Here is a 130,200-nt window from a genome sequence, read left to right on the forward strand (position 1 = left end):
TGAAAAGAGGGTTTAGTTGCAACAGCAAATCCCGAAGTGCGAAATTCCGAAAATTGCCAAGAAGCACCATGCTGCTCAAAGGCATTAAAAACCCAAACGCTACACAGCGAAAACCAAAGTAGGGTACTACTACCCACAGCAGTCGTCTTCATCGAACACCGAGGAGAACTGTTTAAACTTAGGGCCTTAATAGATCAAGGATCACAACGATCATTCATAGGCTACAACTACCAACAAAACTAGCCAATTTTGAAATCACGGGAATGGGCGGAAGAGTAGTCCAAAACTCAAATAAAATCTGCCCTATTACCCTAATTTCCCCCCAAGCGGATAAGAGAATTAAAGCAGAAGCTATAGTCTTACCGCAGCTCACAAATATGCTTCTAAGCTACGATATAAATAGCAAACATTGGGAAAAGGTTTTACACCTTAAACTAGCAAATCCCAACTGTAACACCCCCGCTCAAATAGACATTCTATTAGGCAGCGATCTCATACCTCAGATAATACTCGATGGTGTTGAGAACGTTTCAAACACACTATTGGCACAAAATACCATTTTCGGTTGGATCCTAAGTGGACTAGTTACAGAACCAGTTTCCACATCAGCAACTCAAGTTGACGAACATTCCAAAGAATCGCTTAATTCACAATTAAGGAAATTTCGGGAGTTAGAAAAACGCCCCCTCATAACAACCCCAGAAGATCAGTATTGTGAATACTTCTACAAAGCCACAACTACTCGATCAAATAATGGCCGGTATGTCGTACGACTACCACCAAAGCCACAATCTTCCAACACTCTACAAATTGGCACAAAAAACCTTGTCAGAGTTTCTTCTGACAACCCCAGTGTTAAAAACACAAATATATATAATTCAACCAAATCATCGAGATATATTACTAAATATTCGAAAAGAAAATTTGTTGTACACTAATTTCCTTAAATTCGAAAAGGGCAGTACAACATAAAAATACAGGGGATCCAATGGAATTCGATATCTGATCAGCTTTCATATCCTACTAAGTCAACATCCGCATTATCCGCAATAACATTTTTGACTCCGCAGGATGGCTCTCGCCAATTATGATACAAGCGAAAATCCTGGTCACAATTCTCAAACAATCTTAACGACATTCGAATCTCCCGATTCTTTCGAGCATAAAGAAATTTTAAACAAACAATACACATAATAAAATGGTAAAAGAAACAACGGAAAGTACGAAATGCAACTACAACCTTATATACCCGCAAAATAAAGTTGCTTACCTTAAAGCACTTACATGCACATCAAAATGCGTACAAAATATGTTCTTAAAACCAAAGCCGTTTTATACACACAGAATATGGAGATATCACTACTTCATCACCGTGCCCTCAGCTACTCCATCAGCAGTACGCCGAAATACAATCAACAGCACATACGTGTAATGCTAGTAAATATTCGCCTAGGGGGCCCTCCTCCAAGTACACCACTCTACTCGGAAAAAACTGGCGCACCCTAATAATGCCCACCACATAATCACCAATACACCACACAAGATGACACCACATAGGACAGTACAACACACCACAACACCGCGCGTGTATATCACCAGCCAGCAAAAGGGATGATCAGCGCAGCTTTTTCACCTCTTTCGACGGAATAGCGATCCTGCGCGCAACTCTACCCATCCGACTCGTTTCGTACACTGCGGCGCGTCAACACCTCACTTTCGCTTATTAGACCGCTAATACAGCGATCCACGTTGCTGAGCGCCCCATGATATTTTTCGCATAACCAGACTCGTTCCGCAACCTTATTCAACATATCAACGATTCCGACAGACATCGTACCACCGTAGGAGTAACCTTCGCCTTAATCACCTTCATTTTTGGATATAAACGTCACGACAACAATCCCGCGCGCTTCGGTCAATTTAATACGACACCGATGCGCTACTTTGAACAATTATACACTTACTCGATACATTTACTTGTGTAAAATTAATTTAAACAAATTAAGTCAAATCAAGTGTATACGTCTAAAGCGCTGTCATTTTTCTTTGTGAAAGTTCAATAGGGGAATATAGTTGGCACCCCAATTATTCAAAATGTTTATTTTTTATGAATGCTGGAGTGTTTGCCAGTAATCCTCCTTTTTAATTCAAAAGGCTTTTCTTAATTATAAAGTTTGCCATATCATTGAAATTAAAAACACAAATCTAAATTGGTATGCGCCCCAATTTTTCATCCGTTGTGTCTATTTACACCCTTTTCTCCGTTTCACACATTGCGTGGTTTATTTCTCTTTTTCGAAGTTATATTTTTCGGTGGTCCTTCATCTGGAACTACAAATTAGTACTCAAAAATATTTCATTTAACATTTGGGCCTTCTCTATTCATTAACATTCTCTGACGGAAGTCGGTGAAGAAGTTCGATCAAAAAAGATATGTCATGAAATTGTCAAATAATAATAGTTTTTAATATATCATACAAAAATTATAAAATTTAGTTTAGACTGCTTGTCTTCTGAATAAATTTTGAGGTCAATGAAGTATGTGTATGTATGTGTATCAATGTGTGAATAAAGCGTGAGGAATTCGTTTATAAACCAAAAACATGCATACATACTTCACATATGATGAAAATTTATGTATATATTTATACATATTACAAAGTAAACTAAAATTTTTTGTACTAATTGCTAAAAAACGAAGAAAGCAACGGGTGTTAATAAATATAAGAATGGAGGTATTCTTTTTTAAGTTTTTATTAATGCTTAAATTTAGAGAGAAATTCAGACTGGCCACGAATCTTACTGTGTTGTTTTTTCTATGGTTTACATTCCATTTGCATGTGTTGCTTTGAATCGGCATATGTTCTTTTATCATTTTGCTCATGTTCGTACCCATAAGTATAAATATAACGAATTTGTTATAAAAATTACTTCCACATCACATCAAACCAATTGAATTCACATTGAAATTAATGGGAATAAAATTGGTTAGCGCAGTTTTTAAAACAAATAAGGAAGGGCTAAGTTCGGGTGTAATAGAACAGTTCATACTCTTGCAACTTGTAAGGATCAAATCCGGGGAAATACTTATAGGTGTTGGCAAAACTTAATGTTAAAAAATTTACGAAAGAATTTAACATTTATTATTCGACGAAATCGTGAATAAATTACGATCAAATTTGATTTTTTATTTATTGTATTGTATGGTAGGTTATAGACTCAATTACTTTTACAACTATATTTTACTTGCCGTCAACGAAAATTATATTAAAATCATCAGCACATGAGATATATATATCTGACATAAGGTTAACGTCAACCAGAAGATCGCAATTAATGACATTAGGGATGTGAGATTAACTCCAAGGTCTACACCAACTCCAATCATGTTCAGCGGTTTGTTAGAATAGAGGAAATTATTATATGTAGTATAATATAATTTCACATATTTTTGGCATTAAACTAATGTAAATATATCCAATATTATACGTTCAGTTAACTTTGCTAAGATATCTTGCACAGATATGTTTAAAAATCTTTTGTTAGGTATACGGCAAATTTACACGATTTTATCTACCATTATTTTGGTATTGCTGCATATTATTTATGTAAACAGATGCCCTCTAAATTTCATTAAGTTTATGGGAGGTAACTTAATAACCGTCGAATATATTTAAGAAGTAAAGTCAATCGGATGTTTGAAAATTCTGATATTAGTTTAATGGGGGCTAGTGCAAGTTTTCACCCGGTTTTATCCATTTTAGGCAATTAGATGCAAGATTAGGAGAAAAACACGCTCACTCAATTTAATTAAGATAAGTCACATATTGGCCGTTATATGGGGTATAAAGTTCGGAAGTATAAATCGGAAGTTCGAAAATCTTTCTATTAGTTATAGGCGGCTAAGGGAAATATTGACTCGATTCAACCAATTTTTGACCGAGATGGCATACCACAGAGGCAATATTCGAGCAAATTTTTATTCCGATATATTAATTGGTGCTTGATATAGTCAGATGAAATATCAGACAGAATTTAATATTATGTTATATGGGAGGTAGGGGTGGTTGTAGTCCGATTTCGCCCATTTTCACACTGTAATATGGGAATGCTAAAATCAGTCAGAGGTCCCAAATTTGGTTGAAATTGGTTGAGTACGTCCGGAGATATGTGATTTCACCAAAATGTAGGCGGTGCCACACCTATCGTCTAATTTTAACACCTGCCCTTATAAATCCATCTTGTGCCATCCTGGATGCAAAATTTAATGTCTTCGATGCATTTAGTTATTGATTTATCGCGCTTTAGTAGTTTTTAACAAAAACATCCGATTTCATCTATTCTCACGCTGGCGCAAGAGGTGTCAAAATGATTTGTCTTATTCAAATTTGGGTGATATAGCTTAAAGGGTTAGGGAGGTTAGCCACTCCCACTTTTTTAAAAATTTTCAAACCACAGGTGCCACTTGTTATTTCGATTCGTTGCACCAAATAACAGTTTCGTATCTCAATTTGCGGCTTAGTTATGGTAGTTCCTTAGAGTTCGAATAAAAGGCGTTTTGTGAGCGTAACAGTGGTTCGATTATACCCATCTACGAACTCATCCTCACTTTTTTGCCAAGGAACACGTGTACCAAGTTTCATTACGATATCTCAGTTTTTACTCAAGTTCCAGCTTGCACAGACAGACATACAGTCACTCGGAATTCAGCTCGTCCAATAAAGTCTGCGTTCACCCGACACAATTTTTTAAGTGAAGTAAAAACACAACTTAAATAGGTAATTCAGTTCAAATTTTCTACATGTATTTCTTCTTTATATTTTTAAGTTCAAAAGGCAAAAACAAAAATGTGTATTCCTGTTTTCATTTTTGTGATAATTTAGGGATTTAAGTGTAAGGACAAGTAAACATAGGCACCATTAAGTCTGCGTTCAGCTTTAAAATTAGTTACAAAAGTATTAAAAATGATAAAGGAAAATTAAATTCAATATTTTGTTGGATAGCCGCGTTGTTCTAAAACCTCGCTCAATCGATTTGGCATTGATCTTACCAACTTATCTGTTTCCTCAGCTGTAATCTGGGACCAATCTTCTTTCATAACAACACACTTCGCAAAGCCTCTTTACTTGTTATTGTATGCTGACGAATTCTTTTTTCCAACAGATCCCATAGATGCTCAATAGGATTGAGGTCAGGTGATTGAGGGGGCGTTTTAAGTTGTCTAGGAGCATTGTACAAGAGCCAAAGTATAACTATTTCCGCAGTATGCTTCGGGTCATTATCTTTTTGGAACCAAAAACGTCAAAGATAATCCAAGATTCTCTGCACTTTGTTTCAAATTGTTTTTTAAAATATTCAAATAACCCCATTTATCCATTGTGGATTCAATAAATTCAACCTGACCCACACCACCAGCCGCCATGCAACCCCACACCATAATTCCGCCACCTCCGTGTTTAACTGTACCAACAAGATTTTGCTTTTCAAGGGCAGTTTCTGACTTGCGCCACACAATTTTTTGACCTTTTATGCCAAAAATGCAACGTTTACTTTCATCCGGAAATATTACTTGTCTCCAGAATTCCGACGACTTATTTATATAACCATGATATCCAGCTTTTCGTAAAATTTTTCTAGCAGTTTCGGCACAAATTGTTTTTTTTAATGGTTATATTTGCGTTTTCAATAATCTTTGTGGACGTAAATCGAGGGTTAACTTTCACCATATTTATTATTTTCCGTTCTTCCCGGGCTGATAATATTTTCGGACGGCCAGATCGCGGTATCGACGTTAAAATTCCGGTTTTTTATACTCTCGCAACCTGTTGCTACTGAGTAGAATAGTTTTGTTCACCTAACGGTTTTTTGTATCACCTAAAACTAATCGCTATAGGGTTATAAACATATAAATGATCAGGATGAAGAGACGAGTTGAAATCCGGGTGACTGTCTGTCTGCTCGTCCGTCCGTGCAAGCTCTAACTTGGGTAAAAATTGAGATATCTTTATGAAACTTGGTAGACATGTTTCTTGGTACCGGAAAACGGTTGGTATTGCAGATGGGCGTAATCGGACCACTGCCACGTCCACAAAACGCCATTAATTAAAAACAAATAAACTGCCATAACTAAGCTCCGCAATAAGATACAAGACTGTTATTTGGTACACAGGATCACATTAGGGAGGGGCATCTGCAATTAAATTTTTTTTTAAAGTGGGCGTCTCGCTCCTAATAGGTTTAATGTGCATATCTCCTAAACCGCTTAAGGTATAATAACAAAATTCACTGAAAGCAAATGTTTTTAGAACCTCTACCTGCAGTGTGAAAATAGGGAAAAATCGGGTCGCAACTCCGCCCACTCCCCAAATAACGGTACTGTTAAAAAATACAAAAAGCGCGATAAATCAAGCACGAAACACGCCAGAGACATTAAATTTTATCTCTGGGATGGTATGAGATAACTTTATAGGAACCGCGTTCAAAATTAGACAGTGGGCGTGGCACAGCCCACTTTTAGGTGAAAACCCTGTAATAGTGCGAAAATCGGACTACAACCACGCCTATATTCCATATAACACCATTTTCAATTCCATTTGATTCTTTCACTTTCCACTATGCATATAGAGCAACAATGGTTATGTCGCGGTAAAACTTTGCGTGAATAATACGTTTAAAGTATGCCACCTTGTGACCAAAAATTGTCTAAATCGAACCAAAACTGTTCAAGCCCCTAAGTACAAAATATGTGGACCCCAGTGCCTATAGTTGACCTTCTACCGAAAATATCAGTCAATCTACAAAGAAATCTCAAACGAGTATACCATTTGACTTTGCGAGAGTATAAAATGTTCGGTTACATCGGTTGTTTTAAATTGTTTATGACGCGCTGGACAGAAGAATACGTTCTTCCAATAGTTTCCCAATTTTTCCGAAACTTTCGCCATCTGTCCACAACTTAATGATAATTTTTCTTTCCGACAGACTAATCTCTTTTCCTTTGGTTTCCATTTTTTGAAATATTATTAAAACGTGTCGGGAGCTCTTTGAACGACTAATTATATTAAAACACAATAGAATCACAAACGAACAAATTCATGAGAAGTAACGGTATTTTGAATTCAAGCTAACTGAACGCAGACTTAATAGTGCCTTTGTTTACTTGTTCTTACACTAAAATCCAGTTATCACAAAAATGAAAATAGGAATATACATTTTTGTTTTTGCATTTTGAACTTAAGAATATAAAAACGAAATACATGTAGAAAATGTGAACTGAATTACCTATTAACATTGTTGTTTTACTTCACTTAAAAAATGTAAACGCAGACTTTATTGGCTATGTGTATATAACCCTAAATCTATATCGATTAGTTTTAGGTGATACAAATAACCGTTAAGTGAGCAAACCTATTGCAACATGTTACAAGAGTATAAAAATTGTGAGCTCATGGATAAGTAGTAATACAGTCCCAAAGATAATTGAATAGTATTAAACGAGAAATTAAATTCATAGTAGGAAAACTAAAACTAATCCTTAAACTATGGTATCAATGCAGTGTTGATATTTCAACAAGCTGATACGGCTGGTTCGATTTTCAAAATACATTTCAAGCTTCGACTAGCTAGAAGCAGATATTAAAATTGAAGGACATAAAATAGATTAACGATGAGAGAATACGAATTAATAATGCATACATAATACGTACAATACATTTGAAGCTAAAAATGTGAAACAGTTTAAAATTAATTACATTTTTAATTTCATTTGTTGCTAATACAATATTTTATCACCAGAAATTTAAATATTATCGTTTAAAGTTTAAATATGATATTATCTGAATCTGAACTGTTTATTAACAGTATCAATAAAGAGCATTTACGTCTTTTTAAATTGAACATTAATCGATTAACTGATGCATGATGAAATATATTAACTAAATATTCAGTGGACAGAGGACCGAATTTAAAGTATTTGAAATATTCATTACAAATTTATAAATACATACATATATAATATATACGCAATTGTAAAGTTTCGGTTGACTTAATAAAAATAACTGTACATAACGATCCTGAGGCTATTTTTATAAGTCCAAAAAATATTTAAAGAGATGTCGCAGAGAGTCGGTATGTAATGCAGAAAAAAACTAAAGATCAGGTAAGGAGAGGTTAAGATCTTTCGTAATCCAGCAGTCTGCAAAAATGTATCATAAAATCAATGGTCGTTATTAGCTGAAATTGTCAACCCATTGCATTTATTTATGTACTTTTGGCATTTTACTATGCCAAATGGAATATAAAATTGTGACTATACAAATTCATAACAATTGTTCATGTGCCGTTTAAATTTTTGTCTTGTTCTTCAAATTATTAAATATGTATATTTCATTAATGAATAAAATAAAAATAAAATCCTTCCTTTTTTTAATGGCAATTTTAATGGAATGCAAAATGCATGCACCTACTTGCGAATTTAACATGTATTATGAACTTTAGCCTGCAAGTGCACTTGCAATTCTCAGCAATCTTTCTGCGTTTCATCAAGCTAGATATTTCATTGAACTGAGTTTACATTTTGTTCCTTCGTGAATGTATAAAAACGTGAAGAATCTAGGACCAAATACATCTGCAAACAGCTCATACTAAAATTCTCTGTGCGTGATACGCAACGCTAGCATTAAACTTGCTAGTTTAGATTACTGGCACAGTTAAACAGATTGATGAGTGCATTTCCCATAGTTGAAGACCACCCCCGATGAAGATTGAAATCCAAACAACATGACAATTAAACAAGTAAGGAAGTGCTAAGTTCGGATGTAACCGAACATTTTATACTCTCGCGTAGGCAAATGGCATACTCGTTTGAGATGTGTTTATATAAATATTTTAATGATTAGAAGTAGGAACTGTTGCCTCAGTTATTATGTTTTGTTGTATACGCTTATAATTGATTTTATATCCAATAAAATGAATTACAATTGTATAGAGGAGTATGAAAAAGTGTTGTATTGAGGAGTATGTTTTTTGACAATGAATAACATTTATAATTTATTTTATTCTATAGGGTGTTTGATTTAGAGGTATAGAAATTCAAATTGCAATAAAACAACGATGGATTATTCGATTGACATGAATTTTATTTATCCTGGCTGGCTCGTAAGTAGTCCAATCTGGACGTCCAATTTTTGATGTCTTTTTCAACATTTGTGGCCGTATATCGGCAATAACTCGACGAATGTTGTCTTCCAAATTGTTAAGCGTTTGTGGCTTATGCGCATAGACCAATGACTTTACATAACCGCACAGAAAGTAGTCTAGCAATGTTAAATCACTAGATCTTGGAGGCCAATTCACAGGTCCAAAACATGAAATTAGGCGGTCACCATACGTGTCTTTCAATAAATCGATTGTGGCATCTTGTTGGAACCACAGCTCCTGGACAACATGGTTGTTCAATTCAGGAATGAAAAAGTTAGTAATCAAGGCTCTATACCGATCACCATTGGCTGTAACTTTCTGGCCATCATTGTTTTTGAAGAAGTACGGACCAATGATTCCACCAGTACATAAAGCGCACCAACCAGTCAGTGTTTCTGGATGTAATGGTGTTTCAACATACGCTTGAGGATTAGCTTCACTCCAAATGCGGCAGTTTTGTTTTGTTGACGTAGCCATTCAACCAGAAGTGCGCTTCATCGCATCATACGATAAAATGAACGTAGTGCGCGATACGTATTCCGCACAGAACCATGCAAAAATGGCACACTAGGCAACCCGTGGCTCAAAAATTCTACTACTAAAGTCCCACTTGGTACGGGTTGCTAACTAATATTCTACTACTTAAACGTCCAATTGACTCAAATCTGTTACAGCATGTTGCCGTGTTATGTTTTAAAATTTATAAATTTAAGAATGTTTTTATTACATATTCAAATAGTTTTCGATTATTAAGATTCCTGAAGACTAAATTTACTGTGGGTGATTAAGAATATTTTGTAAATATTATTTATTAATTGGTACATTGTGTTGCTTGTTATTTTTGCTGTTCCTGAATTGTACCTCATTTTTATACTCTCGCAACCTGTTGCTACAGAGTATAATAGTTTTGTTCACCTAACGGTTGTTTGTATCACCTAAAACTAATCGAGTTAGATATGAATAAAGCGACGAGTTGAAATCCGGGTGACTGTCTGTCCGTCCGTCCATCCGTCCGTGCAAGCTCTAACTTGAGTAAAAATTGAGATATCTTTATGAAACTTGGTAGACATGTTTCTTGGTACCGTGAGACGGTTGGTATTGCAGATGGACGTAATCGGACCACTGCCACGCCCACAAAACGCCATTGATCAAAAACAAAGAAATTGCCATAACTAAGCTCCGCAATAAGATACAAGACTATTATTTTCTACACACGATCACATTAGGGTGGGGCATCTGCAGTAAAAAACTTTTTTAAGTGGGCGTGGTCCCGCCCCTAATAAGTTTAATGTGCATATCTCCTAAACCGCTAAAGCTATAATAACAAAATTCACTGGAAGCAAATATTCTTAGCACCTTTATTGACGGTGTGAAAATGGGGGAAATCGGGTGACAAAACCGCCCACTCCCTAAATAACGAGATGACTTTATAGGAACCGCGTTCAAAATTAGTCAGTGGTCGTGGCACCGCCCAATTTAAGGTGAAAGCCCATGTCTTGGGATCTGCTTAACCAACAACAACAAAATTCGGTGCATAACGATCTTTTTATATTTCTATGTTATAGTGCGAAAATGGGCGAAATCGGACAACCACGCCTATTTCCCATATAACACCATTTTCAATTCCATCTGATTCTTTCACTTTCCAGTATGCAAATCAAGCAACAATGATTATATCGGGGTAAAACTTTGCGTGAATAATACGTTTAAAGTATGCCACCAAAAATTGTCTAAATCGAACCAAAACTGTTCAAGCGTCTAGGTACTAAATATGTGGAACCCAGTGCCTATAGTTGACCTTCTACCGAAAATATCGGTCAATCCACAAAGAAATCTCAAACGAGTATACCTTTTGCTTTGCGAGAGTATAAAATGTTCGGTTACATCCGAACTTAGCACTTCCTCACTTGTTTTCTATTATTTTTGTTTTTGTTAAAATTAATACAAGTAGATTGTTTTCACTTATATTTGTTCATGAACACAATTGAATTGTACCTGATTTTTATATAAGTATTTTCGTTATCGTTTAAATCAAGTTGAAAATTTCCACTTATATTGTTAATGTTGTATTGTTAATGTAATCAATATTCATGAATCTGATTACGAAAAGTAGATTGTTATAGAACTGTATATATTATATGGGTGAATATAGGCCTCCTGGGGAACCGAACACCCAAAAAAATCGATAACACGCCTATATTGCAACCTCAGAGGTGGTGAAAAAAAGCAATAAATATTTAATAACCTTTTGTTTTGAAAATATTCGTGAAAGTTTTCATTAATATGCTCCATTACAAATACATGAAGTTGTTAAACCAGAGAACTTAAAACAATAAAATTCAATTTGCACCTTCTCGTTGTTCTAAGTTCTCTGGTTAAACTACATTCCGTTTATTTAAATCTCTGTGTCAAAAAAGGCAGATTCGATCAGGTGATCTCAGCTGTGTCACCTTATAGGAAAACGGCTGATTCTTTGGCTACTTGTAGACTTATTCAATGAAAAAAACTGAGAATAAATCACTTGACAGCTTTTAAATCGGTCGCCATCTTGAACAGTAATGCCAACTTAAAGTTCTATACCTCGAACAAAAAACACCCTTTACATTTTTAGCTTAAAAATAATAAATATTAACAACTTTAAAAATTATATTATTATATTCATTTGTATATAATACTTACAATATTAAACATAAATTTTTATTGAGATTATTATACAAATATCCAAATTCTATTTCTTTTCTTGTTATACTGTTTAAATTCTATATTATATATTTATACAATAATGTCTTATATACAATAATAACAAAATTTTCATATAATTTAAATTTTCTTAATTAGATTATTTACATATTTTTCTTAAAATTGTCTTAAAAACTGCTTCAAAATTTCTATAACAATCTAATTCGATTATATTTGAAAAAAAAAAATGAAGAACTATTGCAATAAGTCTGAAAACTTTGGTTCGAAATAGAGACACAAATACTGTCATGATAGCTGTGTACTGTCTTAAAAGTAATTGCATTACCATAGGAACGATCAATGTTTGAAAATGCCCAATCAATTTGAGCACCGGCAGGACAAAGTAAGCTGAATTTCTGTATAGAACCAGAATATTAATATTGAAACATTTAAACAAAACCGCTTCTAAAACTTTGCGGCCTGAATAAATTTTCTTTCCAGCCTTTGATTCTATAGAGCTAGCAATGCTATGCTTTGCATATATTATAATGCCCCGTTTTTTCTGTTGCTTGTTATTTGGAATAAATCCTGGTACATCAAAACTTTCGCAAGGATAAATCCAAGTTTCTACAAAACATAAAATATCTGAAGATAGCATCAAAAAGTCGCTTTTTATATTATTAATGTGAGCGTGAAGACTCTGAACATTATGGAATAAAATTTGATGTCCTGATGTTCGGGAAATCATAAAATTGAAACTTGTTGTCAGTGCTTTATTTGTGTTCAATTCCCTCAGTTACCTAAATACAGGATCCGATTCAAAAAATTTGGTAGGGGAAATAAAATTTCCTATGATGAAAAGACCTTCTGCAGTAGTGGCTCGACTGCAAGCGACATATATTAAAGCTCTACGCATTCTGGGAACTACAACTTTATTATATGTGGCCCCATGACTTTTATGAATAGTTATTTCCTCAGACGGAACAACTGGAAACTGATTTCTTTCAATTGAAATGTGTTCATTTCTTTTATAGAACTTTTTCAATTGGTGTCCAGGAACTTTCTAGAGGATGAGGCTTTTTTGATCGTGCTATCAAACCAACAGAAGAAATTCTGTGGATTAAATTTTTGGAAAAGAACAATGGAAATCAATTTGCATAAGTTGTCCAGCGCCCCCATTTACCAAGCCATCACACGTGTTTATATTCACTGTAATCATATATTTGGCGGCGGGTTTTCGTGTCAATTCATAGGGCAGTCCCTGATTTTCGGAAGTTTTGACAGGTTTAACTCTTTCCAAAATATTATCATTTTCACTTATACACATTCCTTTAACTGAGTCTTTTGCAGTTGAAGGGATAGCTTCAGTTAGAATGGGACTGAGCTTAAAGGCATTGGAATTATTTGTCCCTTCATTGGACCAAAATAAATGTATGGCATCATCGGGAACTTCCTCGAAATTATTTACTCTAGTTTAAATGAGTGATATGTCCTCATTTGTCATAGTACCAGATGCCATATGGTTTAATGCAATTGCAAAGGCCTGATCCTCCCGTTGTCTCATTATTTCTGTTAATTCAAAGTATTTAAATATACGCAAAGAAGAACTTTTAAGGAACTTGGATTGGATCCAAGTGTTCAATTATAACGATAGTTAAGAGCTTGATATATTGCAGATATCAAACGATTTTTCCTACACCTGCACCGCCGTCAATGAACTCATAAAATGGGCGAGCAGGTTCCTTGCTTAGTATTTAGACTTTGAACGAAAATAATTCCTCAACTGTAATTAAAGGGGGTATTTTAATAAGTCTAATATTGCAATCAGATACAGTGCCATTGTCTGTTGAATCTTCACCATGCAACTCCAGCAAATTTATATTTGGGTATATTTCTGGAAGTGCCAACTCCAGAACTCATTATCCACAACAGGTAATTCATTTTGAGCACCTTCCTCTAAGTCTTTTTATACTCTCGCAACATGTTGCTACAGAGTATAATAGTTATGTTCACCTAACGGTAGTTTGTATCACCTAAAACTAATCGAGTTAGATATAGGGTTATGAATATATAAATGATCAGGATGAAGAGACGAGTTGAAATCCGGGTGACTGTCTGTCCGTCGTGCAAGCTGTAACTTGAGTAAAAATTGAGATATCTTTATGACTTTCATACACATGTTTCTTGGTACAGTAAGACGGTTGGTACTGCAGATGGGCGTAATCGGACCACTGCCACGCCCACAAAACGCCATTCATCAAAAACAGATAAATTGTCATAACTGAGCTCCGCAATCAGATACAAGACTGTTATTTGGTACACGAGACCACATTAGGGAGGGGCATCTTCAGTTAAATTTTTTTTTTTTAAATGGGCGTGGTTCCGCCCCTCATAGGCTTAATGTGCATACCTCCTAAACTGCTAAAGCTATAATAATAAAATTCACTGGAAGCAAATGTTTTTAGCACCTCTACCTACGGTGTGAAAATGTGTGAAATCGGGTGGCAACCTTGCCCACTCCCCATGTAACGGTACTGTTAAAAACTACTAAAAGCGCGATAAATCAAGCACTAAACACGCCAGAGACATTAAATTTTATCTCAGAGATGGTATGAGATGACTTTATGGGAACCGCGTTCAAAATTAGACAGTGGGTGTGACACCGCCCACTTTTAGGTGAAAACCCATATCTTGGGATCTTTTTAACCTATTTCAACCAAATTTGGTACATAATATTCTTTTTATATTTCTATGTTATGGTGCGAAAATGGGTGAAATCGGATTACAACCACGTCTATTTTCCATATGATACCATTTTAAATTCCACTTGATTCTTTCACTTTCCACTATGCAAATTAAGCAACAATGATTATATCGCCGTAAAACTTTGCGTGAATTATACGTTTAAAGTATGCCACCTTGTGACCAAAAATTCTCTAAATCGAACCAAAACTGTTCAAGCCCCTAGGTACTGAATATGTGGACCCCAGTGCCTATAGTTGACTTTATACCGTAAATATCGGCCATTGTGTAAGATATATAATTGAAATTCATATAATAGAATAAATAAATGAAACTATCGATAATAGTATGTCTTTGTTTCAAAAATGGGTTGAATCGGATCAATAGTTCTTGTAGCCCTCATATATCTAATATAAATATTTTTGAACTTCCGCGTGACTTTATACCGCATATGTGAGTTATCTCAATGAAAATGAGAGAGCGTGTTTTACTCATAACAAGATCAAATCGGGTGAAAATTTTCCTTAGCCCCCATGTAACTAATATCAGGATTTTCGAACATTCGTCTGACTTTACTCCATTTGATTGGTGATGGTATGTGAGGTACCTTAATGAAACAGTGGGAGCATTTTATTAGTCTGTGGCATGTTAGTAGTATGTGGTATTGGAAAAAATTAATAAAATCGGGTTAATACTGCCCTCAAATTCCATATACTACTTATAATGCTTTTCGTTATTCTAACCAGTTTTATGCCGAATATGTCGGTCAGTGAGTATTAATATTTTTTTTATATATAAAATTGCTTCAAAATATGTTCTCGAGTCAGCAATGTCAAAATTAATATATTTCTCTAGCCCCAATATATATATGATTTCCGTCTTTCCACCTGACTTTACACCCTTCCGGTTGATCAACGTGATATTTTAATGAAATTAAGTGGAAAAGATTTCTTAAAAATTATGTGGTTTGACGCTGAATTAGAATGAAATCAGTATATACTAAGTCTAAACCTCACACCTTCATATAATGAATTCCGATTCCCTGGTTGACGTTTGCCACCTAAGCTTATAATATAAAATTTAGCCACTATGGTGGAGTTAATATCACATTCATACTTGTTTATATCTCACTTCAAGCAATAAAACTGAGACTAAGTTTATGACGATATCATTTAATAATGGATGTTTAATTCAACATTTTTTAATATATGGTTTGGAGGAATTTTCTGGTCTTTGATTTTCCCAGCTCACATGTACTACTTATGGTATAATTTTTTTCGTCAATTTGATAATTTAATGAAATGAAATGGACAGTTTTTCTTAAAAATAATGTATATCGCTGCATATGAATGAAATTGGTCTAGACTTTGTTTAAACCTTATAACCCTAATATACTGATTTCCGCTCCTCTGGTACAACAGCAACCTCATATACCCCACATATTAAATCTAACCCCTTTGGTTCAGTTTATATCACATATACCATGTTTGAGTTAAATAGCTTCTTTTTATAAAAGTTAACATATCGGAGAAAAAAATAGTATTGACACAAAATAAATCTATGATCAATAACATAAGTTAATAAGATACCAAATAATAATCGAGTAATGAATGTTGAATTCTTTCGCAACATTTTTATACTTTCGCAACATGTTGCAACAGAGTATAGTTTTGTCCACCAAAGAGTTGTTTGCATCACCTAAAGTGATAGATATAGATTTCTATATACATATATTTCTTCTAATATTTGGCGATAATCAGTGGTTAGGTATATTTTCTCAGTCATCATGTTGAACTTAATATAAAATATACCAGTCAACAATGCTAAAAAAGTCTCTTAGAGTGCTGGACTTTGTACAGAACAAAAAAATCTTTCTAGAAAAAATTGCATGAAATAAATATTAGTAATGTAGTATCAATCGGGCGAAAGACCCTTTTTATGTGGTTATAGATAAACTGCGACCATCGGTTTACATGCTACTGTCTATTATTTCAGTTTTGCGACATTTTAATATGAAGGTCATGAGGTAAACTATAAACTCAAGAAAATTACTTTTTTACCTAGCGCCGTTGGCAGTTTATGAAAGGTTTAGATATTAAGACAGAAAGAAGAAAATCTACATACCTGCTCTACATATGTGTATACCATACTTATCTATATGTAAGTTATTGTTAATTTAGCCTTCATGGGTAGACCCTTCAAAATAGGTACCATAGATCCCCCTGTTTTAGAAAGCGTTTAACAAAAGTAATTTACGGAGAGATTTTCCGAGAACTTAATTTCAATACAATGAAATAAACTACTAATTTCTAAAATATAAATATAACTAAATATTATGTATTATTATGTTAGTGAATAGCTAAGTAATATATAGGTATACAAAAGTACGTAAGCTGTACCAACATGTTGCAAGAGTATAATAAATATCAGTACACTGTGTTTGTAGTTTCAGTTTCACTAGATGTCTTTACAAGCAAAGTGCTTTATTCAAACTAATTTTAGTGTATTACACAATACAGTGTATAGTGACGAGCAATAGCATAGCAAGGACTTACAAGAAATTACAGTGAAAGAGACCAGCACCTAGGATCCAACTTTTAACACCCGGACGGACTGAATTATATAGGTATTATCTATAAGTATTTTATATATTAATCCATTTATTATTAATTAATTATGCCTGGTTAAGTAGAAAATCTATATTACTAAGTCGTCTTCAGGATAGAAGACGTATGAGAGTTCTTCGTGCAAACTCTTTATATAGAGATAGTGAGCAGTCACAAAATACTGTAAGTCACGCTAATCGCAACAAAGAGCAAATAAGAGATACTCGAGGTCATAGATCTCGGCGTGAAGACCCCGAGGTTCGATCTGTTAAGCAAGTTGCAAATACTGTTCAACATAGAACAAGGCGGCAAGATCCCCAAATTCGCTCTGAAGAGCAAATAAGAAATACTCGAGGTCATAGATCTCGGCGTGAAGACCCCGAGGTTCGATCTGCCAAAGGCAGTCCCAACGAATCCGATTAACGAGAGAAAATAATGTTATAGAAACTGATAATAGTGGCAATTTAACAGATTTCAAAAACATTCATTTCCAAAATATAAATAAGGGCCCTACTGAAATATGTATTTGCTGCGGCGGCTTATGGTTTTCACACCAAGTTCGCAAATTAAATTTCGAAACTATTGCGCAAGGTCACCCGAATGCTGCATCCGCCTTTTTTTTAATGCAAAAATTTCCTTCATAAGATGGAAATTACAATTTTTGTGCTACTTGCAAAAATGCGATTGTTAAAAAGAACGTTCCAAAAATATGTTTAGCTAACGGTCTAGACATTCCTGAAATACCGGATTGTTTGAAAGGTTTAACCCTAATTGAAGAACGTCTAATAATGCCTATATTGCCTTTTATGACAATCCGTCCGTTAGGATATCAAGGTCAGAGTTTGCCCAAAGGTGCTGTTGTTAATATACCAATTTCTGTTAACAATATTGTGACATCTCTACCAAGGTACTTCCTTTGATGAGGCTCATGTTATACAAATTCACTTAAGAAAGCGTTTGGAATACAATCATGATTACATGATCGATACCATACGCCCCGCAAAGATTATGGAAGCCTTGCAGTTTTTAGTGAATACCCCTCTGTATCGTGAGCACAATATACATATTAATAATATCTTTCATGATTTCAAAATTGAATAACCAAGAAGAAGTTCCGTTTGTTGCATTTGGAGAGGATTCCCGATTGGTTCAATCTTTTCATGCGGCAAAAAATTTTCATGATAGTCCCCAGGTAATAATATTCCCACGGGTCTTTTATCTTCAGAGTTAAATCCAGGCGGTCAAGAAACTCTTTTGGACAATAGTCCTGTAGAAAACTTAGACTATAACCGTTTAGTTATAGCGCCAGGTGAAGGACAAAGACCAATTGACATAATTCAAGATAATAATTCAGAAGAGTTGTCATTTCAAACAATATACGTTGGGCAGAAGCGTACATGCTCTGAAACGTTTAGCAAGATAATTCGTTCTGAAATTCGCCGTTTTGACAGAAGAGCGTGTACCATTCCAAAGTTGTTCTATGATTACAAAAAATTAGAACTGCTACAAATTAAGAATACATTCATTATATTAAGTACATCCATTTGCCTTAGAAACCAACCGAGTTACGACCAAAATCTATTAAACGAAAACTTGATTCAACGCCAATTTGGGCTTCCAACCTTCTTTATCACTTTATCGGCTGCAGAATCTCAGTGGGTTGAGCTTTTGGTAGATATTTCGGAAGAGGAAGCCAACAGTTTAACAACCCAAGATAGATATCGCTTGATTCGGTCAGACGCGGTTACTTGTGCTAGATATTTTGATTACCGCTATCGACAAATTCTTAAGCTTTTTAAAGATAACGCATTTTGTTACAAATTTCTATTGGAGAGTGGAGTTTCAGCAGAGAGGTTCCCCGCATGTACATGGCATTATTGGCTTAATAATGCTCCCAGGATCAACCTTCAAGATCCTCAGACATTCCCGTATGTCATTAGTTTTATTGACAATTATATTTCTACCGATGGTTCGATCAGCCACTTAGAAAATTATTTGGGTTATCAAAAGCATAACCACAGTCGGTCTTATTCTAGGGAAATAAGAGGACCAATGCCATCAACGCAAATAGTGTTACCTCTTACAGAAACAAGTCCAAATTCAGAAAGACGCAAGGAAAACTTTTTCAAAATTCAAAACGTTTTAAATTCAAATATGACTACAGAAGACATTTCTAATTTAGACGATTTTGAACACTTCCTGTCTGATAGAAGAATAAATATGTATTTTGATGACTATTTGTTAGCCCCTAGGTCAAGTTTAACAAAACCCAAAATTTTTCTAAAAAGAAAATTACAGGATGCATATGCTTGCTGTTCATATATAATTAATTAATAACAGGGGAATTTCTAGGCTTTTAAGTGAAGCTATATCAGAGGTAAATGCTGAAAATTATACTATTAAGCAAAAACTTAAACATATAGGTTACAAATTTATATCAGGCACAGAAATATCTGCACAAGCAGCAGTATATTGCTGCATTGGCTCCATCTTTCGGAAGCAAGTAATGCAGAAATATTTATAAATACCTCTCGACCTGAGGAACGTGTTCGAATGGTAAAACCTAGAGCGGAACTTCAGAACCTTCCTTCAGGTTCGACTGAAATATTCGTAGCCGGTATTTTAGACCGTTATGTTCAAAGATCCGATCAGTTAGAAACTCTTTGTTTATCTGATTTTGCATCTATGTATAAATATTTTAAATTTAGTAGAAGAGCACAAGATAGTGATCATGAAGAAGAAGAGAGGGAAGACGATAATTTACCAGAAACCGGGGTTGTTATGCCTCTTAAAGACGGTAGTGGTTTCGTTAAGAAACGTATCAAACCTTGCATTATTCAGTATAAAAGGTTTAACCCAGATTAGGCCAGGGTTGAATATTTCCGCGAAATGGTAATGCTTTACTATCCATGGCGGAATGAACAGCAAGATGTCATTGAAAACTATAATGAGCAGACATGTATAACACATCGTATTCTAATTGAGGAAAATCAAAGAAAATATGATGTTTTTGAGCAAAGAGAACTTGAAAATTTTCTAGAAAGTCTTTATAATGAACAAGTAAGGAAGGGCTAAGTTCGGATGTAACCGAACATTTTATACTCTCGCAAAGTTAAATGGTATATTCGTTTGAGACTTCTTTATATATTTTAATAATTAGAAGTAGGAAATGTTGCCTTAGTTATTTACTTTTCACTCACAGTGAAAATAATTAGAGCAATTTGTAAACTAAATTTACTCAAATTATGAGAAATCGTTCTTGTGCTTTTTGTATACGCTCAAAATTGATTTTATATAGAATGCATTACAACTGTATTGAGAAGTATGAAAAGAAATCGTTTTTGAACAATGAATAACATTTTTTATTTATTATATCGATATTATTATACATGTTTGGCTTAAAAATAATAAATATTAACAACTTTAAATATGATAATGATATAATATTATTATATTAATTTGTATATAATATTTACAATATTAAATATAAATTTTTGTAGAGATTCTTATACATATATCCAAATTATATTTCTTTTTTTCTTATACTATTTAATTTCTATCGTATATTTATACAATAATGCCATATATAATAACAAATTATATATATAATTTAAATTTTCTTAATTAGATTATTTACATATTTTTCTTAAAATTGTCTTAAAAACTACTGTCAAAATTCCTATACCATTCCAATTCGATTATATTTGGAAAAAAAATGAAGAACTATTGCACTAAGTCTGAAAACTTTAGTTCGAAATATAGACACAAATACTGTCATGATAGCTGTGTACTGTCTCAAAAGTAATTGCATTTACACGGAAATGATCCATGTTTGAATATGTCCAATCAATTTGTGTACCGGCAGGTGTAGTGGAATATTCTGCACCAAGCAGGGAACTAAAGTTTTTTTCTTGGAGCAGATTTCTTATTGCAGTCCCTGTAGACATTAAACAAATGTTAAAATCTCCAACAATTAGCACATTTTGATTGTCTAACTCAGAAGTAAGGACTTCCTGAAGTTCTACAATTAATTGTCTGACAGAGAAAGCTGAATTTCTATATAGAACCAGAATATTAATATTGAAACATTTAAACAAAACCGCTTCTAAAACTTTGCGGCCTGAATAAATTTTCTTTACAGCCTTTGATTCTATAGAGCAAGCAATACTATGCTTTGCATATGTTATAATGCCCCGTTTATTTCCTTTGGTTGTTTCCGTGCTATCTATCCTCAGCTCGTTAATTGGAGTAAATCCTGGTATATCAAAACTTTCGCAAGGATAACTCCAAGTTTCTACAAAACATAAAATATCTGACGATAGCATCAAACAGTCGCTTTTTATATCATTAATGTGAGCGTGAAGACTCTGAACATTCGGGAAATCATAAAATTGAAACTTGTTGTCAAAGCTTTATTTGTGTTCAATTCCCTCAGTTCCCTAAATACGGGATCCGATTCAGAAAATTTGTTAGGAGGAATAAAATTTCCTATGATAAATAGACCTTCTGCAGAAGTAGTTCGACTACAAGCGATATATATTGAAGCACTAGGCATTCTGGGTCGAGTATGAACTACAACTTTATTATATGTGGCACCCTGACTTTTATGAATAGTTATTCCCTCAGCCGGAACAACTGGAAACTGATTTCTTTCAATTGAAATTTGTTCATTTCTTTTATATTGAAAAGATTTTAGAACTTTTTCAATTGGTGTCCAAGAACTTTCTAGACAGAAGGTTCCAAAAATTTAATCCACAGAATTGTTGGAAAATAACAATGGAATGATTTTTTGCATAAGTTGTCCAGCTGCCCCATTAACCAAGCCATCACACGTGTTTATGTTCACTGTAATCATATATTTGGCGGAGGTTTTTAGTGTCAATTCATAGGGCAGTCGCTGCGTTTCAGAAGTTTTGACAGGTTTAACTCTTTCCAAAATATTATCATTTTCATTTATACCAATTACTTTAACTGAGTATTTTGCAGTTGAAAGGAAAGCTTCTGTTGGTATTCGACTGAGCTTAAGGGCATTGAAATTATTTGTCTCTTCATTGGACCAAAATAAATGTATGGCATCATCGGGAACTTCTTCGAAATTAACTACTCGAGTTTCAATGAGTGATATGTCCTCATTTGTCATAGTACCAGATGCCATATGATTTAATGCAATTGCAAAGGCCTGATCCTCCCGTTGTCTCATTATCTCTGTTAATTCAAAGTATTTAAATAACTCCCACAAAGGGGAACCAACTAAAGTGCTGTATGCATCATTGGGATTAGGAGAGAATATCCACGTATCTCCAACAGGTGAGAGTTGCTTCAAATCACCAAACACTATGATCGGTATACCACCGAAGGGGCTGTCTGTTTTGAAAATTTGTTTTAATCTCGCATCAACAGAGCTAAACATACGAGCACCTACCATTGATATTTCATCAATTATGATTAATTTTAAATCGATAAGTCTGGAATATAATGAATTCACTGTGTCATTGCTAAGTGGTCTCAACTCTCTATTCAACTGATTAACAGGTAAAGAGAATATTGAATGAAGGGTAATTCCACCTATTCCAAATGCTGCTTTACCCGTAGGTGCGCAAAGAAGAACTTTAAAGGAACTTGGATTGAATCCAGGTGTAGAATTGTAACGATGGTTAAGAGCTTGATATATTGCAGATATCAAACGACTCTTTCCTACACCTGCACCGCCGCCAATGAACTCATAAAATTAGAGATTTGTTTTTAGGTGGTGCATCAAATGTGTCAAATAGGTTCTTTGCTTAGTATTTAGACTTTGAACTAAAGAAAATAGTTCCTCAACTGGAATTAAAGCGGGTGGTTTAATAAGTCTAATATTGCAATCAGATTCAGTGCCATTATCTGTTGAATCTTCGCCATGCAAGTCCAGAAAATTTATATTTGGGTTTATTTCTGGAATTGCCAACACTCTGAACTCATTTTCCACGATAGGTAGTTCATTTTGAGCACCTTCGTCCAACTCTATTTCATTATAAAGACTTTCTAGAACATTTTCAAGTTCTCTTTGCTCAAAAACATCATATTTTCTTTGATTTTCATTAATTAGAATACGATGTGTTATACAAGTCTGCTCATTATAGTTTTCAATGACATCTTGCTGTTCGTTCCGCCATGGATAGTTAAGCATTACCATTTCGCGGAAATATTCAACCCTGGCCTAATCTGGGTTAAACCTTTTATACCGAATAATGCAAGGTTTGATACGTTTCTTAACGAAACCACTACCGTCTTTAAGAGGCATGACAACCCCGGTTTCTGGTAAATTATCACCTTCCCTCTCTTGTTCTTCATAATCACTGTCTTGTGCTCTTCTACTAAATTTAAAATATTTATACATAGATGCAAAACCAGCTAAACAAATAGTTTCTAGCTGATATGATCTTTGAACACAACGATCTAAAATACCGGCTATGAATATTTCAGTCGAACCTGAAGGAAGGTTCTGAAGTTCCGCTCTAGATTTCATCATTCGAACACGTTCCTCAGGTCGAGAGGTATTTATAAATACTTCTGCATTTCTTGCTTCCGAAAGATGGAGCCCAATGCAGCAATATACTGCTTTTTGTGCAGATATTTCTGTGCCTGATATAAATTTGTGACCTATCTGCTTAAGTTTTTACTTAACAACTTGTTGTACTCTTATTTCTCTATTACAAGATCGACTGTGGTTATGCTTTTGATAACCCAAATAATTTTCTAAGTGGCTGACTGAACCATTTGTAGAAATATAATTGTCAATAAAACTAATGACATACGGGAATGTCTGAGGATCTTGAAGGTTGATCCTGGGCGCATTATTAAACCAATACATGCCATGTAAATGCGGCATGCAACAGAGAGGTTGTTGAAACTCCACTCTCCGGTAGAAATTTGTAACAAAATGCTCTTAAAAAATGTCGACATTATCTTTAAAAAGATTAAGAATTTGTCGATAGCGGTAGTCAAAATATCTAGCACAAGTATCGTCGAATCAAGCGATATCTATCTTTGGTTGTTAAACTGTTGCTTCCTCTTCCGAAATATCTACCAAAAGCTCAACCCACTGAGATTCTGCAGCCGATAAAGTGATAAAGAAGGTTGGAAGCCCAAATTGGCGTTGAATCAAGTTTTCGTTTAATAGATTTTGGTCGTAACTCGGTTGGTTTCTAAGGCAAATGGATGTACTTAATATAATGAATGTATTCTTAATTTGTAGCAGTTCTAATTTTTTGTAATCATGGAACAACTTTGGAATGGTACACGCTCTTCTGTCAAAACGGCGAATTTCAGAACGAATTATCTTGCTAAACGTTTCAGAGCATGTACGCTTCTGCCCAACGTATATTGTTTGAAATGACAACTCTTCTGAATTATTATCTTGAATTATGTCAATTGGTCTTTGTCCTTCACCTGGAGCTATAACTAAATGATTATAGTCTAAGTTTTCTACAGGACTATTGTCCAAAAGAGTTTCTTGACCGCCTGGATTTAACTCTGAAGATAAAAGACCCGTGGGAATATTATTACCTGGGGACTATCATGAAAATTTTTTGCCGCATGAAAAGATTGAACCAATCGGGAATCCTCTCCAAATGCAACAAACGGAACTTCTTCTTGGTTATTCAATTTTGAAATCATGAAATATATTATTAATATGTATATTGTGCTCACGATACAGAGGGGTATTCACTAAAAACTGCAAGGCTTCCATAATCTTCGCGGTGCGTATGGTATCGATCATGTGATCATGATTGTATTCCAAATGCTTTCTTAAGTGAATTTTTATCACATGAGCCTCATCAAAAGGACCTTGGTAGAGATGTCACAATATTGTTAACAGAAATTGGTATATTAACAACAGCACCTTTGGGCAAATCCTGACCTTGATATCGTAATGGACGGATTGTCATAAAAGGCAATCTAGGCATTATGAGACGTTCTTCAATTAGGGTTAAACCTTTCAAACAATCCGGTATTTCAGGAAAGTCTAGACCGTTAGCTATACATATTTTTGGAACGTTCTTTTTAACAATCGCATTTTTGCAAGTAGCACAAAAATTGTATTTCCATCTCCCGAAAGAAATTTTTGCATTTAAAAGAAGGCGGATGCAGCATTCGGGTGACCTTGCGCCATAGTTTCGAAATTTAATTTGCGTGCCCTTATCTGTTTGAAATCTATTAAATTGCCACTATAATCAGTTTCTATAATATTATTTTCTCTCGTTAATCGGATTCGTTGGGACGGCTTTTCGAATATCAATTTGCCTACTGACCGGGTTATCTCTACAAAGGCGAACCTGATTTTGTCTAAGACGTCTCTGATTCAAAATTTCTTCCCTCATACCCCTCCTACTAAGCTGTCGACGTTGTGTTTCTCTATCACGCTCCTCTCTCCTTATTTCAGGATTTCTTCTTGCATGTTCTCTTTACATTTTATTACGAATATGCTCTAAATTTCTATACTCAGGATTTCTTACGAGAAGTTATCTATGATCCCTACTTTGCTCATCATAACGTACCTCGGATTTGTCGATCTTGCCAACTAGTTCTATGTTGAACAGTATATACAACTTCTTCAACATATCGAGCCTCGGGGTCTTCGCGCCGAGATCTATGACCTTGATTATTTCTTATTTTCTCGACAGATCGAACCCCGGGGTCTTCGCGACGAGTTCTATTACCTCGAGTTTTTCTTATTTGCTCTTCAGAGCGAATTTGTGGATCTTGCCGCCTTGTTCTATGTTGAACAGTATTTAAATTTAGTTCCAAAGATTCGTACCTCGAGATTTTCCCGCCTGGTTCTATGTTGATATGTATTGATAATTTGTTCGGCCACGTACATCAGAATCTAACCTACCATTGGCGTGACTTACAGTATTTTGTGACTGCTCACTATCTCTATATAAAGAGTTTGCCCGAAGAACTCTCATACGCCTTCTATTCTGAAGACGACTTAGTAATACAGATTTTCTACTTAATTTAGGCATAATTAATTAATAATAAATGGCTTAATATATAAAATACTTATAGATAATACTTATATAATTCAGTCCGTCCAGGTGTGAAAAGTTGGATCCTAGGTGCTGCTCTCTTGCACTGTAATTGAGTCTTTGCTATGACGCCTTTCCTGTTCGGTGTATAGGTACTATAGTATACTTGTGCACATATGTATATGTGTTTGCTCGCCACTGTATATAATAATAGTTTAAACACTATATAACTAACACACTAAAATTAGTTTGAATAAAGCACTTTGCTGGTCAATGAATCTAGTGTAACTGAAACTACAAACACAGTGTACTGATATTTATTATACTCTTGCAACATGTTGCTACAGAGTATAATAGTTTTGTTATGGTATATTTTTGTACACACAGCTTACGTACTTTTGTATACCTATAATATTACATAGATATTCAGTAACATAATAATACATAATAATTGGGTAACATAATAATACAAATTATATTTTAGAAATTAGTAGATTATTTCATTGTATTGAAATCAAGTGCTCGAAAAACCCCTTCGTAAATTGCTTTTGTCTAACGTTTTTTAAAACAGGGGATCTATAGTACCTATTTTGAAAGGTCTGCTCATAAAGGCTAAATTAAAAATAACTAACACGGGGCTGGGTAAATCCCAAAAAGTACTTAAATGTAACTTTCTTGAGTTTACAGCTCAACTCATGACCTTAATATTAAAATGTGTCGCAAACTGAAATAATAGACAATATCATTTAAACGGATGGGGTCGCAGTTTATCTATTACCACATAGAAAGGATCTTTAGCCCTTTTGATACTACACTACTAATATTTATTCTATTTTTTCTAGAAAGATATTTTTGCTCTATACAAAGTCCAGCAGTCTAAGAAACTTTTTGACATTGTTGTCTGGTATCTTTTGTTATAAGTTCAACTTTATGGCTGAGAAACTATACTAATCCACTGATTATCACCAAATATTAGAAGAAATATATGTATATAGAAATCTATATCTATCTCGATTAGTTTTAGGTGATGCAAACAACCGTTTAGTTAACAACACAATACTCTGTTGCAACATGTTGCTAAAGTAAAAAAATGTTGCGAAATAATTCAACATATATTATTCGATTATTATTTGGTATCGTATTAAGTTATGTTATTGATCATAGATTTATTTAGTGTCAATACTATTGTTTTTCTCCAAAATGTTAACTTTAACAAAAAGAAGATATTTAACTCACACATGCTATATGAGATATAAATTTGAACCAAAGAGATTTAATATATTGTACCAGAGGAGCGGTACAACAAAGGTCTAGACAAATTTCATTAATATGCAGCGATAAACTACATTATTTTTAAGAAAAACTGTTCATTTAATTTCGAAAATATCAAATGTAAGCTGGGGAAATTCGTGGACCGATTTTACACATTGTCGGCATCACACATCGTTTATATAAAGCCAAATGGAAGTTGGAATTTTTTACATAAAGTATGTCGGAGCTAGGGTCAATATATCCCCGATAATGGGTACTAGCTGAACAGAGAATTATGTACTCTTGCAATTCGCTAGAATCAAAGGACAGGAAATTCCTTCAGGTGTGGCAAAACCATATATTAAAAAAGTAAGGAAAGGCTAAGTTCGGATGTAACCGAACATTTTATACTCTCGCAAAGTCAAATGGTACACTCGTTTGAGATTTCTTTGTGGATTGACTGATATTTTCGGTAGAAGGTCAACTATAGGCACTGGGGTCCATATATTTAGTACTTAGGGGCTTGAACAGTTTCGGTTCGGTTTAGACAATTTTTGGTCACAAGGTGGCATACTTTAAACGTACCACGCCCACTGTCTAATTTTGAACGCGGTTCCTATAAAGTCATCTCATACCATCCCAGAGATAAAATTTAATGTCTCTGGCATGTTTAGTGCTTGATTTATCGCGCTTTTAGTAGTTTTTAACAGTACCGTTATATGGGGAGTGGGCGGAGTTGCCACCCGATTTCAACTATTTTCACACTGTAGGTAGAGGTTCTAAAAACATTTGCTTCCAGTGAATTTTGTTATTATAGCGTTAGCGGTTTAGGAGATATGCACATTAAACCTATTAGAGGCGGAACCACGCCCACTTTAAAAAAAAAATTTTACTGCCGATGCCCCTCCCTAATGTGATCCTGTGTGCCAAATAACAGTCTTGTATCTTATTGCGGAGGTTAGTTATGGCAATTTATTTGTTTTTGATTAAAGGCGTTTTGTGGGCGTGGCAGTGGTTCGATTACGCCCATCTGCAATACCAACCGTCTCACAGTACCAGGAAACATGTCTACCAAGTTTCATAAAGATATCTCAATTTTTACTCAAGTTACAGCTTGCACCTACGGACAGACGGACAGACAGTCACCCGGATTTCAACTCGTCTCATCAATATAAAAATATTGAGAAAGAATTAAACATCCATTATTAAATGAAATCGTAATTAAATTATAATCAAATTTGGTATCTTCTTGACTTATATTAAAGGCCATAAACTTAGTCTCAGTTTTATTGCTATATTTTAGTTCGCGTCAGTGAAAATTATATTAAAACAAAAAAAAACAAAAAAACATCTTGAAGTGCGATATATATAAGTATGAATGTGATATTAACTCGACCAAAGTGGCTAAATTTTATATTATAAGCTTGTTACGGTTTAAAGACAGGTGGAAAAATAGAAATCATTTATATATAACGGGTGTTTTTTTTCGAGGGTTCTATACCATTTAAGTTGGCATTACTGTTCGAGATGGCGACCGATTTAACAGCTGAAAACTAACTGGTTGGTGCGCTTTATGTACTGGTGGAATCCTTGGTCCGTACTTATTCAAAAACGATGATGGCCAGAAAGTTACAGTCAATGCTGATCGGCATATAGACATGATTACTAACTTTTTCATTCTTGAATTGAACAACCATGATGTCTAGGAGCTATGGTTCCAACAAGACGGTGCAACATGTCACACAGCTCTCACCACAATCGATTTATTGAAAGACACATTTGTGACCACCTAATTTCACGTTTTGGACCTGTGAATTGGCCTCCAAGATCTAGTTATTTAACACCGCTAGACTACTTTCTCTGGGGTTATGTAAAGTCATTGGTCTATGCGCATAAGCCACAAACGCTTAACCATTTGGAAGACAACATTCGCCGAGTTATTGCCGATATACGGCCACAAATGTTGGAAAAAGTCATCGAGAATTGGACGTTCAGATTGGACTACGTCCGAGCCAGGCGTGGCGGTAATATCCCTGAAATCATATTTAAAATATAATGCCACAAGATTATCTTTCGGATAAATAAAATTCATGTCAATCGAATAATCTATCGTTGTTTTATTGCAATTTAAAGATCTATACCTCTAAAACAAAACACCCTTTATATTGAGAATAGAGAATATTAATTTTGACATTGCTCAGCTATACTCGAGCATAGAGAACATATTTTAAATAAATTTTATATATAAACATGTTGCGAGTGTATAAAAAATGTTTATACTCACTGACCGAAATATTTGGCATAAAACTGGTAAGAATGCCACTGTTTCATTAAGGTACGTCACATACCATCAATAATCATATGGAGTAAAGTCAGACGAATATTCGAAAATCCTGATATTGGTTACATGGGGGCTAGGTAAAATTTCCACCCAATTTCGTCTATTTTAGGCACAAAGATACCTTGTTATGAGTAAAACACGCTCTATCATTTTCATTGAGATAACTCACATTATACATGCGGTATAAAGTCACCTGGAATTTCAAAAATCTTTATATTAGGTATATGAGGGATATAGGAATTATTGATCCGATTCAACCCATTTTTTTACACAAACATACTATTATTAAAGTGAAATACCTAGGGTTCATCCTGGATAGAAAGCTTTCTTGGAGGCCGAACATCGAGGAGAGAGTCAAGAAGGCATCGGTCGCCTTATACTGCTGCAGGGGAGCTATAGGGAAAAGGTGGGGACTCTCACCAAAGGTGCTGTTCTGGCTCTACGAAACCGTAGTCAAGCCAATACTGTTCTATGGTGTGTTCGTCTGGTGAAAGACGCTCAAAAATACTACCCTAGCTAAAAAGCTTGAGCGAGTCCAAAGAGCGGCGCTCATCGGAGTCTCCGGTGCACTGCGAACCACACCAACGATAGCTCTCAACGCTATATTAAATATAGCACCTGTGGACATTGCCGGTAGGTGCATTGCTGAGAGGTGTGCTATTAGACTTAGAGAAGCTGGGCTTGTGAAGAGGTCCGAACAAGGACACGCCGCAATTCTCTCCTCCTTCACCTGCATTCCTGAAAATTTGGATCACTGCGTCACAGCGGCTTTTTCTCTGCTCATATCCCGACGAGGGAGATGTGGAGGGGAAGAAGCCGCTGGAGAACAGGCGCGGTGAGCTTTTTCACGGATGAGTCGAAGCTAGGAGGGAAAGTTGAAGGGGGGGTTTTCTGTAAAGAGCTCTCCGTCAATCTTTGCTTCAGGCTACCGGACCACTGTAGCGTTTTTCAGGCGGAAGTGGCCGCGATCAAGGTAGAACGGTAGAAGTACTGTTGCGTAGTGTAGCTTCGTTTAGAGAGGTGAGCATTCACTCCGACAGCAGAGCGGCAATACAAGCCCTGAGTGCGCGAACCGTGCATTCAAAGCTAGTCAAGGAGTGTCTGTCCTCGCTAGAATTAGTATCAGGCTACTTCAATATCAGGATAGTTTGGTTGCCTGGTCACAGCGGAATCGCTGGGAATTGCAAGGCCGAGGGGGGGCACCCAGGGGGGGCACCCTTGCCCAGCTCACATCGGAATGAGATCGAGTTGGTTCTCCACTAACGTCTTGCATTCTGGCTCTGGGCCAATGGACCTCGGATGCGCTCAGCAGACGCTGGTCGACGACCAGCTCCTGCGCGACTGCGCGGTCCTTCTGGCCGAGAGTGGATCGCAGGAGGTCGGGGGGTCTTCTCGCCTTGAACAAAGTTTACCTCGCCGCCATGGTAGGAGTTCTCACTGGGCACTGTCCAATGGGAACTCATGCGGTGCGGCTTAGAATACTACCCGATGGCAGTTGTCAAAGCTGTATGGAGGAGGGTGAAGTGGAAACATCCCGGCAATTTCTCCTCCATTGTCCGGCTTTTGCTAGGTTGAGATTGAAACATCTCGGCAATCACACTTTTGGCGGACCAGAAGATCTGGCCGAAACAGATATTGGCCGTCTCAACAAGTTTGTCATAGGCACAAAGCGCTTTGTCGACATGTAAGGGTCTATTGATCCGGCTCATAGGAGTTTTGGGTACCACAACGGACCGGCGTTTAAGCTGTCCAAGTGTGATCCTTCTTAGGATCGACCCGCTTACCTAACCCTAACTATTATCGAGACATTCATTTATTTATTTTATTATATGAATTTCAATTATATATCTTACACATTGACCGATATTTTCTGTAAGTAGTCAAATATAGGCACTGGGGTCCACATATTCTGTACCTAGGGGCTTGAATAGTTTTGGTTCAATTTTGATATTGTTTGGTCACAAGGTGGCATACTTTAAAAGTATTATTCACGCAAAGTTTAACGCCGATATAATCATTGTTCCTTGATTTGCATACTGGAAAGTGAAAAAATCAGATGGAATTTAAAATGATGTTATATGGGAAATAGGCGTGGTTGTAATCCGATTTCGCCCATTTTCGCACAATAAGATACAAATATAAGAGGAATATTATGTACTGAATTTGGTTGAAATCGGTTAAGCAGATCCCAAGATATGGGTTTTCACCAAAAAGTGGGCGGTGCCACACCCACTTACTAATTTTGTACGAGGTTCCTATAAAGTCATCTCATACCACCCCAGAGATAAAATTTAATGTCTCTGGCGTGTTTAGTGCTTGATTAATCGCGCTTTTAGTAGTTTTTAACAGTACCGTTATATGGGAAGTGGGCAGGGTTGTCACCTTATTTCACACATCTTCACACCGTCAATAGAGGTGCTAAAGACATTTGCTCTTAGTGAATTTTGTTATTATAGCCTTAGCGGTTAAGGAGATATGTATATTAAACCTGTTAGGGGGGCAGACCACGCCCACTTTAAAACAAATTTTTTAACTGCAGATGCCCCTTCCTAATGTGATCCTGTATACCAAATAGGAGTCTTGTAGAGCTTTGTTATGGCAATTTATTTGTTTTTGAGTAATGGCGTTTTATGGGCGTGGCAGTGGTCCGATTATGCCTATCTGCAATACCAACCGTCTTACGGTACCAAGAAACATGTGTAGCAAGTTTCATAAAGATATCTCAATTTTTACTCAAGTTACAGCTTGCACAGACGGACGGACAGAGAGTCACCCGGATTTCAACTCGTCTCTTCATCCTGATCATTTATATATATATAACCCTATATATAACTCGATTAGTCTAAGGTGATACATACAACCGTTAGGTGAACAAAACTATTATACTCTGTAGCAACAAGTTGCGAGAGTATAAAAACCAAAAAATTGGTTATTATGATTTTTCACATAAATTTTGAGATTATGTGAAAAAGGTGTCAAAACAAAAGTTGTAGATCTTGACACCGCCCTACCTAACGGCCGATAACTGTCGTAATAACAGATTTCAAATTTCGAAATTTTGAGAGCGTATTCTCTATTCTAATATGTATCTATCTAAATATGCAAAAAAAAGTGATTTTGTTGATCTCTCAAAGTAGAAAGCCCCCTTAAGTTATTTTATGGAAGTTTGTAGGCAAACATTTCCAGAATAAACATAAACGGATACGAAAACGTCATCTGAAGCAAAAAGGAAAAGAATTATTTTTATACTCTCGCAACTAACTAACTAAGCTCCGCAATAAAATACAAGAATGTTATATGGTGCAAAGGATCACATTAGGGAGGGGCATCTGCAGTAAAAATTTTTGTAAAAAGTGGGCGTGATCCCGCCCCTAATAACTTTACTGTCCATATCTCCTAAACCGCTAAAGCTATAACAACCAAATGCACTGGGAGCAAATGTTTTTAGCACCTCTATTGACAGTGTGAAAATGGGTGAAATCGAGTAACAAGCCCGCCCACTCCCCATATTATGGTACTGTTAAAAAATACTAAAAGCGCGATAAATCAATCACTAAACACGCCAGAGACATTAAATTTTATCTCTGGGATGGTATGAGATGATTTTACAGGAACCGCGTTCAAAATTAGTCAGTGGGCGTGGCACCGCCAACTTTTAGGTGAAAACCCATATCTTGGGATCTGTTTAACCGATTTTAACTAAATTCGGGGCATAACGTTCCTTTCACATTTTCATATTCTGTTATAGTGCGAAAATGGGCGTAAGCGGACTACAACTACGCCTATTTCCCATATAACACCATTTTCAATTTCATCTGATTCTTTCATTTTCCACTATGCATATCAAGCAACAATGATTATATCGGGGTAAAACTTTGCGTGAATAATACGTTTAAAGTATGCCACCTTGTGACCAAAAATTGTCAAAACTGTTCAAGCCTCTAAGTACTAAATATGTGGACCCCAGTGCCTATAGTTCACCTTCTACCGAAAATATCAATCACTCCACAAAGAAATCTCAAACGAGTACATAAGTATACCATTTGACTTCGCGAGAGTATAAAATGTTCGGTTACATCCAAACTTAGCCCTTCCTTACTTGTTCTCGTTATATACTTACTTGTATAACTAGAACTTACACATTCGGTGGTATATCCTATCGTACGCGAGCAATTCCCTACTGTGTTTCAATGCGAGTGCATGAATATATACATAAGTGCATGTATGAAATGCATTGCCGGCGTTGGCATAACAACATGTATGTACTTATGTATGAAAATACATGCACATGTCATGTAGGTAGAGCGAGTTATTTTGCTGACTAAAAACCATTTGGTGAACCATGGCTCCAATTTTCGCTGAATGGTGAGAACAGCTTTTGGAAACAATAACTCGTACCAGCTCATGCCGCATTCAGCGAAGTTAGTACGATTGTTACGATTGTAATTATAGCAAGTGTTTCCTTGAACGTCAGATGCCGGGATCTGTTTCAATATAATATATAAGTATAATATAATATATAAAAGTATGTGAATGTCTCTCGTGCACAATTTTTGCTTCTAAGAATTTTAATAAATTCGTTTCAAAAATGTCTTCAAGGAAATATAATTGACATTAGATCAAAACTTTAATAAAAATTAATAAAGCATGTAAATATGTATGAATGCACATATGTATTTATATGAAACAAATGTTTGGGGTTTCATTATCAATTTGTGAGCAATATCCCTTGTTTGCTGGGCCAGTGAGAAAACACAGTCGAGAAGCAACTGTGAGTGCTCAGTTGTAAGTGTGTGAGTATCAGACATGAATTTGTGGCTTTGCGCATTCACATGCTAACGTATGGATCGGTTTGTAAGTGAGCTTGTTAATGTGTTTCCGATATCAACATCAGTAACCACAATGCCCAACTTCTGCGACAATAAGATCAGAACACAACGAAGTAAGCAATAATAAAATATCAAAAACTGCTGTTTAACGAACAGTGTCGTCTTTTATGTACTATTGAACGAAGGAAAGCCAATTGGTCGGCATTTGTTGATTGAAACGGGAAATCATCGTGATCCCACTCACAAGGCAAGATCTGTTAAACGTTATTATTTTGTCAGACACGACGAAAGTAAATTACATACTCGTATGTACATACATACATACATACGATCGTTCAAAAGTAATAAGCGAGTGACAAAAACACATAAGTGCCGTTTCAGACAGGGATGCAAAAGAGTCTGATCTTTTTCAAATTTTCTTTTGGTGTCGCTCTGGGCATTCACACGGTCAAAAAGAGTCCAGCAACTCGAGTCTAGTTTTTCTGCATTCCTTTTCACAAAATGTTCGTAAATATTTGTGCGGTTCGACTGCGCAACACCGCGCAACACTGCATGCTGCGTATTTCATTTGTATGTTGAGATGATGGTCACACATTTTGCTTGCAATGAATTACCATGAATATGGTAGAACAATATGCATAATACAAGTACCTACCCGCTAAATAGTTTCAAAAAAATACTAAAGACGGGAATTCCCTAATCCACAAGAATGTATTGAATATCCGCAACTAATATTTTCAAGGCCAAATTTATAATAGCAATTTCCTAATCTTTAAGTATTAAAAACTCATAATTTCTTTACTGCGTATTAAAAATTCATAATTTCTTTACTCCATAATCTATATCTTAATTTTCTCCTTATTTACAATTTGTCATAATATTTCTATTATTCTATGCATACATATTTGCATATTACATACAAAAATAGATAACAGAACTCAAATTTGCGATCGAATTCATTTGAAACCGAGCGCTCTTGCAACCATTCAAAGGATTTGAAAGTGAAAAGGAATGCTGAAAAGGGTAGCAGCGAGCTGTTACGAACAAGAACACAAAGCGTGCCACCCGAACACGAGTGGCACGGTCCCTTCGTCTTTCCTCGTCGTCCCCTCGCCCACAATAAACTGGTATGAGACTCTTTTGCGTCCCTGTCTGAAACGGCACTAAGCTTACGTAGATTTAAGTAGGTAAATATGTATGTATGTGTTGATACGATCGTAAGTGAACTCCAGTTCGTGATCGGGTGTGTATGGTGAATTTGAGAAATAGACGATCGTACAATTTTAAATAAGCAAGTAATACTCACGTGGATGAGTACATTTATTTATTTATGCACAGCAATAGAAATACATTCATTATTACATTAACACGAATACAATATTTTACGAAGGCAAAGCTGGCCGAATGACGCTTTTAAACACTTAATTGTCAAAAAAAAATTTTGCTAATTTAAGCACACAGTCTTGTATTTGAGTACGTACATTTGCTAACACCGCATACAAAGGGAGCGGAAAGAGTACGCTGTAATATATGTACATACATATACATATGTGTGTAAAGCACATGAAGCTCACCAACCTGCTAGCAAAGGTTAGTTGAGCTCTCGATCTCTTCTACCTCATAACGTACTCGCTTGCTCCCTGATTACTTTTCATAGACTATTCATATAAATATCCATATACACACACATACACGCAGCACATCTGCATACATTTGAACGGTTTATTAAGATAAGTATCTGAACAATAGAGGCCCCACACTCCTGAGCGCTAGTACCCGACCTCTTTCACGCTTATTTCCCATTCAATTAGCTACATACACGTTTATTAGTATGTATGTGTGTAGTAAGTGACTGTCAGTGGCAGAGCCATCAGTAACATTCATGAGTAAAATGTTTATACATACATACTTATGTATGTCGATATATGGAGACAACGCCAACCAAGCAACATTGATGACAATATGTATAAATGTGTGTATTACAAATGGACGTAAATACTCGTATGTATATATGGATAGGTTAGTAATGAAATAAGCTCTTTAGGCCGCAGTCATCAGTAGTTTTCGTTTTCGTTTTCATTTATTTTGTACTTGTAGTGAGTATCGAGCGAGCGCCACCAGTAGATCTATCGGAGTCCGTGTTTGAATCGTCGCCATAGCTGGACCTGTTGACAGAGACACAAGCAAGTCTAGAACAATCACTATCGCTGAACCGTTTGATTGTATACGGATTCTGCAGTTTCTCGCAATCGACACAATTTCTCCTCGATCATTTTTGTTTTGACCTCGTGTACGAACGACACGGTTGCGGTGGTGGTTGGATTCAGCCAAAAGTTTTACTAAAATGATGGTCTCATTTCGCTGTGCGAAGCATTGCTTCGTTGTATTAAAATTGCTCCTTTAACGTGCGTAATCGTTTCATAGACGCTCACCGAAAACCCCAACTACTGACAAAAACAAATCACACGCAGACTCTAGATGATAAAAGATTGTTAGTGTAGCCTCAGTGAATGTCCATTTGTCGATATATGTACATATGTACGAGTATCTGGAGAATGTGCGCCTAATTATTTTACACGCTAGTGTTTTTTCGTTTCAGGCGTCAAGAATTTGAAATACCCAGTTTGATTAATAAATAAGTGCATTTTAATTCAAGCAACTCTGTTTAAAACTCTAACAAATATTACACGATAATAAACACGTGTGTATTTACATTAAGTGAACATTTAGTAGTTTGAGAAACTAGCGGAAACGACAATTAAATCACGCCCTTACTAACTGGCCGAGCTCATAACGACAGTGTCAACAATTCAACAGCAAAAAGTAAAAACAATAACAACCATGAAATAAACAACAAATGTGTGCAGAAGTGAACTTATCATATTAACAAATACAGTGTAGAATATATTATAAAATACATAGCTAAAAAAGTTAAACACACATGAGCAGTGAACAAGATTACGCTTATAGCATTGTATAGACAAATCACCATTTTGACTAGCGTTTCTTCGCAGTGACGAATTATTAACAAAACGAAAAACCCATTTCAGAAAGTAATCGAGTGATGAGCGAGTCGGAATAATTTCAAAACACCACATTTTCGGAGAGCGTAGTCTATTTAATATTTTCCACAAATTATCATATCAGTCTGAAATAAGAAGTAAGAAAAAGAAGTAAAAACGCTACACAATCTGAAAAAGTAAAAAAAAGTGCAAGTAAATAAATCTGAATATTCGGTGTAATATTGTCGGGCATCGAACAAAAACAAAGAACCATGATGAATTCAAGCATTTGACTAGACGCGATAAGCGTAACAACAGAAAGTGAGTAGTTAGAGTGCTGCGTGATTAAACTGATAAATTGCTGCGAACACGAACAGTGAGAAATCCACACGAACATTAATACTTGAGAATAAACTATACAAACCGAGTTTTTAAAATTTTCGATCACGAAAACAAAACTTTGCCTTTCAATAAATGGAGAAGCCTAATCACAAAGAACTCAGATTCCATTCCAATGAGCACCAAGTGAGTTACATGTATCTGATAAACAAAATGCTGCTGAAAATCGAGAATACCCTACTTCGAAGCCATCGTCAACGTGAGACAACAGGAATAAAGGAGCTGTACAATTCCTTTTTCGTGTTATTTTAAACATTTTATCTGTGAAGCTTGCGAACTATTTCATTGAGATAGCCTTCAGTGTCAAAGCAAAGTATTTAGTCAACATAGTATATTTGTTACTAGTGTGTTACAAAGCTATATTCATATTATCGATATTAAGGAGTTAAATATAAAATAAGAGTAAAAATAATAGAAATTAGTGTAAAGCAGCATCTGGTTATTAGTAAAATCAAAGTGTAAATAGCATCAAATAGTAAAAATAAATGTTGCAAGATTCTTGAACCTCAAACTCTTAAAAATTTCAAAAATATGTGTTAATAGAATACACACTCTGAAACGCGCTACCCTTTTACTACGATCAACTTCATTAGAAAGATCTAAAGACTTTCTTCGTTGTCTTCTAAAATTTAAAACTAATATCGCGTCGGAAAGAAATAATAACAACGTATGTATATGAAAACATTTGTTCCGGGACTCTATTAGTTAATTTCGGTAGTCGAACATAAATATTGCGTTTTAGCCGAGCGTGTGGGTGTGTTTTAAAATTTTTGGCATATTTATAAAACCGAATGGCGCTTTCGCTGCTTTCGCAACATCAGCAGCAGCCAAATTATTTCGATTTGCAAACTTTATTTGATCCATATCCATTACAACAACATCAACAACAACAGCCCCAATACCCCCATAACTATTACCAACAACAAGATTTGCAACATCAGCAGCAACAACAATACAATAACCAATTGCATATACAGCAGCAGCTGCACCTACAACATTTGTCGGCGCACAAAAACTCAGGAATCAACGATTCGACTTTAAAAACCGATCCGACAACAGAACCAATAAGTTTTTGTTCAGATCAAATGGAATACGCCACCAGCAATCTTCAGCAGAATCATTATCAGCAGCAGCAAAGTAGAAATAGTAACGAAAATATTAACAACACCAATATTAATAGTAATAGCAGTATTGGCAATAGCAATAACAGAAAGACCAGCAACATCACGCATAATAGCAACAATAGTCAAGTAAGTATCATTATCTCCGCCACAGAATAGATAACAGCGCAGTTCAACATTATATAATTAAACATATAGTTTTTATACAGAGAATAATAGTTTTGTTTACCTATCGGTTGTTTGTATCACCTAAAACGAATTGAGATAAATATGGAGTTATACCTATATGTATATATAAATGATCAGGATGACCAAACGAGTTGAATTACGAGTGACAGTCTATCTGTCCGTCCGTTTGTGCAAGCGATAACTTGAGTAAAAATTAAGATATCTGAATGAAACTTGATATACGTATTCCTTGGCGAAAAAGTTAGGAGTTAGTAGATGGACGCAATCGCCCACGAAACGCCATTAATTGAAAATCTATAAAATGCTATAACTTAGCACTTAATTAAAATGTAAAACTGTAATTTAGTACAGGGGATCGCAGTAGAAAGTGGCACCTGTGGGCTAAAAACTAAAAAAAAAAAATAAGCGGGGCCCCAATAAGCTTAATGTAAATATCTTCTAAGCCACTAAAGCTACAATGTCCAAATTCGCTTAGAAAAAATCCTTTTGAACTCCTACTGGCAGTGTGGAAATGGATGAAATCGGATCATAACCCCGCCCTCTCCCCATATAACGGTTTTGTTAAAATCTACTAAAAGTGCGATAAATCTATAAAGGAATTTGCGCCTAAATAAAATCTTATTTAGGAAAAAATGTACACCCGAGATGGAACGAGAATTCTTTATAAAAGCCAATACAACAAAAAAACATTTAGATGAAAACCCATATCCCGGGACGTACTCGATCGATATCAATTAAACTCGGTATATAATATTATCCTGACATTCCTATACGACAGTATAAAAATACTTGTAGGTGAAATTAGACAAAAACCACGCTTACTTTCCATATAACACAGTTTTAAATTCCATCTGATTCTATCACATTCCAGTATACAAATCAAAAACTAATCAATGTGTTCGGATAAAACTTTTCACGAAAAGTTGCTTTAAGGCGTGCCACCTTATGAAAAAAATTGTCCAAGCCGGACAAAAACTATTCAAACACCCAGATACCCAAAATGTGGACCCCAGTACCTGTTGCGAACTTTTTATCGAAAATATCAGTAAATCTGTGAGATATATGGTATTATAGAAATTCGGAGAAGATCCTTTTCTGATAATAGTATGCCTGGATTAAATCGGTTCAAAAATTCCCATAGCCTTTATATACCTAATATAAAGATTTTCTAACTTCCGGCTGACTTTATACCGCATAGTTGGCTTTAATCCTGTCAGATTTGATGATGATTTTAGTATAATTTTTGTTAATAGGAAGTAAAATATAGGTACAAAACTAATTTAGACTTCTTTGTTGCTGTGGAGCTTAGTTATGGCAATTTATTTGTTTTTGATTAATGTCGTTTTATGGGCATGGCAGTGGTCCGATTATGCCCATCTGCAATACCAACCGTCTTACAATACCAAGAAACATGTGTACCAAGTTTCACAATGATTTCTCAATTTTTAATCAAGTTACAGCTTGCACAGACGGACGAACGAATGGACAGACAGTCACCCGGATGTCAACCTCTTCATCCTGATCGTTTATATATGTATAACTCTATATCTAACTCGATTAGTTTTAGGTAATACACACAACCGTTAGGTGAACAAAACTATTATACTCTGTAGCAACAGGTTGCGAGAGTATAACAAGAAAAAACGTTAATTTCGGTTGCACAGAAGCTAGAATGCCCTTCACAAACACAAAGGTTCTTACAAAAACTTGATTCCGATCTAATTTCGTGAAAATACCTCGTCAAATAAAAAAGTTTTCCATGCAAGCACTTTGTTCCGATCGAAAAAAGTTGCCCATACAAGTACTTGATTCCGATTGTTCAGTTTGTATGCCAGCTATATGCTATAGTGGTCCGATATTGGCCGTTCTGACAAAACAAGCAGCTTCTTAGTGAGAAAAGAACAGGTACAAAATTTCAGATCGATAGCTTAAAAACTGAAGGACTAGTTTGTATATACCTATAATATACAGACAGACGTATATATATTTTATAGGGTCTCCGACGTTTCCTTCTGGGTGTTACAAACTTCCTGGCAAACTCAATATACCCTGTTCAGGGTATCATTAAATACTACGTGAACCAAAAAATTCTTGGCCTGGCCGAAAGATCGCCCCGCCCAATTCAATCAACAAACATTTTGCTCGCAGAAGTAAAAAGTGTTGAATTGTTAAATATTAGGTCTAGTAAAAAGAAATCCATTATTTTCGCAATAAATGGAAGGTTTTATTTGGGTTAAAAAGTTGGTTGTTTGAGTTTTTATCATAAATTTTGAGGTTATGTGAAAAAGGTGTTAACGCAAAAGTTAGAGATCTTTTTATTACCTAAAGCATTGCCATCATTTAACTTTTTCCATAAGACTCGTATGTTTTTCGGAAATCAAGATAAACCCCTCCCTTCTTGGCGACCATTGTTATTTTATCTTCCTTTTAAAATAAATTCCATCCTGCCATTATTTTTTTTCTTTTTTTCAATTTAAATAAAAAATCATGTTTTAATGCAAAATATAGAGTTATTTCTTTAGAAAATTTGTATCGGATATGGTACATACGTAGATACAAACGTATATAGCGATAACTTACAAAACAAATACTCAACGAACTACTTTTAACACAATTTGAAAATAAAGAACACATTTATTTAGAAACAACTTCTAAAAAATCGTTTTCTTTGTAATTGCATATGCGTATGAAAGTTTGGACTTTATGGGCAATTTTAGAATTAAAAAATATATTGCTCTTACATAACATGAAAAAAAAATTCTTTTATGTGCTTTCTTTAAGCCACCATACTTTCATTCCAACGACGTTGGTATCGCTCTTCCATAGTGCGAATATCCTGATAAAGCGTTCTCCTTTTAGACTTTTTATTTCCTAAGAAATTTTGCACAAAATTTTGGTCTTTTACTAGTTCCCTGATTTGGGGACCGTCAAAAATACCAACTTTAATTTCTTCTGTGCTCAATATGGAAAATTTTTACTCATATTTCATCCTTGCTTAGAGATTTTCCAAACTGTTTCATCAGACCTAACTTTATATGAAGGCTGGGTAATATAATTCGGTCTCCGGCTACTAGAAGGGCATTCATTACATTCATGCTACAAACTTTTTTAGTCCAGTGTTCTGTTTTGGCTCGGTTATCCCATAAGGACTTGAAACAGAGGTATTTGGTATATCCTCCCTGTTGACCCAAAAGAAAATTTACCATTTTAAGATCAACGCATATCAGCCAGTTATTTTCTATGTATTTTATTCCTAAAGTAGGCCAAATAGCCATTTTTTATAAAATCAGACTCATTTAAATGGTATTATCTAATTATATAATCACCACAAACAGCACAAAACTATTCGGATCATTTAATCAAGTACTTGTTAATGTAGACATAGCGGTTAATTTATGAAAATTAATTCATGTAAGCCGAGTAACGATATTTCAAGAAGAGCCTGTAGAGATTTGAAACTTGCGAAGTCACATCATAAAAAAAGTTTAATTTTGTTTACCAGTGTTAGTTACATGATTTCACATGGTATTTTGTTCACCTAAAGGCTGTTCGTGACTGTATAATATGATAGAGATACATCTAGGTTTATGAAATAATGTTAAAATGCGGTAACTGAAGATATGAATTGATTGCGCTATGTTATCACGTCCATCCTTAACCCCTCTAATAAAAATAAATATTTTTTTGTTTGTTTGGTGTATGAATCTTAAATTAAATAATATAGAGTGGCTGCACTCTTGAAAATTTAGATTCAATGATTTCAAATGAATTTTTTTATGAGTATCAAACTATTATTTTTTATTTTTATACCCTGAACAGGGTATATTAAGTTTGCCAAGATGTTTTGTTATACATGAAGTTAATTCAATATCAGCTCTAATCTTACGCATTGTCTATTATATCTTGACATCTTTGATGGTAATTTGAAATTAAATTTTCCCCATATTCCACAGGAAGCGACCAAGTATGTTGGAGTAGCCAAATAAAATATTTTGTTAAAGTTAAATGTTTTTTTTTTTGATATTAAGGCTTGCATTAAAGCCTTGCTCCTGTGTTTCGGAGAATATTCTTTTTTCAGTATCCAATAATAGTTATTTTTGCTGTAAAGCATTTCAGCTGACTTCAGGTTTTCTGTGAAGTACCTCACAAAAGCAACCATAAACATGCATCTTTTGGGGATGCTCAACACTCTTTTAAATAAATGTTTGTCCTTTTCTTAGCCAAACACGTCTCAAAGGGTTTAACAATACAAAAGTTTACTCATATGTAAATATTACTATTGCTGCAATCACGATTGATGTTTTCCTGCGCCCATTTAAAATTTTTTTATACTCTCGCAACCTATTGCTACAGAGTGTAATAGTTTTGTTCACCTAAAGGTTGTTTGTATCACCTAAAACTAATCGAGTTAGATATAGGGTTATGTATATATAACTGATCAGGATGAAGAGACGAGTTGAAATCCGGGTGACTGTCTGTCCGTCCGACCGTCCAACCGTGCAAGTTGTAACTTGAGCAGAAATTGAGATATCTTTATGAAACTTGGTACACATCATTTCTTCTTACCGTAAGACGGTTGGTATTGCAAATGGGCATAATCGGACGACCACTGCCATGCCCAAAAAACTGATCTCCCTAATGACAATAGCTATAACAACGAAATTCACTGTGGAAATGGGTGAAATTGGGTGACAACTCCGCCCACTTCTCATATAACGGTACTGTTAAAAGGTTCTAAAAGCACGAAGGCACCGCCCACTTTGAGGTGAAAACCTATATCTTGGGATCTGCTTAACCGTTTTCAATCAAATTCGGTACGTAACATTCTTCTCATATTTCTATGTTACAGGGCAAAAATGGGAGAAATCGGATTGCAACGACGCCTATTTCTCATATAACACCATTTTAAATTCCATATGATTCTTTCACTTTCCACTATGCAAATCAAGCAAAATATATAAAGAAATCTCAAAGGAGTATACCGTTTGACTTTGCGAGAGCATAAAATGTTCGGTTACATCCAAATTTAGCCCTTCCTTACCTACTCCAATGTGTGTTTTTGAAAGTAGAGGTTTGATTACAATACTACTGCGTTTGATGCCAGATCTCTGAAGTCTAACGCGTATTGTATTTTTAGATGTCAAGTGATTCCTCTCTCCTCTCCTCATCCTGGCTTGTCATCTACATTTCCAGTTTCTCCCTAATGGTCCGACCACCTCTTCACAAATATACGACTCCTATTTAAATACTTTGTAGGTTTTAAATAATCCATTTGGGACCATTAGGATCTTTGTTGCAAAAGCAACGCGATTCTTATACTGAACACTCATTTTACCCTGAACAGGGTATATTAAGCTTGTTACGAAGTTTGTAACACCCAGAATGAAACGTCGGAGATTGTGTAAAATATATACATAAATGATCAGCATGATGAGGTGAGTTGATTTAGCCATGTCCGTCTGTCTGTATAGTAGTTTTCAAGCTATCGATCTGCAATTTGCACCTGTTCTTTTCTCACTAAGAAGCTGCTCATTTGTCAGAACGGCCGATATCGGACCACTATAGCAGATAGCTGTCAACAAACTGCACGATCGGGATCAAGTGCTTATATCGAAAACTCTTTGATTTGACAAGGTATCTTCACGAAATTTGGCATGGATTATTATTTAGTGCAATAATCCAATATCCGAAGAAATTGTATAGATCGAATGACTATAGCATATAGCTGCCATATTAACTAAACGATCGGAGTAAAATGCTTGCATGGAAAACTTTTTATTTGACGAGGTATCTACACGAAATTCGGCACGAGTTATTGTTTAAGACAACAATGTATTATTCGCAGAAATTGTTCAGATCAGATCACTATATCATATAGCTGCCACACAAATTGAACGATCGGAATCAAGTTCTTGTAAGGAGCCTTTGTATTTATGAGGGGTATTATAGCATCGGTACAAGTTTTTCTTGGTTATCTTATTTCTCAGGACGTTGCTGCCGAAGTTAGCCTTTTTTCTTGTTTGGAATTGTTTTTTTTTTGTTATTTGAATAAGATGAATGATATTCCTAAATAACACAACAAAAATGTTTAATAAGCTTTATTTTGAAAAAAGGCGTCTTATTTTTAAATCACTTAAATTTTTTATCAAACTTAACAGGCTTATAAAAAATTCTGTCAGAAATATTTACCATTATGTGAATAGTACTACACTAAATTTAAATACAATTTAACTGTTTATTTATAAATTGGTCTACAAAAATAAGTTAGTAGTAAAATTACTTATTCTTATATTTTTTCAATAAATGACGATATTATGCATTATTTCTTTAATTTTATTTTATTTTTACCAACTTTTTCGACAGATATTAAATAAAACAAACCGTTATTACGTGAATGGCTATTCACAACATCAAGTAGCATCAGATTATGTCATCACTTTCGTAGATTCTCCACCCAATTCGGAGGAATCTTGGACCGGTATGTGATTGCTAAAAATACACTTGTCTCAATTTCATTATAATTTATTGAAATTTCCATAAAAATAAATAGTTTAAAAGCTTTTTTTGAAAGATTTATTCTAATTTAAAAAATGTTTGAGCATCGTGGAACGCTTATACGATTTTTCGTAATAATTACAATGTTACCTTTAACATACAATGCTACCAAAATAAACTGAAATGGAACAATGGTTTAACTAAATTATAAGTGGGTAATTTACTCATAAATTTTTCAATAGAATTTAAGATTATTTATAAAATTTAAAGTTTTTATGGCAGAGCTTTAACTTTAAAACGACTTACTTGTAATAATCGTTTTCAGACGAGAACACAAAAGAATCGCCTGGACCTCAAATAATCGACGTGCAGACAATTTACTCAAACAGTGGATCGCGAAAGAGACGAATGGATTGGGACTCATTGGACATTGGTCAAAGTGGAAACACAGCTACTACACAGTCTGGAGGATTAGCTTCTAAAATTCCTCATCACGATAAAGACAAGGTCAAAAAGGATAAAACGACAGGTATGTTGATTAAAATTATTACAAATGGTGAAAATTTAGACCCCTTATGTTATACAATCGGACAACAAAGTCGACTAGTTCTCATAAAACTCCATTTTTTCATACTGTCAGCATATACCTACATATGTATGACTTGCATTAGAAAACAGAAGCATTAAGCCTATATATTGGACTGTATACCGCCGCGATTAAACCATTATAACGACTACTGATTTCCAAGGCCACATGTATAATAATAGGCAATATTTACAGAAATTTCATAGCATTTTCCAGTTTTTACTTTGCTTTCTTATAAACGTGTTATATCCTTCTACTGATCTGAAACGATTTGCGATCTGCTTTATAATACATTAATATTGTCGCCTTCAAAATAGTCCCCATTCGATATTACAATGTCGACGCTTCTTCTAGTCGTCGAAACACTTCTCAAACTCGAATTTTGGGATAGCCTTCAGCTTTTTCAGAGATTTTCATCTATCTTGTTAAACGGCAGCATTTTAAGGTTCTCTTTATTTTTGAAAATAGGAAAAAGTCACAAGGTTTGCCAATTTTATACAAAGAAACAATGAAAATTACCATTTAACTTATTCGCTTAACTTTCGCTTTAAAATGTTATATATGTAATTAATTAATATAATAATTATAAGTTGCACAGACTACAATAGTTTTGTTTACCTTACGGTTTTTTGTAACGCTAATTGATTTAGATATAGAGTTATACAAGGTACAATTCAAAAGTTCCAGGACTTTTTAAACAACGTGGCTTCTAGTGGCGCCATCTGTCTGAAATTGTTATCCCTCAATTGCGTATTCTTCAGTGTTGTCGTATAAAATTTATATAACAGCTAACTTGCATAACAGCTGAGATATCGCGCTACATGTGACATTACATTTGTAGTGTCGGTCGGAAAATGAGCATCGAACAAAGAGCCAACATTAAGTTTTGTTTTAAACTTGGTAAAACTTTTACCAAAACTCATTAAATGATGAAACAAGTTTATGGCGATGATTGTCTATCCCGTAGCCATATTCACGAGTGGTTTAAACTTTTTCAAAGTGGTCGTGAGGACATAAATGAGAAATGAGTCGAAACCCAAAAAATCGCGCCTGGAAAAGTGAAATGTGAAGACAATGCTAATTTGTTTTTATGATTCCAAGGGTATTGTCCACAAAGAATTTGTTCCACCCGGCCAAAACGTTAATGCGGTATTCTACCTTGGAGTTTTGAAGCGTTTGGTAGCACTTATTCATCGCATTCGGCCCGAATATCGCGAAGATGGAAGTTGGCGTTTGTTGCACGATAATGCGCCGTCTCATCGATCGACGCATGTGGCCGATTATTTGACCAAAAATCAAATTTTAACAATCAACCACTCCCCGTATTCACCTGATATGGCACCGTGCGACTTCTACCCATTCGGAAAACTACATTTGGCCATGAAAGGAAACCGCTATGCTGACGTTGATGCCATCCAAAAGGCGACGACCGCCATCCTGAACGCTATACCGACAAATGACCTAAAAAAGTCATTCGATAACCTTCTTGAACGTGCAAAACGTTGTATTCAGGCGGAAGGAGACTATTTTGAATGTTTACCAATGCGACCAATAAATTTTTCAAAAAAAAAAAAACAAATAATATTCGTTTTTTAATAAAAGTCCTGAAACTTTTGAATTGCACCTTGTACATATAGAATTGATTAGAATAAGGAGACGAATTGAAATTCGATGATGAAACTTGTTTGACATTGCGGATTAATGAAACTAGGCCAAAGATTAAGCTTAAACATTTAAATTTGGTGCAGAATACTATTTTGTGAATAATATTTATTTTAAAAGTGGACGTGGTTCCGCCCCTATTTTTATAATGCACATAAAAAATTACTAAAAAATTGGGTCTCTAGCATATCGTCATCCGAAATAGGGTGAATAGGGATCAGTTAACAATCACTATCTCCCAGAAGGCTTTAATTTTACATTACAGATATTACGGTTGGGCTATTTGTGAATCGGTGTTAAAATTGATGAACCGCTCACTTTTAGGTGAAATCACATACCGCAGGAACTGCTCGACGAATCTGAACCAAATTTGATGCATAATGTAACCTTGAGATATTTATGTTCCAGTTTTAAAATGGGTGAAATTGGATTCCAACCGCCCACATCCTATATATATATTCTATCATTAAATACATCTGATTTTTACACCTTAAAATATTGTATAAAGCAAATACCAAAGATTTTATCGATATAAAGCATTATTTAAATTAGTCGAAATCGAACAATAGTTATAATATATATGTATATGATTTTTAAGATATTCCACAGAAGAATATAAATCCGATTTAAGTAAGTAAGATTCAGCGTTTTCTTATCATGAACCACTTTTAATACCTCAAATAATTTGGAGTCTGATGTATACATAGTTTAGAGTTGAGTAGTTCCAAATGTTTTGTATACAACCTTCATATGTTGGAAATTCAAATGTTTTACTTATTTTCCTATTGAGATTTGAGCAGTATGTTATTTGTTTCTGTTATTAAGGCATATTGTAACATTGTGAGTATTAATATAATCAAATCTACTTCCCTGATTTTTGTAACGTAATGTTAATATTATTATTCTCAGAGCAGTGTCAAAAGAGGGCCAGATTACAGATTTTCTATTATCTACAATTGATTAAATTTGAATCTTCTACAAAACGACCAAAGTACGCTCAGTTTTTATATGACCAGCAGAATCAAGAGTTGTGTTATAGCACGTGGAATATTTACAAATATACATACATTTTAAACTCATAGACGCTCTTGTGTCAGTGTTATTTTGTTGGAAATTTACTCTGTTATACTGGATTAAAGCCTGTTTTTAACTGACTTGGAACTCTTGTTGGCTATAAGCAATAACATATATAAATGCAGAATAATGCATTTACCAACAATAACAACACTAATCGCCTATACTCTTGGTATCAGACAGATTTATGTGGTATGATATAATGTTAATAAAGTGGATAAACTGATTGCACAAAGAAAAAGATTAAACAGACGATTCATGTGTTGTTGAGTATTTTTTCATTTGCAATCTGGCACTGGTATTAAATAATTAATCCGAGTTCTAAAGTAAAATATTGACCAATCTAAAATTTCTTAAAAGTGGGGAGTCGGTAATGGAAAAGATTTTTAATAAAACGTTGAGAAAAATGGATATTTTTTTAATTTAATATTACTTGTATACATTAGAAAATTAATAATTGTATCTTTTTTACCGATCAAAAAATACAATTAGTCTATTAAATAGTGCATATTATAACCGAAAATAGCAAATGAACTTCGTATGACAGGCTGTGTACAGGCTGACAAAATTCTACTTAGTGATGACAAATAGATAAATTTTCAATTACAATTTTCACCACTCATTATTGCTGAAATAATTAGACTATACTTATACTGTACTATTACATTAATGGAAGTGTGCAGGTATATTCACTAAATATAGTTTGAATAATGCATGGTTAACAATAATAAAATAAAAATAGAAACTAAGAAAGAAATATCTGAAAGAATGCATTAAAACCAGTATTATGTTAGGTGGTGGTATGGATCCATTTTGTTGTTCAAGCACAAGCCATTTCAGTGAGCCTCTCATTCTATTTTGCTTACTGTAACGAATATATATCCCTCAGGAAATAGAAATTAGTATTGCGATGTTATTGCTCATTACTTCTTAGTTAGAACCTCATCGCAATGTCCTTTCATATACATATGTATGTTGCTGTGGAACATTGTAAATATTCCGTTCATCCCGTATTTTAATAATAGAACAGCATATCAAATGACAAAGTATTTTAGTAATTCCTAAATTTTAGTTTAGCAAACATTGCAATTGCTTCAATGTGTACTAAATACCTACTATGATACAGAATATAATAGTCTTGTTCATGTAATAATTGATTGTAAGCCATGATAGTAACAGGAGTAGATATTAAGTTATGTGAAATATAGGTATTATATTGAATTCCGGTTAACTGTCGCTGCTTCCGTCTATGCAAGTGTTAACTTGAGTAAATTGAAATTTCGCCTTTCGCCGCGTCTTTAAACAGTGTGAAAATCCCTATATATCGATTATGTTAAAAATTATTAAAAGAGCGATAACTCACTAAATAAATACACCAGTAGTAGTAACTTTCGCAGCCAAAATGCGACGGAAGGACTTTATAGTAGTCGATGTCAACATTGGACAATGGGTGTGGCACCGCCTACTTTCAGGTGAAATTCTACATCTCTGAAACGACTCGACCAATTTCAACCAAATTCAGTACATAACATCCAGACATCCTTATATTACAGTGTAAAAACGGCACAATCGGACTACAACTTTTACTTACAAATCAAATATCAATGAAGATATCGTGATGAACCTTTGCCCAAATAGTGACTTAAGGTAATAAATCTTAGGCCTAAAAATGTCGAAGTCGGATCACAACTTTTCTAGCTCCCAGATACTAAATATGTGGACCTCAGCGCTTATAGTTGACTTATTGCCGAATTAATCAAATAATTTCTACCCACATCTATCGGTCAATATATCAGATATCTTATCTCAGGATATACCATAGTTTAATGACGAAATGTGTGAAATCGGTCTACAAATTAATGTGAGTTATCTTCCTTCAATTATTACCATGTTTTCGAGTATACCTGTGTATTGCCAAAAATTTATGCAATCTGTCTACCTCTTCCTCTAGCCCCAATCTACCTGATATAGTAATTTCAGACTTTCCAGCTTTAAACTCTTTGTGTTAGTCAATATGTGTGATGTTTAAATGAAATTATGTAACACGTTTTACTCAACATAATGTGGTTTAACACTGAATATAAATCAAATTGGTATATACTCACAATATTGGTTTCAGCCCCTTTAGGATGAGCTTATATCACATATATCTCATTTCAGTAAATAGTTTTGTTCACCTAACGGTTGTTTGTATCACCTAAAATTAATCGAGTTAGATATAGAATTATATATATATATATGATCAAGATGAAGAGACGAGTTGAGATCCGGGTGATTGTCTGTCCGTCCGTCCGTCTTTGCAAGCTGTTACTCGCTGCCACGCCCACAAAACGCCATTAATCAAAAACAAATAAATTGCCATAACTAAGCTTCACAATAAGATACAATACTGTTATTTGGTATACAGGATCACATTAGGGAGGGGCATCTTCAGTTATAATTTGTTTAACAAGTGGGCGTGGTCACGCCCCTGATAGGTTTAATGTGCATATCTCCTAAACTGCGAAAGACATAATTACAAAATTCACTGAGAACGTGTTTTTAGTACTTCATCGAAAATGGGTGAAATCGAGCGACAACCCCGTCCACTCCCTTTATAATGGTCCTGTTAAAAATTACTAAAAGCGTGATAAATCAAGCACGAAACACGCCAGAGACATTAAATTTTATCTCTGGAATGGTATGAGATAACTTTATGGGAACCGCGTTCAAAATTAGACAAGGGGCATGGCACCGCCCACTTTTAGGTGAAAACCTATATCTAGGGATCTGCTTAACCGATTTCAAAGGAATTCGGTACCCAACATTGTCTTCATATTTATTTCTATGGTATAGTGCGAAATCGGATTACAACCACGCCTATTTCCCATATAACACCATTTAAATTCTATCTGATTCTTTCACTTTCCACTATGCAAATCAAGCAACAATGATTGTATCGGGGTAAAACTTTGATTGAATAATGTGTTTAAAGAGTGCCACCTTGTGACAAATATTGTCTAAGTCTAACCAAAACTCATATGGAGGAGATGGTATGTAAGTAGTATGTGGTATTGGCAAAAATTAATAAAATCAGGTTAATACTACCCTCAACTTCCATATTCTACTTATAATTCTTTTCTCTTATTCTAACCAGTCTTATGTCGAATATGTCGGTCAGTGAGTATTCATTTTTTTTCTCTAACGAGTATACCATTTGACTTTGCGAGAGTATAAAATGTTCGGTTACATCCGAACTTAGCCTTCCGTTACTTGTTATGTTCCTAAAATAAAATAAATGTCGTTACTGTTTCGCTATTTGAGTTAAATAAATAAAATTACTTTTTCAATGTTAAATATATTATGAATGTAACGGTTATCAACAATTGCAAAATAATGCATTCCCATCAAATAAATAAAAAATATCAAATGTTGTTTGCTTTACTAATTCACACCTAAATGATAAGTAATGTAACTAGTATGCTAGCATGTTTATAGAACTTTTGTTATGAGCTCGAAAATCTGTAAATGTATGGAAAAGTCAAAAAAACGAATGAAGGGTTTTTTGGGAGTTTCAATAGTTCAATTTAGTAGACACAAAATAGCCGATTTCCCACACAAATGCTTGCCCATATATACATACACGTATTATCAGGTGCTTATTATTTACTAATCTTGCGGTAGCAGAAATTTGATCTTGAATTATGAAGGTACTTTCGCTGGCCTAACACTGCCAACAATAATAGCATTATACTTGTACAATAACCAATATTATGTGTTGTATATTACGTAGCTGTTGGTTCCGCTGAGCTCAAATTTGAAATCAAAATTTATGGTCTTTGAAACACAAGGGTTTTTTCATACCGTCAGATAAATAGATATTTACTATTCGAATGTTATTTGCTGTAACCTCGTTCATGCTTCTGGTAAGTAAAGAAGTATATAAAATTTTAAGTAACCGAGTAAATTTAGTTTTCACTTTAATGGCTAATAATAAAAACTTTTCCGAAATGATATTTGGATCCATCATAGCTACATAAGGTCACTTAAAATTGAAAATAACGTAGCATCACTTTTCATAATTGTAAAGAAGAAGAAAAAAACAATAAACCTAGAAAGTACTCTAATTGAAACAAAATTTAAATTTTGGTTTTATCTGGTGCTAAACCTCAAAATTTTGTACATGCTATTTGAAAAATGATGTAGTGAATCGTTATCAATAAAAAACTTGATTTCGAATTTTTCGATGAAAATGTCAGGATAATAATTATTATATTATTAATATATACGTTAACACGTAATTAAAAAAATGTTGTATGTATACCTTAAAATCCATCAGCCATTTGATTGCAGATAAACTCTTAGTAAGAGCTTTCAATGTTCAGCCAAAAGTATTATATATATTAAAATATTTAATTCGAAATTATTCAAACGGTGGAGACCTCTTTAATATATCTCCACCTCTTTAATATACCACCACCACCAACCAAATTCATGTCGAATCCAAAACGTAAGTTGACATTAAAAAATATTTTTTTGTGTTCTCTGAAGCAAAATATTGTACTTGTATTTTTTTATTTCGACACAATTTGAAAAAATTTGGAGTTATGAATTTTAAAAAAATTTAAATTTTTCCAAAAAAACTGAATAAAAAAGTTTTAAATTGAAAATAAAATTATTTTTTTTTTTTTATAAAAATGTAACTTTTGTTTATAAAAAAGTCAAATAAATCTAACTTATATCTCATTGGAAAGCTGAGAAAAAATCGTAAACTTAGGCCGGCTAGATATTTTTATAATAAAATATTTTTCTTCGATACGCAAATATTTATAGGAACTTTTTTCAGAACGTTGGAGTTTTGAAAATTCATAACTCCAAAATTTTTAAAATTGCGTGGAAATAAAAATAATACGTGTGCAATATTTTGCCCCAAAGAACAAAAAAAAATGTTTTGCACAATAAAATTTTTTCTATGTAAATTTTGGATGGAATGACCCATATGTATTAACTATGTATACTATAAATATAGATTGGGATGCTTGTGGAAAACTTCACGAAATTATTACGAATAATCTGTCTGGCTAATGACTAGAAATTTATGTTAACGAGTGTGATTGTGCGTAAATATTAATTTTTCTACATATTTGCAGTTCGCGGCAGTTGGACTGAAGATATTGGATTTGATTTGAATACAGACTTCAATAGTAATTCTTATCTCAGCAAGTGAGTGACATAGAGAAGTTATGTCAAATGTAGTCATAGTATACATTTTTATACTCTTGCAACATGTCTCTACAGAGTATAATAAACTAATCGAAATAGATATAAAGTTACATATGTATATAAATGATCAGGATGATGAGACGAGTGGAATCCCAAGTGAGTGTCTGTCTGTCCGTCCGTCCGTCTGTACAAGCGCTAGTTTGAGTAAAAATTGAGATATCTTGATCTTGTACAGACGTCCTTGACATAAAACATATTAAGTGCCACAACTAATCTCCACAATAAGATACAGGACTGTAATTTGGTACAACGAATTGCATTAGAGAGGGGAACCATGGTTGATAAAATTTTTTTTAAGTAGGCGAGGCTCGGCCCTTTCATAATTTTAATGTACTTATGTATCTTCTAAATCATTCACCAAACCTCTGAAAATTGTAGAATTCGGATAATAGCCCTGCCCCCTCCCCATATAGCGGTTTTGTTAAAAACTGGTAAAAGAGCGATAAATCTATAACTAAATGTGCCAGAGACATACTGTTCTACACCTGAGATGATACAAAATGGCGTTATAGGAGGCGATATCAAATTTCTTCGATGGGCGTGGCACCGGCCACCTTTAGGTGAAAACCTCTATCTCGGGAACTACTCGAACGATTTTGTAAGTAACATTATCCTAACATTCCAACATTACAGTGCAAAAACGGGCGAAATCAGACAAAATCCACGCCTACTTCCCGTATAACACAATTTAATTACATTTGATTCTTTCATGTTCCAGTATACAAATACTTTGAGGTGTGCCACCTTATGATAAAAATTGCTCAAGTCGGACCAAAATTATTTAAGCTCCCAGATACCGAATATGTGGCGCGGGTTCCTATTGCGAACTTTTTGCCAAAAATATCGGTCAACCTATCAAATATATTATTGAAATTCGAAAAGAATTTTCCCCGGCCCTTCTTGCAAGTTGCGAGAGTATAAAATATTCGGTTATATGCGAACTTAGCTCTTCCTTACTTGTTATGTATTAATAAATTATTCGACTTATCAACAGTGAATCCTTTTTATCATTCTCCCCGGCCCTGACAGTATTAAAACAGGAGCCGCAAGCCGATCAGTTAAAGGCTAATAAATGTCCATTGAATACTCATCCTGTCGTAACTGGCAGTGGTGGAAGCGTGCCAAAACTCGATAAGCCACCATCACATATAGAAACGGCACCAACAATCGAGGACACACCTAAGAATGCCTTGAACGACATTCTCTGCGTATGTGGTTCGCCAAAAACCGGCACACCACAGGAAATCGAACACAACGGAAACAAAATTGACAAGTCCAACGCGGGAGCATCCAATGCATTTGGTAATGTTGGCTCACCTTACAGTGGCGGCGAAAAAATAATTGGTAAAGTATGACATATCACATATATGTATATACATACATGCGTAGAAATACATATGTCTTGTACGTGTACTTTCAAATACAACAATATTCTTTATTTGGCAACCTTTTCAGCACAAGGAAACTCAGCGTCCCAACAACTGACCGAAGTCGATGGGAGCAAAATTGAGAACAGTACTGGTGGAGGTGCCGCTAATGGAAATAATACCAACGCGCACTCTGATGACCATAAGTAAGATTTAAAGAAGTATAGATTCGAATTATTGAAACTATTTTTGTAATTTTCAGATTTCAGTACATTTTGGCAGCTGCTACCTCAATAGCCACCAAGAATAATGAAGAGACGCTTACCTATCTGAACCAGGGACAAAGCTATGAAATCAAGCTTAAGAAGATCGGTGATTTATCGTTTTATCGTGATAAAATATTGAAGGTACGTTAGAATGTTTAAAAGATATTTAGCATGCAAGGGAAGTTATTTACTAACCGTAAAAAAGAAGAATGAAAAATTTGGTTTTAAATTAAACAATGTAATTCCACATCATACATACATACGTACTTATATATTATACAATTACAAATATCTACACCAATATATACTACGAAAATACCTAAAAATATTATTTTGTGGATATAGTGCTTTGAGTACTTTCGCTTACATATTTACAATATTTGCATACTCATACTTCAATACGTACGTGGTAGTTATATACCATAGTGTCATTTCTAGTTGTGCATATGTATTTGTACATTCAGTACTCATATTCACTTTATTGGAATTTATTCAACTAAATTGATTTTAATATGCTTCAATTAAAACAAATTGCGACAAAAGTAGACGGACATATTCGCACATGTAAGTATGCAGAGCTTAAATATGTGCTGTACAATATGTAGGCGACAGATATTTATCGTCCGCGGAGCTCGGCGAGTAGACTGATTTCATACATAACTATGCTGAATATTTGCTGATTTTTTGCTCAGATTGATTGAGAAACAGAATGATGCGGTGTCGTGTTTTGATGACAACTATCTAACTGTACTTTAAGATCATAAGTGGTCGGCCTACAGACAGCGCTGGGGGGTAGATAGTACCTACTCTTACAATTGACGCAATCATGCAAAATAACATATAACACTTTTGTGTATATACTATTACTCTGTATATGTGCACATATGTATGAAAGTAATATGTACATACATAGATATTTTTTGTTTAGGTGTACATTTTAATTTGCTTTATTATATACTCGTAATAGATCTAAGCTGTATGATGCAATTTTTAAGTAATTTTTTGAAAAAATTGACTGACGCTAAAACGTTAAGCTGATTACACTCACTTGCTCTTAGAAGTGCGCGATTATCATTATAGGTACATAAATATACAAAAGTGTGTTAATTTGTACAACTTATATAAAATATCTCAGTAATTTTCTTTGGAAGAATTTACATCCTGAACAAAAAAATTTTGGAATCACATAGGAATGTAACTATATCCGCGGCACATACATATACATACTTATACATATATATGTATATATCCATATATACACTATAAAAAAAGTAGGTCCATATTATTATTTTTTCATTAATACAAGTTATGAAAAGTGGAAATATAATAAACATTATTATTTTTACAAAAAAACTCGATTTAAAAATATACAGCTTTGCCTGAGCTTTTCGCAGATTCGGAATTCTAGCACTACTCCTACCATACCAATATTCCCTTAGTGCTCATTATTGCTTTTTTATCCCGAATATATTATTTCTAAGCTATTTGCTTTCGAGTCCAGTTTTGTACTGGAAAATAGAAGCCCCTATGTAAACATTACAATTTTAAGAAGTCAATACCTATTCGTGCTTCCTTTAATGACATTTTGGTTCCATTGAACATAACAGGGTTTTTTGGGAAAATTACGACGGATTAGTAGTTAAATTGCTGAATTTCTCTTAATTTCTCAATTAAAAATGCTTGCTTTTCATATTTTATTTATTTTCCATCATAACGTGGATCCTTTGACATCAGCACCGTCGCATTATCAATATGCCTAGTTATAATACTAGTACTGTGGAGCAATAGGTTCCTCCACAACTTTTGGAGATACGTACCCATAATGCGTACATAAGTTATATTTGGAAAATAATATTATATATGGGAAACAGCATTACTACATTTATCCTGAATAAAATCTGTCAAATAAAAAATAAGACTATTTCATCTAATTGCCTAATGATTCATTTATTGAATTCTCTCTATCCTATCGAAATAGATATATTCGGCATAAACTGAGAGTGTTAATTTTTTATTATAAATAAGCTCAAATATCTAGGAATATATATATCATTGCCAATTTTTATTTTTTTGTTATAGAGTGTTATCAAAATCTGCTTCCATGAGCGTCGCCTACAATTTATGGAACGTGAACAAATGCAACAGTGGCAAGCTTCACGCCCTGGGGAACGAATTATTGAAGTAGACGTTCCACTGTCATATGGACTATGTCATGTATCACAACCGTTAAATCCGAACTTCTTGAATACTGTCGAAATTTTCTGGGATCCTTTGAAGGAAGTAGGAGTTTACGTTAAAGTGAACTGCATTTCAACTGAGTTTACCCCCAAAAAACATGGAGGAGAAAAAGGAGTGCCATTTCGATTACAAATTGAAACTTATATAGAATCAACCAACCCTACCGGAGGAACAACAGCATCAGCAATATCGGCTGGTGCTTTATCAATTGCATCTACTTCGGTATCAGGCGGGATAGCATCAGCACCTATCCCGGCCGGAATTAATATACCATCGGGGAACAACCACTCGCTCGTAAATGGCAAGCAACCCGTTCATGCAGCAGCTTGCCAAATCAAGGTTTGTGGTTATAGTTTTAATTTCTTATACTTCACATATATCGTACGCTTTAATATGTATACTTATTAATAATATAATATACGATAACATATGCACACGATTACATATTTATGTCTACAATTTAGCCTGACCATATAAAAATTATAACTAAAGTTATATAATGTTTAATTCGCTACTACAAAAGTAAAATTATGTAAGGGAACGGGAGAACGCGTTAATATATTTTTTGTACTGTTCATGCAACTATAAAACGCACAATTAAATAGCACACTAAAGTTACCTGAGGAAGGTTTATAAAGACGCTAATAGAATTATAATTTTAATTAATAATTTTGGTTAAAGTAATATGCCCAATAGTCCGACTTGTGATCTTGTGATCTTGCTAAAAAATCAGGTCCACCACCTCCCATTCCTCCTAATCAACGAAAATAATAAGAAAGTGATATCTTTACAGATATATGATTATTACTCTCGAAATTTGAAATTATAATGTGTATAATGAACTAGCGCCGAAGCCTTTGAAAATGAAAAAATTAAAGAAATTCATAATAGGTTGAAACTCATCGGAAACGAAAAATAAAATAACAAATATTAATTAATTTTAATAATAATAATAATTTTAATAATAATTATATAATAATAAATTATCTACCCTGGTCTACAAGGAGGATAATAATTATAAGTTATCTACCCTGGTCTATAAGGAGGATAAAGATCTAAACCGATGACGTGAGAAAAATGTTACGAATCCATCTCATGCAGCTTGTGAGATATGAAATATCTTTTTTCGGTGGGCTCAGCGTTACAAGATGTAAATGGTAACTGAGTTGTACTCATAATCATACAATTTCAGCGCTTAAATCCTTTTAACTTTGCCTGTGACGGTACTTTGAGAATGCGAAGAAACTTGACTACAGTACGTTTAACAAGAATTGATTTTATTAAACTATATTTTAAATAAAAATTATTCTAAAAAAATACATAACTGAGGAGCAATTTCAATTTACATTACTACTATTTTTGCACTCGAAATGTTTACATATGTACAATACATACATAAATCAATTAACTCTTACCTCATATGAATGAATGATCCGGTGCACTGCGAACCACACCAACGATAGCTCTCAACGCTATATTAAATATAGCACCTGTGGACATTGCCGGTAGGTGCATTGCTGCGAGGTGTGCTATTAGGCTCAGAGAAGCTGGGCTTTTAAAGAGGTCCGAACAAGGACACGCCGCAATTCTCTCCTCCTTCACCTGCATTCCTGAAAATTTGGATCACTGCGTCACAGCGGCCACTCGAGGCGGCTTTTTCTCTGCTCATATCCCGACGAGGGAGATGTGAAGGGGAAGAAGCCGCTGGAGAAGAGACGCGGTGAGCTTTTTCACGGATGGGTCGAAGCTAGGAGGGAAAGTTGAAGGGGGGGTATTCTGTAAAGAGCTCTCCGTCAATCTTTGCTTCAGGCTACCGGACCACTGTAGCGTTTTTCAGGCGGAAGTGGCCGCGATCAAGGTGACGGTAGAAGTACTGTTACGTAGTGTAGCTTCGTTTAGAGAGGTGAGCATTCACTCCGACAGCAGAGCGGCAATACAAGCCCTGAGTGCGCGAACCGTGCATTCAAAGCTAGTCAAGGAGTGTCTGTCCTCGCTAGAATTAGTATCAGGCTACTTCAATATCAGGATGGTTTGGGTGCCTGGTCACAGCGGAATCGCTGGGAATTGCAAGGCCGATGAACTGGCCAGGGGGGGCACCCTTGCCCCGCTCACATCGGAATGAGATCGAGTTGGTTCTCCACTAACGTCTTGCATTCTGGCTCTGGACCAATGGACCTCGGATGCGCTCAGCAGACGCTGGTCGACGACCAGCTCCTGCGCGACTGCGCGGTCCTTCTGGCCGAGAGTGGATCGCAGGAGGTCGGGGGATCTTCTCGCCTTGAACAAAGTTCACCTCGCCGCCATGGTAGGAGTTCTCACTGGGCACTGTCCAATGGGAACTCATGCGGTGCGGCTTAGAATACTACCCGATGGCAGTTGTCAAAGCTGCATGGAGGAGGGTGAAGTGGAAACATCCCGGCCCTCCATTGTCCGGCTTTTGCTAGGTTGAGATTGAAACATCTCGGCAATCACACTTTTGGCGGACCAGAAGATCTGGCCGAAACAGATATTGGCCGTCTCAACAAGTTTGTCATAGGCACAAAGCGCTTTGTCGACATGTAAGGGTCATTTGATCCGGCTCATAGGAGTTTTGGGTACCACAACGGACCGGCGTTTAAGCTGTCCAAGTGTGATCCTTCTTAGGATCGACCCTCTAACCTAACCTAACCTAACCTAACCTACCTCATATGAACTATAACATTTTTTTATAAGATACTGGCTCGATTTCACCTATATTCAATATCAACCTGCTTAGAGTGCCAAATAACACGGTACCATTATTTCAATTTTTATCATGTTATCGCTTGCACGGAGAGTTGGATAAAGAGATGGTCAGAAAGACATCCGGTTTTCAATTAGTATTATCGTTTCCCCGATCATTTTTATATACCATATAATAGTATATGTATTTCGATTAGTTTTAGTAGTTACAAACAACTATCATCTGTCATCGATTCGCCTTTCTCTGCTTGATATTTTTACGAGCTGCTCTCTTGTCAAACAACAAATACATGTAAAAGCAACAACAAAGTTTCGATTTGAATTGATACAAACAAGTAAGCGGATACCTCATTAAAGTGGTATAGCCGCTATCCTCAATGCTACTATGTGTTTTTAGGCCTGTTTTATCATTGTGAATGGCCCAAAAAACAAATTATTCTCAAAAATCAAAATACATAGTTTTTTCAATTTTTAAAAATTGTATAATATAATTGTTCATAGAAAACAATAAAGACATAATTCGACAGCTTCCTGACAAAACAAATAGATTTTTATCGATATGTATGTATACGTATATATGGGCTGTACAGTTATGTGAAAAATAATAAGGACAGTGGCCTACAATTAATGAAGTTAATTTGCATTCAGAAATGTGAGAAAGACAAAAGCAATTAACTTAGTAAATTTATTGGGAGCAAATTGGAAATAAGTCTTTTTTAAAGTTTTTCCCTGGTTTGGTAAATTTTTGTATTTTATATGCATTTTTTTCAATAATAATGCGATTTTAACATGTGAAAAAAATAAGGACGCCTCTTGTTTTACTAAAAAAGTTACAATATAAAAAAAAAGGAAATAAACTAGTTTTGATTCAATTGTGTTAATATTAATTTCTAATTAGAAAACCCAGAATTGCGTTCCATGAATTTTGATAAGTTGCCAAATCTCATCATTGTTACATTGGCACTTTCTTCTTATTGACGCTTTCACTGTATTCGATTAATTTTCAATGGAATTTAGATCTGGGGTTTGTGGAAGCCATTCCAATTCATTGATGTTGTTGACCCTAAACCAGAGAATGTTAATAAATAGAGAAGGAAAGAAATGCTAGTTGTGCTAAAATGTAAACTGTTAAAAGGGAACATCGAGAATGCGCAAATCCGAACGTTCAATTACACCACGTCAAAAAGGTACCTTCCCCTCATGATAATCGAATTCAACAAACTACACCACTCTAAGCAGGAACCAAGTAAATTGTCACCACCTTATAAAGGAACGGCTAATATATGTATGTATGCGCAGATGTTCTTTGGCATGCGTGTAAGAGAAAATTAGAATAACAAAAAGAAATAATAGATTTTGGATTTAATAAGGAGAAAATGAAAATTAAATTAAAATAAATTTAATAAAAAACGTTTATAGAAATAAAAGAAATAAAACAACATCTGTGATAGGATTTGAACTCAGGCAATATATTTAATGTAAATTTGCAATAAGGAGCTGTGCTATACAAGCAGCACCACAAACAATAATTGAATATGTGAACATTATCATTTTTTACTTGTTTCAAATGTGAATATTCTCGAAATTGCCTTTCCTTCATTCACATATCTAAATATATGTATGTACATATGTCCCTCAATATGCCTTTTGTAAAAAGTTTAAGCATTTGTGCAAGCGATAAAAAAAATCGTAGACGCACCATCATCGACCAATAAGATTCGAGCAAGCTCGCCCTGTATTTTTTAAATATTTCATATTACAACACCAAAAAAATTCATTTATAAGGAACGCGCGTATGCTACAAAACGCAGTGCGATCGTTTATAATTCTGCACTGCGCTCTTTTTCGGTTTTCATATGGAATTCCTACCACAATTGCACGAAAATGAAGTTTAAATAAAAATGCATGAAATTAAATTAGAATGGCTTCAGTAAAATTGAAGAATCAGCAAAATTTCAATTTTACAATTTGTATCACTGAAAATCCTACCATTCCCCTCGCATTTGTATGTTGCCCTTAAGCTGCTTCCTTACACATTTGCTAAAAATCAGAAATTGAAGAATTTGTCTGATGTTCCCTTCAGAAGGAGAATTGGCAACATGACCTAATAGCGAGTTAAAATAATAATATTAATTTATTTCACTATATATGGCATTAAATTATAAAATGTATATAAAATTGCCATTCATATGAAATCCTTTATTACTTCTATATATTCTAAGCACACTCCATATAATACTTTTATATGTATGTTTACTTATAATCATTATTTCATAGTTTTTCGATTTGGCCCATTTTACCTAATAAGAACTATTAATATGCAGCCCAATCGGTATCTTCAATAGCAAACCACTGCAAAAATAAAAACGAGACAACATAGCCGACCGACATTCGGCGTCAATATGTATGCAAGCTCGTATGTATGTATGTTCTCATTTGGTTTTTTTCAACGTTTTATCAGAACTCAATTTTTTGCTCCGCTCGTCTCCGCGCGAACTCGCCGTTACTTCCATGGCGTGACATCATGGTCAGAGGCGTTTTAACGGAGGATTTGTATCATATTATTATATTGCTTAATTTTTATAGAAAAATACTGATATCTTAGGGCTTAGTTACGCAATATTATAACATTTACGTAAAAATATAGATACACATAAATTCATACCTATTTAAACGTTTTTTAAATGAACTCGATTAATAAAAATATATCTGAAATAATTATTGGCATAACCCTATCCCTCCTTGCCTGCGATCGTTCGACTTGCTTCTCGCAAAAAGATAAAAGTGTAAACAAAAGTCATTGTTTGTGCGGGGCAAGAAGAAGCAACCATCAGCGTACGTGTACTTATGAATGTATGTGTGATTTTCACATTTGTATAAATACACATGAATAAGGGAATATGCAATAAACCCAAACTAATTATTTTAGTGAGTAAAATATGATATATAAGTAATTGAATTGAGATCAGCTAAAATGTCAAATAATAAAATAAAATCAGCATAAGAATTAAGATTTATGATTTACAGGATTCGACCATAAGCGTTTGTATTCGGAATGGATTAACTCCTTCACGCTGAGCCACCGCAGAAGTGAAACCGCGGCCGCTTAGCCGTTGTTTTATTGTTATCCTTTACCATTTTGCCATTAGATATTGTTCATGCAGCACACAAAAATGTTTTGAAGAATTTATCTATTAATTACTTATTTTATTGTAAATTCTGGGGCTTTAACCAATAATCGTCTTATATATTAAGGATTATTTTAAATTACAAAAATTATGATTTTTTGGTTATATGCAAATGTAAATCAACATGCGCATAATTCATTTTAAAACATTCTTTGTGTCTATTTATAGCCTTTTCCCGTTACGATTATTGCGTGGTGTATTTCAAATGTTGTTGTATTTTTCGATGTTCCCTCTTGTGAAAAGCTCAATTTAGTACTTCTTAACATTTGCGCCTTCTCTATTTATTAACATTCTCTGCCTAAACCACTCTTTTGTACTCTTAGCCGTGCGTTTGGAGTCTTTGCCTTGCTGAAATATATACCAACTTTAGTGGCATATTATCATCAGATACTGCAGCATACATTCTTGAACTGTTGCGACATAATCGTTTGCCTTCATATAGCCCTGGATCCTATGGAGCGGTCCCCGACCGTTGTATGAAAACGACACCCAAACCATAATGTTTTTGCCACCATGTTTAACGGTCTTTTTTATGTATTTATGGTTGTAGGCTGCATTTTCGGTCTTCTTACTTGATGAATACCTCGATCAGATTTAAATAAGTACTTTTTTTCGACAGATCAGAGAATGTTACGCAATTTCTCTTAAGGCCGAATGCTCCTTAGCAAACTTTAGCCTTATTGCACGTTCTTCTTGGGCAACATTGGCACTTGGGCTTCGGGTCTTGAAATTTTCCTTTGTAAGCACTTTGCGAATAGTTTATGTGTTAACATCAATATTCAAATTACTAACACAGCGAAATATATTTGTTTGGCTGTTAATCTTATTTTAGGCATCATGCCACGTATTCCAATCAGGGGAACGCATTTAACTCCTTGTTCAATAATTTTTTTTGGAAGCTTAAAGGAAATTCGCTGCTTCTTTGTACGAATTTCGTTGTTTGAGTAAATTTTTAATATGCCCATATATATTTATTAAAGAGAAAAACCAGGTTGTAACTGATTGATAATAAACCTGAAAGTATTATTCTTACTTTATCTCTGAAAATTAAATCGCACAACCGTAAGCTGACTTTGTTGAATGGCTTTTTACGAAATGTTATAAATAATTTGGATTTTTCCAAAGAAATTTGTTTTATAAATTAGTGTTAAAAAGATGCCCCTAACTGGCGTAGTTGTGTCTTTATGCATCCCTGTCCTTATTATTATATTTTTCACATAACTGTCTGTATGTGTATATATTTTATACGCATCAATGTGTTTATAAATTTGATTTAATTAAAGATATTTTTTATATTATTTAAAACCAAGTCCTTAAAATTTTTCTAGGTATTCAAGTTAAAAGGCGCTGATCGTAAACATAAGCAGGATCGCGAGAAAATTCAAAGGCGCCCTCAAGTAGAGCAAAACAAATTCCAGCCAAGTTATGAATGCACTATTATGAACGACATACCTCTGGATGTATTACCACCCACAACATCGGGTTGCTTTAGCCCTGAATAGTAAGACACATACATATATTGTACATATATATCCAGTAGTTATATATAATAAATCGTACATAATGTACGCAATTAGTGGATTTACGGTACAATTAATATTAGTAATTTGGTATTTGAAATTATGAATTTTTATCTAGTATAAAAAGTATCAACTACTAACAGTGCGATAAATCTATAACTAAAAGCATCAAGGACATTAAATTTCACATCCAGGATGGCACAAAAGGCCTTTATAGGAGCAGGTGCCCACATTTAGGTGAAATCACATATCTCCGAACCTACTCAACCAAGTTCAACCAAATTTGGTGCGTAAGATTATTTTAACATTTCCATGTTACATGTTAAAATCATCGCCTACTTTTCATATAACATTAAACATTGAATTCCATCTGATTTTAGGGCATATCCTCTCAGGTCTAAAAAATGTCAGACCATACCTATTCAAGCCCCCAGAGACCGGAAATGTAGACCCCAGAGCATTTGGAAGACTTTTTACCGAAAATACTGGTCAATCTGTAAGATATATATTTGAAATTCAGGGAAAATATTTTTTTATAATATACCTTTGTAACAAAAACGGGTTGATTCGGATCTATATTTCCCTTAGTCCCCATTAACCTAATATCAATTAAATTGAGAGAGCGTGTATTTCTAATATCAGTGTATCTGTGCACCTAAAATGAAGAAAATCGGTCGAAAATTTGCCATAGCACCCATATAACTGATATTCACGATTTTGAAACGTCCGGCTGACTTTACTCCATATGTGTATAGGTAGGTAGGTTGGAAAGCTGCTCTTCGCTTAAATCTCCGACCTCGCCCGAGCATCGGAGGGGACCGTTCACGATCAGCTATTCTATTACCGCCCGCTGACCATTTAGCAATCTGCACGGGCACCTCGACACCTTGGCTTAAGGTGGTGTAGGTGCGGGTGTCCTCATAATTCCACAAAGGGGAAGGGCGTAAAGTCGAAGGTTTATTCATCCATGTCCCCATTGTGGCAATTATGCGGATTCCCTCTTAGTTCGTAAGAGGCATGTGCGTACCCATTTGGGTTGCACCGATTACTTTTACCTAAGCCCCTTCGCCACGGCAAAGCGACCAACGATGAGGAAGCCATATGTGTTTAAATTTATATATTATATTTATAAAATTGTTTGAAATTAAATTCTCAAGTATATCTGAGCAATGTAAAAAATGAATGCAATCAGCCCTTCCATTTCTATGCCGCCAATTTTCGCTGATGTGAGGTATAATAAAGTAATAAAACTAAAAGAGTCTATGACCTTCAAAATAAGTTAATATGATACCAAACTTAATTGTAACCCATTCACCATTTCGTCGAATAATGAAGTTGAACCTTTTTGCTACATTTCTTAATATAAAGATTTGCCAACACCTAAAGACATTTCCCCGGCTTTGATCCTTGCAAGTTGCAAGAGTATAAAATGGTTACGCTCGAACTTAGCCCTTCCTTACTTGTTTTATATAAAATTTTGTAATATCTGAAATTATTTTTCCACTTTGGAGCTTTGAAAATTGCGACTTTTCGGTCGGACCCGAACTTAGCGCTTCCATACTTGTTTAATATACAGTTTTGCCAACACCTTAAAGTATTTCTCCGGCTTTGATCTTTGCAGATTCCGAGAGTATAAAATGTTTCGTTACACCCGAACTTAGCCCTTCTTTTTAACATTCTAATACACTTATAATGGGAGATTTGAACAGTCTATACTTTTTGCAAACCTCGTTCAAATATTTCCAGTTGGATTTATTTTAGTAATTAGTATTATTAAGGGGGTGCTTTAATTTTGACACAAAAATTTTTAACTACTGCGAACCAAAGATGAAAATTTAAAAATCAGAAAACTATTGCGTGTTTGGAGTATGCATTATTCCTGGAGGGTGGTTTGGAACAAGTGTCCCCTAGTCACCATCTAGGTGTAATTTTGAGAGACTTTCTGCAGTGACATTGCATTTATTAAAATATATAATTACTTCAAATTAATTGAAACTAATTGGTTTGACTCTATGCTCCTTCTAGTACTAATCGTGGAAATCTGGTAACATTTTTCAAAAGCGTTATCAATAATTAATGGAAATATTCTACTCAATCTCCTGGCTCCATGTAAGAACCATCTCACTAAAGGTTCTCAAAGTTTGGCCAAAGGTCTATGGCATATACATATTATGCTTTCTTCGATCTAATAGGATGTAGTCTTCAGTTCCGCACGGAATGAAGTCTGCTTTTATTCTCTGAGGAAGAGTTTTCACTTTAACTCCTATCCCAAAAATGCTATTTTAGAGCACATTCGTGCTTTTTTTTTTTTTTTTGCACACATGCGTACGGACCCGTATGAATTAATTCAGTGTTACATTCGTATCACACAATACTTAAGACTTATTGCACACAGATCGAGTTAATTAAACAGAAACGGCAGCAGTGTGCTGTGTGTGTTAAAGTTAAAGTTTCGACGGGGTGATAACGACTTCTTTTAGCCAATTTCATTATGATATTGAAGTATGTCGTCCATATCATACCGTAGATTCTCATCGGTGTATTTCTAGATTCCGGAATTTGAATGTAGTGCCCTCACAAGTATTGGGTTAATATATGTAAGTATGTATATGTGTGCTAAACTTTATCAATCTTTACTCATTTACAGAAACAAACACAACCGGTTTTGTCATTGCAACTGAAATTTTTCGCTATTCCTACACATGGGTGTATGTATGGTCATACATATGATATCTACATATGTATAACAAACAAACATATGACTAAACATTCACATACACATGTTGATGCTTGACATATCTGTCATCGTTTCTCAAAATTTGTATGTGTTATTTTGCAAATTTTTTAAAGTCTGACAACAGACTCTAGCGGTAGCGAACTCCACGTCGACTCTGACTCCGACAAAGAGTGCAGAAGACTTTCTCAATTGAATGCACAAATACAAGTGCAAACGCAGAGCTGAACCAGTACTGAATATTCTCTGTGCACCAATACGTGCGTTGATAATACCGGCCAACAAATTCCATCTCACCACTACATGGTGCATTTGCAAAACTTAACTTTTTGCAATATATTTAAGACTGTTGCGTAGGAGCTCCGGTATCGGTATCGTGTTTAGTAAGTATTCGAGTTTGAATGTGATCGGGAGTGTTAGCAAGCCTCAAGCGCAAGCGCGACATTACAGTAAAAAAGAAAGCAAAGAAAGACTTTAATCCCAACGACATATTGGTATTTTTTGTGCTATAAAATCTACTTTACGAACGAGAGCTAAATTAGCCTAGATTCGAGTATTGGCGAAGACTTCAGTTAAGATAGAGCGTTTTTGTGTCGATAGTCTTAGATAAGTACACAAAAATAATTCACAGGGTAGGCGGTAGACGAAAAAACCTGAATGGTCCGATACGTTTCGTCGATCATGTACTCTACGTCAAAGGATTTCCACACAGCTCCACACAACTTTACTGAATGCGTAGAATTGTTAAGCTCAAAAACGAAGTTGTTACGCCGTGTTTGATAGTTCGCTAAACAGACATCGTTGTTTTTGTTAATAATATTACTGAAGAATTGGTCGCTCGCTCGATATAGCCTGTGGTATGTATGTATGAGCTCAAAATTTTAATGCTTGCTACAGCTAAAATCTTTTAGTTTATTATTTGTATGCCATGTTATGTAATACATATGTACTTGTACATACGCATTTGCCCAAAAATGTTTTGTAAGATGTTCAGTTTCAATAATAAAAGCAGCTTCAGACAATTCAGGATCTAAATGAATTTCCCCTAATATCTTGAATTTTAGAAATTGTTATTTTCAACAAACAGTTGAAATTTTTTCCAACAAAGAAACATTTTGATTTTCAAATTCTGACGTTTAATATTACAATAAATTACATAGTACAATACGTTAGGTTATTTTAAATAATACTAAAATTTGTTTTATTTAGAATTAATATTCTTTAAATGTGGAAAGGCAAATAACTTGACATTAAAAACCTTCAAACTAATGTTCTAAACACAAAGACGACGGCAATACACGACGTAGCGACAGCGAAATTTCCTTGTCTGCAAATGGCGTCTAGAAGCCAGCTTCTTGAACATTTTAAAGACAACGACATATCAAACAGCTGATGTACACAATTTCGTTATTACCGTACTAAAACCTTTCACTTCACTGAAATTTAAATATTTTGTTCAAAGGGATTTTTTTTGTGCAAAAAATAAGTAAGAAAGTCGATTAATTTGTTTTAAATTATCAATGTAACAGCTTCGAATAATTTTAGCGTTCACATATTAGTGGCACCACTACAGTTACCCCTTGTCATTGGCAAAATTATAAATAATTTTAATTTAGCGACAACAATAAATGCAAACCATGCTGCTGTAATATCTTTTTGTTTTCTAAATAACTGTGCCCACAAGAACATGTGTTTTTTAATATTTGACACATCCTGCCTGTCGTCTGTCGTCTTCAATCTGTTTAATGCATAAGATATCCCCTACCGTGGAAAAACTAAATACAACGACAAATTTTTGGATTAGCTAAATATATTGGAATAAGAGTGATGTAAAATGAAGGAATAGAATTGGCGTTACATAAAAAACTAGTCGGGGACTGCTTTTCTACTAAAATTAAAACATCAAAACGTTTCAAAAGCTATATGACAAATGCTTTCAGTAGTTGCAGTTTTTGATTTATGATCGGGATGTTCAGATATTTTAATAAAGAAGCGTAATTTATTGATTGTATTGTTTTTAAAATATTTAATGTATCTCTACTCTACTTATATATATTTTCGTGTAACCATAAATAAATATAAATACCGAAACTATTGGTCAAATTGATTCAGTGAAATATGTATATTCTTTTGCTCTTTTTCATTTTTAACCTAGTATGAAGATTTGGCCCAATTCACCGGTACACCTTCCCAAGTACGATGGCATATTGCCGTACACTGGCGGATCAGCTGTTACCAACTCCAGTCCCATAGCCATAAATAGTGTTACTTCAACGAATTCGCCAACGCTGAAACTAATGGAAGCTAACATGGTGTCGCCTCAGCAGTCGGTCACGCCAGACATGGATGACTACGTAAGCATACTGATGGATTTAAAGTTGATAGCATAACTTCATCAACTAAATTTTATAGGCAATCAACATTTTACCAGAATCCTCTCCAAGCCAAGTTGCGCAATGGCTGAGCCACCATAGATTGACCTCTTACCTGTCAACCTTTGCACACTTTTCCGGTTCAGATATAATGAGGTGAGTAAATAAAATCATTTATTCCTGTGTTAAATGTCATGCCAGTTCATTTTGCAGAGAAAATATGTATAAAAGATAGAAGTTAGTATATAAATGATCGGTGCAAGTTGTAACATATGTAAAAATTAAGATATCTCGATTAAACTTAATACACGACACCATAACAATTGTAGATGGGAGCATTTGAACTCCGGCCACACCCATAAAATGCCGTTAATGTAAAACCTATAAAATGTCATAACTAAGCCAAAAATTAATATATAAAATTGTTATTTGGTACTGTGAACCGGAGTAGGAAGGAGCATCTCTGGTTTGAAGCTTGTTTAAAGGTAGCCATGGCCCCACCCCCTATTAAGTTTAATGTACATATCTCACAAACCACTAAAATTTTACTAGCCAAATTCACAGTAAACACAGTGAAAATGATGTTTGGTAACTCCGTCTACTTTCCATATAACGGTTATGCTGAAAACTAGAAGTGCAATAACTCAATAAATAAAAACGCTAGAATCATTAAATTTCACATCCGAATACAAATGGCTCATAGGAGCCAGTATTAATATTGTCGCCGCTTACGAAATCTTATAGCACAGAAACTACTCAACCAATTTTAACCAGATTTGGTGTGTGAGATAATTTTGACATTCCTAAATTACGGTGTCAAAATGAACGAAATTATAAATCGAGAGTCAATGACGTTAATGTAATAAAACGTTGCAAGAATAGTGCCTTTTAGGTATTCCATCTCATGTCTAAAAATTTTCGAAATTATACTATAACTTTTCAAGCCCACAGATACCGAATATGTGAACCCCCGTGCTTCTCGCTGATTTTGAATCGAATATTATATAATATATAATTTATACCGCCAATATGTGAGTTATCTCAATGAAAATGAGAGTGCGTGTTTTTGGTGCGTTCGTGCTACGTAAAAATTGCAGCCGTACAGCAATTGTGTTGCATATTTGCTGATACTCTACTGATGTGCAGACAAAAATTTAGTGTTGCCGATTATTTGCATAAATTGCGTGCAAAAAGTGACAGTAGAACGTGATGCTGTTGCAAGTGTTGCCAGAAATTCACGCAGAATGTGATACTTTGACAAATTTGCAAGACTGAATAGTGTATCTGTATAAAATTTATGTTAATTTCCACCAAATAAAAGAAGTCGTCTTGATCTTACAACAGTCTGTTACGGAATAGGTTGCTTCTTTATTGAATTTCTTCTTAAATATACTGGATATAGCATCACGCGATATGATACATATGTACATACATAGTAGAATGCAAGCAATGCTAAAAGGAGGACACAATTATGCTCATCATTCAGCATTCAGCTATCAGCTGACTGGTATTGGTTTGGGTCCTTGCTAATTATGCACAGGACTGCATTCTAATGTACTTAAATCTTGAACATCCTGCCCGGCTGAACCCTCGCGGTTCAGTAATTCTTCAGCGGGACCTGTTAGGAGGCATAATTTTTGCTCCGGTCGCTGACACCGCTGTTTAATAGAAACTCCATCTGATGATCTCTGGTTTGCATTGCACTTTATCGTCACGGTTCGTACCAGGCCATCACTGCCAGGGTGAACGTCAATCACCCGTCCCATACGCCAAACCGTTGGTAGATTTTCACCACGAATAAGAACGACGTCACCACGCTGAACATTGGGTTCCGCTCTAGTCCAATTATCACTGTATAAAGTGGTGCATACACATACCTCTTCGAGTAATGAAACGATCGAAAACATCTATAAATGCCTGTGTACTCAAGTCCTTTGCCAGCTCAATATGTACCGCTCATGAAGCCATACAAATATAGAAGGGATTGAGTGCTATGATTTGACTACGACCCACTATCCTAGAATGCAATGCAAGCGATTTAGTTTCGTGTTTAAAATTATTAAATTGTGCTTGTCGAACCTGCAGAAGTAACGCCCAGTGCAGCTCTTTGACAGAAACTACATCGTCCCGGTAACCATCGCCTTAACTAAACAGTGGTGTTGAGTAAACGACTCAATTTGATAAATTTCACTACGAGAGGTATCCGCTTGTCTTTCGTGGATGCCATAATCTACTGGTAATCATGCTATGGAGAGTTGTTCTTCCTCTTTCGTCAAAGTGGGTAGGCTCATTGTGCAGCCCACACCTCGGTATATGCACGTCGGTCCCGTCCACCAAAGGTGATGGTGCTAAGGGAGCAGGAGATAGGCCCCTGCTTGCACAGTCGGCTGGATTCGATTCCGAGCGAATGTGTTTCCAAGCATTAATATCTTAATTGGCTTGGCTGTAAGCTACACGATTGGACACGTATTGCTTAAACGTGGATGGAGTTTTGCGGATCCAGCATAAAACAATAGTGGAATCGCTCCAATACGTACATGGGGCGTCCTGTAAATCTACAGCCTTACGTACGTTGTTCAGCGCCTTGGTTAGAAGATCTTCGTATTCGCTGAAACAAGAACCGTGCGTGACGTACCGCTGTTATCGATGGTTTGAACATATATAACTGCTGCATATGCTTTACTACTAGCAAAAGCCATGTAAATGCACCAAAGAGCCCACTCGTATACCCAGCAAACGAGGAATACGAAGCCGTGCAATATCTTGCAAGCTATTGCGAAATATTAACCATATATTGAGCAGCTCTGCTGGGAGTTCGGCATCCCATGACAGACCAGCCTTCCATAAGTCCTGTAGGAAAAGTTTGGCCAACACGACTACAGGTGCTATTACCCCAGTTGGATTGTATAATTTCGCCACGTCACTCAAAACCCTTTGTTTAGTATGCATTGAGGTGTCGTCAACCATGCTTACCTTGAAGAAGAGTTCGTCACTGACCGGATCCCAGTAGAGACCCAATACCTTTGTCGTGAAGTTATCTAACTCCAGTTCCGATGCAGAAACTGTTTTACCGATTATCGTAGATAATACATGTGTAGAGTTGGAATTCCACTTCATTCCCAAAATAAATTGTCCTTGTTCCAAAACAGTTGCTACGTCTTGAGCCCGAGTAACGGCGAGTTTGTCGCTGTCGACGCTATCCAAATAGTCATCAACGTAGAAATTATAAAGTATGCCATAAGATAACTAAGGGCCATAGATAACTTTATAATTGTCATTCGCACATTGACGCAGTGCGCGTACTGCGTTGAATGGGCTACACGCCATTCCATAAGTTAACGTCTTTAATTCATATACTTGAAGAGGTTTATTTGGTGATTCACGCTAGAGTATTCGCTGCCATTTACGATGTCGTTTGTCTATCAATATTTGTCGGAACATTTTCTTAACGTCTGCAGTAATTGCTACGTTGAATTTGCGAAAACGGCTAAGAAAGTCGACAATATTTGCATGTAACTGTGGTCCAGAAAGCTGTGTATCGTTTAAGGATGTCTCACTAGAAGTCTTCGCGGAAGCGTTGAAAATCACGCGAAATTTTGTGGTTACCGCATGATGAGGTATGAAGTAACCAGTTTCTTTGCCAATGAAGGTTTCTTTGCTAACCTCCATATGATCGAGATCAATGTATTCTCGCATAAATTTCTCGCCGCTCGAGTTCTAAAAACTGATGCATTGCCAAGTGCAGGAGCATCTGGTCGAAATAAAATTTGCACCTGGTACCAGCCGTCTGAAGTGCGGGTGCCTGTTTTAAACCCTCTTAAAAGATATCCGTCAGTACGTCAGCACCAAGTGGCAAATCCACCTGACCCGGAGTACCAAATGTTGGGTCGGCAAATCCTTCAAATGGCTCCAGGCTTCTGCGTTTATTTTAGTATCTGGCGTTACTGAGGTTATTTTCGGCACCACAAAAGCCTCAAGTTTAAAGTTACTGCTGTTGTCAAAAGCCGCCTGCATCTGAACTGTTATATGGCCCTTACTATAGACTGCAGCGTTAGAACCAATGCCTTCAATTCGTATCTCTCCTGGATGCCTACGAAGACACATACGTTTTGTAGTAGCATCGGTAACGAGACTCACCTGAGAGCCCAGGTCGCAGAGAGCGCGACATGCAAATTGTCTTCCGTTGTGGGCAATAAGGATGACCTTCGCAGTCGCTAATAAAATGGTCCGGTCTCCATTTACGAGAAACGACCGGACCTCCCTCAAATGTCACTGTTGTCGTGGATATACCTATGGCACCTGTGTTGAAGGTGCGTCTCTGGGTATAGTCCGGTCGGGAATTTGACTGTTAATGTCTTCCCCCATAGTCGGTGAATTGTGTGCAACGTTGGCTTTGCAAAGCATAATATGATGGCGATGATGGCATCTTAAACAATCACGCGATGTACAATCGCGCGATCCATGATCAGCCCTAAGACAATTGAAACATAATGAGAGCCGATTAACTGTATTCCACCGTTAGAGTATTGAAAGATGAACCGTTGACATTTATATATTCGGTGCCCGTTAGAACAAAGTTGGCAAACAACCGTTGCACCTTTCCCACAATGTAACGGCTCAGATGAATTTACCGCTGCCACATGAGCTTTAAAGGGACGGGCTGGTCTCTGAAGAGCAGTTCGCTTCTCAATAAATATTAAAACGTCCTGAGTCATTGGGATGTTGTTCGTCTGAAAGCTCATCCCCCACTCATACCTGGTGGTTGTAGGCAATTTGGGCAGCAGGGCCCTATGCTAGAGTGGAATGCAAGCAATGCTAAAAGAAGGACACAATTATGCTGATTATTCAGCAATCAGCTGACTGGGGTCCTTGCTATTTATGCGTGGGACTGCAATCTAATGTACTTAAATCTTGAACAGTATCATTGTGCCTCAAATGGATAAAATTTGGCGAAAACTTGACCTAGTCCCCATACGAGTATAACTAATATCAGGATTTTCGAACATTCGGCTTACTTTACTCCATATGATTGGTGATGGTATGTCAGGTACCTTAAAGAAAAACCAGGGAGCATTTTATTAGTCTGTGTCATGTTAGTGATATGTGGTATTGGCAAAAATCGGGTCAATACTACCATATACCATATACTACATATAACAATTTGCGTTATTCTAACTAGTTTTTGCCGAATATGTCGGTCAGTGTATGGCCTTTAATATAAGTCAAGAAGATACCAAATTTTATTGTACAATAATTTATTCACGATTTCATCGAATAACGGATGTTGAATTCTTTCGCAACATTTTTTAATATAAAGTTTTTACGGACTTTGATTTTTGCAAGTTGCAAATGTATAAAATATTCGGTTACACCCGAACTTTTCCTTACTTGTTAATATATAGCATTTCCTTACTTGTTAATATATAGTTTTGCAACATCTGGAATTATTCGCTACCTGTAATTTGCAAGTAGCGAGAACATGTGGACTTATTTAGGATCACACCAGAGAATGTTAATGAATAGAGAAGGCGCAAATGTTAAATCAAATCTTTTTGTGTACTAATTTGTAATTCCAGATGAGGGAACATCGAAAAATATAACTTCGAAAAAGAAAAATACACCACACAATGTGCGAAATGCTATAAATAGACACAACGAATATTCCTAAATGAAAAATCATTGCGCATACCTATTTTGATTTATGTTTTCAATTTTTATGATATGACAAAATTTATAATTATGAAAACCTTCTGAATTAAAAAGCTGTATTACCGGCTATATATGTATGTATAAAATAAACATTTAATAGGCTATTTTTCCAACTTATGTATGTGCGTTGCATGAGCAATTTCTTATTGAGCAAAGGATAACAATAAAACGCTGGCTAAGCGGCCGGGTTCCACTTTTGTGGTGGCTGAGGTCATAGGCGGGAAGGGGTTAAGCACAATCCGAATACAAGCCTATACGTTCGAGTCCTAAAACTCATGAAACTGAAATTTTAATTATTTTTTTATTATATATATATGTTTTTTTTTATCGAATTTAGTTTAAAAACGATTATAGGTATGAATTTATGTGTATATATATTTGGTTATTATGTACTTAATGACCCCCACTTCGGAGGGGGTTGGGGTTGCAGATGGTATGTGAAGGGAGTCTGTGAAATACAATTTCAGTGGGTTTAGCCGTCGGCCACCCTTCAAAAAAATTATATGAAGGGTTAAAATTTCGTGAAAACGGCATATTCCCAAATTCAACCCTGGTCGGTCAAAAACCGGGATGTTCATAATTCAATCGCGTCAAACTCCTTTCTGCACTGGCGGCCTTCGGCCGCGCTTCAAAAAAATAACCCTGGTCGGTCCAAAACCGGGGTGTTCATAATTCAATCGCGTCAAAATCCTTTTCGCTGCTGTTTGTGCAGAAAGGAGTTTGACGCAATTGAATTATGAACACCCCGGTTTTGGACCGACCAGGGTTATTTTTTTGAAGCGCGGCCGAAGGCCGCCAATGCGGAAAGGAGTTTTTCCACCCTCCATAACTTTTTTTTAAGGGGTGACCGACGGGTAATTCCTTCGAATTCATAAAAAGGACACTTAATTGTGTCACCCCTTACAACCCCCTACGAAGTGGGGGTCATTATTTGCCAAGCAACATATTAATATTATATTATGAGGCCCCACTTGACACGCCTATGTGCATGGTGGCATGCCAACGAAATAACGGCGAACTAAAACAACGACTTTGTCCACAAATATACATATGTATATACATACATACATACATATATGAGCTCGCAGACATATTGACACCAAATTGTGTGAATCGTCGCGGAGTTGACAAAATTTGTTTCAATGGGCTAAATCGACAAACTATAAAATAATGATAATAAGTAAACATATAAAAGTACTATATGGAGTGTGCTTAGAGTATATAGAAGTAGTTAATGATTTCATATACATGTCAATTTTATATAAATTTTATGATTTAATGTCATATATAGTGCATAATATGAAAAAAATATAAATATTATTTTAAATAGCTAATAGGTCATGTTGCCAATTTTCCTTTCTGAAGGGAACATCAGACAAATTCTTCAATTTCTGATTTTTAGCATCGTCGTGAGGAGGCAGCTTGTGGGGAAAATACAAATGCGAGGGGAATGGTAGGATCAGTTGTAAAATTAAAGAAGTTTCAAGAAGACATTCAAATTCAATTTCACTCATTTTTATTTTCGTGCATTTGCGGTAGGAATTCTATATGAAAACCAAATGTGGTTTAGCAGGCGCACAAAAAAAATTGCGCGGCGCAGAGTTATGAACGAACGCACTTTGCTTTGAAGCAGATGCACGTTCCTTATGAATGCATTTGTTGTCGTTGTAATATGAAATACTTAGAAAATAAGCCGCGAGTTCGCTTGAATATTATTGGCCGATGATGGTGTCTACGTTTTTTTGTCACTTGCGCGAATGTTTGATTTTTTGCGAAAGACATATTGAGGGACATACATATGTGCAAATATTTTTGGACATGCGAATGAGGGAAGGCAATTTCAAGAATATTTACATATAGACATATGAAAATTTGAAGTAAACAACAATAGCTGTTTGAGTTCACAGATTAGACAAAGCTGCTCGAGTATCGTCTGTGGTGCTATTTCTATAGCACACTCTATTATTGCAATGATATATTTTGCCTAAATTAAAATCCTATCAGATATGTTTTTATACTCTTTTTTTATTTTTATAACCCTTTTTTATTAAATGATATTTTTCATATTATTTCCCTCATTATTAATATTTTCTTGTCAGAAGTCAATTTCTTTCGTTTTTATTATTTAAATTTTTGTTAATGCACATACCAAAGAACATCTGTGTGTATGTATATACATTTTGCTTATAGAGTGTTGTAGTTCGTTGCGTACCCTGATAGGTGTGGTGACATTTAATTTTCGGCCTTGCGCGTTTTCGATGTTCCCTCATCGTAATTAATATTTTAGTACAGCTAACATTTGCTCTCTATTCATTAACATTCTCTGTTTGCGCCTTCTCTATTCATTAACATTCTCTGGTCACATTACATATAATGTGTGTACAAAAAACAAATAAATTAATTAATTTAACTTATATAAAAACTACGACAGTATAAAAACTTAAACTATTGTCAGCTCTTAGTCAAAAACAATAAATCTTACACTTTAATTTTGACTAATTATGACAATTTTTTTGTTAGGATGTCTAAAGAGGATTTGGTGCAAATATGCGGGCTTGCCGATGGAATTCGCATGTTTAACATATTACGCGCTAAGTATGACCATATTTTCCTTTTTTAATTGCTTTATTACATATGTATTAATGGAAATTATTTTTCAGAACTATTGCACCGCGTCTAACACTTTATGTAAGTTTGGATGGCAATAGCTACAATGCCATATACTTGCTATCGAACACTTCAAAGGAGCTAATGCAGAAATTGTGCAAACTGCCTGGATTCTACGAGATGATTGCAAATGGCAACACAAATGGACCATTAGAAAATGGCTCAATTTACAGTAGCTGGAGCATGCACTCAAAATATTCCGGCAGTGGTTCAAATATTTTCAATGATAGCACTAAAAACTTTATTTTTCTAGCAGGCCCTTCAGGCGTACATGTAAACGTCACTGACGAGGTATTAAATAATGAGGTGAGAGACGGAAGTCTTTATGCCCTCGAAGTACAAAACGGTAAAGTTGTTATGAAATTGATAAACAAAAATGATAATTGAAGGCATATAATTGTAATGCACACAACCCCATAGATATATATAATTGAATATTCATACATACCTATTTTCTTTGACTTGATTCAACAACAAATATATAGTAATATAACAAACACAATATTATCATAAGCCTTTATTCATATAAATATGTACTAACATATTTTTGTGAAGTTCGAAGGAAATCAAACGAATTTTGTTTATTACTGCATATTAGTTTTTATAACGTATTTTGAAAATTAGCCATATTTAACCTAGCTTCATAAAACGAACTTTTCCCAAGATATTTCTTTCCGACGAGCGCTACGTAAATCATATTATGCACAATAGTATATCAACATACATACATATGTATATATGTACACATACATATATACCTTGCAACTTATTGTATGTATAATATGTGAAAATATGTTTTATTTATTCTTAGTATTTTTTTTTTGCATGCGTTACCTATAAAGCAAGTTTAAACTTAAAATAAAAGCGGGCCAAACACTATCATCACTTTTATTGAGACACAATTACTAACAACCAAATATGTTAAATATAAAAAATTACCAAGATTATAAGCTTCAGCATTGCTTAAATGTACGCCGTTGTAGTCAAAACTATATTTTCATACATATATACAAACATTCTTAATTGTGTATCTGTTATAATTTTAAAATTACATAATATTAAAAAAATACGGCGAAGAAATAAACAAACGGTCTGTAAACAATGCTGTGTTTAAATCTACGTTTTAAAAAGCGTAACTGTAAAAAATCGGAAAATTAAAGGCACTTTAATCTTCTTTAAAATCTAAACCAAATAATTTTTAAGTTTATCATTTAATTTCATTAAAGATACTCTCTGAGTTTCATTAAGGTACCTCACAAATATATAATATAAGAAATAAAAGCAACCGAATGTGTTGAAAATCATATTAGTTATAAGGGTACTACTCACATATTTGTCGATATATGCGGTATAAAGTCAACCTGAAGTTTGAAAATCTTTCTATTAGGTATATGGAGGCTAAGGGAACTATTGACCCGATATATTCTATAAAAAGTTAAGGAAAGTATTGACGAGAAAAAAATATCTCTGAATTTACATAATACATCTCACAGATTGAACGATATTTCGGGTAAAAAGTCAGTCACGGTTACTAGGGTCCACATATTCGTAATCTGGGGCTCGAAAAGTTATTATCCGATTTCATCAATTTTTTATACTTAAGACCCTAAATGCACATTTGTGCAAAGTTTTAATTCGAATGACATTTAATATATTATAACTTAAGAATTTGAAATTGATCGAGTAGGTCTTGAAATATACCTTTTTATCTAAATACGGGCGAAGCTACGTCCATTGTGAAATTATTACCAGTTCCTATAAAGCGCTTTCGTGCCATCTCGGTTGAAAAATGTATACCCCTATTACAGTTTTCAACTCCACTCAGTTGAATTGAAGTATTCAAATTAAACACATTTTTGGTATTACGAACTTCAACTCTCTTCAGCCGAACTTTCATTGCGGTTGCCAGCTGCTGAAAATCTTTAAAAGGTAAAGAAAAAACAATTCAATTCCGTTATTGCTCACGAAAAGGTGAATAATTATTAATATCGACATTAGTTTTGATTTATATTACGATGACAAAAATGTAGGGGTCAAAACTGATGTGCAGCGCATACGAAAAAGCCTTCGTGGTCACTTAAATCCATTATATCTTCCGAACACCAAGTAAGCCGATGTTTTATTGACAGTTAAATTACTTTTAAATATTGTTTGTTGCAGATTTAAAAGTTATTTTCGTTTAAACAGAGAAGCATTTTGATTTTGCTTAATGAGATGAAGGAAAATTTCCACAAACTCTCCGTTTCCTTGTTGACGGTAGTTATCAAAAAACAGTTTAAGTAATTTAAACTTTGGACTGGCGCAATCTATGATATCTATGGTTGCTAATAGCTATGTTTCATGAAATACTACGATGAAATATGATAGTATTGTTACCAGCAATGCTAATATTTGGTGGTACATATTTGGTTTTCGTTCGTAGTATGGTATTGTTACCACATGTCTATCACAGGCATAAGGTGGTTTTAAATATTATGATCACCGTATTTGTGCGCAGTGGTATAAAACACAAATGGCTTAAGAAGAGCAAAACGTTTCAAAAATATAATTGTACTCAAAAAGTACATAAATATTTTCCTAGGGATAGTAGATTGTATTGACTCTTAATGTTTGTAACATTTCCCACGGCCATTTAATTTTTACCGTTTCGAAATAGCGGCATTTCTAGTCTAGTTTCGCGATTGTTCTCAACGAACTCAACAAATTGTTCGCCTTTCTATATACTCGTATTTGTACAAAAGAAGCGATAAAAATAAAAAAAAAATTGTTTGTTTTTACCCTTTTCAATTTTCTGATAATTAAACTTTCAACTGCTTGGTATAAAAAAGAAAAATAAATATTTGTTTCCTTTAAATGTAGATAGATAGATAGATAAATGTAGGAGGATGTGTGCTGTAAAAAATCCTGCTTGCTGTCGCTGCAGATTACAATATGATGGTTAATTGGTGTTCTGCTTGAAGTGGAATTATTTCCCTTATTTCTGCTGCTTTTTTTTGGATGTAACGATCTTTCCTTTTCCTTTCTCATCTTCCATTATTTTTAATCGATTTTTTTTTTGCGAAAGCTATATAACTTCGTGAAGCGGACGGAGGTCAAATAGGCCTTTTAGTGCCACTGTTGAGCATGTCTTATTGTAGCCTGTTATACAGGCGCACGCCCTTCTTTGGAGTTTTGCCAGTGCCGTTATGGCTGAGTTTAGTTTTACTCTTTCCGACCAGGTAATTGCTCCATAAGTTATTACCGTTTTTACTATTCTAGTATAAATCCAGCGGATTATCTTGGATGTACATCCCTATATCTTTCCAGCTATTCTTCTGCTTATCATCAATGACCTTGTTGCTTTACTGATCGCTTGGTCCATGTGCCTTTTCCACGTTACTCTGGAATCAAAAGTTACCCCTAGGTATTTCGTTTCGAGAAGAGTTTCTATTATGCTATTACTTATTCGTATATTTTTCATATTTATTTCATGACTATGTAAATGGCACTATAGCGGTCTTTGCAGGAATTATGCTTAGTCCTGCTTCCAAACACCATTTCTTTGTTCTCTATATATTGTCACACGGTGTGTTTTCGAATTTTCCTACTGTTATTATTACGATGTCATCTGCATATCCTTGGGATCTTATGCCGTTATTTGTCAGAATATCTAGCACATCGTCTACGAGGTAGGGTAGTCCTTTTTGCCTGGTTTGGGGATAAACATGCTTTCTCTCATGATGTGGACCAGCACGGAAATTAGTTGTTGTTCTCCATTCTGTAGGAGTGCTGGCCATATTCCATCTATAACTGGTGATGGTATTTCTCAAAGGAGTTTACTGCTCACTGTAACGTTCTGTAGCTAATTATCTTTTTAGATAATGATCATGTATCGGTTGTTGGGATTGGATATTCCCTATGACTGTTTAAGGTACTTGCTGTGGAGCCTGGAAAGTGTATCTTGAGTAGAGTTATCGCTCGTTCTATTTCATTCCTTGTGTATTCGTTGTTTCCTAGCTTTAATGCCATTTTCCTTTTGTTGTATCTTTTGCTAGGGCCTTATGTAATTTAGATGCTTCTGGTATCGATGATATGCTTTCGCAGAAGAAGAAATGTAAAAGTAACAGAAAACTTTCACGGGCCTCATCTAGCACCAGCAGGTTCCTTTTCCCAACTCGCGCTATTCGCCCTGATATAGTAAAAATCTCATAATAATATTGAATTATTGTTGTTTTTTTTAATAAAAACAATTATATCATTAAACAGAAAGTACAAAATTAGCCTTCCCTTGTGACTCTCGACGCTCTATCAAAATATAGACACAATCATTGTTCAACCAATATCACCAAATTTGTCTATTCATAGAGATAGCTTGAAAGAAGTATCAAACAATTTCATGAATATCAAGAAAATGAATATAAATGTGTTGTTTATTTTTATTACCCCGGTATTGGTGAGATTTTAACATATAAAACCGAACTCAGGTATCCACGATTTGCCTCAAAATTATTTCGCATAGTATCATTGCAGTACTTATCATGTGTTTTGAAGTTAATATTTTGGTCTCATTGGTCTTTGTGGCTATGAATACTCGTATGTATATATAGCGACACCAACCCATATTCGGACAAGGGTTCACTCAAAGTATATGTTCCATATAATGGAACATGTTTACATATATTATATTTAACGATTTTTTTTCACATTTATTCAAAATTCAAAGTTACTCCTCATTGATAATTACAAAAACACATAATATTTTTGAGCACACATAATTGAACAAAGCAAAAAGTTTCGGTATTGTATTCTCGCAACTTGTTGCAAAAGATGATAAAGTTTCGTTCACCTAACGATTGTTTATAGGAGTATATCTTAAAACTAAAATAGTTATATATTGTATTATGACCTAAAATGCAAAACAACGTTTTGTCAAAAAATTTAGTTTTTTATTGATTAATATTCGGTACATAATATTACATATACGAAGTCTTATTTTCTCATACTGTGTGAAAATGGATGAAATCAGATGACCCACCCATCCACTCCATATAAGGGTACGTTGAAAACTACTAAAAGTGCGATAACTCACTAATTAAATTTCACAGCCAATATGGTACTTAAAGCTTTCATTAGAATTCGTATAAAAAAATGGATAAATGGCTTGGCACCCCCCACTTTTAGGTGAAATCCTGCAAAAATCGGAAGTACAAGCTCACTTTTAAGTCAAGTTGTAAATTGCGTATTAAATATTTATTTACACCCGAACAAGGCTTTCCTTTCCTAAGTTTGATAAGGACAGTTAGAACTTCTTTACGTATACATAATGTGTATATTAGGATGGGCCAAAACATAAAATTACTACACAATAATTTGTTCAAATGCATTAACCATCCAAAGAAAATATAAAAATATTCCTGTGTTATTTATATGGGAAATCAAAACTCACAATGCACCACCTATTGATATAAATATTAAGAGTTGAAACCTAACCATATTTTTTTCGACAGATTTGACAATATTTTCACGGTTTCTAATGAAAAAATTGTAAAGTTAAAAAAGTTGTGCAAAAAACCCTAGTGTATACCGTGCTTTCGAAAAGTAACGTTTTTCCTTTGCGTGATCAATTCATGGACAATTTTTTTTATTTTTATTTTTTTTTTTGCAAATTAACATATGTTCAATAGTGACCACTTTGACACGAACAATTTGCTCAGTCTTTTTTCGATCTTCTTAATGTGACACGTTGTGCCGTGAAAAAGTGAGTGCACAGTATAAGAAACGTTTTGAAGCACCCTTTCCAACGAAGCGTCTTTAAGATCCCAAATGGATTATTAAAAAAACTGCAAAATATTTAGGTCAAGTAAAAAGTTCGTTCGGTTTTTATCTAAGAGATGGCGTTATTGTCCATAGTACTAGTGTTACACGTCGCATCATGTCATACTATACGGCGCTGTAAACGTGTTTATTCGCGCTAAAAGTTTGTCCGTTTGTTTGACAGTTTTTCGATTGATTTACTCAGTTCGTGTGAGCGCTCGTCAAAGATGGACACCAACAAAGAGAAAATTCGCTATATTTTAAAATTTTTCTTCGATCAAAGCGAAAAAGCAGCCAAAGCGGCTGAAAACATTAAATTAGTTTATGGGCAGGATACTGTAAACGAACGTGTAGCACAAAAGTGATTTGCTAGGTTCCGTTCCGGTAATTTCGATGTCAAAGATGCACCACGCGTCGGGAGGCCTGTCGTCGAAAATTGCGATAAAATCATGGAAATAGTGGAAACAGACCGTCACGTGAGCACTTATTTAATTGCTGAGGAACTAAAGATAAGCCAGAAAACCGTCTGGAACCATTTGCAAAACCTTGGATTCAAAAAGGAGCTCGATGTTTGGGTGTCACACGAACTAACGCAAAAAACATGATGGACTGAATTTCCATCTGCAAATCGCTGCAGAATCGCAACAAAATCGACCCGTTTCTGAAGCGGATTGTGACTGGCGATGAAAAATGGGTCACTTATGACAACATCGAGCGCAAACGGTCGTGGTCAAAGCTCGGGGAAGCAGCCCAGACGATGGCCAAACCGGATTGACGGCCAGGAAGGTTTTGCTGTGTGTTTGGTGGGATGGGCAAGGAATCATCTACTTCGAGCTGCCCCCCTATGGCCAAACGCTCAATTCGGCCCTCTACTGCCAACAACTGTACCGCTTGAAGGCAGCACTCATCCAGAAGAGGCCATCTTTGATCAACAGAGGCCGAGTTGTGTTCCATCAGGACAACGCCAGGCCACACACGTCTTTAGTGACTCGCCAGAAGATCCTGGAGCTCGGATGGGAGGTTCTAATGCACCCACCTTATAGTTCGGCTCTGGCACCAAGTGATTACCATCTTTTCCTCTCCATGGCGAACGCGCTTAATGGTGAGAAGCTGCCATCTTGGCTCTCCGAGTTTTTTGGCAATAGGGACGCAGTCTTCTACGAGAGGGGTATAATGAAGTTGGCATCTCGTTGGGTTTTGAAGTGCTTCACGAAAACCTGAACACCGTTAGAATGATATAATTGTATAAAAAGAGTTTTGTGAAGTCAACTGAAATGGTTTACGGCAAAAAATAACCATAATCCAATAGAGAATATTTGGGCTTTAATAAAAACCAAAATATCAAGAAAACATTTAACGTCAACAAAACATTTCATTCGACTATCTGGAGGTCACTTACTATGCAATATAAAATATATGCAGAAAATTAATTCCAAGTTGCCATGAAGGATGTCAGACTATAAAAGACAACGTGGGAGATTGGAGTATAGAATAAAAGTCAGCTATAATAAAACAATGTTTTTTTCTATAATTACAACATTTTCCCAATATACGCTACCTACACTTTGGAAAACTAAAACGTTATTTATTGAACGCACTGTATATTTCTATTTACTTAAATACTTATTATTATACTAAATACATTTACTATACACATGCATATATGTATATTATTGTGTTACATGAAAATAATGTGAGATGCATTAAAGCACTAATTACATTTTAATTATGAAAGTCAATGTTGAAAACAATATCAATACACACTTCAACCAATTTAAACGCCAATGACATCATCGTAAAAAAACTAGTTACTTTTTATGGTCTGTTTCTTTTAAAGATAGAGAATAAGAAAATAGGGCAGACTCAAATTTTGAATACCTTTGTAATTCCAATTTATTTTAAGTTTGTCATTAACGAGTAAAGTAAAACTTAGCCCATAAATTCGGGCGGCAATCGAACATTAAATACTTATTGTATATTGCAAATATCAGTTTGAGTTATCGTATAACCAAAAAAGTAGGGCCCAAAATTAGACTTAAAATATTATAACCAATTGTTACTAAGTTATATTGTAATTGCTAATTTCCCAACAAATAATGCATGAGTAGCAGACGATGTCATTAGCAACATTATTAACCTACGTCATTCCTTTGTATAAAAGTCGGTTACAATTCGCTTATTAAACTAGTTTGCCTTGGAATTATGGACGACGCCAAAGGAATTGTATATTCATTTTATAAAGTACAATATTTATTTTTCAAGTTGTTAGGACTCTTCGGTTTGCCCGCGCACTACTCATCATTTTGGCATTATATGTATAAACTGTACTTTTGGCATGTAGCGATCTTTTGGATGCTACTTTTCGATATCAGCATGTGGATTAAAATAGTCGGCAACATATCGAATCTGAACGAGATAATAAAAGTGTTTTATCTTTGCTCAATGGCTATTGCGGTAATGGCTAAATTTGTGCGCATTCGCTTAAAAAACAGTTCATATGTAGCATTATTCGCGCGTATCCACGACGACGACCTGCTGCCGGTCAATGTATCTGAACTAGAGAAATACACTCAATCTTCACATTTAAGCTGTAGAGTACGCAACAGTTACACGTATCTTTCGTTAACATCACTATCGCTGATTTTCATTACGCAGATTATATCGGAGCCTAGCGAACTACCTCTATCTATTTATATACCCATAAGCGTGGAGAACTTTTGGTGCTATTTAATAGCATATTTGTTTCAGTTTATTGGTTTATCCCTATGTTGTTTGCTTAATATATCTTTCGATTCTTTAAGTTCATCATTCTTCATATATTTGAAAGGTCAGTTAGACATTTTAGCAAATCGGTTAGAAAATATCGGCACCAATCTGTACGTGGATGATAATATGATAAACCTACAGTTAAGAGATTGCATCCAACAGTATGTAAAACTACGGAATATTACCGAAATCATGGAAGAGCTTCTAAGCATTCCAATGTCTGTACAAATGATCAGTTCGGTACTCGTACTTGTAGCTAATTTTTACGCAATGACGTTTGTAGGTGCTTTCAATTTGACCTTTGATCATCTGTACATAGTTCTCTCTTCTTTCAGCTAACCGACCCCAGTGATTATGTTACCTTCATAAAATTTCTAGTCTATCAACTATGTATGTTAGCCCAAATTTTTATGCTGTGTTATTTTGCAAATGAAGTGTCGCTCAGAAGTGCAGAGCTATCATACTCTTTGTACTCGTCCGAATGGACTCGGTGCAGTCAAACCAATCGACGTATGATGTTATTGATGATGGCACAGTTTGATGTACCCATTCGAATCAAAACAATAAATCGTTGCTATTCTTTCAATTTGCCAGCTTTTACGTCGGTAAGTACTAGTAATTTAAAAATAAAAAGAACAAAACACAAATATTCTCAAAAACTAGAAATATACCTCTTCTGAAATGCTTTTGCCTTAAAATATACTTCGTATAAGGTCACATTCAAAATAATCCTTCGAGTTTATTACAAAGCAAAGCTTGTTATTAGTTAGTTGTTAGGCCAGTCAAAGATTTTCAAAAAATTATGTTTTTCATTGGTGACAATCCTGTACTTTGCGAAAAATTGCGAAAATCATTCGTACTTTACTAGTAAGTCTTAAGTAGAATAAGATTCCTTTTTACTTTTGAGTTTGGGTGAGCATTGAATTCTACAATCATAGGCACTCTTCTAAAGGGTCATTCTGAGATTGGCCCAGTAGCCGGGTTTTGTATAAAAGTTTCAATATAACATTTCTATGCAATACAAGTTTAATAACGTTTAATAAATAATTGTTTGGTTTTCAACCTCCCAGAATAAAGGGAGGCTCCTAAGGACTCTACCCTGGCCTAGTCCCTTAAGGGAGTTTGCATTATATATACATATGTACATATAAGTTTATAAGTGATAAACCAGCTTATAATAAGACTACGACGGATTTCATTCAGATTTGGCTGCCTTCATTTATTTCAGATAGTCAATTCCTCATATAGCTACTATGCCCTGCTGAAGAAAATGAAGGACTAAATACAATTCAATAAATTTGCATGTATGAATGTCAATATATATGTATATACAAATACAAAACTTAAATAAATTTTTGAAAAACTGTGGCGTAACATTTATTAATTGAAACTTATACAATTTAAACAGTCTAAAATTCAATATCAATATTAAAATACCGTTATTTCTAGATTACATAGCTAGATTTAAACCCTTTGTTAAAAGTAAATTTATATCTATATATGAAAAGTAAGATAGATACAGAGTTATACTTTGGATATCAAAATGGTGAGGATGATGTACGAGTTGATTTCCGGGCAGCTGTCTCTCCATCCACATTAAGTACATTATTAAACTGTTAAAATTTAAAAACAATTTTTTTTATATTTTTTCTGATCCGGAAGCAATTACTGTGGGTGATTTTTATGTCTGCTCTCCTTCTAAGTATGAAAAGTTCGTTACAAACTTAAACGAAATTTTTGGTTTGATTCAATTTTGCATTGCGTGTTTACTTTTGCGCTGTTAAAATAATAGTATAGATATTTTCGGTAAAAAGTCAACTATACTGCACTGGGGACCACATATTCACTACCTAGGGGCTGGAACAGTTTGACTCGATTTAGACAATTTTTGGTCACAAGTTGGCATACTTTAAACGTATTATTCACGCAAAGTTTTGACCCAATGCAACCATTTTTGCTTGATTTGCATACTTGAAAGTGAAAAAATCAGATGGAATTTAAAATGGTGTTATATGGGATATAGGCGTGGTTGTAATCCGTTTCGCACAATAACATACAAATATGAGAAAAATACTAATGACCGAATTTGGTTTAAATCGGTTAAGCAGATCCTAAGATATGGATTTCCACCTATAGTGGGCGGTGCCGCGCTAAAAACATTTGTTCTCAGTGAATTTTGTTATTACAGCTTTAGTGGTTTAGGAGATATTCACATTAAACTTATTAGGATTTACCTTATTTACTTATTACCCAGCTGTAAGTCTGTAAATACTTGTATATTGACACCCTAAAAGTTGTCTCAAAACCTACATATGGTAGGGTGTACGCAACTATTAAATTTCAAGGTCAAAGGTCACAAAAATCGGTTTTTTGCGCTTTTTTTGTAAATATCTCATTTCCTATGGGTTTTTTGCTATTGGTATTTATTATCAATATTGTAGAATACAAAATTCTCTACAAATTATGTTTAAAAAAATGTTTCATACGGTGAACCGTTTTCGAGATAGAGGGCGGAGAGCACGAGGTCACGGCAGGTCAACCGGTGCCTCCGATCAAAAACGCGCCATATATAGTTGATGAACTATCGATAAATCAATGATTATAAATATTTGTCAATTTTTATTAACTATTATATTATATTTTATCATTTTCTTCATGCCTTCAATCTTTATCTATTCAATAATACTGATCACCGTTTCCTAAAATTAAAAAATAATGAAGGGAAAAACTTAAATCTTACTATAATTATATTCCCATTAACACTAATGACATTTTAACTAGAAAATAATTAAGTGCATCTTCTTTAAAATCTGTAAATTTTAAAATCCTTCCAGTACGTCAAAAATTATACTTGGGAATTATACGGGCCCCTATTATACACTACGGACCTTTCTATTTATAGCCAGTAGGAACAGATGTTCAAGTATATTGTATAGTTACGACCTTCTTCTCTTTGTTTCAGTTTGTATCGTATCTTGGTAAACTACGGACGTACAATTTCAAAAACTATGGCTGATTTGTGTTTTCTATGTAATAAGTCAGATTCGGGAGGTGAAGCGCTTATTGAAGTAGTACGCGGTATGAAATCTCTACGAACTGCAAGTGTCGAACGAAACGACGGAAAATTTGATTATTTAAAATCAGTAACCTCTGTTAAAGTGCATGAAAAGTGCCGAAGTGTTTACATTAGTAAAAACTGTATCCAAGCAGCAAAACGGAAACAAGAAGAAGGAGAAACTATAACTTCTCCATTAGTACTCCGTTAAAAACGAGGTGAAGTGTTTGATTTTAAGAATCAATGTTTATTTTGTGGCGAAGTTGCTGATGAGGCTGCAGAGAAAAAGAAAAGAGAAAAATACAGGCGGAAGATAAAAAATGTGAGTACTCTTGAGTTCAAAGATACTGTTATAAAAAAAGCAGAAGAACGTGGGGATCATCTTCGTTATATGCATTACGTCAAGTCTACAAAACTTAATAAACCTGTGCAGCTTTCAAATATTCCACCAACAAGTGCAGCTGCTCATCAACATTTCGAACGTGTATATTATCAAGTTCAAACTTGGTTAGGGCATGATTTGGAACCCCAGGTATGGGGTTGGGCAATGCGAAACGATTTTCTGGAGCCTATCATGACAATTTTACCACCTGCTCCAGAACATTTGCTAAATACAATTTTCTGCAACTGCAAGAGTGGTTGTGGTTTGCGATGCGGATGCAGGAAAGCGGGCTTGCAATGCTCTTTAGCTTGTGGCCAATGTAATGGGCAAGCTTGTCTCAATGCTCTACCATATCAGAGCGACATTAACGAAGATGGAACTTTTGACCCCGAAATCATGGAAGAACTTGAAACAAATGTCGTTGAAGACGATAATGAAGACCAGTTTGAAATTTACCAGCAGCCGGAAGACGACGATGAAGAGGAAGAAGATGATTAAAATTATAAATTGTAGTTTTTGTACCCTTTATTCCATTTTTTTACTTTTAATAAAAATAAATGTATTGAATGATATTTTTTTTAATTTTTTTTTATCATGTAAGAAGTTATTAATATTAATAAGGTTTAAATTTAAATATAATTCCTATATTTTCATTAACAATTCTGCAGTTTCATGGGCAGGTAAGTGTTGTTAAATAAATTAATACTGAATAAAAAGTGGATAGGTTAGGAAAAAATGATAAAATATAATATAATAGTTAACAAAAATTGACAAATATTTATAATCATTGATTTATCGATAGTTCATCAACTATATATGGCGCGTTTTTGATCGGAGGCACCGGTTGACCTGAAGTGATGCCGTAACCGCGCGCTCTCCGCCCTCTATCTCGAAAACGGTTCACCGTATGAAAAATTTTTTTAAACAAACCTTGTAGAGAATTTTGTATTCTACAATATTGATAATAAATACCAATAGCAAAAAACCCATAGGAAATGAGATATTTACAAAAAAAGCGCAAAAAACCGATTTAATAGTTGCGTACACCCTACCATATGTAGGTTTTGAGACAACTTTTAAGGTGTCAATATACAAGTATTTACAGACTTACAGCTGGGTACCTCGAATTCCGAGATTCTTACCTAATTTAAGCTTAAATGACTGGACTAAAAGTGCCGCTTCTCACTACTGAACATGTAGCAAAGCGCATGAAGTTTGCGAAAATCCACTTAAAATGGCTAACTGAGAGGTGGCGAAACAGTCTTTGGATTGACGAGAGCAAGGTAATTTTGTTTGGTGGCCGATGATCCCGATCTTATGTTAGAAGGCCTATTAATGCAGACCGAGTAATGCCACAAAGCACGCAAGCAAATACCGTAAAGGCCGGCGGCTTCAGTATTATGATTTGGGCGTGCTTTTTTTACTATAGTATTGACCCAATTCATTGGATTAAAACTACGATGAAACAGCATGTAAACGTTGATATTTTGCAAAAGTGATGGTGCCGTATGACCGAGAGGAAATGCCATTAATTTAGACAATGCCGCAAGATAATGATCCGAAGCATACCAGCAAAACGGCGCGTAAGTGGTTCAAGGACAATCGGGAAAGCTTGATGGACTGGCCCCCACAATCGCCCGATCTGAACCCAATTAAATAAAAACCTTTGTGTCCATTTAAAGAAAGTTGTGTTTAATGTCAGCCGAAAAACAATACGGATATGCAAAAATCTATTATAATAAAGTTTTTTATGTAAAATTTAGATACAATAAAATGAATACATATTTTTGTTACACAGTTTTATTATTTTCTTTTACTTAACAAAAATCGAGTGAAGATTCTATTTTTATGACCGAGTGAGTTAATTACAGTTCACAGTTATTATATCGCAACTATAAGGTATTAAATACTGATTTTATTTAGTGATTAATAATCCTGTGTGTTGTTATATAAAAAGTAACGATTGGACAGTTAAACAGTTCCCGAGAAACAGTAATTACCGGTGGAATGCTATTATTTTGACCGCAGCTGTATATCAATTAGACACGAATATACAAAACATTCTGTATACATTGTGAAAATATGTGATATCGAATAAAAACTACATCTACCCCTATTATAACGGTTATGTTGAAAGCAACAATACTACAACTCTCCGATGAAAATCGCCAGATGCATTTAATTTGACCTTAAAAAGAGGCAATACGGCAAGATTGCAAGTGAATCGATACATCAATTGTAAAATGGACGTGGTCTTGTCTCCTTTTTGTCACAATCAAACTACTATTTTGCAAGCCCCCAGATACCTAAAATGAGGATTTTCGGATCGACGTCTAAAATATCAGTCAATTTCCTGGTTTCAAAATCCGTGGTTTAATATGTGTAGAAAGGAAAGGGAATTGGTGAAGATCTTCCTCTAGTCGTAACAATATAGGGATTTTCTACCTCTTGGTGAGTTTACAGTATATCGTTCATGTGTGATATTTTAATGATATTGAGTGGTTTTGACCCCAATGTGGTTTAGTACCAAAAATAAATTCCCCCCAGATACCAAATTTAATTATTTAAGATTTCCCCCTCTTTTCTATTGTAGAATTGGAAAATATTGGGTAAAGTATGCGATATTTTAATAGTGTTAAGTGAATATTTCATCTTAGTCCTAAGGGGTTATGCCTGTCTAAAGTCCTCAGACAAGCCCTGGATTGACAATTTAATCTGAAAATAAGGAAAAATTAATCGAATTTCTCTCTTTGTGGCATAATTGAACATTTATGTTATTTGAGTGTGTAGAAATGTTTGATTGATATTTCATATAGCGAGTATATTTCGGATGGGTGAAGGTGTAGAAGAATCACAATAATTTTGGCATTACTCAAATCACCGATAAATCCGGAATAAAGTCTGCTAGAATGTCGAAAAACATTATTTGTAGTACGGCACAGTATTAACACAAAAAGATGCTCTCAGAGTAGCATTAAGATACCTTGCAGATAGAGCGATGGATATGCTATAAAGTCTACTGTAATTTTGAAAATCCTTATGTAATATTAGATACATAGAAGCTAGGAGAAGTATGGACCCGATTTTTACCATTTTCGGGATATGGACAGATTGTTAATCACATTTTTACCTATATACGCGGTATAAGGTCATAGATGTTTTTTTTGTTACTTTTTCCTTGCAAACAAATACAAGCATATACTATACATATATCTACTAAATTAAGGTATAAATTAGATCATTAGTTAATAAAATGTTACTAATTATTGATAGCGGAGTACTCGAGAGGTCGTCTAAAGACACTGTACGTACATATATATTATCATTTCACTATTGTTTATTATAGTAATTAAGTTCATTAATTTTAATCAAATAAACAAAAAAAAAATATTATTAAAATATTAATATTCCCTCATCTACCCAATAAAATTTTCAAATGAATTTGAACCTTTCCATTCCAAAATTGCGATGACTCATCCTAATATTCATCGCAGTGGTGGGATTGCGTTTGGAGTGCAGCCATTTGTTGCGCTCCTGAAGGCTCATATTGTATGTATTGTTTTGAGAAAAATATCGGTTTTTCGTTTCAAAAGTTATTGGCATGTCCTCAGAAACAATGATGTTGTTCGATTCCCAGAAATCGGTACAGTGGAAGTGAATGGGAGGGTAAAAAATCTGCATCAAAGTTATATTCTCAAAATGATCCCAGTGATTTAATACGTGATCAAGTTAGGAATTAAAAAAAAACTTGTCCAAGCTTTGTGTCGAAAAGTTGAAAGGTGGTTAATTTTGATGGTCCTCAAATACGGAAATTAGTGTAAGATGCAGGTTAAGGTTATGACTGTTTCGGAAGTTTAAGCATGAAAAACTGTTGTTTGATAGTCGAACATTCTAGGTAACCAAAAAGCACCAAATTAAGAAGAAACTGTCACAAATATGCTGACACACTTTTAGATTCTAGGGGCAAATTTGAGTATCAAGCTAAAAAATAGAAGAGTGATTCAAACCTGATTTAAAAGTGATGAAAAAAAGGTGTCAACCTTGATTGGATCGTCATATGATGGCAGATTACTGCTTGTTATTAAAAAAATATTATTAACTGGACAATTGTAAAACAAATACCCATAAGAGAATTTTTTTCAATATAACATATATTTTTGACATTTTTCTCTCTGTATACTTCGATGTACTCTTATTTTTCAGAAGATAACTCACATTATAAATATATCTGTTATTTTGTGTCATGTTTTCTGATTTTTGTATTGTAAAATGGAAATAGAGAGCAAATCTAAAAAAACAAACCATTGATAGCTTCATTAATTGTTAGTACCAATTTATCCAAAATCGATTTTGTACCATGGCAACAATACCAACATAGACCTGTGTAGTCAGGTCTCGAAAATTTTTCTCCCTAAAACTCCAACAAAAACCCCCTAAATTCACCTAAAAAAGACTATTAATTAGATAAATAATAAATTAATATTAATTAAGTTATATATTTAATTATAATAACATTCTTTAACAGAAATTATCAATTATTATTGAATTACCATATATAATTAAATCTGCTCTGCTAAACCACAAAGCAAATTCTTACATCTTTTTTTAACATCTGATTTTTCACATTTTTCAGTTAAAAATTTAGTATTCACAATAAGAAAGCCCCTGAAAACGGCACTCAAAATATAACAACCCTAAAAAGCCCCATTCGACTCTTTAAACGCTTAAATTTAGGGGGAAAATCCATATGTTGGTAACACTGTACTAGACACAGAACTTGTTAATATTTCGACAGTAAATTCCACTGAGGGACGTAGACTACAATATAGATGCGTGAATCTATATCTATAGTATAACTTTAAATTTTCATTGCACACTTTTCTGATTTAAACTTCCTAAACTTCTCATACCTCGCTTCGATATATTTAAAGAATTTTTAAGAACTTAATTATTTTTATTAGTTTTTTAAATAATATATATTATGTTTTGATAAATAAAAAATCCTCAAAAAAATACCCTAAAAAAATGTATCCCTCAAAAGTTTCCCACTACTTGCAAAAAAACTTTAAATTTAGGGGAAAATCCCCTGAGTTGGCATCACGGACTGATTTCTTTCGCTTATTAACAGGGATGGATACGACCACATCTAAACGACCCTCATAAAATGACAAGGTGATAGTGCGATTACTGTGTGATAAAGCAAATTAGCGAGTCTACGCTGGCTTGAATATGTGCACGTGCAAATGAATGTATCAAAATAAATATTATTTCAGGATGAGTGGTAATTAGATTACACTGTTAAAAAATGAAACTTTCTTTTTGTTTTATGATGTTTATAAACTGTTTCTTACTAATTTGCCGTCGCTGATTTCAAATCTACCCTGAGTTTCTTTCTAGCAGCTCTTGTTTTAGTGATACAGGTACTTCTTGAAATATCGTTACTCGGCTTACTTGAATTAATTTTTAGGGCAAAAAATTACTAAATTTCGGCTCAAAATTATTTTCAGTAAAAATCTTAAGAATTTTCAAAAAAGTTTATGAAAATGTCTGCGTTGGTAATATTAAGATTTTTATACTCTCGCAACCTGTTGCTACAGAGTATAATAGTTTTGTTCACCTAACGGTTGTTTGTATCACCTAAAACTAATCGAGTTAGATATAGGGTTATATATATATAAATGATCAGGATGAAGAGACGAGTTGAAATCCGGGTGACTGTCTGTCCGTCCGTCCGTCTGTCCGTCCGTCTGTCCGTCCGTCCGTGCAAGCTCTAACTTGAGTAAAAATTGAGATATCTTTATGAAACTTGGTAGACATGTTTCATGGTACCGTGAGACGGTTGGTATTGCAGATGGGCGTAATCGGACCACTGCCACGCCCACAAAACGCCATTAATCAAAAACAAATAACTTACCATAACTAAGCTCCGCAATAAGATACAAGACTGTTATTTGGTACACAGGATCACATTAGGGAGGGGCATCTGCAGTTAAAATTTTTTTTAAAAAAGTGGGCGTGGTCCCGCCTCTAATAGGTTTAATGTGCATATCTCCTAAACCGCTAATGCTATAATAACAAAATTCACTGAAAGCAAATATTTTTAGCACTCCTATTGACGGTGTGAAAATAGTTGAAATCGGGTGGCAACTCCGCCCACTCCCCATATAACGGTACTGTTAAAAACTACTAAAAGCGCGATAAATCAAGCACTAAACACGCCAGAGTCATTAAATTTTATCTCTGGGATGGTATGAGATGACTTTATAGGAACCGCGTTCAAAATTAGACAGTGGGCGTGGCACAGCCCACTTTTAGGTGAAAACCCATATCTTGAGATCTGCTTAACCGATTTCAACCAAATTCGGTGCATAACGTTCTTTTCATGTTTCTATGTCACAGTGCAAAAATGGGCGAAATCGGACTACAACCACGCCTACTTTCCATATAACACCATTTTAAATTCCATCTGATTATTTCACTTTCCACTATGCAAATCAGGCAACAATGACTGTATCGGGATAAAACTTTGCGTGAATAATGCGATTAAAGTATGCCACCTTGTGGCCAAAAATTGTCTAAATCGAACCAAAACTGTTTAAGCCCCTAAGTACTAAATATGTGGACCCCAGTGCCTATAGTTGACCTTCTACCGAAAATATCAGCCAATCCACAAAGAAATCTCAAACGAGTATACTATTTGACTTTGCGAGAGTATAAAATGTTCGGTTACATCCGAACTTAGCCCTTCCTTACTTGTTTATGTTTGGTTTCGTCATTTATTGTGATATTTTTGAGCGCGGAATATACACTAGCTGCAACGAAAATCGTTCGTATTGTGTTTTACACGGCGGCAACACTCGGCGAAAATTCTTCCGACAGCGTCGCCGAGTACGACGAATATTCGTCGTCGCCCGTAGTGTGTTTAAGCTATAAAGAAGAACTTGCTTAAATGATCCATATAGTTTTTGTGCTGTTTGTGGTGACTATATATTTAAAGAATGACGTTTGAATGAGCCTGATTCTATAAAAAAGGCCCATTTAGCCTACTTTGGGAATAAAATACATAGAAAATAACTGGCTGATATGCGTCGATCTTAAAATGGTAAATTTTGTTTTGGGTCAACAAGGAGGATATACCAAATATCTCTGTTTGTGCATGTGCTTATGGGATAGCCGAGCCAAGACAGAACACTGGACGAAAAAAGTTTGGCCTTTGAGAGGGAATTTAGTACCAGATAGTATGAATGTGATGAATGCCCCTCTAGTAGCCAGGGACCGCATTATATTACCCCCTCTTCATATAAAGTTAGGTCTGATAAAACAGTTTATAAAAGCTCTAAACAAGGATGGGGAATATTTTAAATATATGAGTCAAATATTTCCGAAATTGAGCACAGAAAAAATTAAAGTTGGTATTTTTGGCGGTCCTCAAATCAGGGATCTAATAAAGGACCAACATTTTGAATTTATGAGAATAGTGCAAAATTCCTTAGGAAATAAACAGTCTCCAGACTACATTCAATACATTCAGCAGCTCATGTTGCATTTCCAGAGACAAGGATGTAACCTGAGCATCAAGATGCACTTCCTCTTCAGCTATTTAGACCGCTTCCCAGAAATTTTAGGCGACTTAAGCGAAGAAAAAAGAGAACGGTCTCATCAGGATATTCACACTATGGAAGAGCAATACTAAGGTCATTGGAATGCAAATATGATGGCTGATTACTGCTGGAGCATTCAAAACAAGACGGATGTTTCTTATCACGCCAGATAAGTGCATTAAAGAAAGTTTTTCTATGTTAGATAAGAGCAATATATTTCTTAATTCTATTGTAGTACTTTTGGCTAAAAATGTAATATGTTCATATTTCGAAAACTAGAGTTGCTAGAGAAAAACTAACTACAGATTTGGAATCAGCGTGGCAAAGATCGGGTAAAAAACTTCATAAAACAAAACTACTGTTTCCCAGTGTTATAGTTAGACAATAATCCATTAAAAAGAAGAAACTACAACATATGATTTTTATACAGTAAGAGTTAGTTTAATACACCTTCGTCTGCACCAACCCGTTCAATCAACTGCTAATTGCAGACCATTGTATAAACCTACAAGTAACCAATCCTAAATATGTCACGGTATTCGGTATACTAATAACACATTTACTACTACTACTACTAATATTATACAATTAAAACGTCCAAATGCCTCACTAATGCTTTTGCCAATTTTTGATGGTGGTATTAGAAAAGCAATATAGTAATTGCCAAATAATAAAACCACCCCCTTATAGATTTTCTATAAAAAATCGAAGATATTTATACGCAACATTTTGATTCTACTTGCCATTGGAACGGGTTTTCCCAAATATTATTTGAAGAAATTTTGGACGTAGAACCGTACTATTGTTCTGAAAATTTAAATACCGATATTATAAAATGTCTATCCATTACAATTAGAACATATGTACATATTTCTTAGTAAAGACTTTTAATAAAAAATTGAAACAAAGTGATTTCAAAAACGAAAAGTTCTTGTGAGTTACACATATATAAATAGTAATCACGTCGTTTGTCTGCCTATATGAATCGGAATTTATAGGTCTGTCAGTCTAAATTACTTGATAATTGTCAAAATGTTTATCTGTGGAAGGCCGCCTTTCCATAGTTCCATTGGTCTATGATTTTGAAATGCGAATTTTCGCGATAAATTTTGTACGCTTATAATTTATTATTATACTCTCGCAACTTGTTGCTACAGTTTAATGTGCTTATCTCCTAAGCCGCTAAAGCTATAATAACCAAATTCACTGGAAGCAAATGTTTTTAGCACCTCTATTGACGGTGTGAAAATGGGTGAAACCGGGTGACAAGCCCGCCCAATTCCCATATAACGGTACTGTTAAAAAATACTAAAAGCGCGATAAACCAAGCACTAAACACGCCAGAGACATTAAATTTTATCTGTGGGATGGTATGAGATTAGGAACCGCGTTCAGAATTAGTCAGTGGGTGTGGCACCGCCTACTTTTAGGTGAAAACCCATATCTTGGGATCTGCTTAACCGATTTTAACCAAATTCGGGGCATAACGTTCATATTTCTATATTATATTTTCATATTTCTATGTTATAGTACGAAAATGGGCGAAATCGAACTACAACCACGCCTATTTCCCATATAACACCATTTTCAATTCCATCTGATTCTTTCACTTTCCACTATGCATATCAAGCAACAATGATTATATGGCTGTAAAACTTTGCGTGAATAATACGTTTAAAGTATGCCACCTTGTGACCAAAAATTATCTAAATTGGACCAGAGCTGTTCAATCCCCTAGGTACTGAATATGTGGACCCCGGTGCCTATAGTTGACTTTTTACCGAAAATATCAGTCAACATAGAACAAGGCGGCAATATCCACAAAGAAATCTAAAACGAGTATACCATTTGACTTTGCGAGAGTATAAAATGTTCGGTTACATCCGAACTTAGCCTTTCCTGTTGCCAGCAGATTGCGTTGCCATCTCTCACATCCACTTGTGCTGGTGGTAGTGCTCTCAAGAAACACCCTGTTAACAGGTATTCTGGAGTTGATGATTTGCCATAGTTCGGATCCTGGTTCAAGGGTGCTATAGCCAGGAATTCAGAATGACCTCCACTTCGGCCAGCAGTGTTGACGGCTTTTCCGCTGTGAGTAGCACGTTGCCGATTGCGCGAACGACGTTATTTGGCACTTCCCATAGTCCGCCAAAGTGCAAGGCCGTCGGTGGTATTAATAAAAATAAACAAGATTGAGCCAACAAAATTTCGCTGACGTCATTCTTTTTACAATATAAGAGGCAGCATAGAAAAACTGACAATTGGTCTGTTGTCTATATATATACAGTTGCGAGCATTGAAATAGTAGTGCGTATATGCAAAAAAAGTTTTTCTTTAAATTTTGTTTCTTTTATGATATCGCCGTCGATCATTTTTCTAGTTATATTTTCTGAAGTGTAACGCCCAACAACAACCAGTGTGAAACACTTACCATTCCTTTTTTACAGCTAATTATTAGCGATATCTGTTTTTATGAACGAGCAATAGAATAGATGTGAACGGTAAGGTGTTGCAAACAAATTATTTTGACGACAAAATATTTAATTTTATCAAAAGTAAGTTTCAAGTTCTTTTATTTGTCATTCAATTAAAAAAGCAAAACAAATACGACTGTGCATCTTTTAGTGAGCCGTGGGAAGCACTGTAGTGAAGAAAAACGGAAATGGATTCAATCTCTCATAAACAACGGTAAACAGGTGCACGTTAATTATAGACATCAATCTCAGATATAGGTTGAATAGGTGAGTGGCAATTAACAAAAAAGTGAAAATTTCAAAATTTCTACTTATTGCCTTTTTTGTGTTTCCAGTTAAGGGGGTATATGAGCTGGGGGGATGAAACCAAGTGGAACACCTATAGGACACTCGGGGATTCCATTATCACCATCAACCACCCGCAACCACCACCAGGAGCGTGGAAATCCTATAGAATGCACCATGGGTCATTTTGCCCTACACGCAGGTGTGTATGTATGTATGTCCCATCTAAGGGCGCTCCGTGTACGCCTTACTTCGCAAACTGCGCTTATTACCTTTCTTCAACTAACCTTCGGATATTCAGCCACAATTATTCGCAATACAATTATTTATAGAAAACAAAGGGGCGCAAGGTGAAATCTTTCTGAAGATTTTATACGAAAATTTGTAAGAACTGAACTTGCTCTACGGTGTTCAGCAGTGAGAAGACTTTTATGTATTGACGTGTAAAATTTGCCATAGAACACCTAACTTCGCCGATTAAGAAGTAGAGCAACATCTTATGAACCGACGAGTCGAAAGTGGTTTTATAAAGTACGATCCCAGATTCACCACAAAAGCTTTAAAGCATGGCGGTTCGAGTATCAAGGTTTGTCGCTGTTTTTCTTACAGAGGTGTAGACCCAATTCGCAAGTTTGCTGACATATTGTACCGATACGCATACGTGGATATAATACAAAATATTATGATACCATTTTCTGAAAAGGACATGCCGTTGAAATGGATATTACAGCAGGATAATGACGTGAAGCACACCAGTACGATTGCAAAGGAGTGGTTTAGGGTCAATGGAATTAAGGTTATGGATTGGCATGCTCAATCCCATTAAAAACCTTTGGCATACGTCAAGAAAGCTGTGTGGAATGATAAACCCAAAAACAACAACGAGCTGTGGACCGTAGTGCAGCATACCACTGAAAAGATGCCAGAGTCTCGCAGATTCTATGAAGAGGCGTTGTATTGTTGTTATCAAAAATCATAGTCATGCTACCAAGTACAAAGATCTCATATAGATGAAACTTGCAAATTCACTATTCCTTTAAATTTTTTTTACAATCTTACTACATCACAGCACATCTTTGTAAATAAACGTATCTTGCACCTATTCAAATCAAAATATTTTATTTTAATAGACAGCCTGGAAATGCTCCACTTTTGCATTTCAATGGGTGTTAAAATTGTTTGGTATTTTGCATAACTCAAAGATATGTAAAACTTCCACAGCCACTACTTTTCACTGCCAACAGCTGTATATACCTAAAAATGAACTCGAGAAGGGCTGAACCGATATGGCTAATTTTAGTCTTGAAATATTCGTGGAGATCTAGGGAAGGTTTAAACGTTGAGAAAATATTAAAAAATACCGAGGAAAATACTAAAAAGAACAATTTAATTGTTCCTTCCAGACTGATGTTCCGTTGGTTCAATATTTTTATAGTAAACGTCTATATACATATATAAAAATAAATTCTTGTTCATTTGTATCGCTAAAAGTAGAGAAAGGCTAGACTAATATAGCTGATTTTTAATTTGAAATCTTTGAAAATATGGAAAAATTACGAGGAAGACAATAACAAGATAATTTTCTTTGAGTTGACAACACAATTAAAAAATAAATTTAAAAAAATATAAGTAATATTTTGAAGGTTGCCATTGTTGCTAAGACATTTTTGTCATTGTATTGAAATATTGTATTTTGATGATTGTAATTGATTGGATTCGTTATTCAATTATATAAGGTTGTGTCTGAGTGATTTGTCAAAAACAACAATTTTTTAAAAGTGCTAATAAAAATGTGTCTGAATATGAATAAATAGTAAACCCTAAAACATCATCAAAATGTAAACAAGAAATTCATGAGAAAAACAAAAAAGCTCCGAAGTACCACAACCTGTACATAATTAAATCATGGTTGAAATGTAAAGAATAATTTATTTTGCTACTTCGCACACATAATATCTCTTTTATTGGGATAAAAAAATCGGATGTTGTTGGTTATCGAATGTTTATATTTTAGACATCTGTCGAACGTCACACGAAAACTTATAAAGCTTAATCTTATTCTGTAACTATTGTAATGTTATTAAATAACCGAGAACAGTTGATGGACATCTGTGACCGACTTATCGTGACTCACGATTCGTCAGGCGTGTCAACTACTAGAGTTGCTCGAGAACGATTCGCATTGAGATATTACATCCAAGAAGTCGGTTCTATCCACATCATTAAATTCAAACATTGTTTACAAATGTAATATCGACATGTTTCCCTGCGATTCCGAAAGATTTGGAAAAACGTTAAACATACAAATAAACGATTCCCCAATCCAACCAGCGATATGGCGAAGATTCTCTAGATATGCAAATTGATAATTTAGAACTTTACAACAAGATCAAACTACGATTATATTTTCGAAGCAGTTGCTAGATATCGGAAATGGTAAGGTCGCAATTTACACCTCCACCGGATTAATAATATAAAAAAATTAAAGAAATTTGGCACCATATAGTAGGGATGTATTTGATAGCCGACCTTCTACTCGGACATGCAAAAATGGATTTAGTTTTGCAAGTCTCGTGGTAGAGCGGTCAGTTTTTGAATTCCATACGCAAATTCTGAAATTTGAACCACCTAGACATTTTTCAAGAAACTCAAGTTTATCGTCTGACGTCAGATCTCTTCCCACAGTGAGCATTTTTGGTTGGCTAAAAAATTGATGAGAATAGAAGTTCCATTATTGCATTATTTTGCGAAGGTATTTTTTCTTCTTGTACCGCCAAACCATATCGAATTATTCAATTCGTCCACGTTGAAACCCTGAGACACTTGCTTCTCAGAATTTTGTTTCGTTGACACATGTCGCAAATATATATTATCAGTTAATTTTTGAATATCGGACACTTTATTTGCAACAAAGGTTTGTAATGTGAATGGAATCGTCGATTCAAGATAGCCGAGAGCGTACATTTCAAAATTATGTTTAAAAATAACTTTTAATTATATTTAGATGAAATTGCAAGAGTTATTTGCATTGAATGTGAAATTTTTGGTCTAGTATACTATACTTGAAAACTCAATTAGTTATTGTTAAGACGTAAAATTTGACTCAAATAAGATCATATTAAATTAGAATGATGCTGGTTTAAAATACATTAAAAAATAATTGAATTACATACCGGATTAAAAATTGAAAAAAAAAGTTTAATCCCAAAAACTAACTTAAAAATTAAAAATAAATTTTCAATCCCAACTACCGGATTGAAAAATTAAAAATGTTAATATCAAGCATATAATTAAGATTTTAAAAAATAATTTTCTTTAGAATTAACAATTTTTCGCTTTCATTCAAATCCAAAAATAAAATTTTTAATCCGAAACATCAGGAAACGAGAAAAAGAAGTTAACACGATTTTTGGGTTTTATTTTCTTATGTCTTGTGGAGTAGTATGATGGGGTGATAAATTTGGTGTGTGTTCGGAGGGGCGACTTATTCTCATTTATGTTAGCCATCCCGCGCCCCCTAGCCTAGCACTATATATGTATAAATTGCCAACTAATACCTTGAGGAGCTTGCCTTTTTACAACTTCAAGTGAGACCCTTTAATAAATTCCACAAACTGTTTTTCAGTGCTCCAATAAATGTTTTGCAATTGTCACTCATTATTTTTAGGGAAAACCACGGAGTCCGACGAAGCAAGCGAATACCGCGAGAAAAGCCTCTGTCGTCAGATTTGTACATAGCTTAAAGTGTAGAGCTTTTGTCGTAAAACAAACAAAAACAGCCACATAACCTTTCATTAGGGTGGGTGAACTTAACATTGAGAAATAAAGGACCAGCAAAATCGACACCTGTTATTGTGAAAACCAGACCGAAGTTGCAGCGTCCAGCCATTATCTGCATTCGCATTTTTTGCTTTTACGATGTGCAAACTTTGCGCATGGAAATGCACTTCTTTATTTGAGGCTTAAGTCGAGGAATATAAAATTCTTGACGAACTATTTGTTGCATTAGGCGATGTTCGGCGTGTAGCATTAGTAAGTGGACATACATATGTAATTTAAATAAAGTGTGGCAAGTTGTGATTTTTCTGGGAAAATTATGGGATATCGCTCGTTATACCTATATCAGGCAGGAGTTATATCAGTCAACCATTCGCACGAAGCAGACCTTTCGTGTTCAGAAATGGGTTTAGAAGTAAGAGTGAGCTCTTTTTGTCACTCGGATTCGATTCTCTTAGTAATGATATCTCGCGGCTGAAGTAGCACACTTGATTATATGCGATAAGAGCGACCTTTCCTATTTGTAAGTCTAGGTGCGTCAATGTATCGCAATAGGGGTATACTGTGGGTACTCCCTTAACTTTAATTTTGAGTCGTAGCACGTAGGCTCGGGGTAACGATGAAAATCGCACAACGATGTCCGATGTTGTTGTCATGCAAAAAAATATTAATAGCAATATCTTTCGAAATTTTTCGAGTTTCGAAAAGTTGTTAAAGTTTTATTTTTAAATTATCGTTTAGAACCAAAAAACGTTTATTGTACGCGAAAAGCTCGTTGAGATTGTTTGTTAACTGGGACCATTATTCTAAATAAAGAGGATCGCCCCAATCGCTTCCGTCTAGCAATCATTTTGGTATCACGATTTTCGCTTGTATCATAATTGGCGAAAGCCATCCTGCAGGGTCGAGAAGTTTTGTCACCGAGGATAAAATTTGGCTCTTTGTTATGGCGGATAATGCGGATATTGACTCAATTGTGTATGAAAACTGGTCAGATATCGCATTCCATTGAAGGATTCGTATGTTTGTGGAAGATTGTGACTTCCAGATACAATATCTTCTACATAAGTTTGTGTTTCAACACTCCGGGTTCTAGAGGAAATTCTGACTTTGTGCTTTCTAGAGCACATGTGGAGCACAGTTGACGCCAAAGCAAACTGTTTTAAGTTTAAAGTCGCGTAGTGGACTACTTGTAGTGGGGAATTTTCGAAAAATAATTTTTTGAAAACCTTGACCGTCTTTATGCACGACTATTTGTCGATACATTTGTTCAACCAGAGAACTTAGAAGAACGAGAATTTGCAAATTGAATTTTGTATGATGCTCGATTGGACGGCTAACAGAGCTGAAAAATTGAGATCAAGGAGTTCACAATTTTCTGTAGTATTTGCTGTTATTTAACAGAAATGAGAATTTAGAACAACGTTCTCTGTCAAAATACGTATCTCCCAACATAAAGAGAAAAATGAAATACTTTAAACAAAAAATACAAATGCCACTTCACATATAGAAAAAGTACAAACAATGTTATACAAAAACAACAATTGTCTCAAATATCATGAGCAGCGTCAAAAATCAGTATGACAGCCAAATTGACAAATCCTAAATTTGTAGTAAATCACATAACAACATTTTCATTGATGAACGCTGGCGTACATGCAATAAGCTAAGTCGTGTCATTCATATAAGCAAACGCCTTACACATCTCCCCGAGCATGCGTTTGCCTACAAGCGTCTTTTCGCGACGATGGGAAAAGCTAGAAATTATAAATTGAACAACTTTTTTATGTTCCCTCTAGAAGGGAAAAGTGACAACCCTGAAACCCACAAAACACAGAAAAAAGTAACAAAAGTTGCAACAAAGCTTTTGTCGATTTAAAATATTTTACAATTCTAAAATATTTTTCAATTCAATTCAATTTTACAATTCTAAAATATTTTTCCGTGACTCGCAAAAATCTGCGTCAATATGTATGCATGCTCATATATAAACTTACATATTTACAATGATTTGTGGATAAAGCTGTTAGAGCGGCAAAGGAAGTGGTGACAATCGGCGAGCGTTCGTTTATTTTTCGGCACATCTCGGATTTTCTACCAACAACACAATGTTGTGACGCTTTGTCGTCGCATCATTCTTTCGACAGATTGACTCTTTGACATAAAGCAAAAAACGTGAGCTTCGATCATTGGTTGACAGTGTCAACGGTGATTTCACATGAAGTAATGAGAGTTCATATCTACATACATATGTTGTTTGTAGACAAATTTACAAATATTTTTCTTTCTTATTTGTTTACATGTACACATGATATGAAAATGCCGACGGCAAAACACAATTCTGTACTTTTATGACTCCATAATGGTGTGAAGAATGGAATTATTTTAAGAAATATATCAAAATACTTTATTAGTAATTATTTAAAAGTATATTTCTCATAATAAAATAAAAATGAATTAACATAAAATAATTAAAACAAGTAAGGAAGGGCTAAGTTCGGATGTAACCGAACATTTTATACTCTCGCAAAGTCAAATGGTATACTCGTTTGAGATTTCTTTGTGGATTGACTGATATTTTCGGTAGAAGGTCAACTATAGGCACTGGGGTCCACATATTTAGTACTTATGGGTTTGAACAGTTTTGGTTCGATTTAGACAATTTTTGGCCGCAAGGTGGGATACTTTAATTGCATTATTCACGCAAAGTTTTATCCCGATACAGTCATTGTTGCCTGATTTGCATAGCGGAAAGTGAAAGAATCAGATGGAATTTAAAATGGTGTTATATGGGAAGTAGGCGTGGTTGTAGTCCGATTTCGCCCATTTTCGCACTATGACATAGAACCATGAAAAGAACGTTATGCACCGAATTTGGTTGAAATCGGTTGAGCAGATCTCAAGATATGGGTTTTCACCTAAAAGTGGGCTGTGCCACGCCCACTGACTAATTTTGAAGGCGGTTCCTATAAAGCCAATTTATACCATCTCAGAGATAAGATTTAATGTCTCTGGCGTGTTTAGTGCTTGATTTATCGCGCTTTTAGTAGTTTTTAACAGTACCGTTATATGGGGAGTGGGCGGAGTTGCCACCCAATTTTAACTATTTTCACACCGTCATTAGAAGTGCTAAAAACATTTGCTTCTAGTGAATTTTGTTATTATAGCATTAGCGGTTTAGGAGATATGCACATTAAACCTATTAGAGGCGGGACCACGCCCACTTTTTAAAAAAAGTTTTAACTGCAGATGCCCCTCCCTAATGTAATCCTGTGTACCAAATAACAGTCTTGTATCTTACTGCGGAGCTTAGTTATGGTAAGTTATTTGTTTTTGATTAATGGCGTTTTGTGGGCGTGGCAGTGGTCCGATTACGCCCATCTGCAATACCAACCGTCTCACGGTACCAAGAAACATGTCTACCAAGTTTCATAAAGATATCTCAATTTTTACTCAAGTTAGAGCTTGCACGGACGGACGGACGGACGGACAGACAGTCACCCGGATTTCAACTCGTCTCTTCATCCTGATCATTTATATATATATAACCCTATATCTAACTCGATTAGTTTTAGGTGATACAAACAACCGTTAGGTGAACAAAACTATTATACTCTGTAGCAACAGGTTGCGAGAGTATAAAAATAATAAATAATAGTTCGATAAAAGGGAATATATATCAAATGGCATATCAATATTTCCAGTTTGGCATACGTATTATATTCTCTTCAATATTCGCCGGTTGGTTATGTTAAGAGAGCGTATGTGTACAGATTCACCGCTGTTATAAAAGCGAGAAATGTTATTTGTTCTCCTGCTTGTGAGGTGAACTCCTTGATAAAATTTTACAAATGTTCACTGTCGAACCTGCATCTTGTCGTTCTTCTAAGTTCTCTGACCCGATCACCCTCAAAATAATAAATTATAGTTATCTATTTATAAAAATAATAACGGTAAGCTATTGCGCATATCTCAAGCGGAACAAATCAATTGAAGAGCAGGGTGATTCAAAAATAATATACAATTAAAAAGGTAAATAGCTACCCCACCTTTTGGAACAGTATCTCATTTTAATTAAACAATACAATTGAAATGAGGTATTTTATCTTGGCTGGCGATCTCAACATCAACTTCGCTGATAAAAAATCAGAGGGATCCACAAGAAAACACAATAATATATGGGACCACCATTGACGCGGTATTTTCCAGATATACATATAGAGAATATCAAGTCTCAAAACTATGTTTCTTATTTCAGTTACCATAAACCTATAGTTTCAATCAGAGATCCCTGGTTTCAATGACTAAAATTCCTGAATAACCTACATGTGTTGTAAGATAATAAAAATATTTTAAACAAAATAAGCTTCTTATTTATTCAATAAAAGAAAAAAATTTGTTTACTTTTCGGTAACCACGTTCAAAAAGTGTAACTTGAATTAATATCAAAGTAAAAAATACTGCATAAAAAAACTGAATAAATAATTATAATTGCATTAGTTGATAAAAAGGTGAATTTTGAATTTATTTGAAAAGTACTTATTTATTCATCAATATCTATTTTTCCCCCCTTCAAAGCAATCCCTCTCGGATATAATACACTTGCGCCAACGCTTTTTCCAATCCTCGTAGCACTTCTGAAATGCGCTTTTCGGTATGGTCATCAGCTCTTTCTTCGATTCTGACTTGATCTCATCAACTGTGGCAAAACGTTTTCCTTTCATTCGTTTCTTCAGTTTTGGGCATAGGGCAAAGTCCCAGGGAGTCAAATCTGAATACGGTGGTTGAGGCATGATTACAGTTTTGTTTTTGTCCAAAAAATTACGAATAAGCATTGATGGGTGGGCTGGTGCATTTAGCAATTTCGGAACAAACTTCGCTGCTACACGTTTCATGCTCAAAACATTTGAGAAAATTGAATGTCATGAGCCGATTGATATGCCAACATCCTTTGCAACTTCCCTAATAGTGATTCGACGATTTTCAAGAATAATTTTTTTCACTGTTTTGATGTTTTCTTCGCTTGTTGACGTGATCGCACCTCCAGGATGCACCTCGTCATCAACAGCGTCCCGGCCTTCTGTAAAGCACTTGTACCACTTATAAACACTTTTATTTAAACAAAGTGGACACACCAAATGCCACTATCAACATTTCCAAATTTAATACATATTCTTTCAAACATTTCTTTCAAAAGTTAAAAATCCAAGAGCACACAAAAACGTGACTAACCTTTTCTGTTGTCAAAAACAAACTACTAATCGAAATTGGCTCATATTGCAAGCACATGATAAACATATGTGTTCGATTATAACAAAAATCAAAATATCGATAGTCGAAAGAATACACAACCCGCTTATCCTTTGAACATACCTTGTATATATTAAGTCGCAAGATGGAGGTGGGTGTAATCTTGTATTCTATCAATCTTGCTCTGGAAACTGAAAACTGAAAATATAAAACCAAAAAATAAATAACTTACCAGAAAAAGCGGATGCATTATCTGTAAATTAAATTACATTATATAATGTTTATTTAATGAAAATATAAAACCAAAAAATAAATAACTTACCTATTATTTTTTGTAAAAATTTTTCCATATTCGAAAGAGTTTTATAAATTGAAAAACAGAAAAACTCGAGCCTTTGAACATTTTAAAAAAACCGGTTCACTTGTCGACTATTCTAAATATTCTCTATTGCGTCGACAATATTTTGACCTAAACAAAAAATGTTATAATAATTACTTAAATAAAGTAAAAAAAAATATTGTAAGTAATCCAAAATCGTTTTATGATTTCGTCAACTCCAAACGCAGGATTTCCAAATTTCCGTCCGCAATGAAATACAAATCTATCATTTCAAGTGACAATGATATTATATCCAATATTTTTGCAGAATTTTTCAAGTCAAACTACTGTAATAATTCTTCCAAAACTTTTTCTTATCAGCAAGTGCTGTGTTCGAATACTTTAATTAACGCTCCAATTATTTCTGAAGAAGACGTCCTATTTAATTTAAATAAGTTAAAACCATCTTTTAGTTATGGCCCAGACATGATACCCTCATGCTTCCTAAAAAATAGTGCCAAATATATTTACCTGCCTTTGAAAAGGATATTAAATTCCTCTCTTAAACACGGTATATTTCCTGCAATATGGAAACAGTCATTTATAATCCCTTTGCATAAAAGTGGATTTAGATCCAACATTGAAAACTATAGCGGTATCGCAAAACTATCAGTTATACCTAATTTTTTTGAAGCTATCATCACTGACCATATAACCTTTTCGATTTCTCCGTACAGACTTTAGCAAAGCTTTCGATAAAGTAAATATCTAGATTCTCATACATAAACTTGATCTGCTGGGCTTTCAGCCAAGATTCCTTCAATGGGTATCTTACTATCTTTATAATAGAACACAACGAGTGATATTTGAGGATACACCTTCAGATACAATTAATGTTTCTTCAGGTGTTCCGCAAGGTAGTCATCTTGGCCCGATTCTGTTCTTGTTGTTTATTAACAATATCTCTTCAGTAATAGAATTCTCAAAAATTTTATTATGCGCTGACGACGTAAAGCTTTTTAAATCATACACTTCAACTGAGGAAAGGTGTCTGTTGCAAACAGACTTAAAAAATTTGGTTGCATGGTGTGATATAAATGATTTGCCATTGAATCTCAATAAATATAAAACGATGTGCTTTTCCCGTAGATCTGTGCACCCCTCTTCTTATGTAATAAAACACCATATTCTAGAGAAAGTTTTTAACTATGTTGATTTGGGAGTTAATATTGACCCTAAGCTTAATTTCAGTCTTCATATTGATACCATGGTCTTGAAAGCAAAAGCTGTCCTCAGTTTTGTTAAACGTTGGTCTAAAGAATTTAGAGATCCGTATATTACTAAAACACTTTATACAACTTTGGTTAGACCTATATTGGAATATGGCTCTGTGGTATGGAACCCTAGCTACCAAATCCATTCTGACAAGTTAGAGTCGGTTCAAAAACAATTTTTACTTTTCGCCTTAGAGCATTTCCGCTGGGATGCTAGGGTAAGTCTACCTCCATACACTAGTCGTTTAAAACTTATTAATCTACCTACACTTTCTAGTCGTAGGGAAATGCTTGGCATAATATTCTTAGTGAAACTTTTGAATGGAACTGTTTGCAGTTCTTTTCTCCTGTCTGAAATTAAATTTAATATCCCGGTTCGCCTTTCGAGGCAGTTTAGACCTTTACTGCTAAAATCCTGTAGATCAAATTTTGAACTAAACGAGCCATTCCGCCCTATAGGTATGTCATGATTTGAATTCTCATTCCAGCACATTTGACTTATCTGACTCACTTTTTAAAATTAAAAAGACTTTATTGTTTTCTCTTACTAAATGAAAATGTAACAATTTATTATATTGTAACTTTAGATCTTAGCTGTTGAAATTTTTGTTTCTGTAGCTGAGCAGTTTTAGATCTCAACACTTAAAAAACTCTCTTGAATTTTCTGACTTGGCTAATTCCGCACGTATGCGGATTGCGCCCTTCGCGTCGGTTGGGCGGGAGGAGGGTAATCGTTGGATTTATTATTATATTAATATACATATGCCCATACAAGGTGCGTTCCAAAGTAAACAGTAAAAAAGTAACAAAGTAAACTCTAGTAGCGCCATCTATATGTCGACTAGTGCGTTAGAATCTGCTATCCTTTATCGACTTCCAGTAAAAATTTCTTGACGTTTCATGTATTGGAAGTGAAGTTATTGCGTTTTAAGTGTCAGTATGTTTTTGTCATCGGTGCGAAAATGAGCTTCGAACAATGAGTCATCATTAAATTTTGTTTTAAAATTGGTAAAACTTTTACCGAAACGTTTCAATTGATGAAACAAGTTTATGGCGATGATTGCCTATCCCGTAGCAGAGTGCACGAGTGGTTTCAACGTTTTCAAAGTGGTCGCGAGGACATAAATGAGAAATGAGTCGAAACCCAAAAAATCGCGCCTGGAGAAGTCAAAAGTGAAGACAATGCTGATTTGTTTTTATGATTCCAAGGGTATTGTCCACAAAGAATACCAAAACGTTAATGCGGTATCCTATCTTGGAGTTTTGAAGCGTTTGGTGCGCCGTATTCGACGTGTTCGGCTCGAATATCGCGAAGATGGAAGTTGGCGTTTGTTGCACAATAATGCGCCGTCTCATCGATCGACGCTTGTGGCCGATTATTTGACTAAAAATCTCATTTTAACAATCAACCACTCCCCGTATTCACCTGATATGGCACCGTGCGACTTCTACCTTTTCGGAAAAATGCATTTGCCGATGAAAGGAAAGCGTTATGCAGACGTGGAGGCCATTCAAAAGGCTTGCACCGACATACTGGCGGCCATACCGGGCAATGAGCTAAAACACTCGTTCGACCTGCTTTTGAACCGTGCCAAAAGCTGTATTAAAGCAGAAGGAGACTTTTGAATAAACTTAATTGATTTCGCCGATAAAACCATTTGTTCTGTCTTTATTTTAAAAGTCCTGTTTACTTTGGAACGCACTTTGTATGTATATAAATATTTCCAATTTTATTTCTTACGCGAGGAGCTTATCGGGCAAATTTGGCTGGCGAAATGAAATTTAAAATATATTGCGACGAACATGGTTGATAGAAAAAAATCGAACCGACGATAAATTGCCAGAAGCAACTAGACAGCGAATTCGTAGTTGCCAGAATGTTCTAGAAGTGACGTTTCATTAAAGATGTACTATATAAGGGCTGCCATAATGTGCAGAAAAGAAGCAAGAAGTTAATGGAATTAGAAATAAAGGCAAGTATATAGCCATTAAATTGGCACTTTTATTTAACAACCCAGTGATCGAACTCAAAAGTGAGTTACAAGGTATACGATTTATCGAGAAAACTGTTACAATATAATAGCTTTCAAAGAAATCAAAGGTTTACCGATATCTAGCCATCCTGCTTTCTCATATGCAAAATCAAATCGCTGAAAAAATGGTGAACTTGTGTATCAACTCAGAGAACGTATATTATAGAGAAGATTAAATTGCGGATCAGCGTGTGAATTGTCAAAGTCAAAAAAGATACGATAAGTGGATTTTACCACAGCTACCTCGGAAAGATAAATTTTAACAGTGGTGCGTGAACAGAGCTGAGAATTTAATGAAAATTATGCTCAGAGGCTTGCTTTGATATTACAGCCTCATGTTAGGCTTTTGGCTTATATTTTTGTACGTTTATATGCAATCATATTTATTGATTTGAATTTTATTATGCGAATTTTTTTGAATGCATGCAAAACTGATAAGACTCTAATTAAATAATGGAATTTCCATAATAATTAATATTTATAGTCAATTTGGGCATTTAATAATTTTATTTAGTTTTCACATAATATACATTCCTAATAAATATTTTGTATTATAATTGTTACTAATAGTGATTAAATTTATTAAAACATATACATACATCTTTTATCATATTAATCTTATATATTCATGTGTATGTATATCTGCACATGCGAATTTGAATGCGCGTATTCAGAAATTCAAATCATAATTTTATCACTTATCAATACACTATACTTATGTGGGCGCATTGATTTATATGCACATATATGTATGCATATATGACATTGCCGATCAAATAATGCATACATAAATGTCACCAGCAAAAACTACAAACATTGTTCTACAGAAAAAACAAACGGCACAAGTCAATATGTCAGCCAAATAGCCGAAGCCCAAATTTATAGTAAGTCACACAACAACAACATTTTCAAATTCAACAAATTTCTGATGTTCCCTCTAGAAAGGTAAAGTGACAAACCCGCACACAGAAAATGGGCAACATAGATCTTGTTGATTTAAAATATTTGTCAATTCTAAACTATTTTTAAATGGTTCGCAAAAATCTCTGTCGATATATATGCATGCTCATACAGAAACATTCATATTCACGATGGTTTGTAGGCTACAAACGGTAAATTTTTTTTGGCACAGCACGGATTTTCTACCAACAACACAACGTTGTGATGCTTTGTCGTCGCGCAAACAGTCGTCAATTCTTCGACACATTTACTCTGACATAAAAACAAAAACATGAGCGATCGGTTGACCGCAGTGGACGATTCACGTGGGGATTTATAATAGTTCAGTAATAATAAAATATCGACGAAAAATTTATATAGGTAACAGATCGACTCACCATAAAACCTGAGCGAGGAAAGTAGTTCTAATTCAAATTCAGAAGAATATACGAAGTAATATCAATATTAAAAATATGTTGGGAGGAAATTTCCTTCCAGGAAGAAATTCTGTATCTGCCACTGGTTGTTCGTGACAACGGAGATTTCGCATGAAACAATGAGTGTACATATACATATGTTGCAGGTAGATAAAATTATAAACATTATACGTTCATTCATACAAGTATGTGCAACCGCTCGGTCTTTTCAGGTGTCATCAAAACTTTTAATTACCAAAGCAAATAAATATATGTATAGTAAATATATTATTTATAAAACCGAATTTATTAATTAAATATTTGTTAATAATACAAATCTCACTTTATACTATTTTAAAAGATTTTATGAAAGTCATCATGAAAAAGGTAAATTTGTACATACATTTGTAAATACTTACAGTTTTCCAATAAAGTCTTCGTACAGTACCTAATAAAAAGTTTATTGATTAAAATCAGCAACACTTTGCAAAATTTTTGTTTTGTTTACAACACATTTCATTTAATATTAATTGAAAATTAAATATATCAGGAAATGGTTTCAAAACTATATATAAAAATAATATAATAAAGTCTTCATACATTTCTTTTCAAGTAAAATAAATAAACAGATCTAAATGTATTGGATTTTAGTATTTACGCTACCCCAGCTACCCCTTTGTTTTTAATGATGGTACTAAGGCGGTCTGGCATCGATTCCACAAGCTTTTTGGCATATCTTACATCAATTTTCATTCACTCCTTTTGAAAAACCTCTTTAAGGCGAGTTTTTGAACTTATATGATGAGTCCTGATTCGTTTCTCGAGCATGTTCCAAATATGCTCTATTGGATTAAAATCAGGACTCTGTGGTGTTGTCTCCAGCAAATGCGGGACATTGTACGCCAAGTGTATCCTTGTATTATGCGCCATGTGTTTGGGGTCGTTGTCTTACTGGAAATAAAATGCTTCAGACACGCCGAATTTTTCCACACTTGGCTTCAGATTTCGTTTCAAAATGTAAGCCACTAGCAGCCATGCAACCCCATACCATCACACCACCACCTCTGTGCTTTACTGTTTTAATAGTATTTTTGGTTCTGTATACTTCTCCCGGTTTCCTCCATTCTTTAATTCTGCCGTCAGATCCAAAAATATTGTATTTAGATATTAAGATCATAAGAGAATATAATATTCCGCCAAAACACAGGAGATGCATTTTGGTACTTCTCAGCGAAGGCAATGCGCTTTCGACGGTTTACTATGTTACAAAGTGTTGCTGATTTTTATCAATAAACTTTTAACTAGGTGCTGTACGAAGACTTTATTGGAACACTGTATATGCTTTGATACCGAATATCTTAAAATTATATGCGCAATGTAAATAAACGAATCTGTAAGCGTACATTTCTTAACATGAAATTAGCATTATTTTTCTCATGCTCAATTTTGCTGTTTTCGAGTTGACAGGGGTAAAGCTCTGGTGAAATCCGCTAATAATTTTTTAACTACATAGAAAATCTTCAAGTATTGCCAGATATCTCTGAAGATTTTTTTTAATGAAATTTTGATTTCGTTTTAATATCTTCATTTTAAGATTTTAGTTATATTTTTTGAAAAAATATCTTAGCTTTGTAGATAAATCTTCACTTCCGTCAACACTGGCAGCAATATGTAAAGGCACGTAACATCGTACCCCGCGTTATAGGAGTTCTAAGTGCCAGATCACACACGGACTCTTTTCATCCAAACCGGTTTATTGTGGGCGAGCGGACGACAAGGAAAGACGAAGGGACCAGACCATGCCGCTCGTGCTTGGGTGGCACGCTTTGTGTTCTTGTTCGTAACAGCTCGCTGCTACCCATTTCGGCATTCCTTTTCATTTTCAAATTCTTTTCATTGTTGAAAGAGCGCTCGGTTTCAAATGAATATATACGATTCGTTGAGAAATTCGAATTTTTCAATCTATTTTTTGTATGTAATATGCAAATATGCATCGAATACTAGAAATATTTTGGAAAATGGTGAATAAGAATAAAAATAAGAAACTCAAAAATAAATAATATATAATAACATTTAGCAGTATTAAACGTTATAATATATATAAATGAATTTTATTAAAAATGGAGTTGCTTTTACTTATTTATATTTATTTAAATATATTAAGATGCATTCATATTTATTTCTTTTAAACGTTTTATTTAAAATAAGAAATATAATTAATTCATGAATGTTTGTAATAAATAGAAAATATATAGCTTAAAAAAATCTCGGCTATATACTTCCCGCTAAATTAGGGAATTCCCGTCATAAATTTCGCCTTGAAAATATTAAAAGCGGCTATTTAATACATTCTGACGCATGAGGGAAATCCCTCTCATAAGATTTTCTTTGAAAATATTATATTAATAGCGAGTATTCTAAACACCCTATTGTTCTACCTCTTTCATGATAATTCCTTGTAAGCAAAATCTGAGACCATACCAACCTAAAAACTATGCAATACGCTTTAAGTATCACGTAGCCGAACCACACAAACATTTGCGAAAATTTTATGAAAAGGAATGCCAGAAAACTCGACTCGGGTTGCTGGACTCTTCTCGCTTGTGTGAACGCACAGAGCGACACTAAAAAAAAATTTTCCTATAATAAACGACAAAAGAGTCCCCATGTGAACGCCGACTAAATAGCCGTTTTCATTGTTTAAAAACTACCATGCCGTATACGCCACTGAAAGTAAGAAAAATAATCAATGTATGTTGTGCTCTATATAACATATGTAGATGTTATAAAACCGATGATATTGAACCAGAAATGGGGCTACAAACCGATACAATTGACTAGGAAATAGCTGAAAATGAGGAAAGCAATAGTTTAAATCAGTGGTCGGCATTATTCCACATTCAAATGATTTATTTTTTGAGAGTGTATGCGTGTGGAGAGCGACACACCTGTTCCAATGGTACGTCCTCTATGTTTTCCAGTTCAAGTGTAATTAGGATCCAGGGAATCACTGGTTTGATTTAAATCGTTTTTATATGAAAATAGTGTGCAAAAAATATTTTCTAAAGTTTCGGTTTCAATTAACAACACAATTATTTATAATTTTACTAGTATTGTAAAAAAGATTATTCTTGAAAAATATAAATAATTGTATTTTAATTTATGAACAATTAATAACCGATACATCAATCAAATTAATAAATATCATTCCCAGTCAATATTTAAGAGCATATAAAATCATTGGTTTTTGCTTCATACATGGATAAATTATCCATGGTAGACTTTCCGCGCATGTCTTGTTCGCTGCGGAGTCAAGGACAAGGATGACATGATGCGAGACTCTCATTTTCGCTGATTTTATTCTATTTCCCTGATTATTAAAATCAAATTCAAAAATTTCGAACAGCTGATATAAAAATAGGCGGAATGCCAGAAATAAACCCGCTAAAAATAGCTAACAAAAGCAGTGCGAGACGAAATTTCAAGGAACGACACAAATATTTTTAAATAACGTGCAACTAAATTTTATTTGCTAATTTAATTTAAAAAGTTCATCATAAAACCATGATATTTTATTATGAGCTTTGGCAAAACCCACATTTTTTATAACATTTGTCTATAATGCCACTGTCGAAAGAAAATGGATTGGGTATTATAAAAAAAATTTTGGGTATTTTGCATTTCGATATTATTTTAAGGTGCTCCGTCCCCGAATAAGCCTTTATACCGCATATACATCCCTAAATACGTGTATTCATATTATAAAATTTATAAAACATCATATAACAAAAAAAATTTAATATAAATATAATAAGATAATATATAAAATAATAATACAACTCACAATAAAACATTAGGATTTTATGATTAACGTTTATCATAGCTTGAACGGTGTATAATAAACTTATTAGAGGCGGGACCATGCCTACTTTTAAAAAATCTTTTCAATCATACTTGTAGACGCCCTTCCCCAACGCAATCCGTTGTACTGAATAACGGCCTTGTATCTTATTGAGGGGCTTAGTTATGGCACTTTATAGGTTTTCGAATAATGGCGTTTTGTGGGTGTTGCAAAGGTCCGATTCCGCTCATCTGCAATACCAACTCTCCTTGGGTGCCAAGAAACATGTGTACCAAGTTTCATCAAGATATCTAAATGTTTACTTAAGTTATCGCTTGCACGGACAGACAGACAGTCACTCGGAATTTAACTCGTCTCGTCATTCTGATCATTTATATACATATATAAAGGGTGATCCATTTCAAAATTCCCTACTTATATAAAGAAAAAAACACAGAAAACTCAAATTTATTATTTATTTACTTATTATTTATTTTTACTCTTATTATCATTCGAAAGAACATTATTTTTGAAGATTATCTCTTGCAAATGTTGGTCGCGACGACGTCTCAGATGGTCCATCCGTTCAGTTCAATTTTCGATGACTCGTTTGAGCTTTTCGACTGGTAACTGGCGAATAACACGCGTGATGTCTTGCCTCAAGCCCTGAATCGAAGCGGGAGTGTCCGCATAGTCTTTAGACTTTACATATCCCCACAGGAAAAAGTTTAACAGTGTGATATCACACGATCTTGGTGGCCAATCGACCGGCTCAAAACGTGAGATTATCTGCTCAATAAATCCATTGATTGATGCGATGTGTGGGAAGTGGCGCCGTCTTCTTAAACTCACATGAAGGCGAGATCACGATCTTCAATTTTCCGATATCAAATGGTCGATTATCATGACGCAATAACGGTCGAAACATGGACCGATGATACCACCGGGCCACCGGCGTTTTTCCGGATGAAATGGCAGCTATTGAATTTCTTCAGGTTACTCTTCGTCTTAAGATTCTCTTTTATTTAAGATCTCGACGTAAAATGCGACAAATCGTTCCATACGTCAGTCCGAGTTGCTGCGAACGGCGCCGAATCGACTCTCCACCGACTACGTTGTTATATTTTCTTCACCGTGGTCTATTCGGTCGAATATTATCCAGTAATGAATGCTGGATCTCAAGATGGGTGATAGTGTTGCAAATAGTACGGTCAGTAGGCCGATAATGTTGACCATAAGTTGAGCGAAGCGCGAGAAACACCTCCTTAAAAGAACGTTAATTTTCGTAAAAAAGGTGAACAATTTGTAAACGTTGTTCAGGCGTACGTCTTTCCATGATGAAATGGCAAACAATACTGAAAAAAAATGACAGCTTGACACGACTCAGACGTGATTTGTCAAAAGAGGCTATTAAAAAAAGTACCTCTACTTGGATCTCCCGTTATAACTCGATATCTATCTCGATTAGTTTTAGTGAGACAAACAACCGTTACGTGAACTACACTATTGTTCTCTGTAGCAACATGTTGAAAGAGCATAAAAATCAATGATAATAAAAACAATTGCTTTATTGGACAAAGACGCGAACGGCAACGTATTCAGTAACCTATTACTAGGTAAAAACGTGGTATTATTGGACATGATAATAATTGATGGTCTAGTGTAAGGAGAGTATATGTTGGACTAAACGAAGTAGTTAGGTGAGTGGTATATCCGGGCTGTTGCTTGCTTTTTTCAGAATATTGCCTTCTAACCAGAAAAAAGTGCAGTTTTACAACTCAATAGTGGGAATTGCACAGGCAATATTTATTCTTTGTTTTTTTATAGTTATTTTTTTAAATACAATTTTTTTACTAATTTTATTGGGTACGTAGCGTGGTCTTGTCCTAGTACATAATGTGGTCTTGCTTTTTGCAGGGATTAAATGTACATAGTATGTAATCTAGTATAATTTCACATATTTTCAGCATTAGGATATAGTATATCAAATATTGTTTGAAAATCTTATGTAGTAAATGAAAAATAGGGGTAGTATTGATCCGATTTTATCTATTTTGATCATTACCACATATTATTAACAAAAAACGATGCCCTCTGAGTCACATACCAATATATACAGATAAAAGTCAATCGGATATCTGAAAATGCTGATATTAATTATATAGGGGCTGGGGCAAGTTTTCTCCCGATCCCCCATAAATTTCCCACTAAATTTTATAAAGGTAACTCACATAATAACTGCTATATGGGGTATAAAGTTAATCAGAACTTCGAACATCTTTCTATTAGGTATATGAGAAATAAGGATAGTATTGGCCCGATTGAACGAATTTTTGACATATATATGTATATACATATGTCGGGGTAATATTGATGTCGGACAATGCCATGCCCAATGCAATGCCAATGAGTTCTGTGTCTATAGCTGTCTGAAATGGAACTGCTATCAAGCATTCAGCTTTACTCGTTATATGTATATCCCATTGTTCACTCATATGCGTGAATCTATGCCCCATCTATCTCCTAATATAACCATTATTACATTATTAATCTGTTCAACTTATTTACTATGGAGAATTTCTTTTTACACCTCATCTTATTAATTTTTACATTATTTATTAAACTTCATTACTCTGGTGTATTTCCGTTAACACCCAATTACCGACTCCCACCATAACAAATTCCAAGCATCTACCGTGCCAATCATATCTGTAGTGTATTTCCTCTTGCACCCTATTACCGACCACCACCATAACATATCTATCTGTTATGGTGCGGTCATTATATCTCTTCTTGAGATTCCAAGGCACCTACTGTGCCATCCATATCTTCATTCCCCACTTGGGAATTCAAGGCACCTACTGTCCCATCCTTATCTTTATTTTCCGCTTGGAAAGCAGACGTATGCATCTCATCTTGAGTAGTCCAAATCTTCCACTCTTCGTTCTTTAGCAACAGATGTTCTCCTACGATATATTTTATTATTTTTGCTTTATTCTTCGGAAACCTACGTTTGTCCCAAAGAGCATTAGCTTCTATGTTTTCCTTAGCTTGTTTTCTTAAAGATTCCCTATCAATTAAATTATCCTCATATTCACCTATTGGCAATAGGCCGAAAGATCTAGCTTCCCTACGGATTAGAATTTCTAATGAACTGACCTTGGTGACTCGATTGGCCGTACAATTCATTGTCAACTGTACTTCGGTTAAGGCATCTTGCCACGACTTCTGACTGGTTTCGACGACGGTCAACATATTCTTCAGCGTACTCATTATACGTTCTACCTGGCCGTTTGTCCTAATCGCACCTGTAGCAGTTAAGTGTAGCTCAATTTTTTGGGAAGAACAAAATTCACGAAATCTTGAATTTGGCATACCATACTAACACATGACGGCTTTAACAGTTTTGATAGAACTTTCAGTGTTAATGTTTAGGGTGTGATGAAAATAAACAAATTTTGTGAATGCATCTACCAAAACAATTACGTATTTCTTTCTTTAAATCGTTTTTTCCACTCATCTCATTCCCGTTATGTCTATAAGCACTGTGTGCCACGGAATGTACCTACCTTAGAAATCCAATGTAACTCCGCCTGTATTTTTCCAACTGATGGCTTAGCTAATTTACAGGTGATGCAATTTTCGACAAACCTACGAACTTCGACATATTTTCGAACCAATAAAATCCTTAGACCTAAATGCATAATAGATTCGTGGAAATTATTAATCACTGCCCATCTAAATGCCCTAGGGACTACAGGCAAACATTTGGTTTATCGTTTCTTTATATTTTTCTATAGTATATAAAACTCTTTTTCTCAATTCATAGGGTTTATCTAACTTTTCTATCAATTCGTTTTTTTTTTTAGCTTAGCTGATGATTCTGCTGCCTCAGAATCACGTTGAAACTAGCCAATTATCAGTTACCTTAGTGAAATCAACCCGTTTTTTTTAGCTTTGTATATAGGGTATCAAAAACAAACGACTGTAGAAAGGCCCATCATCGATGCACCCTCGGCGATAATTCCGATTTTGTACGATTAGCTCTTAACAAATTGCAATCAGTATATACTTAAAACTTACGCTCCTGTAAATAATGACGAAAATATTTAGTTAATGGCATTGACGACTGCCAAAGCCACAATTTCGTTCGAGTGGTATTTCCTCGATAAATCAATCAGGTTGCAATCGGAATCTACAAGATTTTCATAATTAGCAAAAGTTACGGCATCAACTCTTTTTGTTTTGTAAATGTATATTAGAAGAATTTGCAATATACTACTGATGGAGTCGTTGAATATGCCATTTAGTTTTACAATATTGTTAAGTCGTTTTCCTTTCAGCTCCAGAGTCAAAGCAAAATGGAATGGACTCACCTCTCGATTCAAAGAGTTTCGGATCATATTAAAAGCATTCGGCTTTATTCTTTATATATCCCATAATTTATTCATACACAGAATCCCTGTCTCTGCTATAAGCACTCAATTGCCTTTCCCAGGAACTATCGAAACTATACACGCCACAAAAATTCATCTGAAACGGGGATCCGAACAATCGCCACAGAAATTCCTGTGAAACTGCGATCAGGATAGTCGCCACAGGAATTAATATGAAACAGAGGTCCGTACAGTTGCCACAGAAACGCATGTGAAATTGCGACATATGTATACTATTTTAAGGAATTTGTAGGAATTTCAATTATATATTTCTTACATTGACCGATATTTTCGGTAAAAAGTCAGCCATAGGCACTTCGGTATCAGGGGTGTGGTTGTAGTCCGATTTCGCCCATGTTCGAACCGTTCCATGGGAATATTAGAATAATGTTATGTACCAAATTTGACTTACCATCTCGGGTGCATTTAGTTTTTGATATATCGCCCTTTCAGTAGTTTGCCGTTATATGGGGAGTGGGCGGGTTATCAACCGAGTTTACCTATTTGCACACTGTCGTAAGAAGCGTCGAAAGGTTTCTACATTTTTGTATTTTAATTTGCTGTTCAGTTAAGGCAATTAAAAGTTTTCAATTAATTGCGTTTTGTGGGCGTGGCAGTGCTCCGATTACGTTAATCTACAATACCGTCCTACCGATTTGACCAAGGAACTCGTATGTCTCAAATTTTACTCAAGTTACAGCTTGTACAGACGGACAGACAGTCATCCGAATTTCTACTCCACTTGTCATCCTGATCATTTATGTATATATAAATCCATGTTTAATTAGATTAGTTTTAGGTGATACAAACAACCGTAGGTGATACAAACAACCGTTATATGAACTATTATACTCTGTGGCAACATTTTGCAAGAGTATAAAAACAGTTGATATTAAAACCAAAATTTTTACTGAGGTCCCAATATATGTATATACACACCGATAACTAACCAATCATATTAAATGCATATGAGAAAGTACACTTACACTTACACTGCGAGATAATTCTTTTAATGTATTGGAGTTACGGGTGTCGTAACTTTATTATTGGCTATCAAGACCAACTAAATCGATATGTGTAAACTTTTTAGAATGATCGATTCTTCGTTGCCTTGTGTAGGACGTAAAACGAAGAACGCAAAAATTCCTTAAATACTAATCGATACAGGTTCAAACAAACACAACAAACAATCCGGTCATTTCGCAAAGCAAATATCCAAATAAAGAATTTTTTGCGACTATTTTTTTAAATTTATTCCGCAAAATTGACACAACTTTGAAAATTTTCCTGCTGCCTACACTAAATTTTTTCGACGCGATATTGGAAACAGTGGCCTAAAGATCTTCGTTAGTACCTATGATAATACCCTGACATTAGGCAATGTCACTAAAATTAAAATTAGATAACTAAACAAAAATTAGAAAACTTAACAATAGCTGATAGATATCCCATCCTAAAAATCAACGAAAAAACTTTCAACATGGTCGAAATAGCAAACATTAAGGCCCAATTAGACAAATGTGAGCTTTTTTCAGGAAATAAGTCAAATTAATTAGATTTTGTTATATCTCAAACAGGCATTAAAATTAATCCTGCCGAAATAAAGGTAATTAAAGAATTTCCGTGTCCAAAAACATTGAAAGGCTTGAGCTCTTTTCTTATCTGCCACGCTTCATCAGAGATTACGTAAAAATTTAGTTGTGCTCAATAAAAACGCCTTTGAAGCTTTCAATAAAATCATCCCTAATACGAAAAGAGTCATATTATCATATCCAAGAAATTCACCTTACCACTAACGCATACAACTATGGTTACGAGCTGTTGTTGAGCTTGAATAACGGGTAAACCGATAACTTTTATATCCTTATCATTAAATAAAACCGAAAAGAGCTATGCCGCAAATGAAAAGAAAATGATGGTAATCATTTGGGCTTCAACTTCCACTTTACTTATAGGCAATTCACAAGCTTCGTCTTATGTCTTAAAAAATACGACACTTGTGAGCACCCCTTAATTGTTGTATGTCATATTATGTAATATTTCTATACCTCAAAATTAAAAATTAAGAATACGAAAATGCCACGTGAAAGTGACAAATAAAATTTTTGCTTCTTTATGTTGAAACGGCGGCATTTTGCAGACACAAAAAATAATTTTTGTGTATAACTTTTCTTCCACTTAATTTACCTGAATTTCGCGGCTTCCTTCCATATTATTAAAAAAAAAAATAATTAAAGAAATTTATTTATTTTATTAATTTTAGACACTTAAACGTTAACAATAAAAAAAGTAAACAGATATGCTGATAGAATAGCACACTCAAAAAACATACCTCGCCGTGTTGTATTTGTCGTATTTCAATTTTTTATGGGAAACAACAACAGTGTCGATATGAGAGTCATAAAAAAATAAGACTATATGACGATATGACACAATATGACACCTTGCAAATACCCTATTAGAAATTATTTATACGGATCAACGAAACTTGTAATATTCACAGGCCACAACCGCTCACTTTAGCATTGAGTAACAAGAATCACATTTACAAATACATTACATACATTGAGTAACAAGAATCACATTTACATTACCTTGACTCATCAATACCCAGCTACAGAAAACATGATGGGAAAAACTCAGGATATATTTTGACATCATTTTGCATATACTAAAATTGAATTCACACAAACCCTACTTCAGGATGTCAAATCAGAAACGTGCAAACTAAACACAAATTTTACAAAAATTTTACTTTCCAGGTAAACGTTCAAAAATAGCAAAAAAACGGACAGACAATGATCCACACGCCAAAAACGTTCTCAGGAAACATTATCCATAACGACATTTCTGCAACAGAAAGGAAGTTAATCCTTACGGTCATTGACCAATTCTCGAAATACGCATATAGGTTAAAATAGAACAAAGCAAAGCAATAGAACACATTAAAGATCCGATAAGAGAGTTAATGATTGCCTTCGGAATATCACAACTCGTAATAATAGAAAGCGAAAAATGTCTCAATCTCGCTACCATAACATCCTTACTCAAGGCCTAATGTCCATCAATGTTTACACCAAACCCACTTATAGTAGCACATGCAATGGACAAATCGAAAGATTCCATAGGACATTTACCGAAATTATGATATGATGATATATTGAAATCAGTACAGACAAAACAACAGAATTTTTACTTAATTTTTTGAAATTTCCAATCTGGGAAAATGGGATTCGCCAAACTGACTATTATTTTCACTGTAATTACAATTACGAAATAGAAGCCGATGTGACAACTCGGAATATACATAAATGGCACTCATGTTTTAATCTACAATCCAATTCTCTACCACAACCCTAAATGTATGTAAGTATGTGAAACCTGTCCAACCAGCCAAATCAACGGCAAAGCCGAATTTTAATGGCGTCAAGGTTCTGTGGGATACAGAATTGAGGAGAGCGATTGCCGAAAACGTCCGGAATTCGTGATTAATTTTCTATCTCTCTTGCAAGTCCGGTTAAAATCTATTTGGAAAGCATCGGCTGGAAAGTTCTGCCTCACTCGTCTTATAACTCAGACCCTGCCTTTTCTAACTACCATTTGTTCCGGTCGATGCAAAACGCCTTCACGGGAATACGGTTCACAATAAAACATTGGCATCAAAAATTTGCTTGATTCATTCTTGGCCCCCACGCCGGCGTTCTTTTGAGATGGAATCCACAAGTTGACCAAAATATGGGGAAAATGTTATAGCTTCAGATGGGAAATACTTTGAATAAAACTACTGTACATGTTTTTCCTAAATAAACGATTAACTTTTGAACGCAAACCGCACGAATGCACCATAAGTAGTTATGGACACAATATTTAACAAAATCGACTTACAACCAATTAATGCTATTCCCGTAATCTTCCAACTAGCCTCATTGGAAAAGAACGCATCATTAGGATGAATATCAAGCGAAAAAATTTTCTCAATAAAGCAACATTATCTATTGGCAGCCTGACATCGGTAGCTCTAATTATCATTATTATACTCTTTACCTTGTTTCGAAAATATTGAATATTTATTTAGCACACACACTCTTTATCACTTTGTTTATATATTCTCGCAACTTGTTGCTACAGAGTATAATAGTTTTGTTCACCTAACGGTTGTTTGTATCACCTAAAACTGATCGAGTTAGATATAGGGTTATACATATATAATATATAATTGATCAGGATGAAGTACAGAGTATAATAGTTTTGTTCACCTAACTGTTGTTTGTATCACCTAAAACTAATCGAGTTAGATATAGGGTTAAATATATAATATATAATTGATCAGGATGAAGAGACGAGTTGAAATCCGGGTGACCTTCTGTCCGTCCGTCTGTGCAAGCTGTAACTTGAGTAAAAATTCAGATATTTTTATGAAACTTGGTACACATGTTTCTTGGTACCGTAAGACGGTTGGTATTGCAGATGGGCGTAATCGGACTACTGCCACGCCCACAAAACGCCATTAATCAAAAACAAATAAATTGCCATAACTAAGCTCCACAACAAGATACAAGACTCTTATTTGGTATACAGGATCACATTAGGGAGGGGCATCTGCAGTTTAAATTTTTTTTAAAGTGGACATGGTCCTGCCGCACTCCCCATGTAACGGTACTGTTAAAAACTACTAAAAGCGCGATAAATAAAGCACTACCCAAGCCAGAGACATTACATTTTATCTCTGGGATGGTATAAGATGATTTTATAGGAACAACGTTAAAAATTAGATAGTGGGCGTGGCACCGCCCACTCTTAGGTGAAAACCCATATCTTGGGATCTACTTAACCAATTTCAACCAAATTCGGTACATAATATTGCTCTTATATTTCTATGTTATAGTACGAAAATGTACGAAATCGTATTACAACCACGCCTATTTCCCATATAACATCGTTTTAAATTCCATCTGATTTTTTCACTTTCCAGTATGCAAATCAAGCAACAATGATTATATCGGCGTAAAACTTTGCGTGAATAATACGTTTAAAGTATGCCACCTTGTGACCAAAAATTATCTAAATTGAACCAGAGCTGTTCAATTCCTAGGTACTGAATATGTGGACCCCGGTGCCTATAGTTGACTTTTTACCGAAAATATCGGTCAACAAAGAACAAGGCGGCAAGATCCACAAGGAAATCTAAAACGAGTATAGCATTTGACTTTGCGAGAGCTCGGTTACATCCGAACTTAGCTCTTCCTTACTTGTTGTTTTTGTTTCTGTTAATTTCGTTTGTGATTTATTTAATTAATATTGACATGCATTTTTATACTTTCGCAACATGTTATTAGAGAGTATAACAGTTTTTTCACCTGACAGTTGTTTGTAACACCTAAAACTTATCGAGATAGATATAAAGCTATATACATATATGTACATAATATAAATGATCAGGATAACGAGACGAGTGGAATTCCGGTTAAATCTCTGTGATAACAAAATACAAAATAAAGTTAAGCGAAAACTTATAAACAGCTAAAAGTAATTGGTCGTCTTTAGAATACCGTTCCAGCATTTCGTGGATAAAATGTGTATGTGCGGATAGAGGAGGTCCTCCAAATCAAGAATATATATATGTAGATATAACCGCGGGAAACTTATAGTTTTCGAGATGTTTCCGTCTATAGTTTACAAATATAGTGCAAAAATAGCTTTAACTCAATATTTAACTTTGTATCGAATTCTTTCTATTTACACAATAACAAAACGGTTTCATACTGACAAACAACCAGTGTTACCTTATTAATATCTTTGGTAAATTAATTGAAAGAAATAAAGAAAACTTATTGTAACGGTACATCAAATTTTATTCCATAATGTTCTCAGAGTCTTTACGCTCACATTAATGATATAAAAAGCGACTGTTTGATGCTATCTTCAGATATTTTTTGTTTTGTAGAAACTTGAATACTTGCGAAAATTTTGATACACCAGGATTTACTCCAATTAACGAGCTGAGGATAGATGGCACGGAAACAAGTAACAGAAATAAACGGCAGTATTGCTTGCTCTATAGAACCAAAGGCTGTAAAGAAACTTTATTTAGGCCGCAAAGTTTTAGAGACGGTTTTGTTTAAATGTTTCAATATTAATATTTCGATTTTATACATTCAGCTTTCTCTGTCAGACATTTAATTGTAGAACTTCAGGAAGTCTTTACTTCTGAGTTATGCAATCAAAATGTGCTAATAGTTGGAGATTTTAACAAATGTTTAATGTCTACAGGGACTACAATAGGAAATATGCTCCTAGAAAAAAACTTTTAGTTCCCTGCTTGGTGTAGAATAT

At 34.8% G+C, this 130,200-nt stretch overlaps 3 protein-coding genes across 19 annotated transcripts; all 3 read left to right on the forward strand.

The window, feature by feature from the left end:
• The first annotated feature begins 34,258 nt into the window (after positions 1 to 34,258).
• Positions 34,259 to 38,344, forward strand: LOC118683431 (uncharacterized). 11 transcript variants are annotated; one of them, XR_011396070.1, is made up of 4 exons: positions 34,625 to 34,767; positions 34,840 to 36,673; positions 36,752 to 37,145; positions 37,238 to 38,135. XR_011396070.1 is itself a non-coding variant. In XM_070108623.1 (2 exons), the coding sequence occupies exon 2, from the start codon at positions 38,131 to 38,133 to the stop codon at positions 38,305 to 38,307; it is 177 nt and encodes a 58-aa protein (XP_069964724.1). In that variant the 5' UTR covers positions 34,259 to 34,350; positions 37,311 to 38,130; the 3' UTR covers positions 38,308 to 38,344. The 11 variants fall into 11 exon arrangements, 7 of the variants coding, with proteins under 7 accessions (XP_069964724.1, XP_036231896.1, XP_069964727.1 ...); XR_011396071.1 differs by having other exon boundaries at positions 37,254 to 38,135; XR_011396072.1 differs by having other exon boundaries at positions 37,311 to 38,135.
• gem (transcription factor CP2 like gemini) lies at positions 38,339 to 80,328 on the forward strand. 6 transcript variants are annotated; one of them, XM_014240186.3, is made up of 13 exons: positions 38,339 to 39,305; positions 45,729 to 45,843; positions 46,186 to 46,389; positions 54,312 to 54,384; positions 55,439 to 55,788; positions 55,900 to 56,017; positions 56,074 to 56,218; positions 58,157 to 58,654; positions 65,553 to 65,725; positions 70,634 to 70,832; positions 70,891 to 71,006; positions 79,080 to 79,154; positions 79,220 to 80,328. In XM_014240186.3, exons 1-13 carry the CDS (start codon positions 38,847 to 38,849, stop codon positions 79,611 to 79,613), a joined length of 2,919 nt encoding a protein of 972 aa, XP_014095661.2. In that variant the 5' UTR covers positions 38,339 to 38,846; the 3' UTR covers positions 79,614 to 80,328. The 6 variants fall into 6 exon arrangements, with proteins under 6 accessions (XP_014095661.2, XP_069964719.1, XP_036231821.2 ...); XM_070108618.1 differs by lacking the exon at positions 54,312 to 54,384 and having other exon boundaries at positions 55,474 to 55,788; XM_036375928.2 differs by lacking the exon at positions 45,729 to 45,843 and having other exon boundaries at positions 39,165 to 39,305.
• A 179-nt stretch (positions 80,329 to 80,507) lies between these two features.
• Positions 80,508 to 91,794, forward strand: Or46a (Odorant receptor 46a). Of its 2 annotated transcripts, none has more exons than XM_070108620.1 (3): positions 80,508 to 88,064; positions 88,121 to 88,390; positions 90,748 to 91,794. In XM_070108620.1, the coding sequence occupies exons 1-3, from the start codon at positions 87,222 to 87,224 to the stop codon at positions 90,799 to 90,801; spliced, it is 1,167 nt and encodes a 388-aa protein (XP_069964721.1). In that variant the 5' UTR covers positions 80,508 to 87,221; the 3' UTR covers positions 90,802 to 91,794. The 2 variants fall into 2 exon arrangements, with proteins under 2 accessions (XP_069964721.1, XP_014095654.2); XM_014240179.3 differs by lacking the exon at positions 90,748 to 91,794 and adding an exon at positions 89,014 to 89,165.
• The last annotated feature ends 38,406 nt before the right edge of the window (positions 91,795 to 130,200 follow it).

Source organism: Bactrocera oleae, chromosome 4, assembly GCF_042242935.1.
Source record: "Bactrocera oleae isolate idBacOlea1 chromosome 4, idBacOlea1, whole genome shotgun sequence".
NCBI classification, from domain to species: Eukaryota; Metazoa; Arthropoda; class Insecta; order Diptera; family Tephritidae; genus Bactrocera; species Bactrocera oleae.

Excerpts from the sequence above, each read along its gene's own strand:
- gem (XM_014240186.3), top strand. The coding sequence starts at position 38,847 with ATGGCGCTTTCGCTGCTTTCGCAACATCAGCAGCAGCCAAATTATTTC. Across the intron at positions 45,844-46,185 it reads TTCGGAGGAATCTTGGACCG|ACGAGAACACAAAAGAATCG; the intron begins GTATGTGATTGC and ends AATCGTTTTCAG. Across the intron at positions 56,219-58,156 it reads ATCGTGATAAAATATTGAAG|AGTGTTATCAAAATCTGCTT; the intron begins GTACGTTAGAAT and ends TTTTTGTTATAG.
- LOC118683431 (XM_070108623.1), top strand. The coding sequence starts at position 38,131 with ATGGAGAAGCCTAATCACAAAGAACTCAGATTCCATTCCAATGAGCAC.
- Or46a (XM_070108620.1), top strand. The coding sequence starts at position 87,222 with ATGGACGACGCCAAAGGAATTGTATATTCATTTTATAAAGTACAATAT. Across the intron at positions 88,065-88,120 it reads ATTTTTACGCAATGACGTTT|CTAACCGACCCCAGTGATTA; the intron begins GTAGGTGCTTTC and ends CTCTTCTTTCAG. Across the intron at positions 88,391-90,747 it reads ATTTGCCAGCTTTTACGTCG|TTTGTATCGTATCTTGGTAA; the intron begins GTAAGTACTAGT and ends TCTTTGTTTCAG.